Source organism: Triticum urartu, chromosome 5A (assembly GCF_056163025.1).
Source record: "Triticum urartu cultivar PI428250 chromosome 5A, HENAU_Tu73, whole genome shotgun sequence".
Taxonomy (NCBI): domain Eukaryota; kingdom Viridiplantae; phylum Streptophyta; class Magnoliopsida; order Poales; family Poaceae; genus Triticum; species Triticum urartu.
Genome location: NC_141877.1, coordinates 105,341,510 through 105,485,688, shown reverse-complemented (window position 1 = coordinate 105,485,688; position 144,179 = coordinate 105,341,510). Strand labels below are relative to the sequence as shown.

General features: G+C 45.9%; 1 protein-coding gene and 2 pseudogenes across 4 annotated transcripts; 1 reads left to right on the top strand and 2 right to left on the bottom strand.

The window, feature by feature from the left end:
• Window positions 1-48,406: 48,406 nt before the first annotated feature.
• Window positions 48,407-54,598, bottom strand: LOC125508070 (uncharacterized). 4 transcript variants are annotated; one of them, XR_015604055.1, is made up of 10 exons: window positions 52,740-54,598; window positions 52,520-52,627; window positions 52,325-52,415; window positions 51,639-51,757; window positions 51,306-51,515; window positions 50,458-50,727; window positions 50,209-50,338; window positions 49,977-50,110; window positions 48,774-49,614; window positions 48,407-48,667 (listed from the first exon to the last, which is right to left on the bottom strand). XR_015604055.1 is itself a non-coding variant. In XM_048672652.2 (10 exons), exons 1-10 carry the CDS (start codon window positions 54,288-54,290, stop codon window positions 48,581-48,583), a joined length of 2,781 nt encoding a protein of 926 aa, XP_048528609.2. In that variant the 5' UTR covers window positions 54,291-54,598; the 3' UTR covers window positions 48,407-48,580. The 4 variants fall into 4 exon arrangements, 1 of the variants encoding a protein (XP_048528609.2); XM_048672652.2 differs by having other exon boundaries at window positions 48,774-48,854; XR_015604053.1 differs by having other exon boundaries at window positions 48,579-48,667; window positions 48,774-48,854; window positions 49,221-50,110.
• Window positions 54,459-60,640, top strand: LOC147970485 (protein FAR1-RELATED SEQUENCE 5-like; annotated as a pseudogene).
• Window positions 60,641-65,989: 5,349 nt separating this feature from the next.
• Window positions 65,990-110,349, bottom strand: LOC147970484 (uncharacterized; annotated as a pseudogene).
• Window positions 110,350-144,179: the final 33,830 nt, after the last annotated feature.

The following is a 144,179-nucleotide window of genomic DNA, read 5'->3' as shown; positions in this document are numbered from 1 at the left end:
GCCCGGGGGCTCCTGTCGGTGTATGATACATCGCCATCGTATCTACTTTTCCAAACACTTTTGCCCTTGTTTTGGACTCTAACTTGCATGATTTGAATGGAACTAACCCGGACTGACGCTGTTTTCAGCAGAATTACCATGGTGTTATTTTTGTGCAGAAATAAAAGTTCTCGAAATGACCTGAAAATCAACGGAGAATTATTTTGGAATATATAAAAAATACTGGAAGAAAGATCCATGTCTGGGGTGCCTCCACCTGTCCACCAGGGTGGGGGCGCGCCCTACCCCCTGGGCGCGCCCCCTGCCTCGTGGTACCCCTGACGCTCCACCGACCTCAACCTTGACTCCATATATTCACTTTCGGGGAGAAAAAACAGAGAGAAGGATTCATCGTGTTTTACGATACGGAGCCGCCGCCAAGCCCTAAACTCTCTCGGGACGGCTGATCTGGAGTCCGTTCGGGGCTCCGGAGAGGGGAATCCGTCGCCATCATCATCATCAACCTTCCTCCATCACCAATTTCATGATTCTCACCGCCGTGCGTGAGTAATTCCATCGTAGGCTTGCTGGACGGTGATGGGTTGGATGAGATTTATCATGTAATCGAGTTAGTTTTGTTTGGGTTTGATCTCTAGTATCCACTATGTTCTGAGATTGATGTTGCTATGACTTTGCTATGCTTAATGCTTGTCACTAGGGCCCGAGTGCCATGATTTCAGATCTGAACCTATTATGTTTTCATGAATATATGTGAGTTATTGATCCTATCTTGCAAGTCTATAGTCACCTATTATGTTTTATGATCCGGAAACCCCGAAGTGACAATAATCGGGAACACTCCCAGTGATGACCGTAGTTTGAGGAGTTCATGTATTCACTATGTGTTAATGCTTTGGTCTGATACTCTATTAAAACGAGGCCTTAATATCCCTTAGTTTCCATTAGGACCCCGCTGCCACGGGACGGTAGGACAAAAGATGTCATGCAAGTTCTTTTCCATAAGCATGTATGACTATATTCGGAATACATGCCTACATTACATTGATGAACTGGAGCTAGTTCTATGTCACCCTAGGTTATGGCTGTTACATGATCGATCGCATCCGGCATAATTCTCCATCACCGATCCAATGCCTACGAGCTTTTCCATATATTGTTCTTCGCTTATGTGCTTTTCCGTTGCTACTGTTACACTCACTACAAAACCCAAAAATATTACTTTTGCTACCGTTACCTTTTGCCACCGTTACCACTACTATCATATTACTTGCTACTAATCACTTTTCTATAGATATTAAGTTTCCAGGTGTGGTTGAATTGACAACTCAGCTGCTAATACTTGAGAATATTCTTTGGCTCCCCTTGTGTCGAATCAATAAATTTGGGTTGAATACTCTACCCTCAAAAACTGTTGCGATCCCCTATACTTGTGGGTTATCAAGAACATTTTCTGGCGTCGTTGCCGGGGAGCATAACTCTATTCTCTGAGTCACTTGGGATTTATATCTGCTTATCAATATGAAGAACTTGAAAGATCAAAGGACCAAGATTTTTCCCTCAACTACGAGCGGAGGTAAGGAACTTCCATCTAGCTCTGCACTTGATTCACCTTCTGTTTTGAGTAATCTTGCGACACCTAAACCTGCTTCTGCTATTAATTCTGATATGTCGCATGTTATTGATGATGTCACTTCTGCTATGCATGATACTTATGATGAAACTACTTCTATGCTTGATACTATTGTGCCACTAGACGAATTCCTTGATGAACAACTTGCTAGGTCTAGAGAGAATGAAATTATTAAAACTGATAATATTGATGAAAGTGATGATGAAGATTCTCCCCCTAGATATGAATTGCTTGTTGTTCCTGAGGGTTATGTTATGGATGAAGAAACTGCTAGAGACTTTCTTGCTTGCAATGTTAGAAGTGATCTTAAGAAAGTATTAGCTAAGCTGAAACAAAAATCTCTGAATGCTAGAATGAAATATGATCGTGCTTATGCTACTTCACCTATCTTTATTACTAATAAGGATTATGATTTATCTGTTAATCCTAAGTTAATTACTTTGGTTGAATCTGATCCTTTCTATGGCTATGAATCTGAAACTGTTGTGGCACATCTTACTAAATTAAATGATATAGCTACCCTGTTCACTAATGATGAGAAAACTCGCTACTATTATATCCTTAAATTATTTCCGTTCTCATTAAAGGGTGATGCTAAGATATGGTTTAATTCTCTTGATCCTGGTTGTGTGTGTAGTCCCTAGGATATGATTTACTACTTTTCTGCTAAATATTTCCCCGCTCATAAGAAACAAGCTGCTTTAAGGGAGATATATAATTTTGTGCAAATTGAAGAAGAGAGTCTCCCACAAGCTTGGGGGAGGCTTCTCCGATTACTTTATGCTTTGCCTGACCATCCTATCAAGAAAAATGAAATACTTGATATCTTTTATAATGGACTAACCGATGCTTCTAGAGATTACCTGGATAGTTGTGTTGGTTGTGTTTTCAGGGAAAGAACTGTTGATGAAGCTGAAATTCTATTGAATAATATGTTGACCAATGAAAATAATTGGACACTTCCTGAACCAACTCCTAATCCAACTCCGAATAAAAGGGGTATTCTATTTCTCAGACCTGAAGATATGCAAGAGGCAAAGAAATCTATCAAAGAAAAAGGTATTCAAGCTGAAGATGTTAAGAATTTACCTCCTATTGAAGAAATAAATGGTCTTAATTCATCACCTATTAAAGAAACACATGGTCTCGATAACCCGACGCAGGTAGTAAAGGTAAATTCTCTCTATAGATATGATAAAGCTGAAATCCCTCCTGCTAAGTTTGCTAGCCAATGTTTGGATGAATTTGATAACTTTATGGTTAAGCAAGAAAATTTTAATGCTTATGTTAGTAGACAATTGAAACATAATGCTTACATGATTGAACACTTGAGTAATTATATGGATAGTGTTAAAGGTGAACTTAAACTTATTAGTAAACATGCTTCTATGGTTACACTCAAGTAGAACAAGTGCTTAAGGCTCGGAATGATTTGCTCAATGAACTAAATAGTAAGAAGAATGATAATGTTGTTAGAGTTATGACTAGAGGGGGCAAAATGACTCAGGAGCCTTTGTATCCTGAGGGCCACCCTAAGAGAATTGAGCAAGATTCGCAGAGAACTACTATAGATGCACCTAGTCCTTCTAAAAGGAAGAAAAAGAAAAATGATAGGACTTTGCATGCATCTAGTGAACCTGTTATTGACACACCTGAGAATCCCAATGATATTTCAATTTCTGATGCTGAAACACAATCTGGTAATGAACATGAACCTAGTGATAATGTTAATGATGATGCTCAACCTAGTAATGACAATGATGTAGAGATTGAACCTGCTGTTGATCTTGATAACCCACAATCAAAGAATCAACGTTATGATAAGAGAGACTTTGTTGCTAGGAAGAACGGTAAAGAAAGAGAACCATGGGTTCAGAAAACCATCTCTTTTCCTCCTAAACCATCCAAGAAAAAGGATGATGAGGATTTTGAGCGCTTTGCTAAAATGATTAGACCTATCTTTTTGCGTATGCGTTTGACCGATATGCTTAAAATGAATCCCTATGCTAAATATATGAAGGAAAATGTTACTAATAAAAGAAAGATACCAGAAGCTTAAATTTACATCATGCTTTCTAATTATACTTTTAAGGGTGGCATACCAAAGAAACTTGGAGATCCAGGAGTACCAACTATACCATGCTCCATTAAAAGAAACTATGTTAAAACTGCTTTATGTGATCTTGGAGCTGGTGTTAGTGTTATGCCTCTCTCTTTATATCGTAGACTTGATTTGAATAAGTTGACACCTACTGAAATATCTTTGCAAATGGCTGATAAATCAACTGCAATACCTGTCGGTATTTGTGAGGATGTGCCTGTTGTGGTTGCAAATGTTACTATTTTAACGGACTTTGTTATTCTTGGTATTCCGGAGGAGGATACTATGTCTATTATTCTTGGAAGACCCTTTTTGAATACTGCAGGGTCTGTTATTGATTGCACCAAAGGCAATGTCACTTTTTATGTTAATGGTAATGAGCATATGGTACACTTTCCGAGGAAACAACCTCAAGTCCACAGTATCAATTCTATTGGAAAATTTTCAACTATTACTATTGGAGGTTTTGAATTTCCTCTTCCTACTGTCAAGAAGAAATATGATATTCTTATTGTTGGAGACATGCATATCCCCGTTGAGGTAACCTAGTGTTATTCAAAAATTCTCCGGTTTCATGTTATTCGAAATGAGTTTGTTAACAAGACCTGATCAACCTTGTTAGTGAATTCCTTTTGATGAGCATGAGATGGATGAATTTAGAAAACACAACTCTCTGTACCCTCTTTTTACTTTCTGTTATTTATATTAAATAAAGCAAAAATAGTATTTTCTGTCTGTTTTCTGAATTATCCATGCAATAAAAAATACCCCGAAAATAAAAGTTCTCCAAATGCCCAGAAATTTAAATATGATTTTTTTCTAGAATATTGGAGAATATCTGGCACTGAGAACACACCAGGGGAGCAAGCTCCTGGCCACGAGGGTCCAGGGCGCGCCCCCTGTCTCGTGGGCCCACGGTGGCTCGCCTCCACTTATTCCAGCTACCACACATTCCTTCTTCCTCCCACAAAAATCACCAACCAGCTCAAACCCGAGTTCAAGCTCATCTTGCTGCCATTTTTGATCTCCTCGCTCAAAGCTCCATTCGCAAAACTGCTTTGGGGGATTGTTCTTTGGTATGTGACTCCTCCAATGGTCCAATTAGTTTTTGTTCTAGTGCTTTATCCATTGCATATTTTTGCTGCTTAGGTTACCCTGTTCTTGATCTTGCATGTCAAATTTATCTGGTCAAAAGTAGTTTTAATGCATGATATTGCCTCTAGGCACTTGTAGGAGTTGTTGCTATCAATTTTGTTGAGCTTGGTTCACTTTTATTTCGATGTTGCTAAAATTTTTAGAAAAAGATGAGAGATTTTTGAGGGGCTCATCGAGCCGAAGCTCGAAGGATAAACAAAGTGAAGAGAACAAGAAGCCCAAGTATAATCTCCCTCACACCACGGAGGTTCGGCTGTGTGAATGGCCTTGTGATGATTTCTTGAGAGCAGCCGGGATTTATGATGATTTCTATGAATTGGCTGAGAATGCAGGCCTCACCGCCTTCCTCCACGACCAACGCGAACAGTATCTCTTACTCACCAATATGTTTGTGCAAAACTTTCATTTCCATGCTAGGAGCTCACCACATACGGTGGAATTTTATTTAAATGATGAGCATAAGGAGATGTCACTTCGTGATATTTGTCGAGTTTGTTTGATACCTTTTGAGGGCAGCATAGAGGAACCATATCGTGGCGATGTGGAAGGGTTTATTGATACAATTGCTGTAGGGGAAACGAGGAAAGTTTCCGATGCAATAATTACTAGCATGCATTTTCCTGTTTTACGTTACTTCGCAATATTTGCTAGTAGATGCTTAATTGGTCGCGGAAACTGTGGCAACCTTAGTGCCCCTGATATTGTTATTTGTGCCATGCCTTGTTCCGTGATGACACATTTAGTATGGGCGCTATTGTTGCAAAGCGGTTAAATCTTAATCGTACTAAGGGCCCCATTTTGGGAGGTATCTTTGCCTCGCGCCTCGCTGCACATTTTAACATACCTATTAGGCATTATGAGAAATAAGAAAACTTGCTGCCTCCTGTTTTTCTAGACTATAAGAGTATGGTAGCACATGATTTTATCGTTAAGAATAAGGAAAAGATTCTTAAGTACAAGCTGATATTTGATAAAAATCACCTTGAGACTATTACTTTGCCTGCTCCTTCCTTGTTTGACTTATCCGCAGGCAAGTACCTTGTTCCGCTGAGGCCATTCACGCCTACCGAAACCCCACACCAGCTACAGAGCAAGAGTCGGAACCACAATTTGATCCTCATCGGCAGTCTATTTATCAGTGGAATCCGGAAGAGATCGCCAACCAGTGGCACCAGGAGGATTCATCTCAGTACGACCCCAGCTACAACTTTGGATATCCGCCAGGCCAGCCATGGCCATAGACCAACTTAGGCCAAAAGCCTAAGCTTCGGGGAGTACGTATTTCTCACCGACATTACATTTATGTTCACACACTCATGCTAGTTGTCGGTGCTCATACTTTTTCATTGTAATATCCATGCTAGTTTATTTCCCTTTTTATGCTTTCTTCTTGTGTGTTTGAAAGACCTTAAGAACAAACAAAAAAATTAGTTGTAGCTTTTCGCTAGTTTACTTTCCACGCCTGTAGTAGTAATAATTAAAAAGAAAACCCCAAAAGATTTCTTGTTCTTCTTTTGCTTGTTGGGAGCTTTCCCGTGTAAATAGTTTTATTTCTTTTCTTGTTCTTTGGGGGTCTAGAGGAGAAGATCATAATGAAAATGTTGAGTGGCTCTTATATGCATTATTGTTGATCTAACAAAGAGCCCATATTACCTTGTCTTCTCTCTTGAATTGAATGCTTGCAGATTCCAGCTTAGTCCAATGCACGTGCACTATTATTATTATCCACACTATTCGGTCATGCAAGTGAAAGGCAATAATGATGATCATATGATGAACTTATTGAGATGAGAAAAGCTGGTATGAACTCGACCTCTCTTGTTTTTGTAAATATGATCAGTTCATCATTCCTGATTCAGCCTATTATGAAGAACATATTTGCAATGATAATTAGAGATTGTAGTTGCTTATGCCATGCTTAATTAGCTAGGAGCTTATAATGGTTTACCTCGTGTGCCAACATGCTATTAAAATGGTTGTGATGTGGTATGGTAGGGTGGTATCGTCTTTTGAACGATTCGAGTGGCTTGACTTGGCACATGTTCACGCATGTAGTTGAAACAAAATCAACATAGCCTCTACGATATTTATGTTCATGGTGCATTATATACTACTCATGCTTGCATTCGGTGTTGATTAATTTTAATGCATGTTCATGACTATTGTCGCTCTCTAGCTGGTCGCTTCCCAGTCTTTTTCTAGCCTTCACTTGTACTAAGCGGGAATACTACTTGTGCATCCAATTCCATAAACCCCAAAGTTGTTCCATATGAGTCCACCATACCTACCTATATAATATATCTACCTGCCGTTCCAAGTAAATTTGTATGTGCCAAACTATAAACCTTAAAATAAACATTCTGTTTTGTATGCTCGAATAGCTCATGTATAAACTAGGGTTGTCTGTATCTTCCATGCTAGACGGGTTATTCTCAAGAGGAGTGGACTCCGCTCCTCACTCACGAGAACATGGCTGGTCACTGGGATGCCCAGTCCCATGCTTTATGCAAATCAAATCAAAATAACTGCAAACAAAACTCCCCCGAGACTCTTGTTAGTTGGAGGCACTCGTTGTTTCGAGCAAGCCATGGATTGATGCTTGTTGGTTGAGAGGGAGTATAAACTTTACCATTCTATTTGGGAACCGCCTATAATATGTGTAGCATGGAAGATATCAAGATCTCTCGGTTGTTATGTTGACAATGAAAGTATACCGCTCAAAATATTATTCATATCTATTTCAAAACCGAGCTCTGGCACCTCTACAAATCCTTGCTTCCCTCTGCGAAGGGCCTATCCATTTAATTTTATGTTGAGTCATCATCCTCTTATTAAAAAGAACCATTTGGAGAGCACCGTTGTCATTTGCATCCATTACTGTTAGTTTACATTGAGTATGACTTGACTGGATCTCTTTTACCATGAATTACAATGTCTAGTCAGTCTTTGATCTTTAAAGGTGCTCTGCATTTATGTTTTGCGGTCTCAGAAAGGGCTAGCGAGATACCATCTTGTTATATCATATCATGATTGTTTTGAGAAAGTGTTGTCATCCGAGATTTGTTATTATTGCTCGCTAGTTGATTATGCCATTGATATGAGTAAACATGAGACCTAAATGTTGTTGTGAATATGGTTAGTTCATAATCTTTGCTGAAAATTTGAATGCTGGCTTTACATATTTACAACAACAAGAGCAAAAAGAGTTTGTAAAAGTTTTTATTTATCAATTTCAGCTTATCAACTGAATTGCTTGAGGACAAGAAAAGGTTTAATCTTGGGGGAGTTGATACGTCGCCATTGTATCTACTTTTCCAAACACTTTTGCCCTTGTTTTGGACTCTAACTTGCATGATTTGAATGGAACTAACCCGGACTGACGCTGTCTTCAGCAGAACTGCCATGGTGTTATTTTTGTGCAGAAATAAAAGTTCTCGGAATGACCTGAAAATCAACGAAGAATTATTTTGGAATATATAAAAAATACTGGAAGAAAGATCCACCTGTCCACGAGGGTGAGGGGCGCGCCTACCCCCTGGGCGCGCCCCCCTGCCTCGTGGGCCCCCTGACGCTCCACCGACATCAACCTTGACTCCATATATTCACTTTCGGGGAGAGAAAAACCAGAGAGAAGGATTCATCACGTTTTACGATATGGAGCCGCCGCCAAGCCCTAAAATCTCTTGGGAGGGCTGATCTCGAGTCCGTTCGGGGCCCCGAAGAGGGGAATCCGTCGCCATCATCATCATCAACCATCCTCCATCACCAATTTCATGATGCTCACCACCGTGCGTGAGTAATTCCATCGTAGGCTTGCTGGACGGTGATGGGTTGGATGAGATTTATCATGTAATCGAGTTAGTTTTGTTTGGGTTTGATCTCTAGTATCCACTATGTTCTGAGATTGATGTTGCTATGACTTTGCTATGCTTAATGCTTGTCACTAGGGCCCGAGTGCCATGATTTCAGATCTGAACCTATTATGTTTTCATGAATATATGTGAGTTATTGATCCTATCTTGCAAGTCTATAGTCACCTATTATGTTTTATGATCCGGCAACCCCGAAGTGACAATAATGGGGACCACTCCCGGTGATGACCGTAGTTTAGGAGTTCATGTATTCACTATGTGTTAATGCTTTGGTCCGGTACTCTATTAAAACAAGGCCTTAACATCCCTTAGTTTCCATTAGGACCCCGCTGCCAAGGGATGGTAGGACAAAAGATGTCATGCAAGTTCTTTTCCATAAGCACGTATGACTATATTCGGAATACATGCCTACATTACATTGATGAACTGGAGCTAGTTCTATGTCACCCTAGGTTATGACTCTTACATGATCGATCGCATCCAGCATAATTCTCCATCACCGATCCAATGCCTACGAGCTTTTCCATATATTGTTCTTCGCTTATGTACTTTTCCGTTGCTACTGTTACAATCACTACAAAACCCAAAAATATTACTTTTGCTACCGTTACCTTTTGCCACCGTTGCCACTACTGTCATATTACTTGCTACTAAACACTTTGCTGCAGATATTAAGTTTCCAGGTGTGGTTGAATTGACAACTCAGCTGCTAATACTTGAGAATATTCTTTGGCTCCCCTTGTGTCAAATCAATAAATTTGGGTTAAATACTCTACCCTCGAAAACTGTTGCGATCCCCTATCCTTGTGGGTTATCAGTGTACAAAAGTAGTGGTTCTTCTTTGGACCCCTTTACTTGTGCATGGGCAATCAAAGCCACACGCCGCGGACACACTTAGTAGGGCAGAGGAGGGAAGCCGGAGAGAAGCCGAAACACGAGGCAACCAAGGCAATGCCAAGACCAGAAGCGCAGGAGAGCAAGAGGGCGAGGTGGACTCCCTCAGCAAGATCCTTGCCGAGGCAGCCTCCGCAGCCCCGGCAAGAGCCTTGCCGGGAGAACTTTCCCAATGCCAGCAGAGCGAGCCACCCTTGAGCCCACCGGCTCCAACATAACCAACTGCGTTGGAACCAACGCTCGGGAGGCGCCTCTGTGGTGGCATGCAAATCTTTGTCAAGATCATTAACATATGAGATCATATGAGGACCAGAAGACGGCGACCCTCGGCAGGATCCTAGCTGAGGAAATCCACAAGACCCCCGGCAAGACCCTTGCCGGGGATGACAGCAATGCCACGGCAAGACCCTTGTCAGGGACCCCGGCAAGACCCTTGCCAAGGGCATCAGCAGGGCCACTGCCAGGCCTGCGCCAGCCAAGACTCCCCGTCGTCCCCATGCGGCTGCTAGCTCAACCATTTGAGCAGGCGCCTGCGTGGCGACGTGCGGCCTCTACACCAACCCAGCATGCTCCTGTGTGGTGGCATGGGAGTCTTCCTGAAGGCTCCACCACCGCGCCAGCCCAGCAGCCAGCCAACGTGGCGCCACGACGCCCCATCAGCTCGGACGCGTGTCAAGGCCAGGCGAGGCGACGACAGCTAGGACGTGCTTCCCTGGCATCCCCGATAAAGCAAGGGGGCACGTCAGTAGCGCATTAAATGCGTTTGTCCGACGGTCCCAGAGGATAGGCTCATCGACTGTAGACCTTTCCACCTCCTGTGTGCCACTGTGGCGACCCCTTTTTGCCTATAAAAGGAGGCCCAAGGCGACCAAGAGAGGGATTCGGCTCTTTTGGGAAAATGGCACACCCAAATACATCCACCAAAGCAGGACTAGGGTATTGCGCATCTTTGCGGCCCGAACCTGGGTAAACGATCCGTGTGCTATCTGTCAAACTCGCTCTTTGCACAACCTCACGCTTGCCAACTGTAGAAGGGATCCCAGTGACCCCATAGGTGTCGTTCCCACCGACAGGTACGGACAAGAAAAGTACAGTAAACAATTTATGATCTACTTTCCAGGTGAGATCAATTACTTAAGCACATATGGAAGAGTACCACCTCTCTTGCGACACCGTGTAGGCCCCTGCTGATATGTTGAGGGTGTTGCAGGTGCGATGGTTGTGGCAGTGGGGAAGAAGACTATAGACGACAGACGGCCGGGTCGGGGGATAAATCATGTTGCCGTGGACGAGGCGGTCATAGGAGTGGCAACGGCAAGGTGGACGACGGTGCCGATGAAGCGAGAGGACGCGATGAAAGGATCCTGGTGTCGGTGTCAAAACCGGCAGATCTCGGGTAGAGGGTCCCGAACTGTGCATCTAAGGATCAAAGGTAACAGGAGGCAGGGGACACGATGTTTACGCAGGTTCGGGCCCTCTTAATGGAGGTAAAACCCTACGTCCTGCTTGATTGACTTTGATGAGTATATGGGTTACAAGAGTTTATCTACCTTGAGATCGTAATGGCTAAACCCTAGATGTCTAGCCTGCATGATTATGACTGCCTCTACGGACTAAACCCTCCGGTTTATATAGATACCGGAGGGGACTAGGGTTTGTACAGAGTCGGTTTATAGAGAAAGGAATCTTCATATCTGAACACCAAGCTTGCCTTCCACGCCAAGGAGAGTCCCATCCGGACACGGGGGAAGTCTTCTATCTTGTATCTTCATGGCCCACTAGTCCGGCCCACGTCACATAGCCCGGACGCCCGGGGACCCCCTAATCCAGGACTCCCTCAGTAGCCCCTGAACTAGGCTTCAATGGCGATGTGTCTAGCGCGCAGATTGTCTTCGGCATTGCAAGGTGGGTTCCTCCTCCGAATACTCCAAAGTAGCTCGACCAAGAGAACTGTATCCGGCTCTACAGAATAGTCACAATCCTGAACCACAAAGGAAAAATACTTTAAGTAAAAAATAGGTCATGTCTTCTGACAAATTTTTTGGCGAGGCATTAAATCCCGGCCTTATTATTATTTTGAACCGTTTTTTCAGCCTCCCGTTTCGAGACGCAACTTTCAGCGATACGTCTTGTCAAAGCAAAGATCGTGTCCCCTTATTGCGGGATTTTCATCAATGAGGGGTTGGGTAATCCAACCGCGCCATCCGCTCGACCCCTTGGGAATAGGCAAATTTTAAGGCTTGTGGGGGGTCGCTTGACATTCGTTGCCTTTATAAAGGGATAAGGACCCATCTTTTACCCCACACCTTCTCCTTCCTAGGCCTTCCCATCTTTGAGATCCAGCGCCCAAGTCTCAATCCTTCTCCATTGCCACCACGCTCTCTGACCATGTCCGGATCTGGATCTTAAGGCAAGTGGGTGGCCTCTTCCGTGACGAAGAAGGATATCCAGGGACTCCGGGAGGCGAGGTACTTAACCGCGGAAATCGCACACAGGCTTCCAACAAAGGGGTAAGTCATCCCTACTCCAGAGCCTGGTGAAAGGGTCGTGTTCATCCCCCGCTTCCTCCGCGGGTTAGGGTTTCCCCTTCACCCATTTGTTCACGGCCTCATGTTCTACTACGGGCTAGGTTTTCACGATCTAGCCCCAAACTCCTTCCTCCATATCTCGGCGTTCATCGTCATGTGCAAGGCATTTCTCTGCATCCCCCCACACTTCGGCCTATGGCTCAAGACCTTCAACATGAAGCCGAAGGTGGTTGATGGGGAGAACGCGGATTGTGGCGGAGCCATGGTGAGCAAGCTTCCTCATGCTATTTGGCCTAAAGGGGTCTTTGTGGATACCATCAAGACATGAAAGCAGGAGTGGTTCGATATCATCAAATCCCGTGGCACCAAGTGGGCGGCCACTCCGGCATTTAGATCCAGGCCCCCTCTGCGACTCGCTTCATTGACCAACAAGGGTCCAGACTGGGGATCGACCGATGAGGTGCTGATGCTGCAAAAGCGCATCAAAAGTATCATAGAGAAGAACAACCGTCTCACTGACGTTATTCAGGTGATGCTCATCCGCCGAACCCTTCCCTGCCAGTGACGGCCTCTCTGTTTATGGGAGTTTAATCTGGAAGGGACGCGGACTCTGCGACAATTCTTTGGCACGATGCACAGAGAGATCTGGAAATTGCTCTTTAAATCTCAAAAGTCGTGGCCGGAGACATCTCAAGACGTTGGTCTTGACTGCAACCATCCCCCCCCCCCCCGGTAAGGGCTAAGCTTCCGCCTATAGCTTGGTTTGTTAATCTAGGGGATACACTAACCATTCCATCCTTTAAATAGGTCTGGACAAAGAAGGCGGAGCGGATCAGGTGTCCGACCTCCCTTCCCGAAGGCTCAGCCGATTCCCTCCTAATGAGGATGCTGGTTCCGACGCTATACCAGGTGCCAGTAAAAAAGGACAAGAAGAAGAAGAACAAGGAGGCCGAAAGTGGCCTCCACCATGAAGGTACCTTGGACGCTATGTCCGGAGGGACCGAGGCTCCCTCCTCTCACAAGGGAGACGAAAACGAGGACGAGGATGAGGAAGAAGAAGATAACCCTCTTCTCAAAGGGAAAAAGAGGGCGGCCTCCGCAGACCCGGAGGCGAGGGCGTCCAAAAGGGGAAAGTTATCCCTTTTGGATGACTCGGATTCAGACATCGAGGATATCCCCAAGCCCCGCCCCCGGACCAAGCCCCTTGCCGAATCATAAGTACCTGAGGACGCTTTACATGCATCCTCTCCTTTATGAATTGTGAGAATAATCATTAAATCATGTGTTTCAGTCCGGCCCGCGATCTCCCTCAACAATCCTCCTCATCAGGGGATTTGCCGCCAGAGATGATGGAGAGCGAGACGCCTCCGCAAGTTTCCTCGCCCCCTAGGGCGGATGACATCGAGGTGTCATTGCAGAGGATTTCTCTGAATCACTGAGAGGTGCAGGGGACCAGCAATACGGCACCGGAGGGTAATACCTCAACCGTTGAGGACACGGGGGATGCGACCCCCGTGAAGACCGGGGATGGGGGCCCTGGATTGTTCGGCCCCCAGCCGAATACTGCTCTGGACACGGATCCGAAGTCGAGTGAGCGGCCCCCTTCAAGGGAGGGGGAGCGCCTATTCTTGTGGCAACCTCCATGAATCCGAAGGCGCCGAACATGCTGAGGGACGGACTGTGGAGTGCGTCCGTCTTGGAGGAGCATTGTACCTTGATGGGTACGGTGGCTGAGAAGATTCAGTCCGCTAAAAGCGGGCTGCATGAAACCTTTATGAGCCTGCTAACAGGCTTCGGGGTATGCGAAGTAATGTCTTTAGCCACTTTCCATATGGAAAATATGCATCTATATAGATAGTAGCCCCTGAGACTCTGGTCGGCCTATCAAGAAGGGCGATCAGAGGATCTATATATATCTACAGGAACTAACATACTTATTTGTCTGAAAAAACAGGCTTCACTGTTAGCGGCAACCGCCCAGGCTGCGGAGGTTTCCGAACTGAAAGGGCAACTGAAGTAGGCCGATGAGGACATTGTCCTTATTAACAAACGGCTCGACGAGGCACAGGGTATGCTACGAACATCCCATTGGTGCCTATATGAGTGTGCGAATGCGAAGTTGAAACTTAGACTTTGTTATGTGTGAAATTGCAGATGGCGCTACTGAGGTCGAGACCCTCAAGGGTGAACTTGCCCAGGCCAAGGAGGAAGCGGGAGTGAGCAATGCGGCCGCTGATAAAGCGGCTACAGATCTGAAGACCGAATAGGCCATCCGGCGCCAGGTCGAGGAGCGGGTATCTATAGTAGAACAAGAGCTCAAGGACGCTGCCCTCAAGTGCAAGTCCCTCGTGGAGGAGAATAAAGCCAAAGAAATCAAACTCACCAAGGCACTTGAGGAGGCGAAAGAGGCGTGATCCGAATCTAGGGCGTCTCGCGAGGAAGTCCGGCAGGCCGGACAGATAGCGGCTGGTAAGCCCTTTCTTTTGCAGACTAAGTTTGGCGATCAGAGATACGCCTTGCTTAATTGACTGTGGAGTTCTCCGGACATCTTTGCGGATCTTCCGAAGAGTGCCGCCGACGCCACAAAATTCTTCCAGGCTCAGGAGGGACATGCGACGGAGAAGTTGTTCTAGTTATAGTTCGCGGCGCGGGAGCGCCCGGCGCTGCTGAACGACCAAATGGCACAGTGGGCCGAGCTGCATAAGATGTTCGGAGTGGCCATGAAGGACGTCATAGTTCAGCTATGGCCAGCCAAGCCCATTCCGAACAGTTATTTCGGCCTGGCGCGGTGACTTGTCAATGTTGTGCCCCGAATCAACGCAATCAAGCGGTCGGTGTGCATAGAAGGTGCACGGATGGCCTTCGCCCACGTCAAGATGCACTGGGCGAAGATGAAGGCTGCCGAAGTGGCTGTCAAGGGCCCTCCCGGAGGCAAGATTCACTACACGCCGAAGTGCTATTTAGAGGACGTCCTAGAGGGTGCCCGCTTGATTGAGGGTCAATGCTCAAAGGACACTATGTTAGAATAAAGGTACCCGAATTGTTCGAACGTTTTATTATATATGAAGGCTTTGTAATATATTTGTGTGTTTGTCTGAAAGTTCTTCCCTCATGTGCGGCCGTTTTTGTATTCCTGAGAGTTTTCCAGTGGTCGGCTTCAGCACCCACGTAGATACTACGGGGGTGTTCGGAATAGCACATGATCACACTTGACCCAACGTCTTGGTCCGTGAAGGACGTGTCAGTGTGGCGAACCAGGCAATCCGGCTATGTGGATTTACCACTCTCACTTAGCCATATGAGTTTGACGATGGGGCTGGAGGATAGCCCCTGTTATGTATGCAGCTATCCGGATGTGGATTTGTTACATATGTGACCGGAAGAAATGGTCCTTCATATAATACGTAAACAATCGCTAAAGATTTTAATAAGTCGTCGAGTGGCTGACCAACTCTCGTAGCGTCATGACAGCCAGTTTTCGGCTTTCTCTACTGAGGTGCTTGACCGGACGAACCAGAAACACAATCGCAATAGTTCTCCCTTTACTACACTAGCCGAACAAACGGAACGTAAGGTAGCAAACACAGGAGCCGGGCAACCCAACTATTGACCAAAGACATGATTCGTAGCCGATGCATATAATGCCAAGCTCGGCACGTCGAATTGTGCTATAAAGCTATTCAGGCTTTTGTTTGGCAACACATGTATGGCCATGTAGAGCCCCTGGCAATTTGTGCCGAGGTGTGTGAGTGAGACAACATAGGAGACGGCAAACAGTCTATGAATAAAGGAGATACCGAATACAAATTGTTTTCACTAGAATCTGATTGATACGTCAAAACGTGATCTTATAGAGGGCACCATAATCACCAAGGCCATTTTACAAGGCAGGGGTCTAAGAAAAGGGGAAAATCTTTATACAGGTTCCTGAATAAAGTTTTGGGTCTACAAAATCCTTTGGACCTCCTGCCGCACATCTGCGCCGCTTTTACCTTGGAGAGAGGGATTCCTTGAAAGGAATAGACTTCGGCTATTTGTACAAAATCAGGCTCGAAAAGAGTCCTTGTAAATCCATAGGAGGAATAGGTTTTAATTCCCCTGTGGTAAAAGAGAAAAAATAATTGAGGAAAAGGGGAAGGCCATATAGGGTCGAACCATACTATGGGCATGTCTGTATTGTGCCTCTACCGATGCCCAAGGTATTTTGAGTGCATAATTATGCACGCGCGGTACGAAATTTGCAGATGCGTGCGGCGACCGGAGGAGGTGAAACTGCTAGTCCAGCTCTGGAATTACCGAGCTGTCAGCAGGCGGAACTGACCGGTCTTGTTTCATGAAGTCCGGCGGCTTGATGGCCGATGAGGTGTGCGGCTTGACCAGGCCGCTCTGTACTATGGCCGCGATGGCCGCAGTATGCTCCTCGGTACGGAGGGAGTGTTTCGTGTTTCCATTTATTGTAATGATGCCATATGGGTCGGGCATCTTGAGCTTTAAATAAGCGTAGTGCAGGGCCGCATTAAAACGAGCGAAAGCGGTTCGTCCGAGCAGTGTGTGAAATCCACTGCGGAAGGGGACGATATCGAAGATCAAGTCTTTGCTTCGGAAGTTGTCCGGCGAACCGAAGATGACTTCCAATGTTACTGAGCCCGTGCAGCGGGCCTCTACACCGGGTATTACTCCTTTAAAGGTAGTTTTAGTGGGCTTGATTCTTGACGAATCGATGCCCACTTTGCGAACAGTGTCCTGATAAAGCAGATTGAGACTGCTGCCGCCGTCCATGAGGACTCGTGTAAGGTGGAATCCGTCGATGATTGGATCAAGGACCAAAGCCGCCGAAACTCCATGACGGATACTGGTTGGGTGGTCCTTTCGATCGAAGGTGATCAGACAAGCCGACCATGGGTTAAATTTTAGAGTGACCGGCTCGACGGCGTAGATGTCCTTTAACGCACGCTTGCGCTCCCGCTTGGGGATATGTGTGACATATATCATATTCACTGTTTTTACCTCGGGGGGGGGAATTCCTTCTGTCCCCCCGTGTTCGGTTGGCAAGGCTCTTGGTCGTCGTCCTTGCTGGGTGGCCCTTTCCCTTTATGTTCAACATTAACCTTGCCAGCCTGCTTAAAGATCCAACAGTTTCTGTTGGAATGATTGGCAGGCCTATCGGGGGTGCCGTGAATCTAGCAAGGCCGATCGAGTATTCTGTCCAAGCTAGATGGACCCTCTCAGTTTCCTTGGAAAGGCTTCTTCCGTTGACCGGATTTAGAGCCGCTGAATCCAGCGTTGACCGATGTGTCTTCGGTATTTTCGTTATTGATTTGACGCTTGTGCTTGTTGCCTCGTGGCTAATTTGCCATTGCCGTCCCTGGCTTCAGAGGTGCCGGGGTCGCTGGTGCTATTGCTTCCGCGGGCTAGCCAGTTGTCTTATCCCGCACAAAAGCGGGTCATTAGTGCGGTAAGGGCTGCCATGGACTTTGGCTTTTCTTGGCCGAGGTGTCGGGCGAGCCATTCGTCACGGACGAGGCCAGGAGGGCTTCGGCATCCGGACAATCAACAATTTGGTTCTTTTTAATTAAGAACCTTGTCCAGAGCTTCCGGGCTGAATCTCCTGGTTGCTGGACTATGTGACTGAGGTCATCGGCGTCCGGGGGTCATACATAGGTACCTTGGAAGTTGTCTCTAAAGGCATCTTCCAAATCTTCCTAGCTGCCAATAGAATTTTCTGGGAGGCTGTTTAACCAGTGTGGTGCTGGTCCCTTAAGTTTCAAGGAAAGATATTTGATGGCACGTAGGTCGTCACCGCGAGCCATGTGTATGTGGAGAAGAAAATCTCCAATCCAGACTACGGGGTCCGTCGTGCCGTCGTATGAGTCGATGTTCACGGGTTTAAAACCTTCTGGGAACTGGTGCTCCATTACCTCATCGGTGAAGCATAGAGGGGTGCAGCTCCTCTGTATCAGGCAATGTCGTGACGCAGTTCGGCTGAAGTTCGTATGCGATTTTTGGCCCGGGTGAGGTTGTGCTTGTCACGCCTGGCCTGACGGCCATCCTCTCGCGTTGGGGCACGTCCCCTTGATCCATAGATTGATCTGGTTTGACCGGCTCTATTTTTCTGGTCCTGTCGTAGGTCATATGTATATTATGGAGCCGTCGTTCCCCTGCTTTTATGGCGAGGTGGTGCGGGTTGGTGCTCGGCTTGAGTTGCTGCTCTGTCCGGGCCACGCGATGGTCGGTTAGGTCTGTCAGCAGCGTCACGCATTGGCGATATGGGCTCTAGCGCCTTATCGTCGAATTGGGGTAGCAGCTTGCGCTTCGGGTAGCTCTTTCTTGGGCGTTCGAGGCTATATTCCTTGGCTGCAAGGACGTTATTCCATCTATTATTGAGCAAATCCTGATCATCCTGAAGCTGTTGCTGCTTCTTTTTTAGGCTTCTTGCAGTGGCGATTAGCCATCGCTTAAAGCGCTCTTGTTCAAGGGGTTCCTCCGGCACGATGAAATCTTTGTCAGCGAGGCTCACATCTTCTTCGGAGGTCGGTAGGCAGTTACTATCCTCCGAGCCCTCATTCTCGACAGGATCGTCGGGGTTTACTTGCCCATCCTCCCAATCATCCTGTTTGGATGTTGGCTCTATAGGGGCTTCAGGGTTTTCAGCATTCTCCCTAGTATTATTGTCTTCGGTGACGGTATTGCCATCTTTGTCGCAACGCGATTTTGAGCGGCGCCGCTGACGTATACGCTTCGGAGGGGCTTCGGCAGGCTTGTCCTCAACCGGATCCTTCTTGCCATCGTCGCCATCCTCTTTGGGTGTGTCCACCATGTACACGTCGTATGTGGAGGTGGCCGTCCATCGTCTAGTAAATGGAGGGTTTTGGCCTTGTTCGTCTCCGGCATCGTCATCCATACCGTTGATGTCTTCAGAGGCATAGTCCAGCATGTCGGTTAAATCTTCGAGAGTGGCTATGAAGTGGGTGGTGGGTGGGACATAAAATTCCCCGCTCTTAGCTCCTAGTCTAGGATGGGCATGGTTCGGAAGCGGTCCTTCCGTAATGGCGAGTGATCGCATTAAGTCCAGGGCCTTGTTTAAAGGCGAGGGTTGGACAGAGAAATGAGAGTCTGTGGGGCTATCCAGAGTCGGAGTCTCCTTGCAACACCCGCTTGACATGGACTTTGAGAGTTCAGACTTAGGGTCCGGCGGAATATCCGGTGCTTGAGTGACAAGAGGAGTTCGGTTCCTCTTCGGGTTAGCCGATGACGTCGTCCCCTTCGGATCTCTGGTAACAAGTTCCATAATTCTAGAGAGTCCAGCGAGCTCTAAGATCCCGCCCTCGGACCTGACAGCTTGTTCCAGATCAAAGGCCAGAGCGGTGATCGGGGTCGCGAACCCTTCGAAGATCAAATCTCCTCAGATATCAGCAACATAGTTTAGGTTTCCAAAATTGATCTAATGACACGGGGCATAGCTGTCGATTTACTCGAGGTGGCCAATCGAGTTGGCACGCAGCGCGAAGCCGCCGAATACGAAAATTTGGCCCGGGGGGGAATCTCCTCCGAAACAGCATCATTATAGATGATCGAATGATCCATCGAATCCTTTATCAATAGTAGAGAGGAACTCTCAATCAAAGCACCAATGTCGGTGTCAAAACCGGCAGATCTCGGGTAGGGGGTCCTGAACTGTGCATCTAAGGACCGAAGGTAACAGGAGGCAGGGGACACGATGTTTACCCAGGTCCGGGCCCTCTTAATGGAGGTAAAACCATACGTCCTGCTTGATTGACTTTGATGAGTATAGGGGTTACAAGAGTTGATCTACCTCGAGATCGTAATGTCTAAACCCTAGATGTCTAGCATGTATGATTATGACTGCCTCTACGGACTAAACCCTTTGGTTTATATAGATACCAGAGGGGGCTAGGGTTTGTACAGAGTCGGTTTACAGAGAAAGGAATCTTCATATCCGAACGCCAAGGAGAGTCCCATCCGGACACGGGGGAAGTCTTAGATCTTGTATCTTCACGGCCCACCAGTCCGGGCCATGTCACATAGCCCGGATGCCCGGGGACCGCCTAATCCAGGACTGCCTCACCTGGTCCAGCGCCATGGATGAGAGACGTCCATCTCTTGCAGTGGATGACGGGGTAGGGGTGGCGGCTCTGGCAAGGTGGAGGATGGGGTGGCGGACGGAGGAGGTTGGCCACAGTGGGGGGGGGGGGGGGTTTCGTGGTGCCGACGGTGTATGAATGGGGAAATGGAGGGGGAGGGGGATCTCATACTTTGGGAAGCGCTTGTCTGAAATGTGGGAAAGTTACAAACTTATCCCCCATTTAAAATTTCGGACATCATGTCGGTTGGGGATAGGACAGTAATCTCGCATCTCCTAAATATTTGCCAGTAGCAATTTTGGACAAGGGGAGGGTGTTTTGCCGCCCATGGTGTATGAACGGGGCTGATAGGTAGGGCGGTTGTGTCACGTCTGAGGGAAGTTCCACATCTGCCCCTATTTAAAATATTTGCCTACATTGATTTCGGATGAGGAGAGTTTATTTTGCCGCCCACCATGTATGAATGGGGAAATGGAGGGAGAGACACATGTCTTTCCGAAGAGCTTGAATCAAATGTGTTTTGCCGCCCACGTTTGGCACCCACCGTGTCTTAATGGGCTCAAAGGCGGTCGTGTCACGTCTGATTGAAGTTACTAGTCTACCCCTATCGACAGCAGTGTAAATCTGGTTGATGAGGATGTCAAGTGTTAGGGGTAGACAGTAATTTCCATTTTGCAAACACTTGCTTCGGGCAGCCCACAAATGATAGTGGGTGTTTAGCCGCTTCATTCAAAACTTGGGAGAATTAGCATTCATGTTTGCCCTGGGCCCTGGCAACTAAATTCAAATCCAATTTGTATTCGATTACGAATATCCACAGATTATTGTACGTTTTGTTATTTATTTCTTCAAAACCACAACAAAGATTTATTCTAGCTTTATATATGATTATGATTTAGAAATGTCGTGATCTTTGAATTCAGTAGGTTGGATACACTTTGAGTCAAACAGTTATTCCATCCAATACAATATGCTCACATGAAAAACAGTTCACCTTATGTCAATCATACAAGTACTAAGGATTACCTCACGTAAAAAATTCGGATCATTACAACACATGGACAACATAGGGGGTCTTACAACATAATCCATTTAGAGACATGACACAACATGAAAGTACGATAATCTAATGACAATTTCAACGGGTATCTAAAGAAGAACTGGGATTACCCTAGGCTTCAGATAGCAGAAACAGCAGGACCTCCTCTGTCTTCAAATGCAACATTCTTACTTCCTCCAATTCCTGGGTTGCTTGCATAATGCGTGTAACTAATTGCATAATTTCCAACCTCAAGATCAAGAATACCTCATTCATGGCAGCCACACCATCTCTTTCTGCCTATAGTAGAGCCTTAAGAACTATAATATATGTGCTCAGACTGCTCTCTGGCGATGTTTCCTCTGAACTTCTACCATCTGGTAACATGGATGGCGCACTGCTTCCACAAATAGATTCTAGGGTTGTACATTGTGTCCTAGTGTGAACGACATCCTGAAGGGTTTCCGCTGGACATAAGTAAGAGATTGTTATCGCATGATCTAGGCAGTAAGCTTACATGGTAAATGACATACGAATTATTCACGAGATTGGCAAGCTATATTTAAGTGGTTCAAAGCAGCGTCAGCCGAAAAGAAATTAAAATGGTAAGATGAAACTAGGGATGTAAGTGGCAAATAAACGACATCTGCCAGTCCAATCTAGTTAGTTTTTGCTAGCTCCCTAGTTCATTTTCCTCAAAAAACAAAAACTCTTTTGAACTATCATACCACTAGTGGACTTTAATCGGGATTAAACGGGACCTAGTTGACATCCCTAGTTTCAAGGGAGTATACCACCACTATATTTAAGTTGCCAAGGCATCTAAGCAGTTTAAATAATCTGATAAAGCACTTAATAGAGTGGCCTCATATAAACTATGAAGACAGTCTTGTGGTGAAGTTCAAAGGAAAAGTTAAGGACTCAAATGAACTAGGCATGCATTTCTTTACGATAGTACATCAGGCACTGCTGACATATTGGCCAACTCAGGTATAACCTAACAAGTAACAAACAAGCATTCGAATCAAGCAATACAGGAAAGCAGACAAGTGAACTATTTGTAATTCTGTAGGATTATAGGTTGAGGGCACAAGCCAAGAAAGCAGCCCACACGCATTACATTTCACATGTACTAAAACACACTGGCTTACAATATGTTGTTGTGAAGCCTCGCTGCTGTTGCAATGTTCTTTGAAGATATCGTCAGCATCCCGTGGTTGCAAATCTAGTTGTTGTAGTTTATTCTGCACCCTCTATTTAGGTAAAATTAATTTTAATCGCATGCACTGGTTCGAATTGATCATCAATGGTTTGTCTAAACTAATGAAAGAAGGGTGTGTGCTTACACGACAATATATCTGCTTCACTCTATTTTTATGCTTGTTTGAGGTGCCAGCCCCAAAAGAACAAATATTTTGCTTGATGGGGTTGGCAGCTCCATAATTAATAGAAGCATCAAATAGTCATGCGATAATATATCTGCTTCACTCTATTTTTATGCTTATTTGAGGTGCTAGCCCCAAAAGAACAAACATTTTTCTTGATGGGGTTGGCAGCTCCATAATTAATAGAAGCATCAAATTAGTCATGCAACTTGGGAAGATCAAGAACACACAAAAAAGTAATGAACAGAGGCTCGAAGCAGTGATGTAATAGATAGCATCAGAAAATGTAGGGTAAAACGAACAAAAAGCAGCGGAACCACATGCTAGTTTGCTGATGTGTAATTAAGCATAGAGAACATGAAGCAGTCTGATGGAACCAACAGGTGGCATCAGAACAGCACCATTATCATAAATATGGCATGCAAGAAGTAAAATAGTAGGCAGTGATATCTAGGAAGTATAGTAATACTTAGGACAAAACTAAAGGATATTAACTATATGTGCAGTGGTATGTAATTTAGCACATGTAACATGTTCACTGCCAGAAGTATGGCCCTACAGGTGCAAGCAGAATAACGCATCTCATGAAAAATTGAATGATGCCCTACAGAAATTCAAAGGTGCGGTACTTATGCTAAGAAAGTGAACGTAGACGCCGGCCATTGGATAACAGTACCTGATTCTCAGCGACGTATGGGTATCGTTGTCATACTTGATAACTAAGGATCATCGATGGTGCTCATGTTGCGGTTGAGTTTGGGCCGGTTGTTGCCGTCACTGAAGCAGCTCCGGTCCTTTAGCTGCGGCGTCTGTCGACATACAAGAAAGCTCATTTGTGGTAAGTGAACAGTTGGATGATAAAGAAGAGAAAAACCAAAGGAGTACAACTCGAAATAACCTGATGAGGCTGCGGCGTCAGTAAAGCAGGGCCGGTGGAGTTGAATATGGCGTCCGTGGAGCGGGTCCGGTGCAGTGGACGAAGGCTTTGGCGGGCGAGGTGTACAGTGCTTTCGGTGCGGCGGATCTGTTGCGGCGGACGAGGGCTTGTATGAAGGGCCAGCAATGGGGCGGACGAGGCAATCAGTGAAGGGCCTACACTGTGGTGGCTGAGGGTGCCGGTTAAGAAGATCCGGTGCGGTGGACCATGATGGCGGTCAAGGAGATCTAGAGCGGTGGACAAGCCAGTCGCTGAAGCGGCTCCGGTGAAGTGGTGAGTTAGTAGTTGGGGGTTCCAAGGTGCGAAAGGTAGATCCGGTGGGGTCTGAGGTCCACCGCTGCGGCAGAGGACTAGATTAGGCGGCTTGCCGTGGTTGGGGGTCGGGGAGGGGAAGGGCAAGGGCTCTGGGGAAGAATATTGGGGGCAAAGAGGGGAAAACAATGTAGTTACAAAAGCAGCCCTTTTCCGTTCATGTGGTTGGGGTAAAACAGGAATATCGCAGGGCTAAACTTTCGGTCGTGAGATATTTCGATGTCTGCGGGAAGTTTGAGAGCTTTTGGTGCCTGAAATTATAAGTTTCTGCTCTTGTACAGCCGACTATGATATCATGGCCGAGAATTTATTTGTTTTGCACGCAAAAAAGTGCATGTTTTGAAAATCAATGTCTCCAACTCGAAACTTAGATTTTCCATTCAATTCAAATATGGATCGTTGAGCTAGTACAAGTGAATACCATCATACAGTCTAATTCAAATGAAATTCCAAATGTGTTTATCCTAAATATGATGACAAAAGCAAAAATGTGTATGTGTATGAATAAAGTGGATGATTATAAAGTTTGAACATGCCCGTATGTGTATATCTCTACGTTTGATATATGAATTTGAAATCACGAAATCCTGGCTTAAAAAATGTGCCTCCGTTTAAATGGATTACAAAAGCTAATGATGGAGTCGAATTCCAAAATTCCAATTTTTTGTTTGTAATTCTGGTACATCAAGGTATATCACGCATGTTCAAAAGTATCGTTATCTCCTAGTCCAAACTGTGAAACAAATTGATCAACCATGAGTGCACACACTATTAACCATATATATCTCAATTACACTAAATTTCTCAAATATAGACACCTCGCTCTTTATCTGAAGCCAACCCCCCCCCCACCCCACACACACACACAAGTCGTTCTCTCCCCTAGACACGAACACATGAGCACATTAACACCCCCCCCCCCTCTCTTCCAAAGTCCGGACCCCAATATAGGTCTCTATCACTTTGTCTCTCGGGCATGCACACATCTCTTCCCCCACTCTCTAGGTCTCCCGACATCTCTCTTTCCCAAGCACATGTACAATGTAAAGTGTATCTTTCCCATACACACAAAACATCACCCCCAAACGTCCATCTCCCTAGTTATGTGATTCTCGCACACTCAGCTCACACACCACCCCACTGCAAACAAGCACACTTTGTCTCCTTGTGCACCACTCTCCTCTTTCTATCTCTCCCACATGCGGACCCGCCCCAGCTCCTTCCCTGTATACATATATGACGTGACTCTTTCCATAGCTCCCTAATGTACCATCATTCTCAATCTCGCACATTGTTCTCTACACCATCTATTCTAGATCTCTCATGAAGTCCCTATCACACACACGATGACTCGCTTCCCTTGCATCTCCGTACATAGGCAAATTTCGAACAACATCAACATTGTCTCCCTATCTTTACGCCACTTATGGACACAAACGACCCCTCTCTCCCCCTCTCTCCCTCTCTCTCTCTCTATGTCGCTAGCTCTCTCTCGCTCTCACACCCCTCTCCCACACACACTCGATGTCTCTTCCAAATAGTCTGCTCCCCGCCCGCACCCATGCTATCCCGCTACTACACATGCCTTTGTCTCTCTTTGACACACATGTCACACCAGTCACCCTTCCCTTATACTACATCATTAGTGGTCTCTCTACTCCACATACACACACTCCCTCTCACACACAAACGCGCGCACAAACACACACAGACACGCACAAACACCCATCTATATGGATCCTTCTTTTAGGACACACACACCCTTGCATATTCTCTCTAGCTCTAGGTATGTATATATCCCCCCTCTCTCTAGCTCATATGCACACCAAAATTCTCCATCTCTCTAACTCACACATCTCTCCCCATGTCTGCATGTGTATCTGACACACTCAATCTCTGATTATGTCTATGTGTCTGCATGTTACACAACACAAAGCCCCATGTACATGTCTCTCTCTATCCTCCACACACACATAGACACAAAGAATCTCTTATGATTGCCTCAGTCTCTAGACATATCACACACGCACTCTCTCTCTCTCTCTCGCAAACATGCTCAACAAGGGGTTCCCCATGAATAACTTACCGTTTATTCATCAACAGTCGTGGCAGTACTGTGAACATGAGACGTGAAAAATAATAAATCTACACGTGTGTAGACCACCTAGTATGACTACTAGGACTAGAGCAAGCTGAAAGCGTGCCGCCATCACCCCCTTCCTATCGGCGACGAGAAAACCTTTGTTTTACACAGTCGAGAAGTCATTGTGCTAAGGCCCCACATGCTGAGCCATTGAATAGAATGTAGATCCTAGTTTACGGAAGCAAGTATCGGCAATACGTTTGTATCCCCATACTTATATTTCTTCTCTTATATAAAAAACCGAGTTGGTGATGATGGTACGCGTGCCATCTTGCAATATAGACCGTCCGATCTATATCTGATAGATGGAAATTAAACTAAAAGATACCCGCACCTCTCTCCACATTTGTAGACAAGGCCTTTCCCTCGTGCATCATCATCTCCAACAACCTCATTGTTGATCAATTAAGAAAGGAAGCCTCTGGAACAAACTGGCCCGGTGGCCGCTGCCGGCGTCGTCCATCCCCATGCCTCCGCACAGTCTGACCACCAATCACCACCATGCCCCACTCCTCTTCACCTTATCTCCTCTTTCTCGAGATATCATTAGTTTTAAACATGGGATTACTCCCGCATGGGTCAATCACAACAAGTGTTTTATAAAAAATGAATCTTGATGTTCCGTGCAATGCATGGACATCTTGCTAGTACTCATATAGAAGACTAAGTTGGTGATCATGGTGTGTCTGCCATCCGTCATTTCTGACCATTAGATCTACATCTACGACTTTGAGGTAAGTTGTTGCCTTTTCTCACGAACATCCCACTTCTCTACCAATTTGCAAAAAAAACCCATAATTAGTATCTTAAAACCAACCACATCCCTCCCTCACCTCACCAAAACAGCCCAAGGAATATATTCTGGTTGAAACATAATATATCTCTAATGATATATGTATATCAAAATTAGAGTGGTTTGTATCAAGTTTGTGAATAAGTATTATTCTATTTATGATCCGTTGCAACGCACGTGAACATTGCTAGTATTTCCAACCATGCAAAAAATGCTAGTATTTCCATAGTTTTGAGTTTTCCATCAAGAAATTAGTCAGTCATGGTTGATATTTAATTTCAATCACGTACACATAGGCCCTATGTAACTAGCCTTGCTTATTGGCTTCCAAAGCTTAACTTTCACTCCTACCTACAATATGTAGAGTATTTAACAAAAAACTACCACTTTCAACCAGCCCTAGGAAGAAACTATTGTATAAAAATAGCAAAAACATACCCAAAATTTCTTAATCCATGCCAAAAACTACTACCTAGTACCGATTAGGCTCGTTTAAACCTGTTTATGACAGGGTTGGCCCACACGTCCGTGCTGACGAGGAAGCTTAAATCAACACATCTTGTTTGACCATTGACACGAGGGACCCACATCTGACCTTCTATCCTGTTACTCCCCCTCAAATCATTATTTTACCTGAACATTACTTCAAAAAGTACTAATGCGTGTTCGTCGGTGGCACCGGTGATGAGTGAGTTGGCCGCCGCTCCGCCGGACGGGCTGGATGCCGTGCTGGCTTCCGCACAGGTTGGCAAGCTGGCCCGAGCGTGACTCACGCGTGAGCAAGCCGCCGCGCTAGCCTTCGCTCGAGCCAGATGGCTAGCCATAGCACGGCGCGTGCGAGCAAGCCGCCGTGCCAATCTAGCTAGCAAACCTTGCAGACAAGCAACTAGATGGAGCTATCTTGGCTAGCTAGTGGCCGCGAGCGCCGGACGGAGCTGGCATCCGGGCTGCCGCAAGATGGGCTCCGCATCACCGGCGGTTTCGACCTCGCCTTCTGCCGGCGGCGATAGTTGTGTCCCATGGCCGAGGATGACTAGGTGGACGAGTCGGAGGTAGGAGGTCACTCAGGGATATTTGTGCATACTGACATGTAGGTCCCACAAGTCCTAATGCCTAACTTGTCGATCGAATAGAAGGCGTTGACTTAAGGGGCGACATGGGTTGAAACGTGCCTATAACGGCACTTTGTAGAGTAGTCGTTTCTTGGTAGGGCTGGTTGGTAAGGGCATGTACAATGGTTGATAAGGTAGTCTTATCTTAAGTCTGCCACATATGCAAGTGGTGGTAGTTTCTTGGCATTATTAGTGGTTTCTTGGCATTATTAGTAGTTTCTTGTAAGGAACAATGTACTACTAGCGACAAAACGCGATTCTAGGTTGTGTTGTACTCCAACGAATACTACTAGTGGTCGCGGGAGCGTATACCTCGTTTTGTGGGTTCGATCCCGGCCGAACGCATGGCGGCCTTTTCTTTAAATAGTAACTTCGCTGCGAGCCAATATTGTACATGGGTAGTTTGAGTTTTGAAGTCGAACGGACATGTCACACCACAATCTGGGTGCACTGGATAGCCCAGCCACGTGAACGGGTTTTCCTTCCCATCATCTTGTGGCTCGCATGCTCGCCCTAGACGCACCTCGCTTGCAGCTTCCTCATCAGCTAGTAGCATATTTAAACTAGCGCCTCCTAATTAAGCCCGAGGAGCCAGAAATGCCTGGCGCGGCATTGGGAACTGTGCAATATGGCTCTGTACGTAAAGTGCTAGTACTCTACTACTCTATAGCTTGTGGCGTTGCACGCATGGACTTCACTCCATTATCAGCTCTATAAAAGAAATTCCTCTTGACGTGATTTTTTGTTATGAAACGGAGGCAAAAGTTTTGCCTCACCTCATTCATAAAGAAGGAACTACTAACAAAGTTTGACGAGATCCATTACACCTCCACAAATGGAAGCGAAAAGCCTAGTATCACTGTATCAAATAACTCAAATGTTCTGCCCCCGCAGTAACCATCGCTGATAAACAGGCTGCTAGTGTGTGTGTGAGAGGAGTGGCTGAGTAGGACAGCTACGCGCTTGAATAGAGCACCGAGAGTACCCACTACGTAGGTGTACTTTCCCTGCATTGATAGTACAGCGATGGTTCTAGAGTACAGTACTACCCTCCACTTCCAACTAGAGCTCCTTGGCCCTGAGATTCAAGGGTTCAAAACTAGTGCACTATACTAGAAGTACAGTACATCGCACTACTAGTTGAGAAAGTAGTACTAGTATTGCTACAGTATGAGTACGTAGTAAATAATAGCCTCACCCCTTCGTTAAGGAATGATCGAGGAGCTACAGTTGGAAGGGACGAGGCCATGAGGTTACTACGCTCTTATCTCCTCCTCGCTAGTTCCCCTCCCCCCGAAGAGACGGCGGTTCATCACTGCTCCCATGGATTCCCCAGGCGGTTCTCCTCCTCGTCGGGGCTGGGAGACCTTGGATGACGATCCTCTTGGAGAAATCACACGCATCTCCGACATCCTCACCGGTGCAAGACTTGGTACTTCCCGCACCAACTTATTCAAGACGGTGCTTAAGCAGGCTTGGGAAAAGGCCATGCTTGTTGGTCTTCCATGCGTCCTCGAGGAGAAGGTTCTTCTATGGGAAAATCCTTCAAACAGTCCACCGCTCCCTGGCCATGGTTGCACGTTGACTCCGCTAGAGTTCCCGACGTTGAGAGGTAGTCGGATTTTGTCCGATGAGCAGGTCGGTCATGGAGTTTGATCATGTAGTACTTAGTTATTCCATTTCCATCCCGTAATTTCTCCACTACCCACCGTATTATATATAGGTCTGGGTTGGTGCCAACAAAGATTGGCTTGCATACCTCCGGTCGGATACCACCATAATTTTCCACAACATCCACAGCAGTGCGGCCATTCCCATAGACCCCTTCTCCACCATTGGGATCGGCCTTCCGGACTGGCTAGGCGGCTACGATGATGCCTACATGAGATTGAAGAAGATAGCAATTGCGGACCTGCCGACAAAGCGACGCGGCTATGATGATTACTATCTCATCGCGGTGTTCGACATAAGGATTGCCATTAATGCAACAGGCAGTAACGGCAGAGGTTGGCGCATGTTGGCTGCGGCAGATTTGTACCCGTACACGTTCGAAGATGTCGTGTGCCATCTAGGCCGCATCTTCATGGTGACAAGCCAGGGGAGTTGTTTCATCTGGTTGCCATCCTACGGTACAGGAGATTACAAATAGAATGCACAAACCATCATTTGCATCCCTAACGGTACTCCATTATTTTGCAGGGACCAGTCATCCCCCGATCAAAATAAGATCGTCGATCCTGGATGTGCATTTGCATCCACGATTCGGTCTAACCTGGAACCTTGTAGGTGACTTTGGCATATTGGGATCAACTATCTTAGCAGTCATTACCCATGGTACCACTGATGTGCAACATGGTCACACAATCTACCATGATCGGATGTCACCATCTACCTAGGTATTCCATTTAGTATTATATTTTTTAACCCTCTCACCTTCTCTTTCATTGTTGTACTACTTACTAGTACTAGTAGGAGTACTTTTTACCTTGTAGGACGCGTATAGCTAGCTAGGCCCTTGAAGACTGATGACCCACAAGTATAGGGGATCTATCGTAGTCCTTTCGATAAGTAAGAGTGTTGAACCCAACGAGGAGCAGAAGGAAATGATAGGCGGTTTCCAGCAAGGTATTCTATGCAAGTACTGAAATAAGTGGTAACAGATAGTTTTGTGATAGGATAGTTTGTAACGAGCAACAAGTAAAAAAAGTAAATAAAGTGCAGCAAGGTGGCCCAATACTTTTTGTAGCAAAGGACAAGCCTGGACAAACTCTTATATAGATGAAAGCGCTCCCGAGGACACATGGGAATATCGTCAAGCTAGTTTTCATCACGTTCATATGATTCACGTTCGGTACTTTGATAATTTGGTATGTGGGTGGACCGGTGCTTGCGTACTGCCGTTACTTGGACAAGCATTCCACTTACGATTAACCTCTATTGCAAGCATCCACAACTACAACAAAATTATTAAGGTAAACCTAACCATAGCATGAAACATATGGATCCAAATCAGCCCCTTACGAAGCAACGCATAAACTAGGGTTTAAGCTTTTATCACTCTAGCAACCCATCGTCTACTTATTTCTTCCCAATGCCTTCCTCTATGCCCAAATAATGGTGAAGTGTCATGTAGTCGACGTTCACATAACACCACTAGAGGAGAGACAACATACATATCATCAAAATATCGAACGAATACCAAATTCACATGACTAGTAATAGCAAGACTTCTCCCATGTCTTCAGGAACAAAAGTAACTACTCACAAAGCATAAACATGTTCATAATCAGAGGGGTATTAATATGCATATAGGATCTGAAAATATGATCTTCCACCAATTAAACTAACTAGCATCAACTACAAGGAGTAATTAACATTACTAGCAACCTACTAGCACCAATCCCGGATTTGGAGACAAGAATTGGATACAAGAGATGAACTAGGGTTTTGAGAGGAGATGGTGCTGATGAAGATGTTGATGGAGATTGCCCTCTCCCGATGAGAGGAACGTTGGTGATGACTATGGCGATGATTTCCCCCTCTGGGAGGGAAGTTTCCCCGACATAACAACTCCGCCAGAGCCCTAGATTGGTTCCGCCAAGGTTTCGCCTCGTGGCGGTGGAGTTTCGTCCGAGAAGATGGCTTCTTATTTTTTTCCCATCGAAAGACTTCATATAGCAGAAGATGGTCACCGGAGGGCCACCAGGGGGCCCACGAGGTAGGGGGCGCGCCCAGGGGGTAGGGCGCGCCCCCCACCCTCGTGGGCAGGGTGTGGCCCCCCTGGTGAGGTTCTTGCTCTCAGTATTTTCTATATATTTGGAAAACGTCTTTCGTGAAGTTTCAGGACTTTTGGAGCTGTGTAGAATAGGTCTCTAATATTTGCTCCTTTTCCAGCCTAGAATCCCAGCTGCCGGCATTCTCCCTCTTTATGTAAACCTTGTGAAATAAGAGAGAATAGGCATAAGTATTGTGACATAATGTGTAATAACAGCCCATAATGCAATAAATATCGATATAAAAGCATGATGCAAAATGGACGTATCAAAGACTTGAACCCACTAGCTGCCACCATTTTTGTTTTTCCATGTCTTACTATCTCATCCATGTAGCCAAGAGTGGCTATATATAATAAGCCGGTTATTTTACTTCCTGTATACCAAACTAGTACTATTTGCTGCACAGTATTACTGACCGCCATATTTGAGCACAACATTATTATGCATGGACCTTGACTATGTATGTCACCATGTGTCCAGATCTAAGATGCCGCGTGTACCAGATGAATGGTGCCGAGTTCGACCCCCGTGATGCTACGTGGGTGCCGAGGAACACTCTTAGAGAGTACTCGCTTTTCATTGGGGACAACTACCCCATTGTGAAGCAGATGCCACCTTCCGGTCACGACACCGAAAGCCTACCGTTCATGAAGCATGGTTGTGTCTTCAGTGCGCACCGCTGGATGAACGACATGCTGGGACACACTATCCCTGATTTATGCCGCTTCAGCTTGGATGAGTCTCCATCGTGTGGAACCGGACTAGAAAGCTGCGATAATGATTCCCGTTTCCCACCGCTATGGATCGTGCCATCCATGAAGAACACCTGAGACTGGAACCTGGTGGAGGACATGTAGCCCATTTATAACGTGTAAGTGGAGTATGGTAAATTGTGAATGGTAGCGCTGTGAATATATGTAGACTAGTCGTGCACAAATTTATCACATGAATTGGAGATGAACTTGTGTGGCATACTAGCATTTTTCCTTTAGAAGTTATTAATAGTAAATGTGTTATGTGTGCGTGCAACTTGTGTGGTTGATACACGGGCTCCAACATGCTCTTTGAGAAAAAAAGGTGGCACAGCTTTGGATATAGGTGACGTGGCGGCATCATACAGTAGCATCGTTCGCTATAGTTGTAGTATACTCCTACTAGGACGACAAATCCTATAAAACCTTGCACTTGGCTCTTTGCCTCTTCGGGAGGTTCAACAGTTCGTACTCGTGTGAACCTTGCACTTGGCTCTTCGCCTCTTCGGAAGGTCCAACAATGATGATACTACAGTACAATATGCTTCTGGCAATCTGACACGGATTGAACTGTTGCACGTTCGCCGCGAGGGCGAGGGCGGGGGTGAGGGCGATGTAGTCAAAACCCTCTCCTCATCCTATGAGCCACCGCGCGTGTTGGCGAGGGAGAGGCGTAGTAAGAAAGCTTCTCCTCATTCGGCGAGTTGACGGGACACATCAAAGCAGTACTAGTACTAGTCCATACTGCGTCCTTTCTGGTTAATATGGCTTAATTTGGAACAAGAAAAATACACTGGTGGTCAATGTATGTAACAATACGCTCTTTACGGTCACTATATATAGTTTTGCAGTGATTATACGATCACTAGCTCATCGTAGAGCACCGTATTGCACCCTACTAACCGGCCATGCATAGTCGACGTGACACTTTGTTGACTGGTTAAATTGTCACATAGTTTCTGGGTCCCACCTATCAGTTGACAGAGCAAAGAAATTAGTTAAACAAAACATTACACAGGCACGACAGGAGTCCAACCCTTGCGCGCGAACCACCCTGGCTGTGTATGTGAGTGCATGCACGTGTACTCCCTCGGTCTTCCAACAAAGAGTGTACATCGGCTAAAAAATGAAGAGTGTACATCTACACTTCCAATGCATTTAGCCTTTAATCTAAATTGATATTGATTGACTAATGCACCAACTTGTGCCCTAGCTATAGGCTACATGTCTATCCTTAATTACAGCATGCAACAACCTTCATTTAATCTTCTTCTCTCAATGGTCGCATGCACACATAAGTCTGCTACTTTTGGGCATTAATTATGCCCTGGTCAATGTGTAAATCTCTAAATGTATAGTCTTTCACGGACGTAGGGAGTAGGTTGAGCACTTGAGTGTGAGCGTGTGTGTTGCGTCGTGTGCTGTGTGCCGCATGGGTGCGTGAGTGTTGCGTGCGTCCATGTGTACGTGTGAGTGTTGCATGTTGCATGCATGCATCCATGCATGAGGCTTTTACTCCCTCCCATTGACATGTTCATATTTCAAGCTTCCTCTGTTCCCTCCATATGGCGATACTCCCTTTGTTCCCAAATACGGAGTAAAAGCCTCCCTCTGTTCCCAAATACAGAGTATTTGTCTTTCTAGAGATTTCAACAAGTGACTACGTACGAAGCAAAATGAGTGAATCTACACTCTAAAATATGTCTACATACATCTATATGTTGTATTCAGTTTGAATGTCTAAAAAGACTATATTTAGGAATGGAGGGAGTAGCAAATAAACATTAAGTTCTCTTGTTTTTCCCTCCTTGGTCACGGTGCACAACCAAAGATAACTTATTCACCTGGATGGAGGGAGTAGATGGTCAAATTTTTTGACACAAAATTAATGCATTGGTAAAACATAATTTTTTGAAGAAAATGAGTGCATTAATTGAGTGTTTTTGCAAACTACAAAAACTATTCCACCACTCATCATCTACCTTGGTTGATGAATTTTTGAATTGAGCCCTATAAACCGGAAAGGAGGTAGTACTAATACTCCTACATTATTGGCGTCGGGTGCCTTGGCCAATGTTTCATCTTGTTGGACAGGATGAGCGTACAGGCATAGGGATACTGTAGATAGGAAGTCTTTGTGATCCATTATTCCCCATCTCAGTCAGAGAGAACTATTCAACTAGTCTTCACAGTGAAGTGACAATACATGCTGCAGCAGATGCGACACTTAATTAATAAGCTGAAGTAGTGTGTTGGTGTTACTAAATCAGCCTTACCCAATACTGCCATCATGTTTTCCAGTGGAGCACGCTTCCGCAAATAAGCCTACGCACCTCTCTCGTCCATTAACTGACATATGGGCCCTCTTGAGGTAGACCCACATGTCATCAGCGTAACTATTTAAACTCCGAAGGATGGTATGTCCTGGTAGTAGTAATAGTAGAATTGAGATTTAATGCACTTTCTTCCCCGTCTTTCTCTCTTCTTCTTCCTCCTCTCTTCCCCATCGTCGGCCACACACCATTTCCCCCGCTCACTGCTCGCCCGCCCGCGTCATCTTCCTTGGTAGCTCGCGCGTACCATATCCCCCCGCTCACTGCCCGGCCACACACACCATATTCTTCGCTCGCCCACCCGAATCCACTTCCCCACTTTCTCGTAGGCACCGAAAACCCCAATCACTCAGCGCCCTAAAAAAACCTACGGCAGAAGCGGCTAACATGCAAAGCCGCGATTGGAATTCCCTCCCTGATGTTCTCTTGGAGCAGATCTGTAATCGTATGGACCTACTCAACACCGTCCGTCTGGCCGCATGCTCGGTGTCTTTGTACCGTCTACTCCTCTGCAACCGGCCGCCTCTTTTCAAGACACCCTGCTTGCTGATGCCCGATCCTCGCCGGTGGCCCATACACCAACTTGACAATCCTACAGAGGTTGCCGTGGTGCCCCTCGACATGCTACCACTACCCGTCCACCTGTCCTTCATGCGCGGCCACTACCGGGCGGGCATGAAGGCCAACCGGATCATCCTCATCCACCAATCTAGTAGTCTGTGGCGTCTCGTGGATAGCTACACCTAGTGAGAGAACACCCTTCCATCGTTGTATACCGCCGCCATCGAGCCTCGCGGCCCGTCGGACACTCCTGCCTACTACGAACGAGACGCGTCGAGCTTTTGGCTCGACCTCTGTTTGTTGAAAGTTGTAATCTGTGAAATGCCCATGCCATCAGAAGACTACATGGATTACAAGCTCATTGCCTTGTTCAACATGGGATTAGTCTATCTGGAATCCGGTCGCCATACATGGTTATGGCTCATCGTCAATCCTGTTGAGGCAACATTTCTGTCTGATGCTATAGTGGATGATGGCATCGTTTATGCGGTCGACGCACAAATTGGCTGCCTATACTGATGGAATCTATCATCATGTAATTGTTCTATCTCATGTCATCTTTACCTTATGAATACGATTGCCTATTCATTGTTACAAATTTAGAATAGATAGTATGTTTATAACCACATCATTGCTATATGTTCCTCTCATTTCCTAGATTTTTATGACCACACATGTTATTGTTAGAGTTGATATGAGAACAATTGGCATCTAATGATTGTTAGAATAGATATTATGAGCATAAGCTCATGATTTCTATATATTACTCTCATTTCCAAGATATTATAACAACACATGTTATTGCTTAGAGTTGACATGAGAACAGTAGTAAGTGCTATGGTAGAATATGAGTAGGCCCTGTCGTAGTTGTTTTCCTCTCATTGTTACATGATGTTTGAACCATGATATATTGCTAGAATATGAAAGCAATTGGCTTATTTTTTTAACTTGGGGTATGATTATGACCACGGCATTGCAATTCTCTGTCTAGGATATGTGTCACTATTATAATAATCTTAATTCCACACATACTCTGTACATGATTGTTTATTTTTGTCCTTTTGGTCTCAAATTTGAATTGTTGCAGCAGACGCAAATGCGCTAGCCTTCATGATTCTAGGACCTGGAATCATACCAGCCGATGGGTGGTGGTTTATCGCTTGTTCAGCTGACGGCGGTCATTAGATGCTCATTTGCACGTACCAAATTGACCAAAACATTAAATCAAACCACATGCAGTACAATGCCTGGGACGTTCGTGACATTGATGGCTATTGCTGCTTCGTGTTCGAGAAAGATCTCAGCTCCATTGGGCCAGGCGTATTCAATTGGAGGTGGGTTTACAGCCTCGGCAACCACTCCATGTTCCTCGGGCTCAATTATCCGATCATCCAATCAATCATCGATCATATCACCGACAATGATGACCGTGCTATGCAACTTCATTCACCAGGGGGGACTGTGTTTATACATCATACCATGGGTTTCATGAATCACCATATCCAGAGATTCGTCAACACAGCTTGTTGCCAGGTAATCTTCAGTGTGTGAAAGGCATCAAGCTTCCATGCGATGGATGGCTTATGCAAACCCGACATGCGGCGATGTGGTTCATGCCAACAGCAAATATGCACAACTTGATTCGTACTGATATCTAGACCGAGCCATGTATCCTCCTGCTGTAGCATGAACCTCTTTGGTTGGATATTATGTACTGTTGTTAGTTTGACGCACTCCTCTGGTTTGAAGGATAGATACCTTTCTGTGATCAAGTGCATCCTAACTCACCTACGTAGGATGTACTGATAATGATGATGGAGATGCTGCGTAGCATGACCCTCAATTAGGCTTCAAGTGTGTACTTGTTAGTTAAACCTATGATTAAAATATGACACTAAATAAGACTAGTAACTAGTACAATAGCAGTACTAGTATACGTCGGTCAAATTATTCATCATGTCCACACATTGAATTGACATGACAACACGCTACGCGTGAGGTGACACAAGAACCCCGGCAGCGTGTTCGGGTATTGTGGACTTCAGATTTGGAGTACCACTTATCTGTCGAGAGCTTTCATCATTCACTTAAAACAGTTGATTGATCATACATTGAGTACCATATAACTAGAATTAACCGATGCAAGTCCAAGAAGGATTGGTCGGTGCTGCCGGCTGGCGTCAAGTTCGATCCCACGGATCAGGAGCTGATCGAGCACCTTGAGGCCAAACTGAGTGCTGACAACGGGAGATCTCACCCTCTCATCGATTTGTTCATACCAACCATCGACAGCAAGCACGGCATATGCTACACCCATCCTGAGAAACTTCCAGGTAAGACGCCGATCGGCCGTCTACTTGCACAAACATATTCCTTTGTTTATAGCTCTATTTTTCTTTTTAGATGCAGACCTAATGAAGCAATTACAATTTTATAGTTAACAAATAGTGAAACAAGTGACTGCAACATGCCAAAGATGTTATGAAAATGCTAATTACATACATTAAAACCTGTATTCGACAATACTACAGGTATCACGCTGAGTGGCCTAAGCAAGCATTTCTTCCAGCGTAATTACAAGGTATTCAAAAGGAGCACGTGGATGCGTCGCAAGATACAGTCGGAGTGCAGCATGCATGTGATGTGGCACAAGACGGGCAATACCTTGCCGATGATGGTCAACGGTCGGCAGACACGCAGAAAAAAGGTTCTGGTGGTGCACACCAACAAGAACTTTGACCAGCAGAGGAGCAACTGGGTGATGCGCCAGTACCACCTCAGGGGCTTGGAGCAAGAGAAGGAGCGGGAGCTGGTCCTCTGTAAGATTTTCTACTAGACGAACACTAGGGCCAGGAGTAAAAAGATTATAAGTTAGTTTGGTATTGGTACTTATACTACCTTGTAGTCCGCAAGTTGGTATTTTTGTTAACGATCTTTCGGTATGAACTTCGCATTTGCTTCCAACCATCATGCCAAGAGTCTACGTGGATATAAAGCTGAATCATTTGTTTCGAAACGAATTTTTAGGCACCTGATTTTTATTTGATGGGTAGCATAAGCACCTGCCGTTCGAATTCCCTGTTCTCTAAATTTTTCGAAACAAGTGCATGCACTTATTATCACGATGAAAAAACAATATACCTGTTGCATCCCAGTTATCAGTCTGTACTTGTGGAATTCTCTCATTAATTGAGCAGGTATATTGTTTCTTCAGGTCGAGCAAATTTCAACTGGGTTGTAGACTGCCCAGGCTTGGTTTTCTTTTTAACAGGCCCAGCCCATGACAACAATGGGGCACAAAGATCCAGCATGTATCTACTGGCCTTTGGCCCGCTAGAGTTAGTTATATTCTATCTTACAACATCCGCAGGCAGTTTTTTTACTGAATCAAACACACAGCCCAGTTCAATTTTCCTCTTGAAACGCCATGTCCTACTTCCGTTCTCTAATCTCTACCTATAGTTTTACTAGTTCATATACATGCATCATTATATTGAAAATACATAAAGTTCCCTTTTCATATTTACATCCTTATTTTTGTTGTTGTTTTCCCTCCCAACGCTGAATTTTTTACCACTGGTTTCCCCTTAAACCAACTCAATTGTCCCACGTCTTATTTGCTTACAAAAACAAAACAATTTTTTGGCAAATCAATAAGTTCTTAAAAAATGTTTATCATTTCGGGATTACAACAGTTCGGACTCCACCGAAATATGCAAAATAAGGTTGAACTTTTTGACTGTGGTCCTGGGCAGAAAATGGGCTATAATAAATTACTTAAGAATTAGCAAATGGGCTGAAAATTATTAAAAAATAGCAAATGGGCTCTATGCTGTCTGCCATAGATTTGGAGGCTGACTTGTGGGTCTACTAAGTTCATGCGTACAGAAGGTTTCTCAAAAAAAGAAACTTAGTCGACAATCAACTCTACCAGCGTCAGACCGTGCTTCTTCAGTCTCTGATCTTCCTGCTCCAGCCGCCCAAACCAGCGCCAGTGGAACCGCCTGTTCCCGCCTCCTGTGGCCAGCTATGCTGCCGGGCAGGCCTCACAACCCCACCATACTCGCATCCCTGGCATGTCCATCCCTCTACTCACCCACACCTCCTATTATTTTCCGGTGACGGCAGCCGAACCAGTCAACCCTCGTACTCCCCACCGTGTGGGAAGCCACTGTCGTGTCTTCCCCGGCTCTGTGTTGTTCCCTTCATAGGCCTCGCTGTCGTCCACCGCCCTGGTGCTCTCGGCGCGGCATGGTCAACGTGGTCTATGAACGACATCCATCGGAAGTGGACTGTACGTGGAGAGGCTGATAGTTGGGTCCACGACCGCACACAAGGAAATGCCTCCTTATTACACGCAAAATATTGATTCCTCCACCTGACATCTGGGACCCACCGGATGGGCCACCGTCTTTCACGAAAAAACGTTCCCGCTGCTGACAGCTCGGACCCACCAGTTGTACCTTCGCGCGCAAGGAAGTGCTTCCTTATTATGCACCAAAAAATGGGAGGTTGACTTGTGGGCCTACTAAGTTGATGCGGACAGAGGGCTTCAACTTAGTCAATATGAACAATTGTAGCTCCAGTGACCGTACGATGTCCATCCAACGGCCGTAGTGCTTCTTCAACCTCTGATCTTCTTGCTCTAGCTGCCCAAAGAAGCGCAGGTCTTGCCGCCTGCTCCTGCCTCCTGTGGCTGGCTATGCTGCCGCGGAGGCCTCACCGCCCCCTACTACTCCCAACGCTGGCCAGGCCATCCCTCTACTCACCCACACCCCCTGCAATTCTACGGCGATGGCAGCCTCACACCACAGCCGAACCAGTGAACCTCGTACTCCTCTCCGCGTGGGCATCCACTGCCACGTCTTTCCCAGCTCCGCATCGTCCCCTTCCTAGGCCTCGCTGTCGTCCACCGCCTTGGTGTTCTCGGTGCGGCATGGTCAATATGGTCAACGAACAACTTCCATCGAAAGTGTACTATACGTGGATAGGCTGACAGCTGGGTCCATGGCCGCAGCAAGGAAGTGCCTCCTTATTACGCGCAAAATAATGATTCCTCCACCTGACAGCAGGGACCCACCGGACGGGCCACCGTATTTCATGAAAAAACGTTTACCCCCTAACTGCTGGGACCCACCAGCTACATCTTCGCACGCAAGGAAGTGCGTCCATATTACAGGCAAAAAAATGATTCGCCCCTGACTGCTGGGACCCACCAGCTACATCTTCGCATACAAGGAAGTGCCTGACAGTCGGGACCCACCTGGTCGAAGCGTACGTACCATTGTGTGTCTTGTGGGAATGTGTACGTACATACTGGTCGATTGGTCACTCTGCAATGATGAACCGTGGCCGAGTAAGTAGTAGCACATGTCATAGTAGAGCCCCCACATAGCAGTTCAGGTTGTCCCGTCTAATCCGTGTACACGTACATACAGCCACACGCCAAAAAATACGGCCACGTGCGTACATACGGGCGGGGTCTCGAACGCCTACTCGTGCATACGTACGGCCAGGGCTCGTGTACACGGCTAGGTCGGAACGGAGAAACTGCGTCGTGTTCATGGGGAGGCAACGAAACGCGTTGTGTTCATCGGGAGGCAACGGAATACGTCGTGTTCATCGGGAGCCAACCGGCTTGGACGGAACAGCCGATCGAAACGAGACCCGGCGTACCACAGAACGGAGGAAACGGTCTTGTGTTCGACCGGCCATGGTCGAAACGGGATCCTGCTCATTGGGAGGGGTCTGGCATATCGCAAAACAGAGGAAACGGACTTCTCTTGGACCTCCTATGGTCGAAATGGGGTCCTGTTGATCGGGAGGGGTGTGGCATACCACAAAACGGAGGAAACAAACTTGTGTTGGAGCGCTACGGTTGAAACGGGGGTCCTATTCATTGGGAGGGGTGTGGCGTACTGCAAAACGGGACTCCACGGGATACTGTTCATCTCCACCGTCGACCTCCTCCAGCCTCCACGGGCTACTGTTCATCCACCGTCAACCTCCTCCGGCCTCCACCTGCGACTGTTCATCCATGGGCTCTTGTTCATCCAGCCTCCACCGCTCCTCCACCGGCTACTGTTCAACCAGCCCTTTCCACGGGGTCCTGTTCAACCACCCCTCCACGGGCTACTGTTCATCCAGCCCTCCACCGGCTACTATTAAACCAGCCTTCCATGGGGTTCTGTTCATCCACCCCCAACCAGCTCGATCGATCGGGGTCCTGTTCATCCAGCGACAATAGCCTATACTACCACGGGGTCCTGTTCATCCAACCCCCCACCGGGAACTGTTCATCCAACCCCCCCAACAACGCTCACTGTTTATCCAGAGGCAGCATCGATCGGCTTCAATTAGCAGCAGTAGCGAAGGAATGCTCGATCGGGTTCAGTTAACAGCCATCGATCGATCGCTCGGGTTCAGTAACGCGTAGCCTGCAGTGCAATCGCTCGGGTTCAATAGGCGAACGCCTCACTCAGGTTTAGTTAGAGCGCAATGCCTCGCACACACGTGCATACGTGTATGAGAGAAACGCGCATTGTTCGGTCCCCGGCCACCCACCATAACTGGGAACTCCCGATATTTTCCTCGCCTTCGCTTCTACCACAGTTTTTTCCGTCATGGATGGCCCAAAGAATGTCATGCTGCTGCATCTCCAGCCCGCCCAGGACGAAAAGCCCATTTTCTGTCATGATTTTTTTGTCATAGAAGTAGGAGCCCACCACATCTATGATGATGCTGGGTTTTGTCACAATTATCGTCATAGAAGTGTCATAAGCATGACATAAAAAAATTGTTCGGCCCAAAATGTCACGGATGTGTCTTTTTTTTATAGTGTTGGCTCCCGATGAACACGGGGACGCAATTTCTTTGTTTTGACCCAGTCGGTTGGCTTCCGATGAACATGACGCCGTCGCTGCTCTCCGCTGCCTCTCCATGTACATGAGCCCTGGCCATACGTATGCGCGAGTAGGCATTCGAGACCCCGCCCATATGTACGTACGTGGTCGTATTTACTTTCTTGCACCCTGGCTATACGTACGTGTACACAATATTGATGGGACTGCGTGACATGCTACATCTGCACCTCTACTACGACACGTGCCCTTCCTTACTCGGCCACGGTTCATCGTTGCAGCCTGTAGACAGACTGGTCGACCAGTATGTATGTACACATTCGCGACCAGACAGACAACCCTACGTACGGTTCGGTCGGGTGGGTCCCAGCTGTCAGGGAGGTAGGAGGCACTTCCTTGCGTGCGAAGATATAACTGGTGGGTCCTAGCTGTCAGGGGGAGAATCATATTTTTTGCCCGTAATATGGACGCACTTCCTTGCGTGCGAAGATGTAGCTGGTGGGTCCCAGCAGTCAGGGGGGAAACGTTTTTTTTTGCGAAATACGGTGGCCCGTTCGGTGGGTCCCTGCTGTCAGGTGGAGGAATCATTATTTTGCATGTAATAAGGAGGCACTTTCTTGCTGCGTCTGTGGACCTAGCTATCAGCCTCTCCACGTACACTACTCTTCCGATGAAAGTCTGTTCCTTGACCACATTGACCACGCCGCGCCGAGAGCACCAAGGCGGTGGACGGCGACGAGGCCTAGGAATGGGACGATGCAGAGCCGGGGAAGAAGCAGTAGTGGATGCCCACGCGGAGAGGAGTACGAGGGTTGACTGGTTCGGCTGCGGTATGAGGCTGCCATCGCCGCAGAATAACAGGGGTTGTGGGTGAATAGAGGGACGGCCTGGCCAGAGGTTGGAGTAGGATGGGGCGGTCAGGCCTGCGCGGTAGCAGAGCTGGCCACGGGAGGCAGGAGCAGGTGGCACAACCAGTGCTGGTTTGGGCGGCTGGAGTAAGAACACCAGAGGTTGAAGAAGCACTACGGCCGTTGGATGGACATCGTACGGTCACTGGAGCTAGAATCGTTCATATTGACTAAGTTGACAAAGCCCTCCATCCGCGTCAACTTAGTAGGCCCACAAGTCAGCCTCCAACTATGGTGGGTCCCAGCTAGCAGGGGGGTATTCATTTTTTTGTGCATAATAAGGAGGCACTTCCTTGCATGAGAAGATATAGCTGGTGGGTCCGAACTGTCAGTGGGGGGAATGTTTTTTTCGTGAAATAGAGAGGCCCTTCAGGTGGGTCCCAGCTGTCAGGTGGAGGAATCAATATTTTGCGCGTAATAAGGAGGCATTTCCTTGTGTGTGGCCGTGGACCCAGCTATCAGCCTCTCCACGTACAGTCCACTTCCGATGGATGTCGTTCGTTGACCATGCCGCGCCGAGAGCACCAGGGCAGTGGACGACGGCGAGGCCTGGAAGGGGAAGACGCGGTAGTGGATGCCCACGCGGAGAGGAGTACGAGGGTTGACTGGTTCATCTACCGTCGTTAGAGAATAACAACAGGTGTGGGTGAGTAGAGGGATGGCCAGGCCAGCGATGGGAGTAGGGTGGGGCCGTGAGGCCTACGCGACAGCACAGTCGGCCACGGGAGGAGGGAGCATGCAGTCCCGCCGGCGCTTGTTTGAACGGCTGGAGGAGGAAGAGTAGAGATTGAAGAAGCACGACGGCCGTTGGATGGACATCCAACAGTTACTACTCTCGTGCATTGACTAAGTTGACACGGCGTAGCGTGTGCGTCAACCTTTTTTTAGGAAAGCGTATGCGCAACCTATAGTAGACACACAAGTCAACCTCAAATCTATGGAAAACAGCATACAACCCATCTGTCATTATTTCTAATAAATTACAACCCATATTGTGGCCACGGTTAAAAAATTATACGGAATTTTGCATATTTCGTTGCGGTCCGAACTGTTTTTAATCCTGAAATTTTGGAGTCACATTCAAACTAATTTTAAAAATAAATTTATATTAATATAAAATCCAAATAATTGTCCATGCATAAAAATCAATGGAATTTAAAATCTTGAAATGAAATAAAAAGAAATTTGAAACTAATTGTCGATTTGATGTATTTTAAAAATGTACAACCCATTTCTCATTACTGATAGCCAATTTTCTAGACAAGCCGAATGAAGCTCTCCTCGTCTTGAAAGAGAAAAACTAGACAAGCAGGGCTGACAAAGCAAGTAGGCCTTGGTTGGGTATTCTGCAAAAGAACAAAAAAACTGGGCTAAGCATTTTCAGAAAGAAAAAAACTACTGGGCTTGTCTTGTGGTAAACATAAAAGAGAAGGCTAGCTAGACAGGCCAGAGTGCCCCGCACAGCCCAGTTGACACCCTGCTTCTGTCGCAAAAAACAAAAATAACTAGGCGAGCTCCTGGGTCCCTGATGTCAGCCGCTCGTTGTGCAATTCTCTCGTTTATTGATTACGTTGACAATGGCATGGGATCCAGATGTCAGAAATCCATTAGGAGGAACCATTTTTTGGCTTGAAATAAGGAGGCACTTGCTTGTGTACTGCCATGACCCTGGTGGGTCCCTGCTGTCATCCTCTCCACGTACATTCATCTCCTGATTGTGTACACGTCAACCTAGTAGGCCCGCAAGTCATCCTCTAAACTTGTGGCGGACAAATACAGCCCATTTAAAAAAATAACAACCCATTCCATATGTTCAAACAGAAAGTTCAACATTCAGAGCAAAGTAACAGGTCTGATCTAGATATAGAGTACTGAACTTCCACGTTGACAACCATCATAGCCAAGTTAACTATCTACTCCCAGTAATACTCTAGTAGTGTACAAGTACTAACTTACTCGCTAACTAGACGATGCCGGCCGCCATCTGCGGTACACGCTAAATGCCGGCACCGACGTCCTCCTCCTCGCCTCGGACTTGCCAGAGGTGCGATAGGGCGCGTTGCTCGCGCGCATTGGCCCTTTCCATGCCGGCGTGGTCCACCAAAGCTTCAGCTTCTAAGCAGGAAACCCACTTGATGAGCTGGTAGTAAAATTCGGCGTCGTGAACGCGTGCGTGCCCGACAGCCTCCAGGGCTATCTGCCGGGCGCCGGCCTGCACGTAGTTGGCCCAGTTGTGGGCGCTCTGCTCGTGACTCAAAGTGTTGATGCGCTGCTGCTCCATGCCCCACTGGCGGCGCAAATCGGCGATACGCTGCTCCTCTGCCAGGCGGTCGCGCTCCAACAAGTCCTGATACTCCGCATTGCCATCTAAAGACCGATAGCATGCCTCCTCCCTCCGTCTGCCTTCCGGTGAAAAAGCGAACACTAGTTCTGGCGGTGACCGCCTTCGGTGTCGCCTATTGCGGACGGGCGGGGGCATGACGGACGTGGCGAGAGCGAGGACAAGTGGCGAGCGACATTAGGCCGGTGGGGGCTTATGAGGATAGGGCGAGTTGGGTGATAATGCCATCAAAGAACGTCGGGAACCAGTAATTATAGACGGAAGGTAGGTGAACCAGCGTGTCGCGGAAAACGCGACGGTCATCGCGGTCATCGGAATTCAATGCATAAGCATGCATGGCTTAGCGCGCCAGCTTGCCGTGGAAACTAGAAAAACTGAAATTATGACTGTGTCGTCATGTCCCGTCCCGTCAGTGGTGCATCATGTCCGTGCTGGGCCGCACGTGGGCATGACGGTCAAATGAGTGTGCTCGATTCATCCAGATGAGGTACGTGCGTGATCCGCTGGTTATTCGCGTAGGGTCGAGTCGGTCGGATAGTGTATGTGTAGGATCGCAATAGCGGATGAACGTATGATGGGAGATAAGGCATTTGCAAACGTTTTTGCTGGCAGTTTCTTCAGATTCGCATGGCATTTTCCTCAGAACAGCATGTCAGTTTCTTCAGAGGAATGCATTTTTATTCAAAAAAACTGCTACTTCAGATCTTGCGTCGCAACTAAAACTGTCAGGAGTGTATTAGTAGGCTAGCTAGTGATCGATCAACGACTTATAAACACTGAACGAACAGAAATAAGGACCTGCTAATAACTTGTAAACACTGAGAACATAGAAATAAGGATCATGCTATGCACAGTAGTAAGAGCCGATCCGTTCGAAATGTTCACACGAGACTCATAGGCCTGACATTGTAATATGTCCACATTAGTAGCCCAAATTCACAACCAACTAGTACGATTCTCATACATAAGATCAACATGTTAATGCATCTCAATGATTCACAGATCATATAAAAATATGTAGCTCCAAAAGCAAAGATCTAGAAAAACATATGTTCTTCCTACTAACATGGATGCTTCTCTGGGCCAACATTCAATACAAAGTGAAAGACAAATTTGTTTGTGAAGTCTACAATTCCTCCTGCAAACGTAAGTGGTTTCACCAACAGCTGGAACCATGAGAATGCATGAACCACACATGATGGAGGAACATCCATTGCAATATGATTTGGTCTTCTCTCGATCACACGGCGAGACTATTTTCAGAATACAAACTTTAACTTAGGCAAAATGATGCCCATTGTATTATCATACCAAAGCAATGAAGCACCTAGTGTTGGCCAATAAATAGTACAGTACTACTTTTGTGCAGTCCATGAAGTGACTATCCAATCTTTCTATGTCTATTTTCAAATGTCACTGCATGCAGTGATTATATTATTCTCTTGTGCAGTTCCATCAAAATTGCGGTCACTTTATTTGTTTGCCAAATTATGAGTGGTGCGGGTATCTTTTTGCAACATTGCCATAGTTTGTTTTCTATCCGTCAGATATAGATCGGACGGTCTAATGCTCTTGGGGGTGCTAATTAGCCGCCGGCGGAATGCCTGTAACCGAGGATCATCAAGTGGCTCTTCGGGGATATCGAATTCGTCGGGTCCGAGGCTTAAATCTTCCTCGGACTCTCGATATTAGTCATTGTCCTCAGAGTCATCATCATCCCCGTTGGGGATGCTCTATCTAAGTGTCATTTGTAAGCAGTAGCAGTTCTATTGGGATGTCTAACCAGTGAGGAAATGCTCATTTGTTCACTGGGAAGCATTTGTAAGCAGTAGCAGTTCTATTGGGACGTGTCTCTAAACCAGTGAGCATTTCCTCACTGGTTCAGAGACACACACTTAGGAATTAGACACAGAGACACCCATTTGTTCGTCGTAGTCTGAGTCACCCAGCAGAAGTCAACTTGTGCATCTCATTTTCTTTTCTTTCTCCATCTGTTGTATAGATCTAGTACTATCAGTTACATCGTTGCCTCTTCTTGCTGAGGTGGAACGAACGTGACTATCGCTAGTTGTAACAAAATCAGTAAGGTTTCGTTCTTGGATCTGATACCTGCACTACAGCTGCTCCCTCCGAGAATTTTTCTGCTTCTGTCCGATTCTAAGTGGTGGTGCAGGACAGAAGGTGATGGATCCTTCCCGGATTTAGGTGCGGCTGTGCATGTGATTAATTAATATCGGTAGAATTACTGTACTGTCTGATGAACCTGTGTGTATTAGTATTTGTGGGCTCACGTGTTGTAAATTACAGGGTATGGCATTAAGCTGGGATAGTTAGGAGGATTAAGCTGGGATGGTTAGGAGGAGAGTTTTATCAATGTAAAAAAGGAAAAGGAAAAAAGAAAAAAGAGGATAATGGTATGCCCAACCCCCTCTCTCGAAACTATCTCCTACAACAAGACTATAATAGCATCAATTTTAGTACCTAGTCCCAATACTCATATCTATGAAAAGGGTCGACATTTTCAACGACAAAACTGAAACAATTTTTCTTCTTCTCAAACACGCATCCAAATGAGCGTCATCTTGTATCAAGATGATGCCAGATACAAACAAAGGCCGATGGGCCATAAACAGACAACGGAAGCCTAGAGCCTACCTTAACAAAGAAAACTCAGAGAAAGGAAATAAAAACAGCCTACAGTGGATTCCTGATGGTGATGCATCAAAATCATTTCTCTCAGCTAGCCATTATCAACATTATGGCTTAAGAGAAAACGGCGTGGTGCCATTAAATGTGACATTAGAAGTCAAGACATGCACCACTCATCAGTTCCAACTTCCAAAGAAAAATACCAGAAAGCCCTTCTTTCGAGTTAAGAACACACAGAACAATTTATACCATCTCTGAAGAATTTATCTGTATTCAATGTCAGAGTGACCAAGTGAAACAGCATCAAAATGGTGGCAATGAAACAAAAAAAAACTGGGTCCAGAGTTGGCTCTGATCGTCAGACAGAGGTTTGCATTCTGCAAAGCTATACAACAGTCTACTTGATGACCTCGAAAAATAGAACTTCAGGCTGGAGCTTGCAGTCCTTGAAACGTTCTAGCAAATGCTCCCAACTATCTTCTCTCTGCATGGAGGAAGTTCACACCAACAAATCAGCAAGTTAAGAATAAAATGGCTACAAGAAAGAATACAGGGCCTTGATCAACACCCAGGAGTCACGAGTAACTTACCTCGACAGTCTCGAAGCCATATATGACCCACTTGTCCTCGTCTCGAGCAAAGCAGACGTAGCGGTCATCAGCATAGCAGATCTGCAAGAGTTTGGATTGCAAGGTAGCATAAGATGGATGCTAAATTGCACTGCATTTGCAAAGAGTGACTATGCTTCCATATGTAAGCAGGCAAATTAAGTAACCAGAGCATTAAACCAACCTTGCAATAGGCATGTACTAATACTCAAAGCAACAGAAGAGTAAACAGAGAGAGAGAGAGAGAGAGAGAGAGAGAGAGAGAGAGAGAGAGAGAGAAGTGTGCAGATAAAAGGTTACTCCAGCAGATGTTCTGCAACCACTCCATGTGATTTGATGAGGCCATTTCCTATTCGCTATAAAGGGAAGGAAAATAATGCAAAATATACTTGTGAGAGCAGCAGACTTTAAAAGGTCTAACCAGTTTACCTACATATGATACTTCTTCAACCGTTCAATCAATGGAACGTTTATAAAAAGAACTCAGCGACATAAGGATCACACAAGCTATTGATTCTTGCTGAAATTCTTCTGTCAAGTCTTCTAAATATCTTGATATAAGTGAAGTAGGCAGGAAAAAATATGCCACAGATAGGACCATTCAAAAACTTGCAAATATCTCTCCAACTCCAAGTACGAACCAACTCAGATATGATGTATCATAGTTTAAACCTTCTATCCACTTCTTTAGAAATAGCAGCAAAATGCCTTGTCAATATAACCTAGGCAATTTGAACCAGGTGACAACGCCATTTAACCATGATCCGTTTTGTTCCACAAAAATAAGAACCTTGCTTCAGTCTTAGAACAATACCAACTTGGCCTCCAGTAACAGTCAAGGAACAGTAAATAATTAGCAACACAACTTATAAAAGGTCATGAAAACGTCAACCAATACAAATAGCTCATTGCTTTTTCTCATTTCAGGATTACCTTAACATGAGAATTACTCCCTCCTTTCCTAAATATCTGTCTTTTTAGAGATTTCAAATGGACTATAACATACGGATGTATATAGACTTATTTTAGAGTGTAGATTCACTCATTTTGCTCCGTATGTAGTCACTTGTTGAAATCTCTAGAAAGACAAATATTTAGGAACGGAGGGAGTAAATGATAAAAGTATTTGTTCAGCTCCATTAACAATTCAATTTAGGAAAATAGAATAGTTTGCTGTGCACGTACCATGGAGGTGACAGCATACATAGCTGCAGAATGAGCACTTCTGCAAAAGAACTCAGTGTCAAGGGGAGACGTGATGCCAGCCAGAACTTCAGATAGTGCGTCCTGGCTTTCACTGTCACCCAGCCAGTTCAAAACTGCCAACATGATGAATATTTGTTGGTGTAAACTACTGCAAGCTATGATGTATGAATAAAATAAAAGCCAACTTATAATTTGAGACAAGTAGCATTACCTATTGTAAAGAAGTGTGGTGTGTTTGAAAGAAAGAGATCAATATTCTGCAGACTTCCACAATGGTCGCATTTGTTGTCCTCGCGAAACTGTTCATCCAATAGAACCGGAAGCTCTGCAAAGGACTTGATCTGTACAAGGACAATTAAAACCTCTTGTCAATATTTCCTACTTTCTAGAATACTCTTGCGTCAATATCCACCTATACAATGTTTGCTAGGAAGGAAGAAAACTATTGCATACAGCATACCTTTGCTGTTTGAGGTGAACCGACATCAAGTTTATGGAAAAGTGTGGTATACAGGTATTCACCGGAAGACTTCCCACACCTACAGCTGATTTGAGCATCGAATTTGATCCCAAAAAGATAATGTGTTGGGCATATGCAATCTCCGCACGTGACTGAGTTCACTACATGTCTCTTGGTCCCCTTGTTTTCTCTAAAACGCGAACAAGTTTCTGACATATGCAATTCAATGAGAATTGTGGCCACAATCTCAGAAGCAAACGTTTTCCCAACCTGCAGAATTGATTCACCAGGAATTCAGGATTACTAATTGCGTGCATGATCATATAGGACAGACGCAGAATGCAGTTGTTTTTAGGACAATACTTTACACACAACGTAAAAGAAACACAACAGCGATGCAAAACACAACAGAGCTTATAATAACAACATACTCCCTCAGTAAAGAAATATAAGAGCGTTATCTAAACGCATTATATTTCTTTACGAAACGCTCTTATATTTCTTTAGAGAGTACCTAAATTCGCTCATTCTAGTGCATATACTTGGTATCAATATTCAGCATGCATAAATTACAGTAAATAACAAGAAAAAAGAAGTTAATTCTGGTATGAACTAGGACTGTTTCCCTATGTGGCGTGTAAGATACCACATCTATGTTTTGTTCAAAACAGTTGCAGACCTCCAAAATGACCACAAAGTAAGAAATGGACACATGCAAATAAAATAAATTGAAGGTAGCATCAGCACCGAACTGGTTTACATACTCTGCTTTCACGTTGTAATCTAACTTCAATTAATTTTTGTTTAAACGGTCTTGCAAATATAAGCAATGGTGATTAAGGTCTAACCTTTTCATAAAAAGTGCTGTAATCAACAACTCTGCAGAGAAGAGTCTTCATGCAAGTCAGTACAACATCGGTTAAGTGGTGGTCGTTTTTCTCCCAAGAAGACAAGATTTCATAAAATTGCTGTGCAATGCAGGGATTTTCAACTGACGGTATCCATACAAGTGGACCCATCAGAAGTTTATCTCTGAAATGCCTCAGATTGCACAATGACTGCACACATACAAAGGAAATTATAGGCTGGTCTTTCAGATTGCCCGATGACAGGAAGACATACATAGGAAATTATAGGCTGGTTGTTAAAAGATCACATGACCAGATGCGAGTGTCTCTTACCTGTATGATTACACTCAAGATAGACAATTCTTTATCAGCATTGTTCTTGTTGGAAACAGTAAGGCTTTGTTGAGAACTGGAGGTGCTTGCCATTTCCTTGACAGATTGGCCAGAAGTTCCTGTATTATGAAATTGTAAGAAGTATTAGTGACATAACAGAGCATATTTTATATTGTAAGAACTGAGAGCATGCAACAACATATTTGCTAATTCAAAAAAGTATTTTCCAAGAGGTTAGACTGAATGGAGATTTTCCTTTGGAACTGAGTGCAAAGTGGCCTATAGGAAAAGAGGACATCCTAAGGATTCAAATCCTACATACCAGATAACTTCTAATAGAATATTACACTGTAAAAAAACCTCTAACATAGTGCTCCATCCGCCCCAAAATAAGTGTCTCAACCTTAGTACAACTTTGTACTGTATTAAAGTTAGTACAAAGTTAAGACACTTAATTTGGAACGGAGGGAGCAGTACTCAAAATTCCCAAGGATGGAAATACTAATAAACTACATAGAAATTCCTCTGAATCAAGGAGGCATAAAACAAGCAGACTAGGGCAATGCCAGGTTTAGATCGCTGAGATATAACTTAATTATTTGCTTTGACAGCAGAAGAACAAAAGGCTGCTGGAAAAATCAATGTGACATGAGTTAACACAAATTCATTGGGCAGCAGGAATTTACCACATATAATATCAATATTGGCATCAGCAAATCCAATACGCCTACTACCAGGATGATTTAGATAAAAAGGAATCCGTTTCTTCAATTCTATCTGCAAAGATGGTTATCAGTTAGCAGTAGCACACAATATGGGCAGTTGAGCCAACAATGGGCATATATAACTATAAAAACTAATCACTGCAGATGTTAACAGACCCATTGGTATGATCTCGCAAGGGGAAGAATGATTTCACGATAGTCCACAACAGTAACTTCAAGAAACTTTAGCCACAATTTCTCTATTCCAGAACAGCACTCCTGAAACTGCAATGAACAAGCAAGCCAATCATTAGTCTGATAAACATCACTATCAGCAGAACAGTGAACTAAGGAAGAATGCTAAATTGAAACCATGCCATATGTAGAAGTCCTAGACCTCAGTGCTAAGTGTATCTTTAGGCAACATCCTCAGCTTCTCCCTGATGCTCCCAAGGATCTCAGATCCTTCTCTGCATTTCCTTTGTCGCATTTCAGCGAAGGGCTCTGCCTGTATTCCAACAGATGGTGAAAGCAGCAAGCATTCAAACATATCCTGCACCCTTGGTAAAAGGAAGGTGTCAGACTGGCGGCTGAGAGCTATCCCAACCAACGAGTGATCATCCTGTGATGTATTTTCCCAATATTCTGGATCTATAAGTGACTGCAGCTTCCCCCAGAGCTCATCTCGGTGCTTGCTGCACGTGTGTTGCCAGAGCGAACTAGTGTCCGGAAACTTCTTGCCATCACAACGGGAATTGAGGCAAATCCAGAAACTCCATGAGTCCTGATTCTTGAGAAAGCGTGTTGCATCAGATATGGTCTTTGCTGCCGACTTGTCGATTCCATCATAGTGCGCATGCAGCGTGTCAACCGTCACTGATACGACATGTTGGCCCTGCGGTGCATTCTTCATAGAGGACCAGTATAGTGCAGCCACAACTATGATCTGCTTGAGCAAGACACGGAGCTGCTTCTTGACATAAGATACTCTGGCATCAGAATCTGCCCCAGGAGCAGCCATGGGAGGTATGTCATCCCAATTGGGGTCATTCGGCGTCTCGATGCGAAGTGCCCGGCGGCACTCTCGCTCCGCAGCATCAAAGTTATCCAGGACGAACAAGAGCTTGGCGTGGAACAAGGCAACCATGAGCGAGCGGTCGAAGTTTTGTGCCGCTTGAGACACGGTGGTGAGCGCGCGGCGCAGAAGCTGCTTCTTGTCCATTGCCGGATCGAGGGCACGGACTGGTGCCAAGTCGATGTACGCGCGGAGTAGCTGGGCGCGCGGCGAGTAGGGGTAGGTCTCGGCGAGAAGCTTTGCACGCTCTCGCGCTTCATCGGCGGCAGGCCCGCCGAGATTGCTGGCGTCCAGCAACTTGGCGGCCTCCAATGGCAGAATCCTGTGGTTGATTTTTTCCGCGAAGCGCTCCATGGCGATGCTGGCGCTCTTCACGGCGTCGCGCTTTCTCCCCTTCATGCTCGAGTCCCCGCTCATGTCGTACACCACGCTGTACAGCGCCGGGTCGGCTTGGTCGTTGTTCGCGACCGTGTCGAGCATGCGGAGAAACTCCTTCTGCGCGTCCTCGAAGCGACGGCAGTGGACGAGCGCCACGGCGTGGTCGGCGTTGGTGACGACGCAGTTGGGGGCGAGACGCGCAGCGGCGGAGAAGGCGTCGAGGGCGGCGTGGCGGTGGTACTTCTCCAGCGCGGACGCGTTCTCGTCGCCGTCTTCGTCGTCGCCGTGGGCGCCCGTGTCGTTCCGCGCCACGAGGGCGGCGTGGCGGTGGATCAATCCGGCGAGGTTGAGAGCGACCGCGGAGCCCGGGTGCACGGCGGCTAGCACTACGGCGCGGGCCAGCGCAGCCTCGTGCTCGCCGTCGGAGTAGAGGCTTAGAATCTCCCGGGCCTCGTTGCGAATGGAGGCGGCCTCCGCGGCCTCGTGGTTTGCCATCGCCAGGGCGCTCGGAGAAGTTGCCCGGCTGGCCGCGGAAACGCGGGGAGACGCGCGCGAGGTGTTCGCGGAATTGCCGCAGAGCGGGAGCGGGAGGGGGAGCGTGGCGGAGGGCTTGAGGCCTAGGGTTTGGGTGGAGGAGGCAATTTGCGGGCGGAAACGGGAGGGATGGTGGAATGTGGGATCGAGGAGGCGGTGGTTTTGGGTTTGGTGAGGCGTAGAGGGGAGGACCGGTGGAGGAGGAGGTATTTATATTCAGCCTGGGGAGGAAGACGGTGGTGGAAAGGGTGGTGGACTTGACTTGGAAGACCAGACCGCCAAGAGTGCGCAACTTGTGGGGGAACGAAGCCGTAGTACGAAGCGGAAATTTGTCTGGTTCCGTGATGTAACGGTAGATCGCGAACCGTCCGCTGCGATTTCAAGATTGGTGCTAGCGATTGCTGTATAAGCTGAAAACATTTTATATTTTGCTATATATGTGAAATACTACTGACTGTTCTGACTTATACATTATCCTCTTTTCTTACGATAGTACGTGGGTCCCCTGCTTTCTTGTCAATATGAGGATGAAAAATACTGTATCTACTCCCCGCTGTTCCTATCCATTCCCCCGCGTCCTCTATTCTTTCTCTTTTCTTCTCCGTTGCTCAACTTTTTCTTCTTCTATTTCAAGGTTTTCTTTCCTTCTTCTTTTGCTAGATTTCGGCATGTTGCTTCCACTCCGTTCATTCTAGATGAACTATTTGACCATCATTTATGCCTGTATAGTTTGTTCAACAGATTGAAAATAGAAACGCTGGAAGTATTTCATCGCCGTTACAGATCTGTCATATCAAGCAAGAACAAGTTAAAGCTAAAGCACACAGGTATGGATCAGCTATGAATCATCGTTTTATTCTTAATAATTTTTCCTTCTTAATCATAAATAACTGGTGGTTATAGAGGAAGCACTACATTGTGGAATGGAGGGAGTATTATATTATGTATGAACCAGCCTTTGAAAGCATAATTAGTCAGGAGTGTATATATTTCAATTACATTTTTATCTTATTTCACTTATTTTTTTGTGTAATATATGTTTTCACATGTCTAAATGTGCTACCTGCATGATTTCACATTTCTTAACTAATTTCAGTAGAATGTATGAATATACTTGTATTTCACATTTTTGCATTGTGTACTATAACTTTCACATATCACTGTGCTATCTGCCTGATTTATAATTTCTAACTAATTTTGGTGTGATTTTAATTTTGTCGGTATGGATGTTGATAATGGATGTATGAATGGTAGCTTCCTGGATCTGCTAAATATGGTAGAAGACCGACAAACTTAGTTCACATCAAGGTATGGTTTAGCTTAATAGATACTCCATCCATCCCAAAATCCTTGTCTTAGATTTGTCTATATAGAGATGTACCAAGTCACATTTTAGTATTAGATACATCCATATTTAGACAAATCTAAGACAAGAATTTTAGAACATAGGGAGTATTTTTTATTTTAGTTTAATCCAACTTACAACATACTTTGTTAATCTGGATATGAATACTAAATGAATTATATGTTCTTTCAAAATATAGCATTGTTGATACTTAGATTGCTGAAGAAAGCTCCAGAAAAAAACAATCTGAAGATTTTTCAGATGCAAGAGACGTTCTTTCTCAACAAAATCTTAAGTATGGAACAAGTGTATTTGTATTGATATTATTAGTCTAAGTAGAATGACTTACATAGAAATATTATATTGAAAGGATTTATTTCGACGAATACAATGATGAGCTTGAAGAAGTTCAACCTAAATTTGGAACAAATAATGGTACTCAAGAAAAGGTTAATGGTGAAAAAACTACTCTGATGAAGATTACTTATTTTTAGCATATAAAGTTGATGAAGAAGAAGGCACTGTAAATCTGGAAGATAATAGGTATAATTTTCTAAATATAGTCATTATAAAATTTACTACCTACCGATTGATATTATTTTAGTACTTTGGTAAATGGAGATATTAAAGAAGGTGTAACATCCCAAATTTTCAATTTGGAATGTTATACATTAGATCATCATGCATATCATATTTTATTTTGCATTTTGGTTGATCCTAGAAATTCTACGCAACTCAATGACCCACGGAGAGAGTTGGGGATTTCGTTATTTTCATATTTGAGTTCTCTCAAATTTTGAGAATAGGATCATTTGATTTTTTTTATTTTATCATCAATTATTTCTACTACAAAAATATGAGAGAGGGAATAAAATGACTTTCCCAAAATAAAGAAATATTGAGGATTTAATGATAAAATCAAATAAGATTTTATTTCGGAATTTTTCGGTGTTTTATTTGAATTTAGGAAAAAAAGTGCGTTTTTCAAAATTGCATTTAGGGCCCAAATAAATGTTCACCTTGTGCGGCTTGATTTTAGAAACCCATGAAAATTTATTTCGGAATTTTTGGAGTCCGTTTAGTATTTCTTTTTATTTTCTTCCGAGCGGAATAAAAAAAATGAACCGACTTCGGGCCGTACCCGAGCGGGACACCGCTCGGGGGCAGCCTTTAAATAGCGCCGCCCCGAGCCGCCGCCTGTTACTTCGAATCCATGCGCACCGCCGGAGCCGCCGCCTGTTACTTCGAATCGTTAGGTTTCGCGGATCATCAGCAAGGCAAGTAACACTTTGATCATACCTTTTCTACTACCCAGTTTTATTGCATTAGATCAATCCTCACACATTGCATGATTAGGATCTAATTAAATTGTGGGATGGGAAGTAGATGAGGTAGTACCTATTACCTGTTTATTATCAAACCTTTGAGAGTTACTTCTAAGTTTGCTTATTATGCCATGCTATGCTAGTAGACGTGGATTGGGTGAGTGAAATCCATGACAGATGTGACATTGTTAATTAATGGCTTATCTAAGGTGGCAACTTAAACACACATCTGGGTGGATTGAGGCACCTGGGTATTCCAGGACTTGCCTGTTTTCTTTTGGACCGCCACCCAGGCTCAAAGGGATCATGAGACTATTCATACTAGAAACTTCCGTGTGCAGCCACAAGCTATTATGGGCTCTAGCATAGTTGACTAAGTCGTGTGAACTCTTACAGTGGTAGACTAGCAGATGTAGGGGATGTAGGTGGTACGGTCTACCCATCGTAAGGTGCTAGCGCTTCTGAAAGACTATGTCTCGGTCATCCGTCTTCTCAAACACCATGTAGTGCGAGAAACCAAACGGAGGCGATCGAGTCTTGTGGGGAAAAGTGCGCAAACCTCTGCAGAGTGTAATAAACTAATCATGGTTAGCCGTGTCCCCGATTATGGACATCTTGAGTATCTAGTACTTGGATTTTCATGTGAATCTCAACATGTTACTCTAAATTAATTTTGTTGGGTTTTGTTTAATGATGATGCTTAATTGGGATTGAGAATGCTGTCAACCATTCTCAATGTTTAACAACTACCATGATAGTTAAATAAATTTATTCCTTTGAAGTAGGGAAAAATTGGCTTTACGCAAAACTGTAACCATAGAGATTTCCACCAGCCAAATATGCATATAGTATAGCTGTTTCATTCCATTACTCTCTACGTGTTACCTTGCCAGCATATTCCATGTGCTGACCCGTTTCGGGCTGCAACGTTAATGTTGCAGACTTCTCAGACGACGATTAAGGAGTTTTTAGGTCGTGGTTCTATACTCAGTGATGCCGTTGGAGTTGATGGACTCACTTATCTTCCAAGCCTTCCGTGGTTATCGTTATTAGATGGCCTTATGCCATACTTATTGTAATAAGTTCTCTTTTGAGACACTCGATGTAATAAGTGTGTGATTGCTACTCTGTTATAAATCCTCCGAGTACTGTGTGGTGTCAGCAGTACTGATCCAGGGATGACACCGGAGCATAGAGATCAGACTGTTTGAGGTCTGGTTGCTACAGAAGGTATCAGATCATACTGTCAAGATAAATCTTTGGATATGTTCAAACCTTGTGTTGGTAAGTTTGGATCTCTAGCTGAAGCATATGACTTTTACAACACATATTCTTGGGTTCTTGGTTTTAGCCTCAAAAATGGAGACAATTTTGTGAATGTCAAAGATATTCAGAAATGCAAGAGTACAAGTGTCAGCGCAGTGTGAGTATTGTTAATAATTTAGTTTAACCAACAAAGAATTATATGATTGTATTATTTATATGTTGTTTTTAACAAACTTTTTATTATTCCACAGGGTATAAACAAGAATGCAATTAGGTCAACAATTAGATGTGATTGCAAAGCTGAATTAGGGTTCATTTGAATGATTGTGGAGAATGGTATGTCAAAAGTTTCAAAGAAGAACACAACCATGAGCTTGTTGAAATTGTGGTCAAAAGAAACACATGTATTCTCATTAGCATATTGATCCAGCAGCAAGAGATCTTATTAAGCATTTGAGACAAAATAATGTTTCACTTACAAGGGTAATTTTTGTCATATTAGATATGTATGGTTCAACCACTAAAAGTGTCGTTTAGCTGTGTGTTCTCAAATAGCAAGCAAGAACATACAAAATGATATTGCCAAGACGTTAGAATTTTTTAGAGAGAAAATTGCGCAAGATGATATATTTGCATTTACCGCACAAGTTGATGATGATAATAGGTTGAAGGCTATAATGTGGACTAGTGGACGAAGTAGGGAACTTTATCAGTATTTTGGAGATGCAATCACATTTGACACTACTTATGGTACAAACATTTACAATATGCCATTTGGAATGTTTGCCTGGGTCAGCAATCATTTTGAGAGTGTCATTTTTGCTGGAGTATTGCTTACAAATGAAAAGGTTGAAAATTTCAAATGGGCTTTCAAGGAATTTGTTGCAATGATGGGTGGTAAAGCTCTTGTTACTATTCTTACTGTTATGATATGTCTACTATTTAATTTAGTATGTGTTTATTGATTAGATTAATATTGAAAAATTTGACAATAATTTGCAGATCAGGCACTTGCAATTGCTAATGCAATCAAAACAAAATTACCAAATACCACTCATAGATGGTGTAAATGGCATGTCCTAAAGAGAGCTCATGAACTTCTTGGACAAACATACAAGAAATACAAGACATTTGCGGATGATTTCCACAAGTTAGTAAATCATATGCTTACGGTTGAAGAGTTTGAAAAATCTTGGCAGATTATAATTGATAAATATTGTCTCAAGAACGATGATTTCATGATAAGAGCTTATGAAGTAAGGGAAATGTGGGCTAAACCATACTTTCAAAAGATTTTCTGTGCTAGGATGTGCCACATGCTGAAGATATATACTGTTTGCAAATCTTCTAGTAATGCATTTGTTACTCAATATACAAAGCTAATAGATGATAGAGAAAGTTGTCATGCCATGGCTGAGAAGAATTCAAAACAGGTAAATTTATTGAATTACTTGATAAGAATACAGATAATTATACTTTGTATTACCTATTCTTATGTTAAATGTCATAACATTAACATATTAATTATTTTTGGAGAGAAGTATTAAACTATAGTTTGGATATCTTCTAGAGAGACATGCTTCTATAATATACACACCAAGAGTGTACTCTCTATTCAAAAAGGAATTAGTTAAATCAACCAAGTATATATTGCTACGAAGTTCAGAGGATAATATGTTCGAGGTGATGCATGTTGAAGCGGAATCACGTGATTCTTGGTGCAAAGTGAAATACATAATCATGGTTGATGAAAACATTGGATACTATAATTGAGAATGTGGTCTATATCAGCATTTTGGTGTAATATGCAGCCATATAATTAGAGTAAGTTTATTATTAATTAACTAATGATTTTCATCAGTACTATTTGATCATAGACACTTCTTAATTTAATATCAAACATTAATACTATGTATGATAAAATGTAGATACTTTTGATTAGGGGTTTATCAAAGATTCCAGATTGTCATATCATGAAAAGGTGGACTAAGAAGGCAAGAGTTGGAACCATCCGGATAACAGGTCAAACAAATTTTACTGAAAATGAAGAAGAGGCTAGATCTGTTAGGCACAAGATGTTGTATTTTGATGTTGTTGCTCTAGTTAATCAAGAAGAAATTGATGATACAACTTGTGCAATTGCAAAATCAAATTTCATGCTCTGTAAAAAGGAATTGGTAGAACATAGACTGTCTCGTATGACAACATGCCAGATTGTATATGTAAATCCAAGTAAAGACACTCCTAAAGATATCATTGAACATGACATTCAAGTAGAATCTAGCAATGTAGGTTCATCAGGAATAGTCATTGTTGACAAGAATAGAAACTTATCTATTCCAGTGGATTCTATTCTTCCACCATTAATTGTGTAAAAAAATGGCCGGCCTTCAAATAAGAGGTACAAATCAAGCATGGATGCAAATATCACAAAAAAGAAACGTGCAACTAAAGCTAAAAAGAAAAGCAATGAACCAGGGGGATATTTTGATATATCAAGAACAAGATTTTCAGCAAATGTCGTTCTCCTACTCACACGATAAAGCATTGTCCTAAGATGTGTTTTCCTTGAATTTGTAATATTAAAATTTAGTTTTTAGCATTTTTCCGTGACGGAAAAATGCAGCTACTAACAAATTTTTAATGAGTTTGACATAAATGTCTTCCTGTTTGAAAAGTGGTATGATATGAGTTATTTTTGACAATTTAATTTATATTGTATTAGCTTGTTCCATGTGGTGAATGACTTGATTAAATTATAATTAAGCTAAATACATAGGAACTTATTCTACAACATCGTTCATATGTACATCATCATCTGAATCTTAATCATCTTCGTATGAACTGAAATGTTGAATCCATGCTATCGATATTGTTTTAAATTTCATGTTTAAGTCATGACAATTATTTTCTTTCATGATAATTATTAGTACCTCGGAATAAGCATCTAACTAATGATGCTGTAAAAAAATGAATGAACTTCTTTTTATTTTTGAAGTCACCGTCTATAATGTTTTCGAACCAAAAGTATCATAATTGTGAAATATGTTATCGAAATATAAAGCTTGGTCTTATACCAGTGTTGCATTTCTTTCATGGTTTAGCCATTTTAACCTAAAAGAATTAGAAAACACATACTACAGCGTGAGATTAATAGAAATTCATATAATAGTTAGATATATTCTACCTTGAAGGACGTGCTATTCATGAAACTATGTTGAATACAATTTGTTTCCATCTCGTATATGAAATGTGTTATATAAATATTCCAGAAGAAAAGTTAACTCTCAATAACATATAACTCATTGCACATGGTTCTTCTAATATTATTATAATCTTACAAACATATATTGTATCAAAATGCCATAATACATACTGCATACAAGCATTTCATCTTTTAAAAGACAAATTCAAATGGGTCTAAACATCAATCTCAGTTATGTAAGATGATGGCACGCATCCATCGTTGCCTTCTATGTATAGCAATTCATAGACCATTATATCTTTGAATCAAAGAACCCTTTCCTGTAAAATTCACAAGAAAATTAATTAGAATATATTTGTTGCCTAAATTTCTAATTTTTGTGTTAGAAAAGTTACCTTGGTATGATACTCCATGAAACGATTACTGTGAAAATCAAGTATTCCAACTAATGATAAGATGCTGGAATCATCACTACACAAAAAATATTTTATTACTAAATTTATACCTTTACAATGATATATATATATAATTTAACCATGTTGCTAGTTGGTATACCTTTTAGTGTCTGGAATTATTGGCTTCAGATGGTTATTTTCCCATCGGTTGAAATCTATATTCCAACCTGAGTATAGTTCATCTATCAAAGCACGGAATGATGATTTTATCTTAAAGACATTATACTCATGTAGATCCTTAAGTTCTTTCTCTTTTGATCTACTATATAATGGATCAGCCACATGTATGCAGACAACTTGGTGTCGAACTAATACGAACGCCATGTTTCACTTACTAAAGCTAGGAATGTTATCTGCAATAATTCATTAGTTGTATAAGTGAATGAGACATGTGTACAAAAAGGATAATTATAACTTCTATAAATGTACCATTCTGCACTCTCATATGTCATAGAAATCAACAGAGTTTCTGAATGATCAACGATCGATCGGCTAGATAATACATTCTCATTTGCAAGGGCCATCATCTGAAAAATGTAGTATTGTTAAGAATGAAACATACAGCTAAATTTATTATATACAAGGAACATATATAAAAGCTTGATAACATACTCATACCGCAAAATCTGACTCCATTATGTGTCTCTATCTTTGCTTCTTTTTGGAACCATACATAAATGTATAAAGCTGAACGAGTCTACGAATAGATATATCAAAAACTTCATAGCTAAATGTCTTGAATTGAACAAAAATTTCTTTTAACTCAATTCCTGTAACTTCAATATATCTTGGTGTATAGTTAATAATCCATATTCTGTAATATTAAAGGTTAATGGGTTAATAAATCATATTATTGTGTTGTTCATATATGAATAATTAAATATATGATATAATGTACATACCCTGTTATATCTTTATCTTTACTGCGTAACAACTAGTTAGAGAAGTTTGTTATTACCAATGAAGATCTTGCAGGTCTTTGTACACCAAATAACCATGGTTTTTTTTTTGCTTTTCTACCATTACTTACTAATATCTTTATGAGGGGAGAATCAGTGAACTCTCCTTCCAATGATTTGGCATTTAGATTCAAATTGTCTTCACTTTGAAACAATCTATATGACACCGCAGTTTCAGACATCCGAGCAGCAACTGTAGCAGGTGAAAGTGGCTGCATCTTCATAACACACTTTGGTGTCTCAAAGGTAGAAATAAATGATAAATCATTTGTTTTTTCAATATATTTGTTTGCATGATCTGCATCTTCAATTATGAGAACTTGCTCTCCTCGATTGACACTTTTAACTGTTTTCTCCATAGATTCTTGAACTGCATATTAAATGTGTTTATAATGGTAGAGAATGAGAAACTACCATCGTAAGTAGTCAATGCAAACATTTTTATTAAGAATATGAAATATATGTAATAGATACTTAATTACCTTGTAATATTGAGGTATAGGACGTTTTGAGTCATTTTGAAGTGCCTAAAATCAGTACAATTTAAATGTAATATAAATTTATTTAGTTTATCTATAAGAACTTAAATAATTTATTATAATTAAAGTGTGCTATCTTACAGTCACTTGTTGAATCTTCACCACTCACTTCATCTGTTGAACTTTTATTTGTACATGATATATTTTTAATTATTGATATCCCATGACTTTCTGAAGAAGTATGTTGCTGCATTCTTTTGGCTAATTCCATTTTATCAACCAATATTTTTGCAACTAAAGAATCTACATTCACCATAATGTTGCTATCACCAAGGCTATCTGACATAATATCAGACTTGAATTCATTGAAATGACATACAATTCTTGCATTGTGCCATTTTAAATCTATTAATTGTAATATGGATAGCTGACAATGCACAAGATAAAATGTTAGTACTTTTATATATATACTTCATAAGAAATCCTAAAATTTTATTTATTATTAAAAAATGGATACCTTGCTAGATATTGTTCCTTCTATACATGCTTGAAGATACTTGTTGCCTTCTAAAATCATTTGGATACTAGTTATTTTATGGGTCGGGGCGGGATGCGGGGTCTGCTAGAGTTGCTCTAACTTCCTGTTGGGTTCTACGATAGGGTGCGTCAACTGCAAATTAAAAATTTTCTATGCGCAGAACAACCAGAACATGCTACGGGAGATGGATCACAGATTGTTACCACTAGACGCGCAGTGCCGTGCAGTGGAAGAAGAGTTGGGGCAGCGCATCTGCGTGGATCGTCTCCTCCTCGTTTGATCTCCCTCGAACAGCCGGTAGTCGGATCCCTCATACAGGTTTGCCAGAGCGGCACAAGTGCACCGCCTCTAATGGTATCCGCGTGTGCAGGAGGAACACCGTGCGGCGGACTGCTAGGTCTGATCACACAGTCGGCGGCCGAGTGGAGGTGGCTATTCGCAACACATGCAAACCCTAGTGACAGCGCCGAAGCGATCAACCGCATGAGTGTGTCGCACCCCACTTTATATAGGCGTCCATCGCGGGCCCAACACTTGGGCCTTGCACGGACCCTAAAGCCCATAAGTCTACTCGGCCACAATCCGAATATAGCTCGGATCACATCCGACCAGTGTCCCCGGATCCGACCTCATAGGTTCCTTCCCTTAAGCGCGTGACCCCTTAGGTTCAAGCCAGCTTGGTCGCAGTTCGGATCACCTCCGAACTGCACGGTTGGTAGTGGCCCCTAGCAAGGCATGCCGAACACCAAGCAAACTATGAAGCTGGTTAGGCGAACATGTACATCATACTTCCATTCCTTTTGCCACACAATATATGTTGTCGGGCCCAAGGTGAGTCTGTCATCCTTGTGCTAGCCCGACCTCTTTCTCGTTCCAGTGATGCCGACCACAAACCATATTATCTCATAATCCTTGTCGAATGGCCATGCTTATCCTGGCCGGATCACATGAGGGGCCCAGAGTATATCTCTCCTGATTGGAGGGGCAAATCCCATCTTGCTCGACCATGTCTCGTAGCATGGGTCTGGACAAGCCCGAAACCTACCTTTGTAACTACCCAGTCATGGAGTAGCGTTTTGTTGGTCCAAAGCAAGTCTGTCACCATCCCGAGTATATGCGCCGGCTCAGGTCTTAGGACATAGAACATATGTTGTACTAGAGACTCACAGATGGCATATCGCTGCGTCTCATAGTTGGGTCTGTCCGACTCAGACCTTATCTCGACTCGGATCTGACTACGTCGAATCCGACCAGATCCTTCTGAGTCCATATTATCCGGTTAGCATCCAATGCTTCATGGCTAGTGAGACCAAGCCATCGACTGTGTCATATGCTAGTCTAGTCTGCTGCGCGCCCCCACAGCCCTCTCGACTAGGGACCTTTTAGGACAGTCATCATACAATGCATAGTCCCACAAACATGTCACGTACTTGCTGATACACATCATTGATAGTGTCCAAGGACTATCTTTATTCATAAACACATAGGAAATATCATCTTACATGATTGCCTCTAGGGCATATCTCCAACACTTTCCAATAGATAAAGTCTTCATCGTAACAAGATTTTGGATGTGAACTGTCTTGTTACCATTTTTTTTTCTAAAATCATTTTCGAAGTAGATACCGAATGATGTTTTAATTTTTTTTTGCAGATTTTGTTTCATTATACTTCGAATCCTTATCTGCATAAAAAAAGTGTTAGAATTCAATTATTTTGTGTGAATCATTAAACATATATTAGAACAATCATATAGAAAATAAAAATTAATATTACCTTATTCTCACCAAACGAGTTTTCATTCATATTTTGTCCGACTGCTTCTATCATCTGGGCTAACCTCTCACAGTCAAAAGCTGTTAGAGTTGGTACTATATGATCTGGTATGTTGAGAAAACCTAGATTTATACTGTCAAGAAACAAAGCCTGTAATTGCAAAATAATCGTCAAAAATATTCAGCAACTTTCATGCTATAGTAGTATTTGGCAGTTATATATGCAATTATTTTTTCATACTTTCCAGAAAGAAAGCATGTATTAATTTTACCAGTAGTAGTGGGCAGGTAGATATGTAGTTAATTTTCTTCTTCATTTTATATCATACTGGACCTTCCTTGCTGCATTGATTATTTCATCCAATGCAGCCTCACAGTAATTGTACAATGGTATGTCTTCAGTTTTTAGAAGAGATCCCCAAAAATCCTTTGCTCCATGGTTTGCACTCCTTCTTCCAATAAGAAAATTACCCATTACATAGCAAACAAATGAAGTTTTGAACTGATTTGACTGGGTTTTATCCATGCCACCTGGATAATCCCCTGTTATTATCATTTCAACAACCTTCATGCTATTGAGCTCATCAGCATCATAAGTAACTGAACTCATTGCAATTCTAATGAATTAATTTTTTCTTCAATAGATTGGCAATTTAGTCCTTTCAAATTTTTTGGACCAATTGGGATTTGGAGTATACGATGACATCACTTGCTGTAATACTCAGACTTAATTTGGCATTGATCTTAATAGTTCTTTTGTCATGATCAATATTGCATAAAAGTAGTACAGTGAATTTTCTATCAATCTTGTTTATCTGAGGCAGATCTAGAATACCTCCAAAATCAATTTCCTTGACAAGGTTCTTATTCACAATATCAAACTTATTGATCATGCCTGCAACCTTTTTGCAAGAACTTCTCGGAGTTGCAACATCACATTCACATACATCAAAATTGTTTGAATCATTTGATCGTAAAGCTCATAAACCATCAGATTCTAACATTGCAACTGAGTTTTATAAAAAATATATTAGCCAATCATTTCACAAAACATTAAATTATATTTATTTTTTCAAATTAAGATATGTACATACTTCATATAAAAAGGTATTTATAATAAGTTTCAAATGTTCATTGAAAATCATGTTAACACTAAAAGGAACCACTACAATTGACATTTAACAAATTCATATATGTTTTTTGTTTTATTTATTGACATTTAACACATTTCACATATGGTATGAAACATGGTACCTGATATAATAAAGTATGAACAGAGTGCTTGAAATGTTCATATAAACCAATAATAAGTATGTATTAAAAGGTTGGAAATTAATTAAATTATAAGAAAATATTTACATTGGTTTCACATTTCAGATTCAACTAAGAAGAATATTAAGAACACACTCAGGTAAAAATATTCATTAAAACATTTCAGATGTCATAACACCAAAAAATGTCAGCTAACAAAGAAGAAAATTAAGAATACACGTAGGGAAAAATAATCATGAAAACATTTCACATGTCATAACACCATAATAATGTAAGTTCAGAAAGAAGGAGATTAAGAACACATGCAGGTACATTGTTGTACAATGAATTTTTCTTTATATATGTCATGCCTTCTAAATGATTATCGATTCTCTTATGGATTTATATAAGAAAAATTTATATATAACAGACGAGAAGCAACTTTACATTATCATTGAGCAGAGTACTAACTTTTTGCTTGCTATCTTCTTATTTCTATAGGAAGAATATCTCTACCATGAATTCCTTGGATGATCTGAAAACTTCATATAACACCATCTATTGGAGGAATGAGACTAAAGAGGCAATGGAGAAGATAGAGAGCAGGTGGACAAGACTTCAAGAAGATAAGTGGAAGAGGGGTGTTTTGTGAACCCGCTTTTCAGTACTTCTGATTGATGTGACATGTCTGTTGACAAAATGTGTATATTAAATACAATGTACTACTCGTGTAGTGCCAAAGTGTGAATTTTACACATTGGCCACTAAACTATAGCTATTATGTTATTAATACATATAGAAACAAACTTTAGTACACAAGACATACTGAAGTACTATTATATACTTATTGTTGGGATAGATATGGAATTGATCAAATGGGGACTGACATAGAAAAAGGTAAAGTATGATGATGGCTATTTTTCCACCACATGTTTTTAAAATTTCAAAGGAAGTTTGGGTGGGAAATTTTTTGGTAGACCACAACACATATAAAGACACACCCACCACACCCCTATTTCACTTACTACATCCAAGAAGCATAACACTATATGGAAGAAAACACATCCCCTCTTGTTTCGCATAAAGATAGTAAGAATGAAGTCGAAAGTGATAGTGAGCACAAGAAATCTGAGGAGGCCAGTAAGGTAGATCTTGTCCACATGGAGCCAACAATAAGTTTCTCTTAACATTGTTGTTAAGGTTAGATAATGGTTTTCTTCCCATCTCTTAAAATAATTTCTTTTTATTTTTCACTTCTATAAAGGATTCTTTTGGAAGTTCTTGTGAGGATGATGTTGATTCATCAAGGATATTTACTATGAAAAGAAAAATTGGATAGACCGAAAGATCTGAATCTATTGTAAGTTACAAACATTGCTTACTTTTCCTAAATATTGTTGAAAGTAGCTATATTAATTTTATATTTCAGTCAGATGTGCAATATAATGTTGAAAACATTGAAGAAGAGCAAATTGGTGAAAGTACTTTGCTGGGGAATTTCTTCCCCGAGGCTGAGCTTGAAGATGGAGATGCTACTTCAGATGTGGAATCTGGAAGAAATCAAGAGCTGCTTCAGGAACCAATCAGTTATTTGTCACTACATCGCGTTGGACCAGCTGATCGTTCGATGAAAAGAAGGAGAATTATTGATTAGTTTCACATAACATATGTGTAACATTTCAAAAATCTTCCATGTTTGGTACTGTATTTGGATAGAAGTTATGTGATTTTGATGGAGTGTAATGTTCTGATAATCCTTATATATATTTTAGTACCAACATATTCTCCAAGTGTACTAAATGTGAAATGTATTAAATGTTAAAATCAATTTGAATTACTTGTCACAAAGATTGTAAAAAATGATAAATGTTAATAAATATCTGAATTGTACAAAGCACTACAACTTTTGCAAATTTGGTATGTGAACAATTCAATTGAACATTGCTTTTATTGTTGTTAATTATGTGATCCATAAAATTTGTTATGTCAACAAAATGAAATGTAACAATTGTACATGGAATATGTGAAAATACCTTCTAGCGTGTAATGAAATATTTATAAATTTATAAATTTATAAACATTTCAATTTTCATTTTCTTATGGAATATATGCAATATTTTTTAATATTTCACAAAGTCATGAATCCTCTGTATCTATGAATTATGAAATGGCTATGAAAGTATTGTGAAATACCTTCTAACTATGTATTGTGAAATGTGTTCTAACAGAGTGCATGATAAATATAGGAACACATGGCATATCTTCTTATATTATTTTCATGTCATAATCATTTTGTGTGAAATTAGTAAGAAGATAACTACATGTAGTATGTATAATAAGAAAAATATTTTTTTAAATGTGATTGCTTATACTCCAATTACATAGGCAAATGTGAAATGTGTTAAATATTTATATGTGACTTGATTAAAATATATTGGTGACTGTAATTCAATTACATATGAAATTGTGAAATGGGTTAAATGTTTATATGTAATTCCAAACCATATGTAGGACCGTAGGAGCACATGAATAAAAAATGTATATGTTAATGTAGTATATGATTATGTGTTATAACAATGAAGTTGTGTATATGTAATTCCATGTCAATTCTTAAAATGTGTTATGTGTTTTAAACTTTTTAAATAACATCATATACTACTTATTTGAAATTATGTGTGTATTTCATAAAATAGGAATTATGATAAATGTATATATTGAGTGAAGTATTGTTCATATGAACTTCAAACTTTGCATCAAGTTAAGTGCATAATTAATTATATTATAATATATTGGCTTCGTATAGATTGATTGAACTCTCCTTCATAGATTGACTTTATTTTTGATAGCACAACATTCGATAACCACACTAGTACATGAAGTAAAATTTGCTTAAAAATAAAATTACAACAAAGGATAATATAATAATTATAATATCCTTTCTATTCAAATGATTACTAATATGACATATCAATTCCTTGAGCTTCTTCTCCTTCATCTTGAAGACATCATTCTTTTGCTTCAATTCATCTATTGCATCTTCTATCTTGATCCAAGAATTCTCTAGGTCATCATGTATGTTTTTGAGGTAGGTTTTCAAACAAGATTTATGTTCAGGGTCTACCCAACAGCTCCAAGCACATTCATCACCCTTCATGTCAAAAAAGTTAATACATTAACAAGTCTACCGGGGTTTCTGATCCACGGGCACCTATGGGACCGGCGGACCGGGTCCCTTTTGGTTCGGCGGGGGGCGGAGGTCGCGCAAAGAGCAGATCGAGGCGAAGCACGCAAGCGATTTACCCAGGTTCAGGCCGCACGGATGCGTAAAACCCTACTCCTGCTTTGTGGATTGGTATTGATTTCTAGCTCGGGAGCGAGATCGAGCGTGAGTGTGTGGAATTGCTGAACCCCTCTCTACGTTGCCCCGGGCCTCCTTTTATATGCTCAAGGGGTTACCGACATAGGGCAACGGAGGGCAAAAGTGGAAAAGGTGCCGTGGGTAGGCACAGCTAGGTGCAGTAGTAGGCACAGCTAGCGGCTACAGTGTTATCATACCTAACCCTGATGGCAGGGGACAAGGGCATTAAATGCCCGTCTGTGTCGCCTAGACAGCACCGAAAGGGACCGCTAGGGACGCCACCGTCTTGCCACGATGGTTGTCTTGTCAGCGCCTGTGTGCCACCGCACGCCCCTAGCTGCACAGCCTCCTGCCACGTGCGCTTGGGAGGGGCCCCGGAGCGACACGTGGGTGGATGTGCTGGAGCGCGGGCGTGGAGTGGGGGCTTGCCGCGGCCGTCGACTTGTCACTTCCGGGAGCTTGTCGCTCACCGGGCCTTGTCGGGGCGCGTAGCGCGCCGCGGCAAGTTCCTTGGAATGCCTTGGACGGCCTTCCCGGCAAGCGCCTCTTGCCGGGGCCTTGGGACGCTTCTGATGGCCTTCCCGGCAAGCTCCTCTTGCCGGGGTCTTGACTTCTTCCCGGCAAGCTCCTCTTGCCGGGGTCTGTCTTGAGTACTTTGTTCTTGAATGGTCTTCAAAGGGACCACGGAGGTTCTTGGCGGTGACCTGGCAGGCCTTGCCGTGGGACGCTGCGACTGCCCGTGCGCAAGTTCGGGGTACTAAGGGTACCCCTACTTTAGTACACCGACAGGAGCCCCCGGGCCTGGGCCAGACACGGTGCCGAGCGCTGTTGGGCCAGGCCCAAAACAGTGCACGGGCACGCGCGGCCTAGGTCGCGCCGCATATCTCTCCGCTTCCATCGCGCACGCCTGGAACGGCGCACGTCAAACGCGGCGTCGTGGGTGACGCGGGCGGCGCGCGCGCGTGGGGCTAAGCCCCGCGAGCATGCGTCAAGCCATGATGAAGGGGAACGGCCCACGCCCTCTTCTCCAAACGGAGGTAGGCGTGGGGGCGTGGCGCATTTACTAGACGGGGCCGGTGCGCGGTTTCCGAAGCGCCCACTTCCCGAGATTATGGGGTAGGGCGAGGCCGCCCCATCCGTCGCCTCAGTTCTGCATCTCCGCCACGCGGCTCCCATGCACTTGGGATCGCGGATGGCGGGAGCAGGAACCTGGGCCGTTGCAAGCAGAGGGGGCGGGTTGGCCCGCCTTCCTGCTCTTCCCGTGCCTTGATTCGCTGAGCGGGGCGGCTGGGCTCCCACTTCGCTCCTTTATAAGGAGCGGGAAGGGAGCACCGAAGCCTGCGCTCTCTCATCTCCTCCTTCCTTCAGCTTCTGCTCCCCTTTCTCTCATTCGCCATGGAGAAAGGGAATCCTGGGCCTTCATCGGTGGCGGCGAGGGTCGCCGCCAGGCAGCGCACCCTCCCCTTTTCCTCGCTCGTGGTGGCAGAGCCAGCCATAAGGGGAAGGGGGAGGGGGCGAGGTCGTGGACGAGGTCGAGGCGCTCGGGGAAGAGGCGGACGGGGCGACGCGCCAGCTTCGCCCCCGCCGGCGGCTCCTCCCCCCGCGGCGGTCCATATAGGGGACAACCCTTGCGAGTTCTTCGTCAAGCTGCGCCGGGCGCCTCGTCGTCGCCTCCGGCTTCCGGCTCCGTTCGCGGGCGCGATGGAGTCGGACCCGCCCGAAACTCTGAGATTACACATGAGGGGCTGTGGGATCAGCGGCACGCGAGTCCGCGTGGTGTTCCCAGCCCCTAGTGTGATGTATCTCGATCGAGGGTGGAAGACGTTCGCCCGCATCCACAGCTTGACGGGGGGACTCACCCTCCATTTTAAGCTGGTGGAGGGCGATCTCCTCTTCGTCAAGGTCTTCGGGTGCTTCGGCACCCGGGCGAAGTGCTGCGTGGACAGCTCCTCCGATAGCGAAGGCTCCTCCTCGAGCGAGAGTGACGAGGAGGAGAGCGGCAGTGATGGTGAGGGTGGCGGGCGGCAGGACGGCGGCTCCGACTAGGTGTCGGGCGCCGTCTCGTGCGGCACCGGTGACCCTATCATCCGCGACGCCGGCTTCTTGAACTCCCCGGGGGCGTCTCCTTGGGCGGCTCGTGTAGGGAGGTCGCGGAAGGGGAAGAGGGCTGGCAACAAGGCCGTCAGGTCGGAGTACGAGGGCGTGGTGCCCTCGACAGCGTGCTGACGTCCTGCCGCCCCTCCTTCGCACCCTTCTCCCGGCGTCGCCATCACCGTCCGGCCCCCGGGATGTTCTCTTGGTGTCTTCTGGCACCTGTAGCTCGCCTTGGCGCCCCTTTCCCCTTTTCGCCTCCTTGATCTACCTCCTGAAGAGAGGGACAGGAAAGGGATTACGAGCACCTTATCTTTTTAATTGTAAGCCTTCGGGCCTTAGCTGTATCTAAAACTTGTAATCCTCTCTTTCATGTTTTTCATCCTCTATGGACTGTACCTGTATGGGATGTTTTTTAATGAAAAGGGGATGTTTGCCGGGTTATTTTCCTCGCGGGTTGAACCCACGCCAAGGAACAACTCCTTAGTATCCTTCGGACAGACATTCCCGGCAACAGGCCCTGCCGCCTTCCCACGTCGCTTCGACCACTCTCACGCCTTCGACGGAGGCGGGAACGAGGTGGGTGCGGCCTCCTCGTTTCATCCCTTTGCTGTCGCGGCTACGACCAAACTTGGCCCCGGGAACGCGCTCCAGGGCCTAGAGTCTGGGGAGCATGGCAGTTTCCGGGAAGAAACGCGGTTTCACATTCCCCAGTCCGTAAGAGGATGCATGAAGAGGGATGAAAGACTTATCTGATACTGCAGCCCCCGGCAACTCTGGCTTGCCGGGGGTGACATCTTGGCATTCGCAGCCCCCGGCGTTCTTGCTGGGGGCCCAGGTGCCGGCGCGCCCTTCTTCTCCTTTTCGTCTCCAGGTGGTCTGGCCAGGACGTGCGAGCCCTGCGAACGAAGGAAAAGCAAAGGGACGGACACTCGACCTCTAAGCTAGGGGTTAGCCGCTGTTAGGGACTATCGACCCTAACTAAGGACGAGACTCAGACTCAATCTAGCATGCATGCTATAGCCCCCGGGGTATGCAGTGCTTCATCTTCTGGTGCCAGGGTCTGCGCCTGGCTCTGTACAGAGGTTTACATGCAACAGCGGCAAGACTCGCACAGAGAGGTGGTTGCCGGACGGGGTCTGACAACCGCGCCTTACGAACGAAACTTGCGAAGAGGCTCGATGTCCCAGGAGTTGCTCACTGGCGTGCCATCTTCGGTCTCCAGGCGGACAGCGCCAGGCCTGGTGACTCGTTTCACCCGGTAAGGGCCTTCCCACTTCGGCGTCGACTTGTTTGGATCTTGGCCGACTGAACGCGCCGAAGAACAAGGTCACCTTCCTCGAAGCTTCTGGCACGGGCTGGGAGCGACGACTCGCACAGCGGCCTGAAGACGATCTTCCTCAAGGAGCAGCGCGTCATCTTGCCGCAGCCGCTCTTGCTCAAGCTCATCATGAGCGAGCACTCGAGGTGACCCGTATACGAGTTCTGTGAGGATATCTGTTTCTGCGCCAGGGTCTGCGCCTGGCTCTGTACAAAGGATTACATGCAGCAGCGGCAAGACTTGCACAGAGAGGTGGTTACCGGACGGGGTCCGACAACCGCGCCTTACGGGTAAAACTTGCGAAGATGCTCGATGTTCCAGGAGTTGCTCACTGGAATACCGTCTTCGGTCTCCAGGCGGACAGCGCCAGGCCTGGTGACTCGTCTCACCCAGTAAGGGCCTTCCCACTTCGGCGTCAACTTGTTGGAATTCTTGGCGGACTGAGCGCGCCGAAGAACAAGGTCGCCTTCCTCGAGACTCCTGGCATTAACTCTGCGGCTGTGGTAGCGGCGCAGAGTTTGCTGGTAGCGAGCAGCTCGCACAGCAGCCTGGAGACGATCTTCCTCAAGGAGCAGCGCGTCATCTTGCCGCAGCCGCTCTTGCTCAAGCTCATCATAAGCGAGCACTCGAGGTGACCCGTATACGAGTTCCGTGGGGGTAACTGCCTCTGCTCCATAGACTAGAGCAAAGGGTGTCTGTCCGGTGGCTCGATTTGGTGTCATTCTGATCGACCAAAGAACCACCGGTAGCTCCTCGATCCAGTTTCTTCCGCACTTGCGCAGCCTGTCGAAAGTTCTGGTCTTGAGCCCGCGCAGCACCTCAGCATTTGCCCTCTCCGCTTGACCGTTGCTCCTTGGGTGAGCAATAGAAGCGAAGCAGACTTTGGCGCCGAGATCTTGGATGTACTGCATGAAGGCGTGGCTCGTGAACTGTGTGCCGTTGTCGGTGATTATCCGGTTAGGGATCCCGAAGCGGCAAACAATCGACCTGAAGAACTTGACGGCTGACTGTGCGGTCACCTTCCTCACTGGTTCCACTTCCGGCCACTCTGTGAACTTGTCGATTGCGACGTACAAGTACTCAAAGCCCCCGACAGCTCGGGGGAAGGGGCCGAGGATGTCGAGCCCCCAGACCGAAAATGGCCAGGATAGAGGGATCGTCTGGAGAGCTTGAGCTGGCTGGTGTATCTGCTTGGAATGGAACTGGCACGCTTCACACTTGGTTACTTGTGCAGTTGCATCCTGGAGGGCTGTTGGCCAGAAGAATCCTTGCCGGAATACTTTGCCGACAAGTGCTCTCGCGCCAATGTGGTGACCACATATGCCTCCGTGTATCTCTGCCAACAGCTTCTGTCCATCTTCCCGGGGAATGCACCTCAATTTCACACCGTTGAGTCTTCTTCTGTACAGTGTCTTGTCGACGAACTGGTACATACTTGACTGCCGGGCTACTCTTTCGGCTTCTTCTTGCTCTTCGGGAAGTTCTCCTGTCTGAAGGAAATGGACAATCGGCTGCGCCCATGTTGGAGCCTGTGGCTCGACAACGAGGACTAAAGGCGACTCTGCTGCCGTGGAAACATCCGCTTCTACGGCGAGAGGCTGTGTCTCTGCCGGAGCTTGACGTTCCGCGACAAGCTTGCCGGGAGCTTCAGCTTCAACGGAACAAACCCTAGGGCTTGCCGGAGCATCTGGCTCACTGGCGCTCTTGGCACTGATCTTGGAGGCTGCTGCGGGAATATCTGCTTCTACGGCGAGAAGCTGTGTCTCTGCCGGAGCGTGACATCCCGCGACAAACTTGCCGGGAGCTTCTGCTTCAACGGAACAAACCCTGGGGTTTGCCAGAGCATCTCGCTCCTCAGCGCCTTCGGTGTTGATCTTGGGGACCTTCTTGGCGGCGGCTTCGGGAAGCTCTGCCGGCAGGTAGTCACCAGGAATCAACTTCCTCTTCTTGCTTTGTCCAGTTGATGGTGTTACGGACGGTTGAGTCAGCTTGAGCACAAAGGTCCCTGGTTCCACAGGTAACTTAAGTGCGGCGCACTTTGACAGGCCATCAGCAATGGCGTTTTGAGTTCTCGGAACGTGCTCCATTTGCAGGCCGTCAAAGCGCTCTTCTAGCTTTCTCACTTCGTCGACGTAAGCTTCCATCAACGGACTCTGATAATTCTTGTTTACTTGGCGGACGACAAGCTGTGAGTCACCCCTGACAATGAGCTTCTTGATCCCAAGGTCTGCCGCGATCCTGAGACCGGCAAGCAATCCCTCATACTCTGCAGTATTGTTTGTTGCTTGCTCCTTGGGAAAGTGCGTCTGGACTATGTACTTGAGGTGCTCTCCGGTGGGCGCGATAAGCAGCACACCAGCGCCGGCGCCTTGCAGCGAGAAAGCACCATCAAAGTACATCAGCCACTCTTTGCTCGCTTCTTTGTCGGGGATGCTCGTCTCCGGGATTTCTTCGTCCGGAGTTGGCGTCCATTCCGCTATGAATTCTGCCAATGCTCTGCTTTGGATAGTTGAAGTGCTTTCAAACTTGAGACCAAAGCTTGACAGTTCCAGTGCCCACTCAACAATCCTGCCTGTCACTTCAGGATTCTGCAGTATCCTCTTCAGCGAAAAGCGAGTGACCACTGTGATCTCATGTGCTTGGAAGTAATGGCGCAGCTTTCTCGAGGCCATGAGAAGGCCGAAAAGCAGTTTCTGCACACACCAGAGTACCTTGACCTAGCCCCCTGCAAGAGGGAACTGACAAAGTAAACTGGGCGTTGCATCGTTTTCTTCCGTATCTCCTCGTGTATCAGCGCGGGTTTATCTTTGTCGGGACCAGAGCTTGTCGGGGAAGCCCCCTGCTTGTCGCTGGATGCGCTTGCCGCGGTTGCTGGCTCATCATCCGCCTCCCTCTTTGCTACTAACGCAGCACTAACCACTTGATTGGTTGCCGCTATGTACATCAGCAACTTCTCTTGTGGCTTAGGCACGACAAGTATTGGAGGGGAGGACAGGTATCTCTTCAGGTCTTGCAGCGCAGCCTCCGCTTCCGGAGTCCATTTCATTGGACCTGCCTTTTTCAATAATTTGAAAAATGGCAAGGCGCGCTCGGCAAACCGAGAGATGAACCTGCTGAGAGCAGCCACGCAACCAGCAAGTTTCTGTACATCCTTGACGCGCTTCGGTGCTTCAATCTGCTCAATGGCCTTGATCTTGTCGGGATTGGCTTCAACCCCCCGCTGAGACACGAAGAACCCGAGAAGCTTGCCGGAGGGAACTCCAAACACACACTTCTCTGGGTTGAGCTTGAGGCTGATCTTGCGCAGATTTGCAAAAGTCTCGTCCAAGTCTTGGATCAGGGTTGCTCTGTCCTTGCTCTTGACCACTATATCATCCATGTATGCTTCCACATTTCTGTGTATTTGTGGCTCAAGAGCAATATGGACTACTCTTGCAAATGTCAAACCAGCATTCTTTAATCCAAAAGGCATCCGTACGAAGCAGTACGTGCCACATGGAGTAATAAATGCGGTCTTCTCTTCATCCTCCTCTGCCATGAAGATCTGATGATACCCGGAGTACGCATCAAGAAACGAAAGCAAATCACATCCAGCTGTGGAGTCAACAATCTGGTCAATGCGCGGTAAAGGAAATGGGTCTTTGGGACAAGCTTTGTTAACATCGGTGAAATCGATGCAAAGCCTCCATTTCCCGTTTGCCTTGCGCACGACTACAGGATTGGCTAACCACGTGGGATGGAGCACTCCTCTGACGAAGCCTGCTGCTTCCAGTTTCTTGATTTCCTCCGCAATGAATTCTTGGCGCTCCACCGCCTGCTTCCGAACTTTCTACTTGACGGGCCGCGCATGAGGACAGACGGCAAGGTGGTGCTCAATCACTTTCCTGGGAACACCGGGGATGTCGGACGGTTGCCATGCAAACACGTCGACGTTCGCCCGCAGGAAAGCAACGAGCGCGCTTTCCTATTTAGGATCAAGCGCGGCACTGATGATGAAGGTACCACCAGTGCCATCCTCCTTGGCAGACACCCTCTTCGTCTCCGGCGGAGCTGCCATCGTCTTCTTGTGCTTGCCGGCGGAGCTCGATGGTGCGTCCTCGACGGCAGCGCAGCACTCCGAAGAGGCGCGCTTGCCGGAGTGGGCACCAGAGCTTTTGCCGGACTTGGTCTTCTTGCCGGTGGAGCTCGATGGTGCGTCCTCGACGGCAGCGCAGCACTTCGAAGAGGCGCGCTTGCCGGAGTGGGCATCAGAGCTTTTGCCGGACTTGGCCTTCTTGCCGGTGGAGCTCGATGGTGCGTCCTCGACGGCAGCGCAGCACTCCGAAGAGGTGCGCTCGCCGGAGTAGGCACCAGAACTCTTGCCGGGCTTGGTCCTCTTTCCCCCAGGAGCTTCAGCGGCAAGTGGATGGCGATCTGCCGTGGCTGCTGCTTCCCGGTAGATCTTGTCGGCACAGATAAGAGCGTCCTTCTTGTCGCCAGGGACAGAAATGACGCTTATCGGGCCTGGCATCTTCAGCACGTTATACGCGTAGTGAGAGGCCGCCATGAACTTGGCGAGTGCTGGACGGCCAAGTATCCCATTGTAAGGCAACGGGATATCGACAACGTCGAACGTGACCCTCTCAGTCCTGAAGTTTAACTCGCTGCCGAATGTTACCAGCAGCGTGACCTTCCCCTTTGGCTTGCTCCTTCCCGGGTTGATTCTTTGGAATGTGCCGGTCTCTTCGAGCTCGCTGTCAGGGATCTGGAGTTTTCGGAGCACAGCGGAGGAGATCAGGTTTAAGCCGGCCCCGCCGTCGACTAGCATCTTGGTGACCTTGAGGTTGCGGATGGTTGGTGAAACCAACATCGGCAGACACCCGACCGCGGTTGTGCGATCAGGGTGGTCCTCAATGTCAAAGATGATAGGCGTGCTGGACCACTTCAGAAGCTTGCGCGATTCGATGGGTGGTTCCGCTGCATTGACTTCCCGCACCCACTGTTTGAGTTGGTGGTGCGAGGTATGCAGGGAAGCACCCCCGTCAACGCACAAGACCTCTGTGGCTTTCTGAAACTCCTGCTCACTGGTCTCACCGTCATCCATGTCTTCATCCTCACCGTCGTCTTCGTCGTTGTCGCGACCGTGGGGAGGTCTGTCTCCTTGCCGCTGCTTGGCCTTGCCGCGGCGTCCTTCCTGGCCGGTGCGCTTCTGGCCAGGTTTCTCGGCACCCCCTTGGGCTCTCTCCTTGTCGCGCCGCTCGTACTCAGCCCTCTGTTGCTGGACGAGCTACTCGACCTTCTTGCAGTTCTAGAGGTCATGGCCCTTGGTGCGGTGAATCTTACAGTATTGCTTGCCGGAGCCGTCCCGCTTGTAGGCGACCGCCACAGCCTGACAGTTGGTGCACGCGGCAACTTCCTTGCCGGAGCTACCAACTGTAGCCTTCGTGGCGTCACCTTCATTGCCGGACTGCTCAACGACCAGCACCTCGCTGTTCTGCTTCTTCCTGTTGTTGCGCCGCCGGCTTCTCTTTGCCGGGGCGGCATCCTCACTGTCAGATCCTCCTGCTCCAGTGCTTTCTCCGGGGAATCTCCTCCCCTCCTCAGCGCGTGCACACTTGTCGGCCAGGGCATAAAGCTCGCTGACGTCCCGAATCTTGCACATCGCCAGCTCCTCCCACATTCTGCGGTTACGCATGTTCTGATGGAACGCGCTGATTACCGCGGCAGGGTGGATATTTGGGATGTTGTGGTGTACACGGCTGAACCTCTGGATACACTAGCGCAGGGGCTCTCCTTCCTTCTGGACGAGCAGATGAAGATCGCTCTCTTGGCCATGAGGTTTGTGGCCGCCTGTGAAGGCGCCAACAAACTGATGGCACAGCTCAGCCCAGGAGGATATGGAGTTGTCCGGCAAGTGCATGAGCCAGGACCTGACGTTGGGCTTGAGTACCAACGGGAAGTAGTTGGCAAGGATCTTGTCGTCCCGCCCCCAGCAGCCTGCACCGCGATGGTGTAGATGCTGAGGAACTCCGACGGATGCAACTTGCCGTCGTACTTCTCTGGTACGTTGGGCTTGAAGTTCTTCGTACTGGGCCACTGGACTTGCCGCATCTCACGAGTGAACGCAGGGCAACCTACCGGGTACGGCAAGTCGCCTGGTTCCCCTGGCGCATGCATGTCGACAGAGGGCCCAGCGCGCTGGTCTGACTGACGTCGCGCTTCTCTCCGGCGCTCGATGCGTGTACGAGCGTCTTCCCGCTGCCGTTCTTGAAGAACTTGTCGTTGGTCGCGACAAGCTCGCGGATCCGACGACGCGGTGGAGTCGCTGTCGTGGCGGATCCGGTGGGTCGGCGATCTTGGCCTTCGGGGTGGGGAGTGCACAGTAGTTGCACCCCCCACCAGTCTTGTCTCCACCGGTTTGCGCCTGGCTGACTCACTGCGGCTGCAACGTGCTCGGCTGCCGAGGAGTGTCGCCGTTGGCGAAGCCGATGAGACTCTGGATGGTGGCCCTCCAGTCGTCGATCTTGTCCGCTGCTGGAGGGTAGTCTAGGAGCAGCTGAGCTCGTGCCAGAGCTTCCGCTGCGGTGGCGGGCGGCGGTAGCGAATGGTGCGAGGAGCGGGATACGCTCGGACTCCTAACCACGTTAGAAGGAGCAGTATCCCGTCCAGGCGACCGCGTCTCACTCGCGCCGGCTTGTTGAAGCGCATGGTGGTCCTGGGCGCTCCGGGATCCACCAGCTCGATCTTGATCCAGCGAGCGCATGGTACCGTGAGTACCATGACGCTGCCGGTCCCGCGCCTCCTGAGATGGGCGCGGTGCATGCACGGACGCCGAGGTCTTGGAGTGCGCCCGGTCGTTGTGGGACCCGGCCACGCCGCCGATGGGCAGCGCAGCCTTACCCTGGGACCTGGCAGCACCAAGAGTTCCCTCGTCGATGCGTGCCCTTCCGCCGGCGCCTGCCCCACCATCCGTTTGCTCCGGCGGTGGGTGGCTCGGCGCGGACGGAGCAGCTGCCTCCGAAACCTTCTTCTTCGGTGGCATGTTGATGAAGAAGATGAAGATCTAGCTCGTAAGAACGCCGGATCTGATGTTGATGAAGATGAAGAAGATCTGGCTCGCAAGGACGCCGGATCTGATTCACACAACATCGACGCCCCCTACCTGGCGCGCCAGAGATGCCGGGGTTTCTGATCCACGGGCACCTATGGGACCGGCGGACCGGGTCCCTTTTGGTTCGGCGGGGGGCGGAGGTCGCGCAAAGAGCAGATCGAGGCGAAGCACGCGAGCGATTTACCCAGGTTCGGGCCGCACGGATGCGTAAAACCCTACTCCTGCTTTGTGGATTGGTATTGATTTCTAGCTCGGGAGCGAGATCGAGCGTGAGTGTGTGGAATTGCTGAACCCCTCTCTACGTTGCCCCGGGCCTCCTTTTATATGCTCAAGGGGTTACCGACATAGGGCAACGGAGGGCAAAAGTGGAAAAGGTGCCGTGGGTAGGCACAGCTAGGTGCAGTAGTAGGCACAGCTAGCGGCTACAGTGTTATCATACCTAACCCTGACGGCAGGGGACAAGGGCATTAAATGCCCGTCTGTGTCGCCTAGACAGCACCGAAAGGGACCGCTAGGGACGCCACCGTCTTGCCACGATGGTTGTCTTGTCAGCGCCTGCGTGCCACCGCACGCCCCTAGCTGCACAGCCTCCTGCCACGTGCGCTTGGGAGGGGCCCCGGAGCGACATGTGGGTGGATGTGCTGGAGCGCGGGCGTGGAGTGGGGGCTTGCCGTGGCAAGCGCCTTGCCGCGGCCGTCGACTTGTCGCTTCCGGGAGCTTGTCGCTCACCGGGCCTTGTCGGGGCGCGTAGCGCGCCGCGGCAAGTTCCTTGGAATGCCTTGGACGGCCTTCCCGGCAAGCGCCTCTTGCCGGGGCCTTGGGACGCTTCTGATGGCCTTCCCGGGAAGCTCCTCTTGCCGGGGTCTTGACTTCTTCCCGGCAAGCTCCTCTTGCCGGGGTCTTGTCTTGAGTACTTTGTTCTTGAATGGTCTTCAAAGGGACCACGGAGGTTCTTGGCGGTGACCTGGCAGGCCTTGCCGCGGGACGCTGCGAGTGCCCGTGCGCAAGTTCGGGGTACTAAGGGTACCCCTACTTTAGTACACCGACAAAGTCTAATATGAAAGCGATATATTTTGCGTACAATATATAATTTTTAATACCTGAATAGGGCAACCAAGAAAACATCGTCCACCATTCTCTGTTCCCCATGCTACACGTCGAGCAGGTCTAAGATTGTGAATGCATCTTCTTACTATATATTGGTCTATGCCATTCCAGCTTTTATCTTTGGCATTTCTATAGATAACATCATCATAAACTACTACACCAACACCCTGATAAAGATATATACAAAATTATCATAAGAAAAATGCACATATGATATAACATATAAGAGGAAAATACTCACATCGTCGTTGTAATCCATCTATAGAACACTTGATTCAGAAGACAATTTTCATAAAAGAAAACTTCAAGGAATGAATGTAATACCGAGTGCGGGTGTTCTTTTGTAGGCAAGGAGGTATGTGTTTTTTACTTTTTAAATGTTGAGCCAAATGGTAAAAAAAGATGCTTAGATATTTTGAATGATGCTGCTGGTTGCGTGTACTACTGTAGAAGTTGTCCCGTCTTGATAAAGTTAAAAGTTCTGCCATAAAGCCAAGGAAGTCTACACGGATACCAATGAAGTGACAGCTGCTTTCGGCAGTCCATTATATGAAAAAATTGAACTTTGCAGAACTACGACTGATGTGAAGTAAATATTTACTACATCTTTCGTAATATATATTATGTGAAATTAATTCTTAATACAATAGAATGTTAACAAAAAACAAGAATGTGAAAATGAAAATTACAAGCGAAGTGTAGAAACTAAATGTTTAAATTGTATAATTAATTGTGTTATGAGGTCTGAAGTGTGAAATTTTATGTAAGCCAAGAACTATGAACTATGAAGTGTGAAATTATAACTAAAAAATGAAATATTTGGTTGTGAAATAATAATTTATACAATATTATGAAATGTGAAATTCATAGGGGAACATGAAGCATGTACTTATATTTTATAAATTTAACCATGTGTTATATGATTTGTGATCAATCATGTTAATCTTATGGAAAAGCTATAAAAATATGAAGTCTACAGCGGTATAATATTTCTGCAGACTGGGATTTTGCTTATAAAACGTCTAAGTATAGAATGTGCAAAACATTAATACAAGATGATTTTATGCATATTACGTGTGTGCTAAAGATCTGTGGATAGCATGTAGATTCGTACAAGTTGTCATGTCTTCATAAAGTCTATAGTGGTATAGACAGTGGCATAAAAGTCTGTGCATATAGCAATGTGGTGACAGAACTTTGCATCAGTACATTGGCCCAAATATTTGACTTCTAACATCTACATCATAAGTGTAATCTAACTAAATGTTACATATATATATATATATATAAATATATATATATATTATATGTATAATTTATTATATCAATTTGTAATGCTGCAACATGTGAAAATGATGTGAAAATGTTATATACTATCGCATCCTTTGCTATCTGCAAGTTGGCTAACAAGAATATGTGAAAAATGATATATATATATATATATAATTGAATACTTTGATATCTGCATATATATGTTAAAATCAAACTATGATTTTTTAAATAGCCATGAAATTATTATGAAAATTTGAAACAAGGTACGTACATAATGGTTAATAATTATTATGATAACATATATTATGATAAAATAATCTGTTTTGTTAATAATATGCATGTGAAAAACTGGTACATGGTTATGTGCTATATGAAAGTATTATGAACATAACTAGAAGTATGTTTTATTAAATATTTTTAATTGTGATTATTCAAAAGAGATTTATACAAATGGGATGTACTTGTATAAATACAAATATGTAATGTTTGAATATTTATTGAAAAATATTGTATTTTGATATCAATTGTATAAATGGCTGATCTTATAAATCACAAATAACAAAAATGAAATTTGAAATGTGAAAACAAACCAATGATAACATGAATGTTCTGCTTAAATGTTTATCATGCGAATCATGTGTTATGTGATTTTGTATTAATTTCAAGTTGTAGGAAAATAAGTAGATCCATGTTTCCAAATATATATAAGGTATCATTTGAATTGTGAACATAGATGTGTGTGCTTTTGTGGGGGAACGTAGTAATAATTCAAAATTTTCCTACGTGTCACCAAGATCAATCTAGGAGATGCTAGCAATGAGAGAGAGGGAGTGCATCTTCATACCCTTAAAGATCGCTAAGCGGAAGCGTTACAAGACCGCGGTTGATGGAGTCATACTCGCGGCGATTCAAATCGCGGAAGATTCAATCCAAGCGCCGAATGGATGGCGCCTCCGCGTTCAACACAGGTACTTCCCGGGGACGTCTCCTCCTTGATACAGCAAGGGAAGAGGAGAAGTTGAGGGAGAACTCCGGTAGCATGACGGCATGGTGGTGGAGCTCGTGTTTCTCCGGCAGAGCTTCGCTAAGCACTACAGAGGAGGAGTTGGAGGGGGGAAGGGCTGCGCCAGGGGAAGGGTACGGCTGCCCTCCCATCCCCACTATTTATAGGGTGAAGGGGAGAGGGGCCCGACCCCCTTAGATGCATCTAGAGGGGGGGGGCAAAGGGGGGAGACTTGCCCCCCAAGCAAGTGGAAGGCGCCCCCACCCCTTAGGGTTTCCAACCCTAGGCGCCTTGGGCCCTTGGGGGGCGCACCAGCCCACTAACGGGTTGGTCCCCACCCATATTCAGCCCACTAAGCCCTCCGGGGCAGGTGGCCCTACCCGGTCGACCTCGGACACTTTTCGGTGGTCCCGATACAATATTGATAACCCCCGAAACCTTCCGGCGACTGAAACTGGACTTCCCATATATAAATCTTCACCTCCGGACCATTCCGGAACTCCTCGTGACGTCCAGGATCTCATCCGGGTCTTCGAACAACCTTAGGTAACCACATACAATTTCCCATTACAACTCTAGTGTCATCGAACCTTAAGTGTGTAGACCCTACAGGTTCGGGAACCATGCAGACATGACCGAGACAACTCTCCGGCCAATAACCAATAGCGGGATCTGGATACCCATATTGGCTCCCACATGTTACACGATGATCTCATCGTATGAACCATGATGTCGGGGATTCACTCAATCCCGTATACAAATTCCCTTTGTCCATCGGTATGTTACTTGCCCGAGATTTGATCATCCGTATCCCCATACCTTGTTCAATCTCGTCACCGGCAAGTCTCTTTACTCATTCTGTGACACATGATCTCGTGGCTAACTCCTTTAGTCACATTGAGCTCATTATGATGATACATTACCGAGTGGGTCCATAGATACCTCTCCATCATACAGAGTGACAAATCCCAGTCTCGATTCGCGCCAACCCAACAGACACTTTCGCAGATACCTGTAGTGCATCTTTATGGTCACCCAGTTACGTTGTGACGTTTGATACAACCAAAGCATTCCTACGACATCCGAGAGTTGCACAATCTCATGGTCTAAGGAAATGATACTTAACATTAGAAAAGCTCTAGCAAACGAACTACACGATCTTGTGCTATGCTTAGGATTGGGTCTTGTCCATCACATCATTCTCCTAATGATGTGATCCCTTATCAACGACATCCAATGTCCATGGTCAGGAAACCACAACAATCTATTGATCAATGAGCTAGTCAACTAGAGGCTCACTAGGGACATGTTGTGGTCTATGTATTCACACATGTATTACGGTTTCTGGTTAATACAATTATAGCATGAACAATAGACAATTATAGCATGAATAATAGACAATTATCATGAACAAGGAAATATAATAATAACCATTTTATTATTGCCTCTAGGGCATATTTCCAACAGCTTTATGTTTACTGAATGTAGGAAAACATAGATGTGTTTATTGAATTATATGTGTGTGTTCTCTTTTTATAGATGTGTTAACATGACAAAGGTAGGAGAACATGAAGTATGTACTTCAATTTTATAAATTTAATCATGTGTTATATGATTTGTGATCAACCATATTAATCTTATGAAAATGCTATAAAAATATCATGTCTTCAAATATTTTTATATTAGATATTTTAAAAAATTCTCCAGACTGGGATTTTGATTATAAAAACGTCTAAGTACAGAATGTGCAAAACATTAATACAAAATGATTTTATACATATTACAGATGTGTTTCATATAACAAACTAGCAGCCATGAATCTTCTCTGTGCTAAAGATCTATTACACAAGGGTGTGCTAAAGATGTATGAATAGCGTGTAGGTTGCTGCAAGTTGTCATCTCTTCATAAATTCTACAGTGTTATAGACAGTAGCATAAAAGTCTATGCATATACCAATGTGGTGACAGAACGTAACATCAGTGCATTAGCCGAAATATTTGACTTCCAAAATCTACATCAATAGTGAAATCGAACTAAATGTTGCATATTTAATTATTTTACATGTAAAAATATGATAAATATTTGTAATGCTGCAGCATGTGAAATTGTGAAAGTGATATGTGAAAATTATATATACTATTAGATCCTTTGGTATCTGCAAGTTGGATAACAAGAATATGTGAAAATGAAACTATGATTTTTTACATAAATATGAAATTATTTTGAAAATTTGAAACATGATACATAATGCTGAAAAAATAATATGATAAAAAATCCGTTTTGTTAAAAATATGCACGTGAAAATCTAATACATTATTATGTGTTATATGTAAGTACTATCAACATAACTACATGTATTTTGTCTTAAATAATTTTTATTTATTACATTTCTGATTAAGCCAAAGAGATTTATATACATGGGATGTTCTTGTATAAAAATATAATTTTAATGTTTGAATATTTATTGAAAAATATTATTTTTCGTATCACTTGTATAAATGGCTGATCTTATAAATCACAAATCACAAAAAATGAAATATATTATCATGGATGTGAGAATTAATATGTATTTTCTAATAAGGAAGAAAGTTGGCAGGCAGACAACTGTTCTTCTCTTAAACGCAGAGTGCAAGGTACCCACTTGTCTTCCTCTAGAAGCCTAGTCAATATATAGCTCCGTACAGTGTAAGTGTGTAAGAGTACTCAATTGCTTCATAGTGAATGCAGTAAAAAAATAGTTACTGTCTGACAAGACAACACATTGCCGTGTCCTCATTAGTTTACTATAGAGTACAAGTACTACTTTTCGTCCATTGCTAGTATCTATCGGGTCATAAACAACAGGCGCCTTCTTCTTCTCCCTTCATACAACTTCTCCTTTTCCTCCCTTTCGTCTGAAACTTAGCAAACAAAGTGTTCTTGTTGATAGTTCATCCCCCATGAAGAAATAAATAGTTCTTCAGCAATATCAGACACAAGAGCACGGTTCTTAAGGTGTCCAATTAGGTAAATCTATCCATTCTTCTTCATGTTTGTCGGTGCACTAAAGTTTGGGCCCTTTTTGGTACCCCTTACTTGTGCACGGGCAGTTGCAGCCGCACCCACGGCAAGGCTTGACGGGGACAACTAGAGGCAAAGTACAAGACCACCAAGACGGCATCCGAGCCAGTAATCAGAGACCAGAAGACAACCTGAACCCCCGGCAAGATTCTTGCCGGGGTGGTTTGCGAGCCCCGGCAAGCTCCTTGCCGGGATGGTTTGTGAAGCCTCAGCAAGACCACCACCCTTGAGGTTGAGAGCTCTGACACCATCGATAATGTTAAGACTAAGATCCAGGGGCGTTTGCGTGGTGGCATGCAGATCTTTGTGAAGACCAGGAGGCAAAGTCCCAGCAAGGCTCTTGCCGGGGATGTTTGCAAGGCCCCGACAAGATTCTTACTGGGAACGTTTGCGAGGCCGCGGCAAGGCCCGCACAAGGCAAGGTTCCGCCACCCCTGCCACCGCTCCAGTGTAGCAACTAGCCTGCCAGCCAGACAAGCACCTGCGTGGTGGCATGCAGATCTTCGCGAAGATCCTGCCACCTCTCCAGGGCAGCATCTAGCCAGTCAGCTTGGCATTGCATGCCTCGTCATCCTGGGTGCGTGTCAAGACGGGGTGAGGCGGCGACGGGTGGGACGGGCTCTATTTTCGTCCCAGATAAAGTTAGGGCCACGTAACCAGCGCATTTAATGCGCTTGTCCTAAGATGTCAGTGATAAGCATGTACACTTTAGCAACTTTACACCTCCTATGTGCATGTACACCACTATGGTCGCCGCTTGGTATAAAAGGAGGCCCAAGGTGATATAGGGAGGGACTTTTGGACTTTCCGGCCCAGTTTGCACAACAACAGCGAAGAACTAGAGGACACCTGGCACATTAGTCTCGGGGCGTTACAACACTCCACCACTACGAGAGGATCTCATCCCGAGATCTAGAATGGCACCGGAGGGAAAAACGGAAGAGAAAGAGAAGAGGTAAAACTAAGTTGCTTCTTTGACCAATGAGTGAAACCAAAGAACCTTGAAAAGGTTAAGCCATTTCGAAAAAAAGAGTACAACAAAGATGAACAAAGTTGAAAACACTCCATTAGAAAAGAGGAACAAGGAAGAACAACTTCGGGCAACACTCTGATTGAAAAGAAAAGGAATTGAATAAGAACTTGATAAGATGAGAAGATACTTGATGAAATCACAATACACTGCCTCCGTAACTATTGAATGAATGGAACAAGGGGTAATAAAGATCTCAGACAGCACTCCGGTTTAAAAGAGATGAAAAAAACTTGATAAAATGAAAGAGCTTGAGCAAAGGAACACAATACTCCGGTTAAAGGATAAGCACGATCAAAACATGGTCCTGACAATCCGAGAAGATGGGTTGAGGAGAGCAACATCACAATGCCTCCGGAACGGAAGAATAGAAGATAGATAATTGCCATAGGAGAATTGAGAAGAAAATGCCAACTTCTACCACAAAAGAGCTTGAGAAGGTATCCTTAGGAGACGGGTCGAGCGGAATTGTTGGAAAACCAACAATGAGAAGAATAAGCTTGATATGGTCTTATGGAATACATCCCAAATTATGAGGTGACAACCTGCCACTAACAAAACCAAAGATTGGATTGATATCAACAAGGAGACGAGAAACTTATTCACCAGGAGGATAACGAAGAACTTGGTTCAATTATAAGCACCATAGATAGCGACAAACCTTAGGGAAGGCTTTAGGTGAAGTATAACCCAAGATAACTCGAACGAACAGGTTGATGGATTTAAGATATCTCATTCTTGATAACTTGTGAATCATGAAGCACGAAGGGAAATATCAAGAATGACATAGCACCACCTCAAAAGATATGCATGAAATAATTGCACTCCGGATTGGAAGATGAAGAATGCTTGAGCTCCTTAGAAAAGAATCTCAATGAACACTTGGAGAAGGGATATAAATCCTTGATGAACCATCATGTAGAACCTTCATGAAGAACTCCGGTAAACAAAAGAATGATCAAACGGAAGGAAAGAGAAGTTGAAAACACAAGGTGCCACCTTGTGATGATTTTGGTGGATCTTTGTGATGATATAATTGCGAGAGCTTGGAACTCCGGAAAATAAAGATGAGCTATTGAAGCCAAGAATTTGGTGAGCCTCTGGAATAAGAAATTAATCCCTTGGATGAAACAATAATAAGAATTATGTTATGCAGATCCTTCATCAATTAAATTGATGACAAGCAATGGATTAGGCATACTACTTATTCTCGTTGAAAAAGGATTAGGGGAGATATAGCGTAAACTTGGGAAGGTCTTCAACGAACCACCGGTAGGATTGGAACAACGAATGAATTGATAAGATAAAGAAGGTAGAAAAATCTTGAACGAACCACCGTAAGGATTGAAAATGAACGAAGAAAATATAAAGAAACACCGGGAATAATTAACAAATGAACGAAGAATTCATGAACTGATTAGAGGATATTTTAAAGAAGCACCGGTAAGATTGGAGAACGAGAGCTGAAAGCTGAGAATGAATAACTCTGAGATGATGGGCTCCGGAGTAAAGAATTGGAAAACAACTCATGAAATGCTCCGGATAGGTGAAAAGAATACTCACAATCAAAACAATTATGAGAGGATGGCAACAAGCTAGAATCACGAATCTTGAAGAGACAAGAACAAGATTGAGAGAAAAATCTTCTTCGGTCTTCAAATGATGAGAATGACAACGAGAAACACCACCAAGAGTTGTTGAGATACTCCGGGATGAAAATTAGAAAGGTTGAGCCAACGATGAAAGAATTTGAAAGATCTTGGTGAACGACATATGACTGATGATAATTCATTCTTACGTCAAACTTTAAAGATTTGGGAATAGCTCCGGTAAAAATTAGAAGAGTCAGGTAAGATCCTGGGAAAAGACCTGTGGGTTAGGGCCCACTCAAAAGAAATACCGTTGAACAATATAAAAGAGAGATCGCACCGGTTGAATTAAATGGCTTGAATGAGATAACATCCTCGAAAGAGCTTGAATGAAAGCGGAGTGGAAACACGAATCTTCGAGATATCTTCAGCACCCCAGACCAAAAGAATAGCGAGAAGTGGAATGATAATAAGGTGCACCGGCATGGAAAACATTTGAAATGAGTTAAGGGATATGATCAACACCAAAAGCTTGAATTGAATCCACCGGAGAAGAAAAAAATGAAGAATGATTAACTTGAGACTCCGTTAGCATCTTCATGAGAATCGCCGGATAAGAGCATTGACGGAAAAAAAATGGAGAGACTTCACATCAATAACATGATAAATGATTAAGAATTCCGAGTCCTCGAAGGAAAACAAGGGAGGGAGGGCGGGAAAAACAAAGACAAATAGTAATGGATGAAACGAACACCGTTGAGAAGACTTAAGTTGATCTTGCGGATGTTGAAATGATAGGATCATCTTGAAGAGAATCACACAGGTTGAGTAGAATTGACATGACAAACTCGATTATCATGAAGGTTTGGTATTCACATAGGAGTATGAGAACACCACTTGGGGAAGGTATGGAATCAACACTTGACATTGAAGCAACTCGAATACCACAACTCAAAATAAAACAAAGGATTGGCTTGCAAAATAAGCCGGAACGAACATATGATAGAGATTTCGTCCGAAGTTTTCGTGGTGGGGCCTACACGGGCTCGATCGTAGAACACCATCATGTACAAGGTAGTGCACATGACATACGAAGCGTCCCCAAGTCGGCATAGCCAAGGACTCTTTAAGACAAAACGAGACCACTTTAAAAACCAACCGTGAATAGGCGGACCACTAGACGTCGAACCCCAATTTCATATCATACATCTGTCGGAAAGATATCCTAAGAGCTACTTGAATTCCCACTTACAAACTCCTGAAATTTTCCGGTTATGCAATCAGGTGTTGGGGATACAGGGGAAGCATAATATCTCACCCAAAACTAGCAAATCCTACATCCAGCTGTATCCATCCTTCAACACATAACCAAGAAACCTTCGGAAATCGTCTACCTCAACCTTCAAAAAGCATCCGTTATACGAGTTATGGCAATACTCCCGAACTCCCGCCACAGTACTGGGTGGCATCGAGGTTATCTCACCAACAACTGCATAAAAGAGATTTTTGATGTCGGCGAAACTAATCTCAGGTATTCCAGAACTGCAACGATAAAATTGTGACGACAACACCTCGGAGCTCAACTCCCCGGGACATTGCCACAACCCCTAAATGTCAGGAGGCACCAAGAACAATGTTCTCGTCACAAAACCATCGGAATGATTCCAAGATACCTGCGTGATCCTAAATTTTTTTTAGTGAAATTTGAGAAGAGAAGAGTCAAAACTCTATGTCAGGATGCCTCACCAGAGCGACGAAGGGACTAAGGAGTAAAAAGAAGTCCTAACTCTCCGATATATAATTCCTAGATGACTCAAAACATTTTTTTCTAGACTCAATAACACCATCGATTCGATCAAACAGGGGGCTCCTAAGGTCGGGGAAGGCTCTGATACCAACTTGTAACGCCCTCGATGCGGCTATATCTCCCACGTGTCGAAGCACGACTTAGAGGCATAACCGCATTGAAAGCAATGTCACAAGTGAGGTAATATTCAAACAACCCATGTAATACATAAGGGAAAGAGATACATAGTTGTCTTACAATCGCCACTTCACACAATTACATGAATAAAGCATTACATCAACCAAATACAATCAAGGTCCGACTACGGAACCAAAATAAAAGAAGACTACCCCAAATGCTACACAGATCCCCGATCGTCCCGACTGGGCTCCACTACTGATCAACTGGAAACGGAACACACAAAGGACAAGATCTTCATCGAGCTCCTCCTGAGCTTGGTTGCGTCACCTGCAAGATGGTTTTGGAAGTATCTGTGAGTCATGGGGACTCAGCAATCTCACACCCTCGCGGTCAAGACTATTTAAGCTTATGGGTAAGGTAAAAGGTATGAGGTAGAGCTGCAGCAAGCGACTAGCATATTTGGTGGCTAACATACGCAAATGAGAGCGAGAAGAGAAGGAAAAGCACGGTCGATAAAAGTATGATCAAGAAGTGATCCTAGAACAACCTACGTCAAGCATAACTCCAACACCGTGTTCACTTCCCGGACTCCGCCAGAAAGAGACCATCACGGTTACACACGCGGTTGATGTATTTTAATTAAGGTCAACTTCGGGTTTTCTACAACCGGACATTAACAAATTCCGATCTGCCCATAACCGCGGGCACGACTTTAGAAAGTTCAATTCCCTGCAGGGGTGTCCCAACTTAGCCCATCACAAGCTCTCACAGTCAACGAAGGATATTCCTTCTAGCGGGAAGACCCGATCAGACTCGGAATCCCGGTTACAAGACATTTCGACAATGGTAAAACAAGACCAGCAAAGCCACCCGAATGTGCCGACAAATCCCGATAAGAGCTGCACATATCTCTTTCTCAGGGGCACACCGGATTGTCCAAGGTTCCGATAGGCCAGCCCAGAGTTGCCCCTGGTGGCCACCGGCAGCTGACAGGTTGGACCAACACTCAGAGGAGCACTGGCCCGGGGGTTTAAATAAAGATGACCCTTGAGTCTGCAGAACCCAAGGGAAAGAAAAGGCTAGGTGGCGAATGGTAAAACCAATTTTGGGCCTTGCTGGAGGAGTTTTATTTAAGGAGAACTGTCAAGGGGTTCCCATTATAACCCAAACGCGTAAGGAACGCAAAATCTGGGAACATAACACTGATATGACGGAAACTAGGGCGGCAAGAGTGGAACAAAACACCAGGCATAAGGCCGAGCCTTCCACCCTTTACCAAGTATATAGATGCATTACTTAAATAAGAGGTATTGTGATATCCTAACAAGTAAACATGTTCCAACAAGGAACAACATCCCCATGTTCCAACAAGGAACAAACTTCAAACTTCACCTGCAACTAACAACGCTATAAGAGGGGCTAGGCAAAGCGGTAACATAGCCAAACAACGGTTTGCTAGGACAAGGTGGGTTAGGCACCTGGTTCACCAATATGGGAGACATGATAAGCAAGTGGTAGGTATCTCAACATAGGCATAGCAAAAGAGCGAGCAACTAGCAAGCAAAGATAGAAGTGATTTCGAGGGTATGGTCATCTTGCCTGAAATCCCGCAAGGAAGAAGAACGAGTCCATGAAGAAGACAAATGGACGTAGTCGAACGGGTCCTCACAAATGCGACGTTATCAGAACCAACCCAAAGAAGCACACCAGAAAGCAAAGAACATAGTAAACAACCAACACATGAGCATGGTATGATATGCGGGATGCGGTATGCGGTGCATATGCATGATTTGGAAAGGAATGATTGAACCTGGCCTCAACTTGGAAATCCAAGAGTGCCACTGGAAAGGTGAGGTGATTTCGGTTGAAATCAATATAAAGATCACCGGCATCGGATGCACGGTTTGGAAATGGCAAGCAAAACAAATATGGCACCGGACTGCGATAAACAGCAGGTAGCCTACTAAATGCATCAAGATAAATGTGCTACAGCACTCAAACATAACAACAAAATACAAGGCAGGGATCCACTCATGATGCTTGACAAAAGATGACCACTGAGCTACGGCTAATACATCCATTAACAGGTTCAAACAAGCATGGCGAAAGTGCAAATGATAACAGGTTTCAAACTTAGTGAAATTAACACAAGTCTGGAATTTATCATCAGGAAGCACACTTTAGAGCATGAAAAGTACACGCTACAGGAACTTAACATGGCAAAGCAAGGCATGGAGTGAAGCTACTCAAAGCACTTAACAAAAGTCCCTTAGTGACCTTGAGCCAAAAGGGATCAGAAAATACAATTGCAAGCATGTGAACATGGCAAAAACATAAACATAAACAGATCGATGCACTCACTACAGAGCATGGCATGACAAACTAAGCATACACCTGTCAAGAATACATGGCATAGAAGCTAGACATGGCAAGAACAACAACATAGCATGCACGGACCAATAGCAACATCCTCAGCAAAATGGCTACCAAGTCAACAATCTGCCAGGATTCACGATATAGCAAAAGTAGAGCTCGATTGACTCAAGCTAGGGTGCTCCATAAATGCAAACAAAGACATGGATGGATAGAGCACCACAATGTTAACAAAACATCCTTACTGATCATCCTCAAAAGAGGCACGGATCACTAGGAAACAACATGAACATATGGCATACCGACAAAATCAGGACAATGACTTAGAGAAATTCTAAGTCCCTGAAATCAGCATTACCGATTACGCTACTTTGCAAGCTTGTGCTAGTCACCACAAATATCACAAAAATACATGGCAAGGACATCTTTAAAGATGGCATGGCATATAACAAAACACATGTAGAGATCAGGGTCATAGCATGCACACATTAATCATGGCAAAAATGACAAATATCTATTTGATGAAACAGATCTGGCAAAATTATCACATAGCCCTCTTCCAACAGCATTTCGGGCATCAAGATAAGCTCAAATGGAAATTATGCAATGAGATGAAATGATGTACTCGTCGAGGCGAACATTTTGATATGCTACACGCTCAAAACAGAGCTACGATGACAGAGTTATGATGTGTTGAAAAATGCAAAAAGATTAGGGTTCGGAGGGAAAACGTCAACCGAATTTTGGATCTGGATCTGGAGTTCCTCGCGAGCACTGTAGCAGTTGCGAAGCCCGAGGTTCTTCGGAGACCTGTCGCCGGAGAGGAAGAGCAGCGCGGCGGCCGGAGTTGCGAGGGAGGCCGGAGGGACTCGCCGGGAACGGATCCGGCCACGGGGACGCGGGACGGCGAGGTGGGGCAGCAACCGAGGCCTCGGGGCGGCGCGGGCGCGCTTGGCGAGGTGGACGGTGATGAGCCGGCAATGGCGCGCGGCGGCCTGAGCAGGGAGGCGGGCGGCGGCCGACGAAGAAGAAGCGAGCGCGGGCGTGCGGAGGCGGCGGCCCGGGCGCGCGGTGGAGAGGGCCCGATGCGGGCCGAGAAGGCCTCGCGCGGGAGGCGGCCGGCGACGCCACGTGGCACTCAGGGATTGGCCACGGTCGCCAGCGCGGGCGTGTCCGGCCGAAACGGACACGTCCGGCGGCACGGAGGACGAATTTTTAGGGTTTCGGGGGAAGAAGACCCGGGATTTTCGAGGGGAGGTCTATTTATAGAGGTAGAGGGAGCTAGGAAGCTCCAAATGAGGTGCGGTTTTTGGCCACGCGATCGTGATCGAATGACCGAGATGATGGAGGAGGTTTAGGTGGGTTTTGGGCCAAATTGGAAGGGTGTTGGGCTGCAACACGCACGAGGCCTTTTCGGTCCCTCGGTTAACCGTTGGACTATCAAACGAAGTCCAAATGGCACGAAACTTGACAGGCGGTCTACCGGTAGTAAACCAAGGCTGCTTGGAAAGTCTCGGTCCAATCCGGAAATGTTTAACGCCCACACACGAAAAGAGGTAGAAAGGGACACCGGGGAACATAGGAGCGCCGGAATGCAAAACGGACAATGGGGAAAATGCTCGGATGCATGAGACGAACATGTATGCAAATGAAATGCACATGATGACATGATATGCAATGCATGACACGCAAGCAATGACAAGGCAACAACAACGAAGAACTGGAGGACACCTGGCACTTCGGTCTCGGGGCGTTACAACACGTGTGGGACCGTATGAGAGACACGAGGCATGGACACAGAAAGGAGGAGAGGGAAGGTGCGTGTGTATATTGTAGGCAGACATCGCTGGATAGGTTTATCGATCGGTGTGTGTCGGAAAAGAGTTGTGGAGACTGTGGCAGAATGACCTAAAAAAAGAATTTGCGCAATGGATAGAATGCTAAGGGAGGGGGAGGGCGAGGAGGGCGTGTGCATGCTCGAGTGAAAGTTAGTGCTAGCTACAAATGTTAGAGGATTGTGTGGGTGTAAGAGACTAAGAAAGATGATAATTTTATATGAAAGTGGATTCATATATTTGAATAGGAGATCATAGTGTTATAAACATATGCATGCATGAATATAGCGGTGATACGTGTGCTGTGGTTTTGCACATGTTATACCATAATGTGATAATGCATGGTGTTTGCAACTCACAGCTAAATGTTGAACAATCTAAACCATACTATACATTGAAGAATCTCACATTTTATTTGAATTTGTGATAATGTGTGGCGTTTGCAGCTTGCAACTAAATATCGAACAATCTAAACAATACTATATATCAAACAATCTCACATTTTATTTGAATTTGTGGTAATGTGTGGCGTTGGCAACTCACATCTAAATACTTATAGGAGTAGGGGCGGGGCACCATACATTATGTGATAAACACATTATACATATGAGACATGGTTTAGATTATGAAGATCTAGCTAGAGCTTGAAATGTACTGCGATTTGAAATCAACATAAAGTGGATTCAAAAAATCGAGTTCGAGTTCATATAGTACACATAGTTCATATCTAACTCGACAGTAATCATGTGGTGTGCTGTGAAGATAATACACAAAAGATGGTTTAACTTGACAGTAATCATGATTGCAAATCTTATTAAAATAGAGAAACAAAGTCAAATGGTTTGACTTCACAACAATCATTATTGCAGATCTTATTCAAATAGAGAAATGAATTCAAATTTAGTTCATATTGAAGCAGTAGTATATATGTTTGGAATGCACTAAAACGTTCATTTGAGTAGCATAGCAGGTTGCATTATACACGTAGTGAAATATTTTAATTGAACATAACATGATTCAAAGTTTTGAATGACATTTTTAGTGCGAATTGATTTGGTACAGTACACGAGACTAGACTCTCTTGTGTGGTGCAAATTGATTTATTTTTGTTTTTTCATCGACGGAAGTGCGAATTGATTTGATACAGTACACGTTAGGATGTCCGGAAATTTCAACCCGCGCCTTGTTACCCCGAAATATTTAAGTTACTTTTTTGTCTCGTTGTGCTTCGAAAACTCCCTCCATCTCAACCCGCGCCTTGCTATCCCAAAATTACAACGCGCGCGAAAACTCCCACCTCCTGCGAAATCCTCACACGCGAGATGCCCGTGATACCCCTAAACCGAAAGAACCTCCTAGCACAAATTGGTGGGGATACTTCCATAACTTACCTCACATTTCGGACAAGCGGGTCCCTAAGCCATGGTTCCCTACTCCCCTCCCATCAGCCCACCCATTCGTACACTGAGGCCGCGAAAACCCGTGAAGCCCCACACCCTCCTCCGTCCACCACCCAGCTGGAGCCTCTTCCCCGACGACGTCGTCCACACCAACACATCGACGTCCCTCATCCATCGTACCAGATGAGGATCCATCGTCGATCTCGTCGTCACGCCGGTTCAGCCACCCCGCCTTCCACCTCCAAGGAGCTGCCCCGATGATGTCTACTACACAACCTTCTTGTAGACGTTGTTGCGCCTCCAAGTGCAGAGGTTTGTAGGACAGTAGCAAATTTCCCTCAAGTGGATGACCTAGGGTTTACCAATCCGTGGGAGGCGTAGGATGAAGATGGTATCTCTCAAACAACCCTGCAACCAAATAACAAAGAGTCTCTTGTGTCCCCAACACACCCAATACAATGGTAAATTGTATAGGTGCACTAGTTCGGCGAAGAGATGGTGATACAAGTGCAATATGGATGGTAGATAAAGGTTTTTGTAATCTGAAAATATGAAAACAGCAAGGTAACTAATGATAAAAGTGAGCACAAACGGTATTGCAATGCGTTGAAACAAGGCCTAGGGTTCATACATTCACTAGTGCAAGTTCCCTCAACAATAATAACATAATTGGATCATATAATTATCCCTCAACATGCAACAAAGAGTCACTCCAAAGTCACTAATAGCGGAGAACAAACGAAGAGATTATTGTAGGGTACGAAACCACCTCAAATTTATCCTTTCTGATCGATCTATTCAAGAGTCCGTAGTAAAATAACATGAAGCTATTCTTTCCGTTCAATCTATCATAGAGTTCGTACTAGAATAACACCTTAAGACACAAATCAACCAAAACCCTAATGTCGCCCAGATACTCCAATGTCACCTCAAGTATCCGTGGCTATGATTATACGATATGCATCACACAATCTCAGATTCATCTATTCAACCAACACAAAGAACTTCAAAGAGTGCCCCAAAGTTTCTACCGGAGAGTCAAGACAAAAACGTGTGCCAACCCCTATGCATAAGTTCACGAGGTCACGGAACTCGCAAGTTGATCACCAACACATACATCAAGTGGATCATTTGATATCCCATTGTCACCACAAATAAGCATGGCAAGACATACACCAAGTGTTCTCAAATCCTTAAAGATTCAATGCGATAAGATAACATCGAAGGGAAAATTCAATCCATTACAAGAGATTAGAGGGGGAGAAACATCATAAGATCCAACTATAATAGCAAAGCTCGCGATACATGAAGATCGTACCACCTCAAGAACACGAGAGAGAGATCAAACACATAGCTACTGGTACATACCCTCAGCCTCGAGGAAGAAATACTCCCTCCTCGTGATGGAGAGCACCGGGATGATGAAGATGGCCACCGGAGAGGGATTCCCCCTCCGGCAGGGTGCCGGAACGGGTCTAGATTGGTTTTCGGTGGCTACGGAGGCTTCTGGCGGCGGAACTCCCAATCTATTCTGCTCTTCGATGTTTGGGGGTATATGGATATATATAGGAGGAAGAAGTTGGTTAGGGGAGCCACGAGGGGCCCATGAGGGTGGGGGGCGCGCCCACGCGGGGCAGGCGCACCTCCCTGCCTCGTGGCCACTTCGAAGCTTCCCAGACATAGACTCCAAGTCTCCTGGATTGCTTCCGTTGAGAAAATCACGTTCCCGAAGGTTTCATTCCGATTCCGTTTGATATTCCTTTTCTTCGAAACCCTAAAATGGGCAATAAAACATCAATTTGTGCTGGGCCTCCGGTTAATAAGTTAGTCCCAAAAATAATATAAAAGTGTACAATAAAGCCCATAAACATCCAAAACGGGTAATATAATAGCATGGAACAATCAAAAATTATAGATACGTTGGAGACGTATCAGCATCCCAAAGCTTAATTCCTTCTTGTCCTCGAGTAGGTAAATGATAAAAAATAATTTTTGATGTGGAATGCTACCTACCATATTTATCAATGTAATTTTCTTTATTGTGGCAAGAATATTCAGATCCATAAGATTCAAGACAAAAGTTTAACATTGACATAAAAATAATAATAGTTCAATCATACTAACAAAGTAATCATGTCTTCTCAAAATAACATGGCCTAAGAAAGCTATCCCTACAAAATCATATAGTCTGGCTATGCTCCATCTTCACCACACAAAGTATTTAAATCATGCAAAACCCCGATGACAAGCCAAGCAATTGTTTCATACTTTTGGTGTTGTCAAACTTTTTCAATCTTCACGCAATACATGAGCGTGAGCCATGGATATAGCACTATAGGTGGAATAGAATGGTGGTTGTGTACAAGACAAAAAGGAGGAAGATAGTCTCACATCAACTAGGCATATCAACGGGCTATGAAGATGCCCATCAATAGATATCAATGTGAGTGAGTAGGGATTGCCATGCAACGGATGCACTAGAGCTATAAGTGTATGAAAGCTCAACAAAAGAAACTAGTGGGTGTGCATCCAACTTGCTTGCTCACGAAGACCTAGGGCATTTTGAGGAAGCCCATCACTGAAATATACAAGCCAAGTTCTATAATGAAAGATTCCCACTAGTATATGAAAGTGACAACATAGGAGACTCTCTATCATGAAGATCATGGTGCTACTTTGAAGCACAAGTGTGGTAAAAGGATAGTAGTATTGCCCCTTCTCTCTTTTTCTCTCATTTTTTGTGTTTTTTTATTTGGGCCTTTTCTCTTCTTTTCTTATGGCCTCTTTTTCTCTCTTTCTTTTTTTAATTTTTTGTTCAGAGTCTCATCCCGACTTGTGGGGGAATCATAGTCTCCATCATCCTTTCCTCACTAGGACAATGCTCTAATAATGATGATCATCACACTTTTATTTACTTACAACTCAAGAATTACAACTCAATACTTAGAACAATATATGACTGTCTATCAATGCATCCTGCGGTGTACCGGGATGTGCAATGACTCATGAGTGACATGTATGGAAGAATTATGAACGGTGGCTTTGCCACAAATACAATGTCAACTACATGATCATGCATAGCAATATGACAATGATGAAGCGTGTCATAATAAAGAAATGATGGAAAGTTGCATGGCAATATTGTCGGTGTACTAGAGTAGGGGTACCCTAGTATCCCGAACTTGTGCACGGGCAGTCGCAGCATCCCGCGGCAAGGCTTGCCGGGTGGCCGCCAAGGTCCTCCGTGGTTCCTTTGGAGCCATTCAAGAACAAAGTGTACAAGCTAAGAAGACAAGGCCCCGGCAAGAGGAGCTTGCCGGGAAGGCTATCAAAAGCATCCCAAGACCCCGGCAAGAGGAGCTTGCCGGGAAGGCCACCCAAGGCATTTCAAGGAACTTGCCGCGGCGCACCACGCGCCCCGGCAAGGCCCGGTGAGCGACAAGCTCCCGGACGCGACGAGACAACGTCGGCGGCAAGGCGCTTGCCGCAGCAAACCACCTCTCTAGGCCCGCGCTCCAGCACATCCACCAACGTGTCGCCCTCGGGCCCTTCCAGGCATACGTGGCGGGAGGCGTGCGGTGGCAAGCGGCGCTGACAAGATCGCCATCGTGGTGAACGGTGGCGTCCCTGGCGGTCCCTTTTCGCACTGTTTAGGCGACACAGACGGGCATTTATTGCCCTTGTCCCCTGCCGTCAGGGTTAGGTATGATACACTGTAGCAGGTAGCTGTACCTACCACAGCACTTTTCCATTTTTACCCTTTTCCTCCGTTGCCACCTGTCGGTGACCCCTTGAGCATATAAAAGGAGGCCTGTGTGCAACGTAGAGGGGGGTTCGGAGAACACTCACGCTCAGTCTCGCTAGCTGCTGGTGTGTACTGTAGCACTCTACGCTCCCGAGCAAGAAATCAATACAAACCACAAAGCAGGAGTAGGGTTTTACGCATCCGTGCGGCCCGAACCTGGGTAAATCGCTCGCGTGCATCGCCTCGATTTGCTCTTTGCGCGATCTCCGCCCCCGCCGAACCGAAAGGGACCCGGTCCACCAGTCCCATAGGTGCCCGTGGATCAGTACCCCGGCATCTTTGGCGCGCCAGGTAGGGGGCGTCGAAGTTGTGTGAACCAGATCCGGCGTTCTCGCGAGCTAGATCTCCATCATCTTCATCAACATGCCACCGAAGAAGAAGGTTTCGGAGGCAGCTGCTCCGTCCGCACCGAGCCCACCATCACCGGAGCAAACGGCTGATGGGGCGGGCACCGGCGGAAGAACGCGCGTTGACGAGGGAGCTCACGGTGCCGCCAGGTCCAAGGACAAGGCTGCGCTGCCTACCGGCGGCGTAGCCGGTTCCCACAACGACCGGGCGCACTCCAAGACCTCGGTGTCCGTACATGCACCGCGTCCGTCTCAGGAGGCGCGGGACCGGCAGCGTCATGGTACTCATGGTACCATGCGCTCGCTAGATCAAGATTGAGCTGGTGGATCTCGGAGTGCTCAAGACCACCATGTACGCCAACATGCTGGCACGAGCGAGGCACGGTCGCCTGGACGGGATACTGCTCCTTCTAACGTGGTTAGAAGTCCGAGCGTATCCCGCTCCTCGCACCGTTCGCCACCGCCACCCGCCACTGCAGCAGAAGCTTTGGCGCGAGCTCAGCTGCTCCTAGATTACCCTCCAACGGCGGACAAGATCGACGACTGGAGGGCCACCATCCAGAGTCTCATCAGCTTCGCCAACGGCGACTCTCCACGGCAGCCGAACACGTCTCAGCCGCGGCAAGCCAGCCAGGCACGAGCCGGAGACGACAAGACTGGTGGGGGTGCAACTACTGTGCACTCTCCGCCCCGAAGGCCAAGATCGCCGACTCGCCGGGTCCACCTCTACAGCGACTCCACCGCGTCGTCAGATCCACGAGCTCGTCGCGATCAGCGCCAAGTTCTTCAAGAACGACAACAAGAAGACGCTCGTACTCGCATTGAGCACCGAAGAGAAGCGCGGCGTCAATCAGACCAGCGCGCTGGGCCCTCTGTTGACATGCATGCGCCAGGGGAACCAGGCGACTTGCCGTACGCGGTAGGTTGCCCTGCGTTCACTCGTGAGCTGCGGCAAGTCCAGTGGCCCAGTACGAAGAATTTCAAACCAGATGTACCAGAGAAGTACGACGAAAAGTCGCATCCGTCGGAGTATCTACACCATCGCGGTGCAGGCTGCTGGGGGGCGGGACGACAAGATCCTTGCCAACTACTTCCCGTTGGTGCTCAAGCCCAACGTCAGGTCCTGGCTCATGCACTTGCCGGACAACTCCATATCCTCCTGGGCTAATCTATGCCATCAGTTTGTCGGTGCCTTTACAGGCGGCCACAAACCTCATGGCCAAGAGAGTGATCTTCATCTGCTCGTCCAGAAGGAAGGAGAGCCCCTGCGCAAGTACATTCAGAGGTTCAGCCGTGTACAATACAACATCCCAGACGTCCACCCCGCCGCGGTCATCAGTGCGTTTCATCAGAACGTGCGTAACCGCAGGATGCGGGAGGAGATGGCGATGTGCAGGATCAGAGACGTCAGTGAGCTATATGCCCTGGCCGACAAGTGTGCACGCGCTGAGGAAGGGAGGAGACTCCCCGGAGAGAATGCAGGAGCGGGAGGATCTGACAGCGAAGATGCTGCCCCGGCAAAGAAAAACCGGCGGCGGAACAGGAAGAAGAAAGGCAAAGAGGTGCTAGTCGTTGAGCAGTCCGACAACGAAGGTGGCGCCAAGCACGCCAAGGTTGGTAGCTCCGGCAAGGAGATTGCCGTGTGCGCCAACTGCCAGGCTATGGCGGTCGCCGACAAGCAGGATGGCTCCGACAAGCAGTACTGTAAGATTCACCGCACCAAGGGCCATGACCTCCAGAGCTGCAAAAAGGTCGAGCAGCTTGTCCAGCAACAAAAAGCTGAGTACGAGCGACGCGACAAGGAGAGGGCCCAAGGAGGTGCTGGAGAATACGGCAAGAAGCGCGCCGGCCGGGGAGGACGCCGCGGCAAGGCCAAGCAGCGGCAAGGAGACATACCTCCCCGCGGCCGCGACAACGATGAAGACGACGACGATGAAGACATGGATGATGTTGAGACCAGCGAGCAGGAGTTTCAGAAAGCCACAGAGGTTTTGTGCATTGACGGCGGTGCTTCTCTGCATACTTCACACCGCCAACTCAAGCAGTGGGTGCGGGAAGTCAATGCAGCGGAACCACCTGTCGAATCGTGCAAACTTCTGAAATGGTCCAGCACGCCTATCATCTTTGATATTGAGGACCACCCTGATCGCACAACTGCGGTCGGGTGCTTGCCAATGTTGGTTTCACCAACTATCCGCAACCTCAAGGTCACTAAGATGCTAGTTGACGGTGGGGCTGACTTAAACCTGATCTCCTCTGCTGTACTCCAGAAACTCCAAATCCCTGACAGCGAGCTCGAAGAGACCGGCACATTCCAAGGAATTAACCCGGGAAGGAGCAAGCCGAAGGGGAAAGTCACGCTGCCAGTAACATTTGGCAGCGAGCTGAACTTCAGGACTGAGAGGGTCACATTCGACGTTGCCGATATTCCATTGCCTTACAATGGGATACTTGGCCGTCCAGCACTCGCCAAGTTCATGGCGGCCTCTCACTACGCATATAACATGCTGAAGATGCCAGGCCCGATAAGCGTCATCTCTGTCCCCGGCGACAAGAAAGATGCCCTTATCTGTGCCGACAAGATCTACCGGGAAGCAGCAGCGGCAACAGATCACAAGTCACTTGCCGCTGAAGCTCCCGGGGGGAAGAAGACCAAGCCCGGCAAGAGTTCTGATGCCCACTCCGGCAAGCGCACCTCTTCGCAGTGCTGCGCTGCCGTCGAGGACGCACCATCGAGCTCCGCCGGCAAGTGTAAGAAGATGATGGCAGCTCCACTAGAGACGAAAAAGGTGCCCGCCAAGGAGGAAGGCACTGGTGGTACCTTCACCATCAGTGCCACTCTCGACCCTAAATAGGAAAGCGCGCTCGTTGCTTTCCTGCGGGCGAATGTCGACGTGTTTGTGTGGCAACCGTCTGACATCCCCGGTGTTCCCAGGAAAGTGATTGAGCACCACCTTGCCGTTTGTCCTCATGCGCGGCCCGTCAAGCAGAAGGTCAGGAAGCAGGCAGTGGAGCGCCAAGAATTCATTGCAGAAGAAATCAAGAAACTAGAAGCAGCAGGCCTTGTCAGAGGAGTGCTCCATCCTACGTGGTTGGCCAATCCTGTAGTCGTGTGCAAGGCAAACGGGAAATGGAGACTTTGTATCGATTTTATCGATGTTAACAAAGCTTGTCCCAAAGACCCATTTCCTTTGCCGCGCATTGACCAGATTGTTGACTCCACAGCCGGATGTGATTTGCTTTCATTTCTTGACGCATACTCAGGATATCATCAGATCTTCATGGCAGAAGAAGATGAGGAGAAGACTGCATTTATTACTCCATGTGGCATGTATTGCTTCGTACGAATGCCTTTCGGACTAAAAAAATTCTGGTTCAACATTTGCAAGAGTAGTCCATGTCGCTCTTGAGCCGCAGATACATAGAAATGTGGAAGCATACATGGATGATATAGTGGTCAAGAGCAAGGACAGAGCAACCCTGATTCAAGATTTAGACGAGACCTTTGCGGATCTGCGCAAGATCAGCCTCAAGCTCAACCCAGAAAAGTGTGTGTTTGGAGTTCCCTCCGGCAAGCTTCTCGGGTTCTTTGTGTCTCAATGGGGAATTGAAGCCAATCCCGACAAGATCAAGGCCATTGAGCAGATTGAAGCACCAAAGCGCGTCAAGGATGTACAAAGACTTGCCGGTTGCGTGGCTGCTCTCAGCAGGTTTATCTCTAGGTCTGCTGAGCGCGCCCTACCCTTTTTCAAATTATTGAAAAAGACAGGTCCAATGAGATGGACTCCAGAAGCGGAGGCTGCGCTGCAAGACTTGAAGAGATACCTGTCCTCCCCTCCAATACTTGTCGCACCTAAGCCACAAGAGAAGTTGCTGCTGTACATAGCGGCAACCAATCAAGTGGTTAGTGCTGCGTTAGTAGCAGAGAGGGAGGCAGACGACAAGCTAGCAACCACGGCAAGCGCATCCAGCGACAAGCAGGGCGCTCCCCCGACAAGCTCTGGTCCCGACAAAGATAAATCTGCGCAGATGCGAGAAGAGATACAGAAGAAAATGGTGCAGCACCCAGTTTACTTTGTCAGCTCCCTTCTGCAGGGGGCTAGGTCAAGGTACTCTGGCGTGCAGAAATTGCTTTTCGGCCTTCTCATGGCCTCGAGAAAGCTGCGCCATTACTTCCAAGCACATGAGATCACAGTTGTCACTCGCTTTCCGCTGAAGAGGATACTGCAGAATCCAGAAGCGACAGGCAGGATTGTTGAGTGGGCACTGGAACTGTCAAGCTTTGGCCTCAAGTTTGAGAGCACTTCAACTATCCAGAGCAGAGCATTGGCAGAATTCATAGCAGAATGGACGCCAACACCAGATGAAGAAATTCCAGAAACAAGCATCCCCGTCAAGGAAGCAAGCAAAGAGTGGCTGATGTACTTTGATGGTGCCTTTTCGCTGCAAGGCGCCGGCGCTGGTGTGCTACTTGTCGCACCCATCGAAGAGCACCTCAAGTACGTAGTCCAGATGCAGTTTCCCAAGGAGCAAGCGACAAACAATACTGCAGAGTATGAGGGCTTGCTTGCCGGTCTCCGGATCGCGGCAGACCTTGGGATCAAGAAGCTCATTGTCAGGGGTGACTCACAGCTCGTCGTCCGCCAAGTAAACAAGAATTATCAGAGTCCGTTGATGGAAGCTTACGTCGACGAAGTGAGAAAGCTAGAAGAGCACTTTGACGGCCTACAGATGGAGCTTGTTCCAAGAGCTCAGAACGCCATTGCAGATGGCCTCTCAAAGTGCGCTGCACTTAAGTTACCTGTGGAACCAGGGATCTTTGTGCTCAAGCTGACTCAACCGTCCGTAACACCATCAACTGGACAGAGAAAAAAGAGGAAGTTGGTTTCTGGTGACTATTTTCCGGCAGAGCTTCCCGAAGCCGCCGCCAAGAAGGTCCCCAAGATCAACGCCAAGAGCGCTACGGAGCAGTTTGCTCCGGCAAGCCCTAGGGTTTGTTCCGTTGAAGCAGAAGCTCCCGGCAAGTTTTGCTCCGGCAAGCTTGCCGGGGAACGTCACGCTCTGGTAGAGCCGCAGGTTCTTGCCGTAGAAGCGGATGTTCCCGCAGCAGTCCCCAAGATCAACACCAAGAGCGCTGAGGAGCAGTCTGCTCCGGCAAGCCCTAGGGTTTGCTCCGTTGTAGCAGAAGCTCCCGACAAGTTTTGCTCCGGCAAGCTTGCCGGGGAACGTCAAGCTCCGGCAGAGACCCAGGTTCTCGCCGTAGAAGCGGACGTTCCCGCAGCCGCAGATTCGCCTTTAGTCCTTGTTGTCGAGCCACAAGCTCCAGCATGGGCGCAGCAGATTGTCCATTTCCTTCAGACAGGAGAACTTCTCGAAGAGCAAGAAGAAGCGGAAAGAGTAGCCCGGCAGTCAAGTATGTACCTGTTTGTCGACAAGACACTGTACAGAAGAAGACTCAATGGCGTGAAATTGAAGTGTATTCACCGGGAAGATGGACAAAAGCTGTTGGCAGAGATACATGGAGGCATATGTGGTCACCACATTGGCGCAAGAGCACTTGTCGGCAAAGCATTCCGGCAAGGTTTCTTCTGGCCAACAGCCCTCCAGGATGCAACTGCACAAGTAACCAAGTGTGAAGCGTGCCAGTTCCATTCCAAGCAGATACACCAGCCAGCTCAAGCTCTCCAGACGATCCCTTTATCCTGGCCATTTTCGGTCTGGGGGCTCGACATCCTCGGCCCCTTTCCCCGAGCTGTCGGGGGCTTTGAGTACTTGTACGTTGCAATCAACAAGTTCACAAAGTGGCCGGAAGTGGAACCAGTGAGGAAGGTGACAGCACAGTCAGCAGTCAAGTTCTTCAGGTCGATTGTTTGCCGCTTCGGGATCCCTAACAGGATAATCACCGACAACGGTACACAATTCACGAGCCGCACCTTCATGCAGTACGTTCAAGATCTTGGCGCCAAGGTCTGCTTCGCTTCTGTTGCTCACCCGAGAAGCAACGGTCTGAAGTGCTGCGCGGGCTCAAGACCAGAACTTTCGACAAGCTGCACAAGTGCGGGAGAAACTGGATCGAGGAGCTGCTGGTGGTTCTTTGGTCGATCAGGACGACGCCAAATCGAGCCACTGGTCAGACACCTTTCGCTCTAGTCTATGGAGTAGAGGCAGTTATCCCCACGGAACTCGTATATGGGTCACCTCGAGTGCTCGCTTATGATGAGCTTGAGCAAGAGCAGCTGCGACAAGATGACGCGCTGCTCCTTGAGGAAGACCGTCTTCAGGCTGCTGTGCGAGCTGCTCACTACCAGCAAGCTTTGCGCCGCTACCATAGCCGCAAAGTTAATGCCAGAAGTCTCGAGGAAGGCGACCTTGTTCTTCGGCGCGTTCAGTCCGCCAAGAATTCCAACAAGTTGACGCCGAAGTGGGAAGGCCCTTACCGGGTGAAGCGAGTCACTAGGCCTGGCGCTGTCCGCCTTGAGACCGAAGATGGCATTCCGGTGAGCAACTCCTGGAACATTGAGCATCTTCGTAAGTTTTACCCGTAAGGCACGGTTGTCGGAACCTGTTCCGGCAACCACCTTTTGTACAAGTCTTGCCGCTGTTGCATGTAATCCTTTGTACAAAGCCGGGCGCAGACCTCGTGCATAAGTAAAACTCATGTGCCCCGCACATTTTGTCGATTTCATGCTTTATATTTTTTGGCATATATGATCTGACATTTTGTGCAGCACCTATTCCACGGTAAGCAATAACGAGCCGTCAAGGCCCATATCTGTATTGTCTCTTCTTTCTTTCTGAAAGCAAGGTTCCCCTCGCCCACAAGTTTGCCGGGGGGGAAAGGAGAAGACGATGGTATGGACCAGGCGTCGTTCAAGAAAGCTTCGCCTTGCCGGGAAGCAAACAACAGAAAAGCTAAGTTGCCAAAGTTTGAGCAATCAAATTTTTTAAAATTTTAAGTTATCTCCCTTGAACGACCGCACTTTGTATGCAAAACCTGTGCGCGGAGGAACCAACTCGTAGCTAGTTGCGCCCTTACTTTGTTTCGAGTCCGCTCAACAAATTAAGTGAGCTGCTAGCGCCCTTACTTTGTTTCGAGTCCGCTCAGCAACTTAAGTGAGCCGCTAGCGCCCTTACTTTGTTTCGAGTTCGCTCAGCAACTTAAGAGAGCTGCAACTAGTCGTGACAAGGTTTCTTGCCGGTAGCAGCACCGCCGGCAGGCCGCTGACGTCCCGCACTCAGTGCTCACGGCTAAGGTGCCTGCACCGGCAAGTTCCCTAAAAGCGTAGGGTTAAAAGACATACAAAGGGAGGGATCAAGTAAAGGGAATAACATTGCAGTCATTCCATCAAACAAAGCTATATTACAAAGATAGCTTGTCGCAGCTCTAATAGATTGTTTTCATGACATGATAAACAGCGACAAGGAAAGAAGAAATGGGCGGCCTAATCTACGCGATCGCCTTCGACCCTCTTGATCCCGCTCACCTTGTCCACAATGGGTGCGACAAGGGCCTTGAGCTCCTCCAGATCAGCTTTCGGCGGCAAGGTCCTGAGGATGTTGGTGAGGCGGAGGCCCGGATTGCGGAAGGCCACCTTCGTCAACACTTTCTGAAGAGCTCCCACGTAGATCTTGCGCAATTTGTCGGCCAGCTGCTTGGGGATCCTCTCCCGGAGTCGCTGGAGGGCCGTCGCCACACCCTTGAAGAACAGGACGAGCTTGGCGCTGGGTTGGAGGTTGTCGTCGGAGGGATACCCAAGATCTTCCATCCCCAGCTGCGCCAGCTCCTTGTCGATATCTGTGGCGGCGTTCACTAGACTCTCCGTCCAGTGCGTCACAGTCTCCCTGAAGGTGTTCTGGGCGGCGGCAGCGCTCTCCAGCAGCGCCTTGTCGGCCTTGATTTCCTCCTTCAAGGCCGCCTCCCGCTTCTTGGCGCTGTCCAGAGTCTTGGTCAAAGTGGTTAGCTTCAACTCAAGATCCACGTTGGAGACCTTGGCGGCGCTGAGCTCTCTGCCCTTCTCGGCGAGATCGGCTTCGAGCTGCGCCACCTTCGTCTTCAACTCCTCCTTGGCGGCCTCGGCGGCGGCGGCGGCGTCCTCTGCTTGTTTGAGGGCTCCACTGAGCTTTTCCTCGCGCGAGGCAAGCTCCTCCTCGTGGGCGTCGAGATTGACCTTCCGCTGCGCCAGCTCGCCCTCCTCCGCGGCTAGCTTCACAGCGGCAAGTCGCTGCAGCTCTTCGGCTTCGGCCTTCTCGAGGAGAAAGGCCTTCTGCGCTTCAGCGAGCTGCTCCCGCTCCTCCGCCAGGGATCGGACGGCTTCCCGGTGGAAACCCCCGAGCTCTTCCGCGCGTTTTTCAATGTCTGCTCCCGCCTTCACGACAAGCGCCTCGCGGGACTCCAGCTTGGCTTGCCGCGCGCGATAGAGCGACATCAACTTTCGCAGCAGCCGCTCTTCTTCGGGCTCGTTGCTGCTGCTGCTTGGCGCGTTGACCAGCTTCAACCCCGCGGAGGCAAGCACTTCTCCATCGAAGATCTCCCCCTCGACTGGCGCCCTGGAGCTTGACGCCCAGGGGAGGTTGATGAAGACGCCTTCGCCGGCCTTCAAGTAAACGCCCGGCTGGGGCTCCTCGGTGCTTGGCGCTGCGGCTTCGGCGGACGGGTCGGTGGTCGGTGTAGCGCCAGGCGCTCCTGCGGCCTCTGGGCCGTCAGTACGATCGCCAGATCCCTCGCCAGTCGCCGCAGCGCCAGCCTTGGCGGCCTCGGCGCCGGCGGGATCACCCGCGCCGGCTACGTCCTCGGCGGCGACCTCGGTCTCCATCCGCTCCGCAGCAGATGGGTCTGACAGCCGGCAAGGGGAAAAGAGTCAAGCAAAATCCAGCAAAAACTCAAGAAGATCAAAAGAAGAAGAACCCAAGGGAAGTTTTGAAGCAAGAGGAGTACCTGCACCAGGCTCTGCAGTAGTGGTCTCCGCTGTCGGGGGGCCGCTGGTGCTGTCCCTTGCCGGAGAGCCCTCCCTTGTCGGAGACTTCTCCCTTATCGGGAAGCCCTCCCTTGCCGGAGAGTTTTCCCTTGTCGGGGAATTCTCCCTTGGCTCCTGGTGGGTCCGCTCGGCTCCTACACAAGTCAACAAGCAGATATCAGCAAAGACAAGTACCCATGCGCGCCTCGCCGCGGAAAGTAATTCACACACTTACGCTGGGGGCTGCCCTGGAGGAAAGTCGCCGGCTCCCGCAAGGTTGTCTCGGGCGCGCCACCTGCTATCGCAGTGGGCTCGTCCTCGATGATGATCACCGGGGCCTTAGCTCTCTTTGCCGCTCTCTGGGCCAGAGTCCTAAAGAGGAACAGATTCAGGGAAAAGCAAGTGAGAAACAAGACCAACAGCAAGAATTAAAGAAATGCAAGTACAGCAAGAGAAGCTTACTCTTCTTCTTCTTCCTCGTCAAAGCTGAACGCGGAGAAGTCGAAGTCCGGCGCGCGCCCGGCATGAGGAGGCGGAGGGGTAGCTTCCCTTGGCCGCTTGGCGGGAGCGGTGGCAGTGGTCTGAGACGACCCCGCTCCGGTTGTCGGCGTGGCGTGAGTAGCGGCAGGGACTGAAGCGGTAGTCCGGCTCGACTCCGCTCCAGTTGCCGTCGTAACATGAGGCGCTCCCACGGCAATGGTGTTTGCCGTGGTAGAGCGTGTCACGCGGCGTGGCGACTGTTGACCCGCTTGCCGCTCCGCCACATCACCGACCTTGCGAAGATGCCTTCTTGGTGGGGATGGAGGCTCTGCTTGCGGCAAGCTGCTCAAAGATGAGGAGGAAGAAGAGTTGATTTCCAACGAGCTGCTCGTGTCCTTGGCGGGCTCGCTCGGCTCGGTGTCACACCCGACAAGCTCCTTCTTGCCGGTAGGCTCCCCTCGCTCGGCACGGCTTGCCGCCTCCGCTGCATCTGCCTCCTCCATAGTGAATCCAAACTCGCCCGTGGCTGCGGCTGCCGCTGCCTCTTCCAGCCTGGTGGCAATGAGCGCCATCTCTGCATCGGTGGTGTCGCGGGTGAGGCCATCCTTCTCGTCGACACGGATCGGCACTTCCACCAAGTCGTCGAAGAACTGCTGCACAACCTCGTCTGCAGGCTCCTGCCAAGTTGGCACAATCCCGTGCGAGTCGCACTCCAGCATCATTGCACGGATGCGGTCGAGCGCGGAATTGTTCCACAAAGGCACGACGCCCCCCGGCAACCTGAACACCTCGGGATGTTGGGGGTCATACTTGAACAGTTCCTGCAGCATCGCGTTGAGCTCCAGGACTGTGAAGTTGTAGTTGAGGCCCGGCCGCAGCCTCATGATATCTGTCGCGTTCTTGAACTCCCAAGTGGGCCTCCCCCGTTCCTGCAGGGGGGCGATGCAGCGGCGAAGGAAGTCTGCGCCAACAGCGCCAATAGTAAGCCCGGCAAGCCTCAGGCGCAGGATCCTGGTGACAGCAATCTTCAGCTTGTCGTCCTCCGGGGCCACGTCACTCCAATCGCTGCCACGGGTTACTGGGGTTCGGCGCCGGGTGGTGAATGGCTGCGGGCTCTCCTCGTCAATCCAGCACCAATCAGCTCTCCACTCCTCCCACTTGCCGCGGAATTCTCCCTCCAGTTAGGTTTCCTTCTTGCCGGCCCTTGAGATCCAGGCGATTCCGCCGGATAGAGCCTCTCCTCGGGGGATGAAGAAGTGGTGGAAGAGGGCTACGTTGGGAAGGACTCCGACAAAGTTTTCGCAGAGATGTGCGAAAACTGCCATTGTTAGGACAGCATTGGGGGTGAAGTCAAGGAGATGGAATCCATAGGTATTCATGATGTCGTAGAAGAAATCAGAGAAAGGCGGGCAGAGCCCGCAGTAGAAGAACAGAGCAAAAAAGGGGTATCCGTTCGGAGCCTTCTTCCAAGCGGCGGCGGGGAGTACCTTTGTGCGCGGATGCGCGCGCGTCTCCGCCGACCAGAAAAGGTAGTAGTTCTCCCTCAGCTCCTTCGCGCCAAGCTTGGGGGGGAAGACGGACCGCTCCTTCCGCAGCGCCGCGAGCCGCTGCGCCTCGATCGTCTTCACGGCCTTCCCCTTGTCGGCTTTTGGAGCCATGGCGGAAGCAGTGGAGGAGGTCGACGGCGTGGTGGAGGTGGTGGCAATGGGGGGCGAAGCGCTGCTCTTTCTCTCTCTCTGCTTTGGGAAGGCGAGGGAGCGGCGGAGATTTCTGAGATTGGGAACGGCAACGGGCAAGTGGGCGAACTGCCCCTGTTTCCCCTGCTTATAAAGAGGGAGGGGGCGGACGTTCCGCATTTCCAAATAAAGTAACCCCCACGACCTCTCCCACGATGCCGCATTCAACGCATGCCGTTCGGGGAGGGCGCGGTGGATATGGAGTGAGATACGACGTAACCTAGGCCGCGCGTGCCCGTGCCCTGTTTTGGGCCTGGCCCAACAGCGCTCGGCACCGTGTATGGCCCAGGCCCGGGGGCTCCTGTCGGTGTACTAGAGTAGGGGTACCCTAGTATCCCGAACTTGTGCACGGGCAGTCGCAGCATCCCGCGGCAAGGCTTGCCGGGTGGCCGCCAAGGTCCTCCGTGGTTCCTTTGGAGCCATTCAAGAACAAAGTGTACAAGCTAAGAAGACAAGGCCCCGGCAAGAGGAGCTTTCCGGGAAGGCTATCAAAAGCATCCCAAGACCCCGGCAAGAGGAGCTTGCCGGGAAGGCCACCCAAGGCATTTCAAGGAACTTGCCGCGGCGCACCACGCGCCCCGGCAAGGCCCGGTGAGCGACAAGCTCCCGGACGCGACGAGACAACAACGGCGGCAAGGCGCTTGCCGCAGCAAACCACCTCTCTAGGCCCGTGCTCCAGCACATCCACCAATGTGTCGCCCTGGGGCCCTTCCAGGCGTACGTGGCGGGAGGCTGTGCAGCCAGCGGCGTGCGGTGGCAAGCGGCGCTGACAAGATCGCCATCGTGGCGAACGGTGGCGTCCCTGGCGGTCCCTTTTCGCACTTCTTAGGCGACACAGACGGGCATTTATTGCCCTTGTCCCCTGCCGTCAGGGTTAGGTATGATACACTGTAGCAGGTAGCTGTACCTACCACAACACTTTTCCATTTTTACCCTTTGCCTCCGTTGCCACCTGTCGGTGACCCCTTGAGCATATAAAAGGAGGCCCGTGTGCAACGTAGAGGGGGGTTCGGAGAACACTCACGCTCGGTCTCGCTAGCTGCTGGTGTGTACTGTAGCACTCCACGCTCCCGAGCAAGAAATAAATACAAACCACAAAGCAGGAGTAGGGTTTTACGCATCCGTGCGGCCCGAACCTGGGTAAATCGCTCGCGTGCATCGCCTCGATTTGCTCTTTGCGCGATCTCCGCCCCCGCCGAACCGAAAGGGACCCGGTCCGCTGGTCCCATAGGTGCCCGTGGATCAGTACCCCGGCAAATATATCTCAGAATGGCTATGGAAATGCCATGATAGGTAGGTATGGTGGCTGTTTTGAGGAAGGTATATGGTGGGTTTATGATACCGGCGAAAAGTGTGCGGTATTAGAGAGGCTAGCAATGGTGGAAGGGTGAGAGTGCGTATAATCCATGGAATCAACATTAGTCATAAAGAACTCACATACTTATTGCAAAAATCTACAAGTTATCAAAGCAAAGTATTACGCGCATGCTCCTACGGGGATAGATTGGTAGGAAAAGACCATCGCTCGTCCCCGACCGCCACTCATAAGGAAGACAATCAATAAATAAATCATGCTCCGACTTCATCACATAACGGTTCACCATACGTGCATGCTACGGGAATCACAAACTTCAACACAAGTATTTCTCAAATTCACAACTACTCAACTAGCATGACTCTAATATCACCATCTCCATATCTCAAAACAATTATCAAGTATCAAACTTCTCATAGTATTCAACGCAATTTATATGAAAGTTTTTATTATTTCCATGTTGTTCTAAAGGACTCTCGAAATAATATAAGTGACGCATGAGATTTCATCTATTTCTATAAAATAAAACCACCACCGTGCTTTAAAGATATAAGTGAAGCACTAGAGAAACAACAAACTACTCCGAAAGATATAAGTGAAGATAAATGAGTAGTCGAATAATTATGCAACTATATGAAGAATCTCTAACATTTAATAATTTCATATCTTGTTATTTTATTCAAACAGCAAGAAAAACAAAAGAAAATAAAATGACGCTCCAAGCAAAACACATATCATGTGGTGAATAAAAATATAGCTCCAAGTAAAGTTACCGATGAACGAAGACGAAAGAGGGGATGCCTTCTGGGGCATCCCCAAGCTTAGGCTTTTTTGTGTCCTTGGATTTTACCTTGGTGTGCCTTGGGCATCCCCAAGCTTAGGCTATTGCCACTCCTTATTCCTTAGTCCATCGAATCTTCACCCAAAACTTGAAAACTTCACAACACAAAACTTAACAGAAAACTCGTATGCTCTGTTAGTATAAGAAAATAAATCACCACTTAAGTACTGTTGTGAACTCATTCTAAATTCATATTGGTGTAATATCTACTGTATTCCAACTTCTCCATGGTTCATACCCTCCGATACTACTCATAGATTCATCAAAATAAGCAAACAACACATAGAAAACAGAATCTGCCATAAACAGAACAGTTTGTAGTAATCTGGATCAAATGTATACTTATGGAACCCCAAAAATTCTAAAATAAATTTCTGGACGCGAGGAATTTATCTATTAATTATCTGAAAAAAATTAACTAAATATCTCTCTACAATAAAAAATGGTATCAAATCTCGTGAGCGCTAAAGTTTCTGTTTTTTACAGCAAGATCAAAAAGACTTTCCCAAGTCTTCCCAACGGTTCTACTTGGCACAAACACTAATTAAACACAAAAAACACAACCAAAACAGAGTCTAGATAAATTATTTATTACTAAACAGGAGCAAAAAGAAAAAAACAAAAATAAAATTGGGTCGCCTCCCAACAAGCGCTATCGTTTAATGCCCCTAGCTAGGCATGATGATTTCAATGATGCTCACATAAAGGATAAGAATTGAAATATAAAGAGAGCATCATGAAGAATATGACTAGCAAATTTAAGTCTAACCCACTTCCTATGCATAGGGATTTTGTGAGAAAACAACTTGTGGGAAAAAGAATCAACTTGCATAGGAAGGTAAAACAAGCAAACCTTCAAGATTTTCAACACATAGAGATGAAACTTGATATTATTGCAATTCCTGCAAGCATATGTTCCTCCCTCATAATAATTTTCAGTAGCATCATGAATGAATTCAACAATATAACTATCACATAAATCATTCTTTTCATGATCTACAAGCATATAAATTTTATTACTCTCCACATAAGCGAATTTATTGTCATGGATAATAGTGGGAGCAAACTCAACAAAATAACTATCATGTGAGGCATAATCCAATTGAAAGTTAAAATCATGATGACAAGTTTCATGGATATCATTATTCTTTAAAGCATACATGTCATCACAATAATCATCATAGATAGCAACTTTGTTCTCATAATCAATTGGAACCTCTTCTGAAATAGTGGAATCATTACTACATAAATTCATGACCTCTCCAAATCCACTTTTATAATTATCACAATAAGATTCAACATCCTCCAAAATAGTGGGATCATCACTTCCTAAAGTTGACACTCTTCCAAACCCACTTTCATCAATATAGCCATCATACATAGGAGGCATGCTATCATCATAATAAATTTTATCATCAAAACTTGGGAGACTAGAAATATCATCTTCATTAAACATAGCATCCCCAAGCTTATGGCTTTGCATATCATTAGTATCATGGATATTCAAGGAATTCATACTAACAACATTGCAATCATGCTCATAATCCAAAGATTTAGTGCCAAACATTTTAATACATTCTTCTTCTTACACTTTGGCACAATTATCGAAATCCTTATTCTCATGAAATTTATTAAAAAGATGAAGCATATGAGGTACCCTCAATTCCATTTTTTGTAGTTTTATTTTATAAACTAAACTAGTGATAAAACAAGAAACAAAAAGATTCAATTGCAATATCTAAAGATATACCTTCAAGCGCTAACCCCCTAACAACGGCGCCATAAAAGAGCTTGATGTCTACTACACAACCTTCTTCTTGTAGACGTTGTTGGGCCTCCAAGTGCAGAGGTTTGTAGGATAGTAGCAAATTTCCCTCAAGTGGATGACCTAAGGTTTATCAATCCGTGGGAGGTGTATGATGAGGATGGTCTCTCTCAAACAACCATGCAACCAAATAACAAAGAGTCTCTTGTGTCCCCAACACACCCAATACAATGGTAAATTGTATAGGTGCAATAGTTCAGCGAAGAGATGGTGTTCAGCGAAGAGATGGTGATACAAGCGCAATATGGATGGTAGATAAAGGTTTTTGTAATCTCAAAATATAAAAACATCAAGGTAACTAATGATAAAATTGAGCACAAGCGGTATTGCAATGCGTTGAAACAAGGCCTAGGGTTCATACTTTCACTAGTGCAAGTTCCCTCAACAATAATAACATAATTGGATCATATAACTATCCCTCAACGTGCAACAAAGAGTCACTCCAAAGTCACTAATAGCGGAGAACAAACAAAGAGATTATTGTAGGGTACGAAACCACCTCAAAGTTATCCTTTCTGATCGATCTATTCAAGAGTCCGTAGTAAAATAACATGAAGCTATTCTTTCCGTTCGATCTATCATAGAGTTCGTACTAGAATAACACCTTAAGACACAAATCAACCAAAACCCTAATGTCACCTAGATACTCCAATGTCACCTCAAGTATCCGTGGGTATGATTATACGATATGCATCACACAATCTCAGATTCATCTATTCAACCAACACAACGAACTTCAAAGAGTGCCCCAAAGTTTCTACCGGAGAGTCAAGACGAAAACGTGTGCCAACCCCTATGCATAAGTTCACGAGGTCACAGAACTCACAAGTTGATCACCAAAACATACATCAAGTGGATCATGTGATATCCCATTGTCACCACAGGTGAGCATGGCAAGACATACATCAAGTGTTCTCAAATCCTTAAAGACTCAATCCGATAAGATAACTTTAGAGGGAAAACTCAATCCATTATAAGAGAATAGAGGGGGAGAAACATCATAAGATCCAACTATAATAGCAAAGCTCGCGATACGTCAAGATCGTACCACCTCAAGAACATGAGAGAGAGAGAGATCAAACACATAGCTACTGGTACATACCCTCAGCCCCGAGGGAGAACTACTCCCTCCTCGTCATGGAGAGCACCGGGATGATGAAGATGGCCACCGGAGAGGGATTCCCCCTCCGGCAGGGTGCTGGAACAGGTCTAGATTGGTTTTCGGTGGCTACGAAGGCTTTTGGCGGCGGAACTCCCGATCTATTCTGCTCTTTGATGTTTGGGGGGGGGGGGTATATGGATATATATAGGATGAAGAAGTAGGTCAGGGGAGCCACGAGGGTGGGGGCGCGCCCAGGGGGCAGGAGCACCTCCCTGCCTCGTGGCCACCTTGAAGCTTCCCAGACGTAGACTCCAAGTCTCCTGGATTGCTTCCGTTGAGAAAATCACGTTCCCGAAGATTTCATTCCGTTTGGACTCCATTTGATATTCCTTTTCTTCGAAACCCTAAAATAGACAATAAAACAACAATTTGGGCTGGGCCTCCGATTAATAGGTTAGTCCCAAAAATAATATAAAAGTGTATAATAAAGCCCATAAACATCCAAAACGGGTAATATAATAGCATGGAACAATAAAAAATGATAGATATGTTGGAGACGTATCACCCGACGTTCCCCTTGTCTTTCGCGCCACCTCCATTCCCATACCACCGTCTTCACCTGCACCACCGGAAGAGCATCATCCTCACCGTTTCCTCGGATGAAGGTGAGGCCTAATCGGCGCCACCAAAGAGGTTGTACACTAATCGCCGCATTTTCTTCTTGATTCGATCTCACGGTGCTGCCGGCGCTCGGTCCCAAGCCGACATGGCGTGGCTCCATCCATGGCGGCGTCGCCGGCCACTTCCTCCACGGCGTCGCTCCCTCGGTGGCGACGTCCACATTGGTAGGAGCTGCTACTGCTTTAGCTATCACTCGCGTTGCTGCTCTGCTCTTGCTCTCAGTCCCCTGCTTGGTCTGCTCTTGCTCTCCGTCCCCTGCTTGGTCTGCTCTTGCTATTGCTCTTGCTCTTGCTCGCGCTACGGCTCTCACTCTTGCTCGTGCTTGCGATGCTACTCCGATTTAGCTACACTTCTGTCGACTGAATCGTCTTTTGGGTCAGTCGGTTTTCAGGGGGTGGGGGGCTCACTGGAGTTAAGGAAGAACCAGCTACAGCGGGGAGGGGGGCTTGCCGGAGAGGCACCCCACTATCTATCTTAGGGTTCAGGGTGGGGGCGGTTGTTGTCGGCGGCGGTGGGGCGGTGGCGTGGGGATCACCGGAGAAAAAGCTCGGCACAGGGGGGCTAGAGGGATAGCCGGGGCAGCGGTGGACTGGTGGTGGGGAGTGGTTTCGGGGCGGGCGGGGCGGCGCACCGCCGGCCGCGGGGGGCGGGGGCGGCTATTTGGCTGGTGGTGGCTGGCGGCTCAGGGTAGCCTCACCTGATGCTGCTACACGACCAGCTGCCTCGGCTCTCGCACGTGTTGCTGCTGCTGCTACTGCTTTTCTGCTACTAGTGCGTTCAATTTCGACAGTAAAATTCAGTTTCGACAGCAAAATTCAGTTTTCATACTTAAGTTCAGTTTGGACAGTTAAATTCAGTTTCGACAGTTAAGTTCAGAGATGAGCGGCTGATGTATTTCACATCTAGCACTTTGTGGTTATGTATTTTACGTCATTTATTGGAGATGCTATTATAATTCCACTCAGGTTATCGTTGTCTCTCTTGTCCTACTTCAGCCTCGGCGTCGTACAACTCACCAGAGCTGCTCCAACGAAGAAACCCTCCATCACAGCGGAGCAGTACCCCGGGCTCCATCTCTAGACGCCTAAGATCTTCTTCCCCTCCTCCTACAGCCAAGTCAGCCGGAGCATCCTCACCGACCAACCCAATCATGCTGAGATCAACATGGCTTCGCAAAGAGGTTGTACTCTTGTTGCATCTCTTTTTTACTCTACATGTTATATATATTGTCCACTGATCACATGTAGTAACGTGAAATACGATTATTTTATCCTACTATATGACAAGCAGTGAGGTACCAGGCAACTTAGCTATCCGTGATGGACTCTCTTGAATGCCATCATTATTTATCTATGTGCGTTTGAGCTGTGCATTTGTCAATGGGCCTGGGAGTTGAGCTAGTAGGGCAGTGTCCTAGGTCCAAAGTAATAGAAGCAGCAGAAAAACATTTTTTGAGTGTAGGATTTTCCTCGCTCAAGCCTGCCTACTAGAATCGCCAGTGCTTGAAAGGAAAAGTGAAGGAAAAACATAGGAATTGGAAAGTTTCCTATGGTACTACTATTCATGAATTTGGTTCAAAGGAATGGAGCAATGGAAAACTGTAGGATTTGTTCCTTTAGTGTCTCCCTGAAAGAAAAACCATAGGAATTTTAATTTCCACTTGTCCTCCTTTTCAAATTCCTATTCATGAAGCACATCACTAATATATAGTAGCATAATAGCATTATAACCATACATTTTCTTGTGGTTTGACTTAATCTCACCATGCTTCTTTGCATCCTGTGATCTTCCAATTCTTGTGAATCAAACACCCAGATTGGCAGAAATCCTGTGTTTTTAAATTCTCTGTTTTGCACGTGCATTCCTATCCTATTCTTGTCTATTTCCTATCCCTGCATTGTTAGAACCCTCAAATGCAAATAAGCCCTTACACAATTACTTCTGTTACAGATATGTATCAAAGAAAACCTTATGTGGTTTTTCCTACTCCTACTGCAATGTGTTCCACCCCAGCTCACCTGCTCCAACGACGGAAGTGTTCACCATAGGAGGGATCCGCTCTCTAGACCGTCTTTCGCCGCCTCAGATCTTCTTCCCCGCCGCCGACACCCACGACAATTGCATTACCTTCATCAACTGAGCAGATGGCCTTGAGGACTACACGGGTCCGCAAGAGAGGTTCACTCTTCCGTGTTTGCTTACGTTATGCATCGCTTAATAGACAATACTTGGATGGATAATCAAAGTTTGTATAAAAAATAACATGTGCAACATACCTCGTTGGCTGACCATCTGCTTGTATGGTAAAGGTGTAAACACCAATCCGGAGCATTGAAAACTCCGTCCTTAATTTGCCGGATTATGATAATAAACCGTACCGGGATATAATAAACAACGGGTTTTCCTTATAACACTGGCGACTTGTTAGTCAAAACCTGACCGGGTTAATGAATGTCGGATTATAACTGATCATGTACTGACAACTTGTAGTTGAAAGCCAAGCCGGGTCAAGGACGCCAGTTTATCAGAAGATATTATGAACCTCAACAAAGGCAAAAAGCTTGACAAACAAAACTAAAAAAGAACATGCGAGGCTTTTTACGAGCTGCCAGGCTCCAAATCGAGGCTTTTCATGGGCTGCCAGGCCGCTGAGTTAAACCATTTTGCAAAGCCTTTTTAAGATGGACCTTAATCTTTAACCAATCACCAATTTAACTTTGACAAGTTCAGGGTCCATGGGATTGACTTGTCAAACGTTTGATGGGTCATACCAGGTTTACCTGGATGGAGTGACTTACTTAAAGAGGCAGGATAACCCGGGGTTTTAGGTGAATACACTTGGCTTCCAAGCCTGGCTTGATAGCCTATTACAAGGGTTCCAAACTCATTGTTCTTTGAGAAGCAAAGAGCCCCCAGGTAATATGTGAGCTGTGCTCGGTGGTTACCTATGTTTTAGCTGTGCTTAATGCAACAAACTCTCTTTGGTTCCACATAATTTCCTTTTTGTCTTGACGCCTATCAAGAGGTGTAGCTATGGTGTGATAACAACCAAGCCCCCTAGTGATATCCCTTTGAGGTGTTAAACCGATCAAGAGGTGTAGCTATGGTGTGACAACAACCAAGCCCCCTAGTGATATCCCTTTGTGGTTTCAAACCGATCAAGAGGTGTAGCTATGGTTCAGATATGACCAAGCCCCCTAGTGATTTTCTTTATATCCGTGCGGCTGCAGAGACCGGTTTAACAAAACTCCGCTTTGTCAGTAGAAACTCTTGTAAGCACACACATGATGTAAAAAAATAGAGACCCTGCTTTATTCGAGGCTCCCGTTTATTATATAATATATACATTGTCATAAATATGTACATATGAAGAGCCTGTGGCTCAAGTATAGTAAGGCCGAAGAAGAGCTATATTCCACGGCCGCTTGGTCTCGTCCTTTGATTTACGTGAGTCTTTGTGCTCTCGAACATCAATGAGGTAGTATGACCCATTGTGCAGATTCTTGCTGACCACGAAGGGTCCTTCCCAAGGTGGGGATAACTTGTGCATATCAGTCTGATCCTGGATGAGCTGGAGCACCAAATCGCCCTCTTGAAAGGTTCTAGTCTTAACCTGGCGGTTGTGACAACGTCGGAGATCTTGTTGATAAATCGCCGAACGTGCTGCTGCAAGATCACGCTCCTCATCTAACAAGTCCAGTGAGTCCTGACGTGCTGTCTCATTATCAGCTTCATTATAAGCTGCCACACGGGGCGAGTCGTGACGTATGTCACTAGGAAGAACTGCCTCCGTTCCATAAACCATGAAGAAAGGTGTGCAACCCGTAGATCTATTGGGTGTGGTGTTTATGCTCCATAACACAGAAGGTAATTCCTCCACCCAACAACCCGGTGTCCGCATCAAAGTAACCATAAGCCGGGGTTTAATACCTCTCAAAATTTCTTGATTTGCCCTCTCCGCTTGACCATTAGATTGGGGGTGAGCCACCGATGCTATATCAAGCCGGATGTGCTCACGTTGGCAAAATTCCTCCATCTCTCCCTTTGACAGATTAGTACCATTATCAGTTATAATACTGTGTGGAAAGCCAAACCGGAATATCACCTTTTTGATGAACTGAACCGCCGTGACCGCATCACACTTACTGACTGGCTCTGCTTCCACCCATTTGGTGAACTTGTCAACTGCCACTAATAAGTGGGTCTTTTTGTCCTTGGAGCGTTTAAAGGGTCCAACCATATCAAGCCCCCAAGTCACAAACGGCCATGTTATTGGAATCATCCTCAACCTGAGCCGGAATATGAGCACGGCGTGCAAATTTTTAACAACCGTCACATCGTTTGACTAAATCCTCAACATCAGCATGAGCTGTTAACCAATAGAAACCGCGGCGAAAAGCTTTAGCCACCAAAGACTTTGAACCGGCGTGGTGACCGCAATCCCCTTCATGGATTTCTCGCAAAATCTCACAACCCTCTTGAGGAGAAACACAATGCTGGATTGCCCCTGAGATGTTGTAACGATGTAATTCTTCATTGAGTATGGTCATCGATTTGGAACGCCGGATTATCTGCCGGGCCGAAGTTTCATCCTCTGGTAATTCGCCCTAGTTCATGTGGTATGGGATTGTCCAATCCGGTATGACATGCAAAGCTACCACCAATTGAGCCTCTGGATCAGGAATGGCCAACTCCTACTCTGTTGGTACCTTGACTGACGGATTATGCACCACGTCAAGAAAGACATTTGGTGGGACCGGTTTACGCTGAGAACCAAGGCGACTTAAAGTGTTCACCGCTTCATTCTTTCGTCGGTCTATATGATCCACATGATAACCCTTGAAGTGACCAGCCACTGTGTCCACCTCTCATCTATATGCAGCCATGAGTGGGTCTTTAGAATCCCAAGTGCCAGACACCTGTTGAGCCACCAGATCTGAATCCGCAAAGCACTTAACCCGGCTTAAGTTCATCTCCTTAGCCATCCGAAGACCGTGGAGTAAGGCCTCGTACTCAGCTGCATTGTTAGTACAAGGGAACATTAAACGGAGGACATAACAAAACTTGTCACCTCATGGGGAAGTTAGTATGACTCCAGCCCCCGAGCCCTCCAACTGTCTGGATCCATCAAAATGAATAGTCCAATACGTGTTATCTGGCTTTTCCTCTGGTGCCTGCAACTCTGTCCAATCATTGATGAAGTCCACGAGTTCTTGGGATTTAATTGCTGTGCGAGGTATGTATTTGAGCCCATGAGGTCCAAGCTCAATAGCCCACTTGGCAATCCGGATAGTTGCTTCTCTGTTTTGAATGATATCTCCCAAAGGGGCTGAACTGACCACTGTGATAGGACGACCCTGAAAATAATGTTTAAGCTTTTGGCTTGCCATAAACACTCCATACGCCAGCTTCTGCCAATGTGGATACCTCTGCTTTGATTCAATGAGCACCTCACTGATATAATAAACCGATCGTTGAACCGGATATTCCTTGCCAGCTTCCTTGCGCTCCACCACAATAGCCATGCTAACAGCTCGGGCATTAGTAGCCACATACAACAATAAAGGCTCTTTATCGATCGGGGCTGCAAGCACAGGCGGTTCAGCTAACTGCCTCTTCAGATCCTCAAACGCTTTATCGGCCGCCTCGCTCCAGACAAAATCATCTGTTTTCTTTAGCATCTGATATAAAGGGATAGCCTTCTCCCCAAGACTACTGATAAACCGGCTCAAAGCCGCAATCCAGCCAGCCAAACGTTGAACGTCATTGATACACGCCGGTTTAGCCAAAGATGTAATTGCTGAATTTTTTTCGGATTAGCCTCAATGCCTCTGTTTGACACCAGAAAACCCAAGAGTTTGCCTACCGGGACACCAAAGACACACTTTTCCAGATTGAGCATCATCTTGTAAACCCGGAGGTTGTCAAAGGTTTCTCTCAAATCATCTATCAATGTTTCCTCCTTTCTGGACTTTAGCACAATATCATCCACATATGCATGAACATTGCACCCAATCTGCTTATGAAGACAATTCTGAACACAACGTTGATAAGTCGCCTGGGCACTCTTGAGCCCAAAGGGCATGGAGACATAACAGAAGGCTCCAAAGGGAGTTATGGAAGCTGTCTTCTCCTAGTCCTTAACTGCCATTTTGATCTGATGATAACCAGAATAAGCGTCTAGAAAACACAAACGGTCACAACCTGCCGTAGCATCAATGATCTGATCAATACGAGGGAGGGCAAAGGGGTCTGCAGGAAAAGCTTGTTCAAATCTGTGTAATCCACACACATACGCCAAGTGCCGTTTTTCTTAGGAACCAGCACCGGATTAGCCAACCACTTTGGGCGAAAGACTTCCACGATAAACCCTGCGGCCAACAACCGAGCTACCTCCTCACCAATAGACTTGCGCCTTTCTTCATTGAAGCGGCGGAGAAACTGCCGGACCAGTTTAAACTTAGGATCAATGTTAAGTGTGTGCTCAGCAAGTTCCCTCGGTACACCTGGCATGTCAGAAGGTTTCCATGCAAAGATGTCCCGGTTCTCACGGATGAACTCGATGAGCGCGCTTTCATATTTGTGATCCAGGTTAGCGCTGATGCTGAACTACTTGGATGAATCACCAGGAACAAAATCAACCATCTTAGTATCTGTGGCTGATTTAAACTTCAACGCCAGATCGTGTTCCGTAGTTGGCTTTTTCAAAGAAGTCATATCTGCCGGATCAACTCGGTCTTTATAAAACATCAGCTCCTCCGTGGCACAAACCGACTCAGCATAAGCCGCATCACCTTCCTCACATTCCAAAGTGATCTTCCTGCTCCCGTGTACTGTGATGGTCCCTTTATAACCTGGCATTTTGAGCTGCAGATAAACATAACACGGCCTTTCCATGAACTTACTGTAAGTCGGTCGCCCAAACAAAGCGTGATACGGACTTTTGATTTTTACCACCTCAAAAGTCAATGTTTCTGATCTTGAATCATGATCATCTCCAAAAGCCACTTCTAAGGCTATCTTGCCCACTGGATATGCATACTTACCAAGCACCACACCATGGAAAACAGTGTTTGACAGTTTAAGTGTAACACCCCAGATGTAACTTTCCCTATTTGTACTCCAACTCTTGCCGTTTCCGGCGTTAAGTTATATTTATTTCCTCGGGTTCGGGTTTTTTTCTCCATGTGTTGTTGTCGTTGTCATGCATCTCATATCATGTCATCATGTGCATTGCATTTGCATACGTGTTTGTCTCATGCATTCGAGTATTTTCCCCGTTGTCCGTTTTGCATTCCGGCGCTCCGTTCTCCTCCGGTGGTCGTTTCTATCTTTCTTTCGTGTGTGGGGATTAAACATTTCCGGATTGGACCGAGACTTGCCAAGCGGCCTTGGTTTACTACCGGTAGACCGCCTGTCAAGTTTCGTACCATTTGAACTTCGTTTGATACTCCAACGGTTAACCGAGGGACCGAAAAGGCCTCGTGTGTGTTGCAGCCCAACACCCCTCCAATTTGGCCCAAAACCCACCAAACTCTGCTCCATGTCCTAGAGCGTTCGATCACGATCGCGTGGCCGAAAACCGCACCTCATTTGGACTCTCCTAGCTCCCTCTATGCCTATAAATACACCCCCCGTTTTTCGGATCTCCTCCTCCCACGAAACCCTAAAAATTCCCTCGCGCCGGCCGGACATTGTCCGACCCGGCCGGACACACCGCCCCCGCCCACTCGGGCGCCGCCAAGTGGCAAGTCACCGCCGCCACCGCCCGCGTCCCGGTCGGCCCGTAGCCGGCCCTCCCTGCCGCCCGACCGGGCCACTCGCCGCCCCGCCGCCTGAGGGAGACGCGCCGCCCCGCGCTCTCTTCCCCGACTCTAGTGGCCGCGCCGCCGCTCGCCACCTCACCGGCGAGCTCCGCCGCGGATCGCCGCCTGCCTCCAGCCGCCACCCGAGCCGGCCTCCTCGCCCACGTCCAACGCCGGTGCCGCCCCGCCCGACTCCGGCGAGGATCCGGCGCCCCCGGCCGCTCTCGCCTCGGATCCGGTCACCGGCAACCTCAAACTCCGGCGTGAACAGTAACTCCGGCGGCCTCGTAATCCGCGCAGATCTCAGATCTGAAATCCTAACCCTAGGTCATTTTTTCGTCCAAGTTCTCAGGATTTTTAGCTCATATGCCCGTGTTCGCGGCTCCGTAACTTTGCATCCGTAGCTCCGGTGCATGCATATAGCATATCAAAATGTTCATCTCAAAGAGTATATCATTTCATTCTATTGCATCATTTTCATTTGAGCTCATCTTGATGCCCGAAATGCTGTTAGAAGGAGCCTTCGTGAGTTAATTGTCAGATCTGCTAGTTCATCTTAGACTTTTGTCATTTTTGCCATGATTATTGTGTGCATGATATGCCTGTGAGTCCTATGGATGTTTTGTTAAGGACTTTATCTTATTTCCAGAGGTGCAACCCATGCATTTTTGTGATGTGTGTGGTGACTTGTGAAAGCTTGCAAAGTGAGGCACCCGGTAAATCTGTTTTCAGGGACTTAGTAGTTTTCACTAAGTCTGGGATTGTTTAGTTCATGATGTCATATGTTCTTGTTGTTTCCTAGTGATCCGTGCCTCTTTTGAGGATGATCAGTAAGGGAGTTTTGTTAACCTTGTGGTGCTCTATCCATGAATGTCTTTGTTTGCAATTATGGAGCACCCTAGCTTGAGTCAATTGAGCTCTACTTTTGCTTCGTTGCGAATCTGGGCAGATCGTCAACTTGTTTGCGATTTTGCCGATGCTATTGTAGTTGATACGTGCATGCTATGCCATTGTTCTTGCCATGTCTAGCTTGTATTTTGTGCCTTCCTAATGGGTGTATGATTTTCTTGCCATGACTTGCACCGTAGTGAGTGCATCGAGCTCGTAAACATGCCTTCGTGAGTTATGTTTCAGCAAGTCCCAGTTTTCACCAAGTCTGAAAACTGATTATGTTTTTGCTATGTTCGTGTGCTTGTTAGTATATTTTGTGATCCCTTTTGGCTCAAGGTCACTAAGGGACTTTTGTTAAGATTGTTGAGTAGCTCAATGCCATGTCTTTATTTGTCATGTTCAGGTCCTGTAGCATGTTGTTTTTCTTCTCCGAAGAGGGCTATATGATCTGAAATTCCACACAAGTGTTAATTTCACTAAGTCTGAGATCTGTTCGTCATTTGCGTTTTTGCCATGCTTGTTTGAACCTGTTAATGGATGAATTGGCCGTAGCTCAGTGCTAGACTTTTGTTAAGAATCTTGTGTGCATCCCTGCCATGTATTTTGATGCCATGTTTGGTGGCTGTAGCATGTTCGTTTCATTGCATTTCGATGCCTACTTGCTGTAAATCGCAGACCGGTGTCATTTTTGAAACGCTTGCCATTTCCAAACCGTAACTCTGATTCCGGCGTTCTTTATATCGTTTTCAAGCGATTTCATCTCATCTTTCCAGTGGCACCCTTGGAATTCCAAGTTGAGGCTAGGTTCATGCATTTCCTGTCATATCTTGCATTTTGCATCCCGCATAGCATATCATCATTGCATCATATCGCTTGATCCTTGCACGTGGTTGATTGTATCCTTGTTGCTTGTTTGTCTTGTTTGGGTAGAGCCGGAAGACGAGTTCGCTATCGAGGAGCCCGTCGAGTTTGCTTGTGAGGATCCAGTCAACTCTGACACCTGTGCAGGCAAGATGATCATACCCTCGAAATCACTACTATCTTTGCTATGCTAGTTTGCTCGCTCTTTTGCTATGCCAATGCTACGATGCCTACCTTTTGCTTGTCAGCCTCCCAATTGCCATGTCAAACCTCTAACCCACCGTTGTCCTAGCAAACCGTTGATTGGCTAAGTTACCGCTTTGCTCAGCCCCTCTTATAGCGTTGCTAGTTGCAGGTGAAGATTGGAGGCCGTTCCTTGTTGGGACATCTTTTATTTAATTGTTGGGATATCATTATATTGCCATGTTATCTTAATGCATCTATATACTTGGTAAAGGGTGGAAGGCTCGGCCTCTCGCCTAGTGTTTTGTTCCACTCTTGCCGCCCTAGTTTCCGTCATATCGGTGTTATGTTCCCGGATTTTGCGTTCCTTACGCGGTTGGGTTATAATGGGAACCCCTTGATAGTTCGCCTTGATTAAAACTTTTCCAGCAATGCCCAACCTTGGTTTTACCATTTGCCACCTAGCCTTTTCTTTCCCTTGGGTTCTGCAGACTCAAGGGTCATCTTATTTTAACCCCCCCGGGGCAGTGCTCCTCTGAGTGTTGGTCCAAACCGTCAGCCGCCGGTGGCTACCAGGGGCAACTCTGGGCTGGCCTACTGGAAGTTTAGAAAATCTGAGTGTGCCCTAAGAAAGAGATATGTGCAGCTCCTATCGGGATTTGTCGGCACATTCGGGTGGTGTTGCTGGTCTTGTTTTAACCTGTCGAAATGTCTTGTTGTACCGGGATACCGAGTCTGATCGGAATGTCTCGGGTGGAGGTCTATTCCTTCGTTGACCGTGAGAGCTTGTCATGGGCTAAGTTGGGACTCCCCTGCAGGGATTGAACTTTCGAAAGCCGTGCCCACGGTTATGGGCAGATGGGAATTTGTTAATTTCCGGTTGTAGATAACTTGAACCTTAATTAATTAAAATGAATCAATTGAGTGTGTTACCGTGATGGCCTCTTCTCGGCGGAGTCCGGGAAGTGGACACGGTGTTGGAGTAATGTTTGCGCAGGTTGTTCTCTAGTTTCTCGCTCGCGCTTTGCCTCCTCTTCTCGCTCTCCTTTGCGAATAAGTTAGCCACCATATTTGCTAGTCGCTTGCTGCAGCTCCACTCATATTTTACCTTGCCTTACCTTTAAGCTTAAATAGTCTTGATCGCGAGGGTACGAGATTGCTGAGTCCCTGTGGCTCACAGATTACTATTACACCAGATGCAGGGCCTGATGATTCCACTCCAGGTGACGCGTATGAGCTCAAGTGGGAGTTCGACGAAGACTCTCAACGATACTACGTTTCCTTTCCCGATGATCAGTAGTGGTGCCCAGTTGGGGGTGATTGGGACCGTGTCGCATGTTGGGTTCTCTTTTATTTTGGCGCCGTAGTCGGGCCATGAGTGTTTGGATGATGTAATGTTATTTATGTACTTGATTGACGTGGCGAGTGTAAGCCAACTATGTTATCTCCCCTTTTATTATTATTACATGGGATGTTGTGAAGATTGCCTAACTTGCGACATATGCCTTCAATGCGATTATGTCTCTAAGTCGTGCCTCGACACGTGGGAGCTATAGTCGCGTCGAGGGTGTTACATTAAGACTCTTATCTGTCAACCCCATGCGACGGAAGGTATCATAATATAGAATTTTGATACTACTTCCCCCATCTATGAGTACCTTAGTGAACTTATATCCCCCAACTTGAGGGGCCACCACTAAGGCCAGGTGACCCGGATTGTTAGCCCGGGACGGGTGATCCTCTCTACTCCACAAAATGGGTTGCTCAGGCCAGTGCAAATACTGAGGCACCGCCGGTTCAACAGAGTTTACTGCCCTCTTGCGAAGCTTCTGATCACGCTTACACAAGCTAGTGGTGAAGACGTGATATTGTCCACTATTTAGCTGCTTAGGATTGCTCTGATAACCCGACTGCTGCTGCTGCTGGTTCCCCTGATGGTTGTAACCTCCCTGATTGCCATGGTTCCCTTGACTGCTGTGTCCGGTTTGATTGCCCTGAAATCCTGAACCGAAGTTGCCGACTCCGTAACCCGGCCCGTGGAAACCACCTCCTGAATCGCCGGGCGGGCCATTATCGTACTGAAACATATTGGAGTTCTTGAAATCCCGCATGATGTAGCAATCCGTCCAAAGATGTGATGCTGGCTTCTCCTTTGATCCATGCTTTGGACAGGGTTGATTTAATAGGCGCTCCAAATTAGGGCCTGAACCTCCGCCCCTCTGGGGCTGCTTACCCTTACTACGCTGACCATTCTCCTGAGCATTGGTGTTAGTCACAAAGTCTAAGCTATTGTCGGCCTTGCGTTTACCATTGTTCCCATGGCCTGCCAGATTATGCTGCTGACCTTTGGTGTTGCCGTTCTTTTTCCCTTTCCCCGGTTTGTCCTCCTCTGAGTCAGGGTCTTTGGTATTATCTGAATCAGCATATTTAACCAAAGCGGCCATGAGCGTTGACATATCATTGCAGTGACGTTTGAGCCTTCCTAACTTCTGTTTGAGCGGCAGAAAACGGCAATTGCCCTCCAACGTTAGCACTGCGGTATCTGCATTGATACGATCTGATGAATGCAAAATAGCTGAGACCCACTTTACCCAATGGGTCGTGGACTCCCCATCCTCTTGGACACAAGCGGCCAGATCCACAATTGACATGGGCTGCTTACAAGTATCTTTGAAGTCCTGGATAAACCGGTGCTTCAATTCGGCCCATGATCTAACAGAGTTACTTGGTAAGCTCTTCAACCAAGTACGAGTTGTTCCTTCCAAAATCAAGGTGAAGTATTTAGCGCATACTGCTTCATCCACATCTAACATATCCATTGGCATCTCGTAGCTTTCAACCCATGCCTCTGGTTGCAGATCGGCGGTGTAATTGGGTACCTTACGAGGTCCTTAGAAGTCCTTGGGCAGTCTCACATTACGCAAAGTGGGGGTGAGACACGGCACCCCTAAGGAACTGAATACCACACCTGGCTCTACTGAAGCAGTAGGGTGAACCGGAGTATGTTGACGGGCTCCGTGCAGAGCTGCTAACTCGGCCTCTCGACGTGCGCGGCCATGATCCACCACATCCTGTGCATTAGCACCTCCCCCCGCCGGATTGTGCCCTCGCGGCGAATTACGGCGACGTGCACTGCTTGACACGGCCGGTTCATCCTCAACGTGCCTGGTGTAGCTCCGGCTTGGACGGGGAGTGGAATGAATCCTCTCATGACTGTGCGAATATGCCTGCTGCTGGTTTAGAGCTGTTTGAAGGAGATCTCTGGCCCGTCATGCCTCAACGCAACTGGTGATTCGCCGTCGGTTGGGAGGGCTGCCAATTGTGAAGCGGCGGCCACAATGTTGTCCAACGGGTTGGAGTAATGCCCGGGAAGTGTTGGAACATACTATGGCACAATGTTGTTCTGACGAGGCGGGGCCGTCGTGCGCGGCTGAACTGGCGCTCTTGTTCCTGGCGCCTCCATCCGGTTTACTATTGGCTGGTTACTCGTTCCTGCTCCTGGCGTATTGAAGAGATTTCTTGGCTCATAACTCGGTGGGAGATGCGATCGGTATCTTCTTCTCATGACTTCTTCTGAAGCATTCTGATCCAGCCTAAGCCGGTAGGCCTGAGCTTCCAACTCGGCCCGTTCTGTAGCCATCCTAGCATTCTCTGCTACTAGGTCCGCTTTGGCCTGAGTTATCTGATCCTTTACCTTTGCGATCTTCGCGTTGTGCTGATCCCGGGCTGCTGCGTCCACCTCTACGGCCATCAATGTTACCAAAGCATCGAACAAGTCCGACAGAACTTGAGCCGGGGATGGAGTAGAGCCCCCTGCCCCCGCCGGTGTGGCTGTTGCTGAACCGGAGAGCATCGCTGCGGCGGTCGATGAGTGGGGCGCTGACTTTGTACCATCCATGAAGATAGTTGCCTGGTTTGGCAGATCAGGGGAGTTCGGAATACTGTTGCCCTCGGAACCTCCACTAATCCGGCCGTCCTGCAACTGAAAGAGCGATTCGGTCTCTCCAGAGGACTCGTCGTCGGAGTAGACGACGACTTCTCCATCAGAGGCCGGTCCGTCCTCATATTTTGCTCCGTGGATGACACCTACGAAAACATGCTTTGCCATGAGCTGAACCGGGGAAGGGCTTGCACGCTGAGCCGTCCCGATGATGTCGGCGCAGGTGTCTGGCTCAGGGCCCGGTTCGCCAATCTTGCCGATGAAGACATGAATCCCACCAAAGGGTACCCAGTACCCGTATTCGATTGAATCGGCCTCGGGGCCCCATCCTGCGTTGTCGATGAAGAGCTTGCCGCGACGACTCTTCGTCATCCGGCCCACAACATATCCCTTGAGTCCATCAAAGCTGCCCTTTAAGAACTCGAAACCATCATGCAATAGCCCCACGGTGGGCGCCAACTGTCATGGGTTTGTCACGACAGATGTCCTTGTGAAAGGACTTAGTCGTGGAGCCATCACAACGGGTTAGCTTAAAGGGGTTAAACCGGACAAGGGGACATGGGGAGTTTTTACTAGTTTGGCCCCTTCGATGAAGGTAAAAGCCTACGTCTAGTTGTGATTGGTATTGCTAGGGGTTCGATGACCAGGGAGCGAATCCACTTTGACTGGTTCTCGAGTTGTCTGTCCCTGAACTGCTGCCGGGTCGTCTCTTTATATACATAGGTTGACGCCCGCTGGTTTACAGAGCCCCGAAGCCGGATCATAAACGTGTCCGGTTCGGTCTCTATACTTCCTATCTTATAATTCAAGTTACATAATAAGGTCGGTTTACACCTACAGGCCTTAACTCGCCTTTGGGCCTTGGGCCTTCATAAAGCGCCATCATTCTTACATCTTCATGGGCTTCTAATCTTCATAAAGTTAATCCGGCTATTCCTGGTCGGTTTACGTCCAGTAGTAATATCCCGAACAGGTTCACTCTTCCATGTTTGCTTACGTTATGCATCGCTTAATATGATGACATGCTACTTTATCATCGTGTTCACCTATTAGACTCCGAGTCAGGTCCAAACTAATGCTAAAACTTGAGTTTTTAAATGGTTGTGGGGTACATATTGGGGCAGCAATCAGTACTATCTGTCTACTATCTGGTTAATCTCGGGTGTCTACTATGAGTTTCATGTTGGGTGCAAACAAACATTAAAGGAGCCATTATTTGTATTTTTTTAACTAAAGCTATTATCTGCCTGCTATCATTGGTTTTGGGTCTATCCACAATTTGCTACAATCACTCTGGATTTGTGCGTGCACTCCTTACATAATCTCACTATGTTTTATTCCTATGCATGTCAGTTATTGTACACAATGGAACTAAACATGTTGAGCAAAAGAGACGAGCCTTGCGTGGCAATAAAATTTCATGCAGACGTCGCTCCATGGTGGGCGCAAAGGCACCCCCCCTGTCGGTGTCAAAACCGGCGGATCTCGGGTAGGGGGTCCCGAACTGTGCATCTAGGATCGATGGTAACAGGAGACATGGGACACGATGTTTACCCAGGTTCGGGCCCTCTCTATGGAGGTAATACCCTACTTCCTGCTTGATTGATCTTGATGAATATGAGTATTACAAGAGTTTATCTACTTCGAGATCGTAATGGCTAAACCCTAGAAGTCTAGCCTATGGGGAGTATGGTAATGAGTACATGTGGTGTCCTTTCCGGACTATCCCCTACGGTTTATATAGACACCGAGGGGATCTAGGGTTTACATGGAGTCAGTTACATAAGGAATCTTCGGTCGCCAAGCTTTCCTTCCACGCCAAGTAGAGTCCAATCCGGACACGATGCAGTCTTCGGTCTTCATGTCTTCACAGCCCATCAGTCCGGCCCATAGATAACAGGCCGGACGCCCAAGGACCCCTTTGTCCAGGACTCCCTCACCCCCCTCCACCCATTTCAGATCGTAATCAAGAGGAAGATAACTGTTCTGAGTGGGATTCAGAAAGACAAGACCACTCCTATTTACCCCCTGAGATCTTCGCTCTAACTTGGCATGCAGATGTTGGTAATATCATGCATATGGTGCTTTTGATTGCTTACTGTATACATCAAATATGTCTTCTGCTTAGTTTAGACATGCTTTGTGTCAATGCCATCTATTTAGTTTCTTTATCGTATATGTGAATTATGCAATGCCATCTTGTTTAGCCAGGCATCATATATGTGAATTTTGCAATGCCACCCTGGTTAGCCAGTCATCTAATATGTGAATTATATCATGCCATCATTTTTTATTACATGTTAAATTTGTCAACAATTTTAGTACATTCAATTACTCTTCATGTGCATCAGCCATGCGACACGGTCATGGAAAAATCTAAAGTGGAAACAAGATCTTCATAGCAGACAATGCTATATGATGAAGCACATGTCTTGCTGGTTACGGATAGCTCCACAGAGGAGGATTTAGAGACATATGACCAATCCTATCCCCCCCCCGAGGTGCATGCTCTAACTTGGCAGGGTTATGTTGCTCATATCGTGCGTATGGTATCTTGCATTGCTATGTCATTTGCTTAGTTTAGACATGCTTTGTGTGAATTCCACCTGTTTAGTTTCTAATTACCATATATGTGAATTATGTGATGCCATCTTGTTGCAAGACATTATATATGTGAATTATGCAATGCTATCTTGTTGCAAGGCATTATATATGTGAATTATGCAATGCCATGCTGTTTAGCCAAGCGTCATATATGTGAATTATATCATGTCGTCCTTTTTTTGTATTTCTCGTTGCATTTGTCGACAATGTTTGTATATTCAACTGCTCTTCCTGTGCATCATCCATTTGAATTGGTGATGGAGAAATCTGGAGTGAAAACAAGGTCTTCAAAGCAGACAATGCTACCTGCTGAAGCAGATATCTTGCTGGTTACAGATAGCTCTTCAGAGGTGGATTCAGAGGCAGATGACCAGTCCTATTATCCCCCTGAGGTGTATGCTCAAACTTGGCAGGGTTATATTACTCATATCATGCACATGTTGTATTGCAATGCTTACTTTTTACATCATATACACAATATTGAATGCCATGTCCTTAGTTGACACATCATATATGTGACTGCCCTCTGCTCACTTGCTTAGTATATAAATCATATGTTTGAATTATATCATGCCAAGATGTTTACATAGACAGCATGTATCTGAATTATGGCATGCCAACCCATTTTCTAAAGACATAGTATAGTTATATCATCTCATCCTGTTTACATAGTCATCATATTTTGAATTATGTCATTCTATCCGTGAATTATATCATGCCATCATGTTTCCATCAACGGCATGTTTGTGATTTATGGCATGCCAACCACTTTAATAGACACATCGTATAGTTATATCATGTCATCATGTTTACATAGTCATCATATTTTGAAGTATGCCATTCTATCCTGTTTAGTTAGCCATCATACATGTGAAATTGTGTCATGCTATCCTGTTTAATTAGCCATCATATATGTGAAATTATGTCATGCTATTCTATTTGGTTAGACAACATAAACATGAATTATTTCATGCCCTGTTTTCTTCCCTACTATCCATTGCACTTGTCTATCTTACAATGTCTGTACATTCAATTACTTTTCTTGTTTATCAGCCATTTCAATTGGAGGGGGTGATGGCAGTATCTGTGGGAGTAAAAACATGGTCTTCAAAAAAGATCATGCTACCTGTCGATGCAGATAGAGCCACGATTGTACTTGCTCAAGAACCAGCCCCACCACACATAACCCAGACTCACTCAGATTGTACCCCTACCCAGTTAGACAGAGAACCAACTACACCCCTTCTAACCCCAACCCCAGCAGATAGTAACCTAGTTCCAGTTGACACAACACCGTCTCCACCACAGAGCACCCGAACATGAGCAGTTAGTAAGGCAACTACAGTGCCCAAAGCACGAGGACCACCACTCTGAACCCCAAGTCAATGCTTAAAGCAGAATAAGAATTGTTCTCAGGTCAGGTTCCGTAGCTATGGTTCATAATACTTTGCTCTTGCATCACTGTATTTACTCATACAAACTAATTTCAAATTTGAAGGATGCAATTGAAACTCCAATGGCGCAACAGGTATGTTTTAAACCTGTTTCTTTAATGTGTTTGCTGTTGTAACTTGCTCTAGGTTGATTTCAGTTTCAATTGAATAAATAGTTATGTTCTCATGTCATGCACATTACAAGTGTTGTTATTGCTGTGTAGTTTCCCACACTTATATTTTGTCTATGTTTCTTTGTCTTAAATAGCTATGATTCAAACTGTATCTATCTTGATTTGGCAACATAAACTAGAATGATATACACCATACTACATAGATATATGTTTGTTTCATGCTGTTATCCTGTCCACCTTACTACTGAACTGGTTTACCCAAATGAGTTTCATATACTACATTATAAACCTATGATGTGTTTGTTGTTTCTCTTTTAGAACGCAGATAAAGTATTGGAGAAGAGTACCCCGTTATGCAATGGTAAAGGAAGTAATGCAGATAAGGTTCAAGATAGTGAGACATCCCTGTTGGTCTCTAAGAAAGCTGATAAAAACTATATTGAAGACACTGAGACAACCCCAAAGTGTTGTCTTGATGTAGTGTTCGAGTTACTGGCTACTACTACTAGCACCAGCTCTTTGAACTCACTGCCTGAATCAATTCGGCTTCTTGAGTCTCAACTTCAAGTTGAAAGACATCGATCAGATGTTATGCGACAGGAAGTCGAAGGACTGTGGAAGGCCCTTTAGAATTCAGATGCATACTTTCTGGTGCAACAGCAAGTGCTGGAGGATTTAAGCGCCAAACAAGAGAAAGTTAATAAGCTTGCTAAGCATCTTGCCAGCATTATGGGTACCCAGGATATTGTTTCTTGAGCTCTTTTGAAGTGGTTTCAGTTCTGGACTTGTTTTGCTGCGGCATTTATTTGCACTGGTCGCCAACTTTGACAACCAGTGTATATGATATGCTGCTTTGTTCCCTATATTTCCACTTGTGGCCAACTTTAATGCCCAGTGGATGTAATATCTGTAATAGCCATGATAGCCTAGCGTATGTTGCTTGCTTATTTATTTCCTTGTTGCCTTGTTTATTTTTTTGCTTGTACTCAGTGCAGTTCTTTTTCCGTGGCTTGTTAGTGGCTGCAATAACCTATTTTTTAAAACTAGGCCACAATAACCATGGGCTACATATTTACTGTAGTTACCTTGGGCCTCCTACGGGCCGTAGAAACAATGGGCCTTCTAAGGGTCGTAGAAACAATGGGCCTTCTATGGGCCGTAGCATCAATGGGCCTTCTAGGTGTCGTATGATTGATAGGCCAAACATGGGCCAATAACAGACCACATTATGGGTCGTAAACGGGCTAGATTTGGAATCGTCCATTCATGGGCTGACAATAACGGGCCGTCGTTAATCAGCCGTATTTGATGATGCTATGAAAATGGACCAACGGATTAACGGGCCGAAACGGGCCAGTTGTAACCGCGGGCTGAATTTGACCCACAAGCAGAAAAGGCCAATAACGGGCCGTAAGTAACCGAATGCTGGAAATGAGCCGAAGAATAAACACACCCTGAGAAGGCTGATAGATAACACGGGATGGAAACGGCCCAATGGAATAATGGGCCGTTAATGGGTATAAAGGGGTACACTATTCATTGTGGGCCAGATTCACCACAGGCCGTTAATGGGCCAAGAGTTGCAAATGGCCTCGTATGGGCCGAAAGACATCATGGGCCATACATGGGCCGGAAGTTACAACGGGCTGGAATCATATTGGACGGCCTAGATGAAGCTACTGGCTTAATTCCGATAGGTCGTAACGGGCTGTGAGTTAGCGGGCCGTAAATGAGCTATATACGAACAGGCCATTAACAGGCTTTCCGTGGGCCGGCCTGTTACCTTTTGACCAGGTCAAACGGGCTTGCCTTTTCACTGGAATGGGCCTCTATTGGGCTGTGCCACGTGTCGACGTATTGTAGGCGCCTCCTGTCTAGTGAATGGATGACATCTGTGCCAACGGTGAGCCAACACGTGTTTCCTGCGGCCAATGAGAATTTTACACGTGGAAAATCCTCATTGGTCCAGTTTGTTAGCGGGTTAACGGATCCAAAACCAGACCCGATAGCTTAACGACGACCCATAACGGTGGATGCCAGGTGTTGGTCACCCTTGACGAAAGCACTTCCATGACGCGCGATTTATCGTCATGGAAGTGGACACTTCCGTGATGATAATTTTGGTAATGTCAAGGAACACTTCTACGACAGCACATGTATGACTATCTTGATTCTACCATAAAATCGTCATGGATGTACATGCATGACAGAAAACGTGACCTACTATGAAAACACGTATCATCATAGAAGTCTTTTTTTGTAGTGTAAGTATCTCACTCATGAGAATATTCTGCATCAAGAGCACATCACCCACCTCCAGAGTGTCATCCGTCGATTGGAGAATCTCTTGATCCTTAAGGATAGGATCAGTTCATCACCACCATCATCTTCTTCACCACCAAAGGAGAATTGAGTATCGGGTATGAGCACTCCCCTTGGCTTCCACCAAGCTTGGGGGAGGTGCCTCGGTATCGTATCATCACACTATATTTTTGCCTTTACTTATTTTAGTTCGATCTTTTGCTTTAGATGAATAAAAGTTTAGTTTGATCCTTTCTTTTCGAGAGTTTGCTTAGTGATCTATCCTTATAATCATGTGCAAGTTATATAATAAAGTTTAGTTTGAGTTTTTGCTTTCTTTACTTCCATGTTGCAAATAAAGGAAAACAAATAAGGAAGTAAAAGAGAAAGGAAATAAACGAAAGAAAGGAAATAAATGAAGAAAAGATCATATACTAATCTTATGGTAGGTGATGACACCACATAAGGAAAAGTATAAGTAGAAAATTCTATTATAGATTGACAAACATAGCATTAGTCAATGATGCAACTCATGAAAGAATTAATAAGGGAAGAGAAGATTCACATATAAATATACTATCCTAGAAATATTTTGTGATTGTGAGCCCTCATCAAAATATTATATGCCAAAATTGTTGACGTTGGACAAGGAAGACAACTTAATGGTTTATGTTTGTTTACATTCACACAGAAGTCATATTGTCATAGATCCTTTAACATGTGGTGCTTGCCCCTATCTTTGCTAGCCAAAAATTCCGCACTAAGTAGAGATACTACTTGTGCATCCAAAAACCCTTAAACCTAAATCTTACTTTCAAGTGTCCACCATACCTACCTAGGTATTGAGCAAGATCCCTCAAGTTGTCATCGGTGCAAAAAGGCAATAAAAATTGCTTCTAAAAGTGTGAGATCATTTAGTGTAAGAGAAAATTGAGCGTTGCACGAAATTGTGATGGTGAAGAATAAAAGCGACAAACTGCATAATAAAGGTCACTATCACAAGGGGCAATGCAACTTGATATTCTTTTGCACTAAGGGATTGAGCATACAAACAAATAAGCTCATGGCAACCCTCTGCTTCCCTCTGCGAAGGGCCTATCTTTTACTTTTATGTATTTACTTTTATGCAAAGAGTCAAAGTTTTCCTTCTATCCCTTTTTATTTTTCTCCTTTGGCAAGCATCATGTGGTGAGGAAAGATTTAGGCACATATGTCCAGTTGAATATAGATAGCATGAGTTATTACTGTTGACATCACCCTCAAGGTGAATATGATGGGAGGCGAAACTATAAGCCCCTATATTTCTATGTGTCCGGTTGAAACATTTTGCTCATGTGTACGCGGTGAGTGTTAGCAATCATAGAAGACTATATGATGGTTGAGTATGTGGACTTGCCTAAAGGCTCGGATACGTGACCCTTCCTGAAAAGATGATGAATTGTAGTTGCAAAGTTGACCGAGAACATAGTTTGTTGGTTTCTAATAGAGTTTTTGCTCTATACTTCAATTGTGCGATGAATTGTTACTTATTTATGAGAAGTATATGATAAAAGTTCTATGATAAATTTTTTATGTTTAACTTTGTTGCTGTTATAATAATCTACATGATGCTTCTATGTCCGTATTTTGTTTTTATCGACACCTCTCTCTCAAAGCATGTGGACATGTTTTTCAATTTCGGTTTTCGCTTGAGGACAAGCGAGCTCTAAGCTTGGGGGAGTTGATACGTCCATTTTGCATCATGTTTTCTTACTGTTATTTATGATGTTTTTATCCATAATAATGCTTTTTGGAGTAATTATAATGCCTTTTCTCTCATAATATGCAAGGTACACACAAAGAGGGAGAATTCCGGCAGCTGGAAATCTGAACCTGGAAAAGCTATGCCAGGCAACCTATTCTGCACAACTAAAAATAGGCTAAAACTTCATGGAGAATTTTTATGGAATATTTGAGGAATATTGGAGCAAATAACTACCAGAGGGGGCCCACCACGTGGGCACAACCTACCTAGGCGCGCCAGGGAGCCCAGACGCGCCCTGGTGGGTTGTGCTCACCCAGGCCCACCTCCGGTGTCCATCTTCTGGTATATAAGTCATTTTGACCTAGAGAAAATAAGGAGAAGACTTTCGGGATGGAGCATCGCCGTCTCAAGGTAGAACTTGGGCAGGAGCACTTTTGCCGTCCGGCGGAGCGATTCCGCCGGGGGAACTTCTCCCGGAGGGGGAAATCATCGTCATCATCATCACCAACAACTCTCACATCTTGGGGAGGGCAATCTTCATCAACATCTTCAACAACACCATCTCATCTCAAACCCTAGTTCATCTCTTGTGTTCAATCTTGTTACCGGATCTATAGATTGGTGCTTGTGGGTGACTAGCAGTGTTGATTACATCTTGTAGTTGATTACTATATGGTTTATTTGGTGGAAGATTATATGTTAAGATCCAATATGCTATTTAATACCCCTCTGATCTTGAGCATGTTTATCATTTGTGAGTAGTTACTTCTGTTCTTGAGGTCATGGGAGAAATCATGTTGCAAGTAATCATGTGAACTTGATATGTGTTCGATATTTTGATAGTATGTATGTTGTGATTCCCTTAGTGGTGTCATGTGAACGTCGACTACATGAAACTTCACCATATATGGGCCTACGAGAATGCATTGTGGAGTTTCAATTAGATGATGGGTTGCGAGAGTGACAGAAGCTTAAACCCTAGTTTATGCGCTATTCCATAAGGGACCAATTGGATCCAAAAGTTTAATGCTATGGTTAGAATTTATTCTTAATACTTTTCTCGTAGTTGTGGATGCTTGCGGGAGGGTTAATCATAAGTAGGATGTTTGTTCAAGTAAGAACATCACCTAAGCTCTGGTCCACCCACATATCAAATTATCAAAGTACCAAACACGAATTAAGCCAACATGATGAAAGTGACTAGATGAAAATCCTGTATACCCTCAAGAATGCTTTGCTTATTATAAGAGACCTTTTGGCCTGTCCTTTGCCTCAAAAGGATTGGGCTACCTTTCTACACTTTTTGCTAATATTATCGTTACTTTCTTATTACAAATTACCATGCTATCAAACTACTCTATTACATACAATTTTAGCACTTGCAGGCATACCTTGCTGAAAACCACTTGTGATTTCCTTCTCCTCCTCGTTGTGTTCAACACTCTTACTTATCGAAAAGAGCTACAATTGACCCCCTATAATTGTGGGTCATCAGCATGTATATATAAGCCAAGGGGTTTATCCCATAGAGGGGACCGAATCACAACTTCATTCCCCTAACCCTAGAGGTAGAACACAACATACAATCTCAAGGTAGATCAAACTCTGTACTTGATACATGTCCATCAATATAAACAAGAGTTGGAAGTAGGGTTTTACCTACATCAAGAGGGCCCGAACCTGGGTAAACTCGTCTCCCCTGTTCCTATTACCACCGATCCGAGATCAGCTCGGGACCCCCTACCCCGAGGTCTGCTAGATTTTGGGATTCACACAAACCCTAATGTGCACGGAAGGCCTTTCGAACTCATCTCCTTGGTGATATCCTCACAGAGGATCTAACTTAGTGAACCAGCACGCCCTGGCCAATTCGTCCAATGGTTCATCCACAATCGACATTGGCTACTTTCTTTTAGTGGTGATGGCATTGAGCAATCGATAGTCCATGCAAAATCACCAAGTATCGTCTTTCTTGCGGACCAACAGAACTGGCAATGCAAACAGACTATTGCTTGGACGTATGATGCCCCAATGGAGCAACTCTTTGATTTGTTGTTGGATTTCATCTTTTTGCTGAGGAGTGTATCGATAAGGCCTTGCACTCATCGGCTGAGCTCCTGGAATCAATGGGATTTTGTGGTCTTGAGGTCACCAATGTGGCAAGACTGTGGGTTCTTGAAACAAAGCACTGAACTCCAGTAACAATGTGTCAATTTCTAGAGGCAGAGCGGATTCGGCTGTTGGTGGCACATCAATCGACATAAAATCCGGCTCCTCGTGAATAGCACGAAGCTGAATTGCCCGTTGCATGGCTCCCATACGCAGAAGGCCTTGCATATTACTTGCAGACACGAGTTGACACAAAGTTTTGCTGTCCTGAATGCTTGTCAAAGTAACCTAACGCCCTTAATGTGTGAATCGAAGCATTCACTTGCACCAATGAGCCCACATAGGAATGTGGTCTTCGAGCCAATCCGCCCCAAGATCATGTCATAGTAGCCCAAATTCAACACCTTCACATCCTGCTGGAATGTCACTACACCACGGTAGAGCTACCGTGACACACCAATGTGTCGGCATAGGGTACCTTTGCCGACAGTTAAGTTGTAGCTAACACCTATGCTGACAGAAGATGAAAGAGTCGGAGGACTTGCTGTGGGCAAAGGTATTGCCGACAGTTGTTTACTTCCCGACACTTTTTTTTGTCAGCATACACCCTACCTACGCCGACAGATGGTATGTCCACATACACCCTACCTACGCCGACACTTTATCAGACAACATACACCCTACATATACCGACATATAGCATGTCCACATACACCTTACCTATGCCGACACTTTATTAGCCACGAAAACCATATCTATGCCAACAGATAGTCTATCAACATACACCCTACCTACACCGACAGATATTGCCTTTGCCGACAGATAAATTGCTGGTAAAGTGATGTGCAACCAAAACAATATATACAAACTCTAAACAGATTCAATTATTATCCTCACATCCACAAGCAGGTTCAAGATGAACACGTACTATACAACAATGAAAATATATTCACAAACATGCAAATACATTGAATCGCAAGTTGACAAACACATCAATCTTGACAAAGCATAGTTTTTACCATTTTAACAATCACCCAGAACACACAAGTCACAAAAGGATGAGCACTATTTGCTAGTATGAGAGACTTCAACTAGATGGTCCAGAACGCACAAGTCTGTATCCACATGCACAAAATGCAAGCTCTAAAATAACCGAAACACCAAATGGTCTAGAGGACACATAAGATCCATGATTACAAGTTGGTTGCTCCATAAACGCTGCAAAGTCATCATGTCCATGTGCACCAATTGGCTAAGTGCCTGAAATTTGTTCACCAAAAATTGTTAAGAAAGTGGAATCAGCTCAAGTTGTTCAAAGCTCATCTGTGGATTAACACAGATTCAATCAATAAATCCTCATGATACCATAGTTAACAATAGTTTCTACAAAAGTTATAATTGGCTCACATGGTACTATATAGAACTATGTTCCTATGCTTGCAGTTTTATCAACAATGAAGGTATTGACCATCTGAAATAGAGATCCTACAACATAGTAGCGTATTTTATAGCCTATTACATAAGCATTCAATGAAGAAAAGACAACCTCTTTTGCAAACTCTCTAGATTTTCATGATTAAGAGCTACATAACCATGGATAAAAAAGGAAACCATGACACATATATGCACAAGCAATTTAGTTTGAACACAAAGGACAACAACCTTGTAAAGTGACATTTTAGAAACTGTTCTTATGCAATAGCA

Excerpts from the sequence above, each read along its gene's own strand:
- LOC125508070 (XM_048672652.2), bottom strand. The coding sequence starts at position 54,290 with ATGGCAAACCACGAGGCCGCGGAGGCCGCCTCCATTCGCAACGAGGCC. Across the intron at positions 51,516-51,638 it reads TCTTGAGTGTAATCATACAG|TCATTGTGCAATCTGAGGCA; the intron begins GTAAGAGACACT and ends GTATGTGTGCAG. Across the intron at positions 50,339-50,457 it reads GTTCACCTCAAACAGCAAAG|ATCAAGTCCTTTGCAGAGCT; the intron begins GTATGCTGTATG and ends GTCCTTGTACAG.